The sequence below is a fragment of the Osmerus mordax genome, chromosome 11, assembly GCF_038355195.1.
Source record: "Osmerus mordax isolate fOsmMor3 chromosome 11, fOsmMor3.pri, whole genome shotgun sequence".
Taxonomy (NCBI): domain Eukaryota; kingdom Metazoa; phylum Chordata; class Actinopteri; order Osmeriformes; family Osmeridae; genus Osmerus; species Osmerus mordax.
In genome coordinates, this window is record NC_090060.1 from 9516378 (window position 1) to 9624944 (window position 108567).

General features: G+C 44.5%; 6 protein-coding genes across 12 annotated transcripts; 2 read left to right on the forward strand and 4 right to left on the reverse strand.

The window, feature by feature from the left end:
* The first annotated feature begins 3667 nt into the window (after positions 1-3667).
* Positions 3668-12871, forward strand: septin4b (septin 4b). 2 transcript variants are annotated; one of them, XM_067245821.1, is made up of 12 exons: positions 3668-3790; positions 5087-5395; positions 6024-6120; positions 6212-6298; positions 6391-6514; positions 6785-6919; positions 7686-7803; positions 8035-8136; positions 8756-8852; positions 9047-9209; positions 9368-9467; positions 10921-12871. In XM_067245821.1, the coding sequence occupies exons 1-12, from the start codon at positions 3695-3697 to the stop codon at positions 10987-10989; spliced, it is 1497 nt and encodes a 498-aa protein (XP_067101922.1). In that variant the 5' UTR covers positions 3668-3694; the 3' UTR covers positions 10990-12871. The 2 variants fall into 2 exon arrangements, with proteins under 2 accessions (XP_067101922.1, XP_067101920.1); XM_067245819.1 differs by lacking the exons at positions 3668-3790; positions 5087-5395 and having other exon boundaries at positions 6105-6120; positions 6215-6298.
* A 183-nt stretch (positions 12872-13054) lies between these two features.
* LOC136951501 (solute carrier family 13 member 2-like) lies at positions 13055-20375 on the forward strand. Of its 2 annotated transcripts, none has more exons than XM_067245935.1 (12): positions 13055-13156; positions 16029-16157; positions 16408-16544; positions 16750-17049; positions 17606-17761; positions 17984-18106; positions 18200-18406; positions 18773-18867; positions 19118-19233; positions 19452-19613; positions 19747-19884; positions 20164-20375. In XM_067245935.1, the coding sequence occupies exons 1-12, from the start codon at positions 13055-13057 to the stop codon at positions 20290-20292; spliced, it is 1794 nt and encodes a 597-aa protein (XP_067102036.1). In that variant the 3' UTR covers positions 20293-20375. The 2 variants fall into 2 exon arrangements, with proteins under 2 accessions (XP_067102036.1, XP_067102035.1); XM_067245934.1 differs by having other exon boundaries at positions 16750-17015; positions 17590-17761.
* Positions 20376-20419: 44 nt separating this feature from the next.
* mnta (MAX network transcriptional repressor a) lies at positions 20420-34075 on the reverse strand. 2 transcript variants are annotated; one of them, XM_067246969.1, is made up of 6 exons: positions 33898-34075; positions 30262-30856; positions 29870-29911; positions 29351-29462; positions 23319-23511; positions 20420-23204 (listed from the first exon to the last, which is right to left on the reverse strand). In XM_067246969.1, exons 1-6 carry the CDS (start codon positions 33968-33970, stop codon positions 22456-22458), a joined length of 1764 nt encoding a protein of 587 aa, XP_067103070.1. In that variant the 5' UTR covers positions 33971-34075; the 3' UTR covers positions 20420-22455. The 2 variants fall into 2 exon arrangements, with proteins under 2 accessions (XP_067103070.1, XP_067103071.1); XM_067246970.1 differs by lacking the exon at positions 29870-29911.
* Positions 34076-36455: 2380 nt separating this feature from the next.
* On the reverse strand, positions 36456-55123 carry mettl16 (methyltransferase 16, N6-methyladenosine). Of its 3 annotated transcripts, none has more exons than XM_067246319.1 (10): positions 55006-55123; positions 54396-54525; positions 47057-47244; positions 45994-46134; positions 45752-45867; positions 45375-45517; positions 43053-43122; positions 41684-41773; positions 37516-37689; positions 36456-37328 (listed from the first exon to the last, which is right to left on the reverse strand). In XM_067246319.1, the coding sequence occupies exons 2-10, from the start codon at positions 54521-54523 to the stop codon at positions 36630-36632; spliced, it is 1749 nt and encodes a 582-aa protein (XP_067102420.1). In that variant the 5' UTR covers positions 54524-54525; positions 55006-55123; the 3' UTR covers positions 36456-36629. The 3 variants fall into 3 exon arrangements, with proteins under 3 accessions (XP_067102420.1, XP_067102421.1, XP_067102418.1); XM_067246320.1 differs by having other exon boundaries at positions 54396-54528; positions 55006-55112; XM_067246317.1 differs by having other exon boundaries at positions 54396-54551; positions 55006-55094.
* A 445-nt stretch (positions 55124-55568) lies between these two features.
* Positions 55569-87504, reverse strand: pafah1b1a (platelet-activating factor acetylhydrolase 1b, regulatory subunit 1a). The gene is made up of 11 exons (XM_067246230.1): positions 87367-87504; positions 80821-81173; positions 71745-71829; positions 69276-69350; positions 68776-68982; positions 65484-65652; positions 63485-63587; positions 63069-63297; positions 61359-61460; positions 61086-61242; positions 55569-59261 (listed from the first exon to the last, which is right to left on the reverse strand). Exons 2-11 carry the CDS (start codon positions 80850-80852, stop codon positions 59188-59190), a joined length of 1233 nt encoding a protein of 410 aa, XP_067102331.1. The 5' UTR covers positions 80853-81173; positions 87367-87504; the 3' UTR covers positions 55569-59187.
* A 508-nt stretch (positions 87505-88012) lies between these two features.
* cluha (clustered mitochondria (cluA/CLU1) homolog a) lies at positions 88013-107817 on the reverse strand. 2 transcript variants are annotated; one of them, XM_067246098.1, is made up of 27 exons: positions 107591-107817; positions 100754-100941; positions 100489-100660; positions 99845-99988; positions 99487-99614; positions 98916-99070; positions 98473-98598; positions 98178-98325; positions 97969-98061; positions 97350-97784; positions 96922-97181; positions 96436-96797; positions 95116-95217; positions 94862-94962; positions 94602-94754; positions 94414-94476; positions 94045-94289; positions 93686-93770; positions 93424-93577; positions 93201-93340; positions 92900-92980; positions 92675-92800; positions 92352-92473; positions 92150-92243; positions 91906-92040; positions 91653-91726; positions 88013-91413 (listed from the first exon to the last, which is right to left on the reverse strand). In XM_067246098.1, exons 1-27 carry the CDS (start codon positions 107718-107720, stop codon positions 91284-91286), a joined length of 4146 nt encoding a protein of 1381 aa, XP_067102199.1. In that variant the 5' UTR covers positions 107721-107817; the 3' UTR covers positions 88013-91283. The 2 variants fall into 2 exon arrangements, with proteins under 2 accessions (XP_067102199.1, XP_067102198.1); XM_067246097.1 differs by having other exon boundaries at positions 96349-96797.
* Between the last annotated feature and the right edge of the window lie 750 nt (positions 107818-108567).

Sequence of the window (108567 nt, forward strand, 5' to 3'; positions counted from 1 at the left end):
TTCCTGCCGAGTTGATGCTAAGTCTACAATGGGCTCTTTGAGATGATTGAAGCTACCCTAGAGGTAAACACTCTTCAATAAGCATGTGAAATGGCCCACAACATGCCCTTCAAAGAGGTTATTAGAATTAATTAAAGATGATTTGATTCCTCCAAACTTTTTGTAGTGTGTAATATGCAAGTTGTTGCTTTTACCTTGCCAGCTACTTACACATGAAAAACAGGGCATTCCATGTCCACTACTCCTGTAGTTATGAGATAATGTCTTAGATGGTCAGGTTTTGAATGAAATGGCTATTGCTGGCTTTTCATTTGAAAAATGCAGTGTTCTGCATTGTGCAGTGCTTTTTTCTACACCAAGATGCAGTTCCAGTTAAGTGCTCTGCTCAAGGGCTTTGACAGCAGTCTGCCACCTTGGACTTGAACCAGTAGGTTTATATAGTCTGAACACCACTACATTTCAACTGTTTTATCTCTGTGTGCTTGTTTCAGTTGAAAGCATGAATACCATGATCTGTTCATCTTTAGTTGAATAGAGGCGATACCCTATTAATGTTAGAAATGGTAGTCTATTCATCTCTGGTAATCACAGGCGTTTACCAAAGTTTAATTTGTTTTTCCCTGAATAAATGGCAGTGAAAGAAGCAGCAATTAGTCCTACCTAATGAACTGGTTCAGGCCCCTGAAGGCCCTCTACTGTGCACTCTAGAGAAAGTCATTTAGCCTACTTAACTCCTGTGTTTTAGCTGCACAAATCAATGTGTGAGATTAAGAAGCAACTACATTGATATTTCAGAGGTAGGTCATCCATGTTATGTCATTGTCTAGAGGAGGATTGTCCGAGGCAGAGGGTGGATGGGGGCTCTGCACTGCTCTCTCAAGTTTCTAAAGCAGTTAATAATCTGAGTGTTCTGATCCAAGTGTCTTTCCTCTCTGGTGTTGACCTCCAGTCTAAATGGGATTGTAGTGTGTATTCTCCAAGCAGCAAACGTAGTTACCTCCAATGGTTAGCTTGAGCTAGTCACTGTAAGCTTATTGACAAATGGATAGTGTTGTTGGGTGGCTTATGACAGTGTATTTTAGATTTATAAATTGACCAATTCTCACTTACAAAATGTAGTTTGAGGTTACTACCTCTGAAAGTTTGTAAAAGTAGTGATGTGTTTCATGTGACTATCAAATTATATTTTAGTCATAGTAAACACATCAAAGCCCAACAGTGTGTTTTAACAAAATGTCATATGAGAATTTCCCACTTATTTTCTCCAATAATAGGTGCCTAAAAGATTAATATCTGAGTTTATTCTTAGTAGCCTATATAATTACGTTTTCTTTGGATGTTGCCATGGTTCACATTTAGAACATAATTCTTGTAGGCAGACCTTGGTGGTGCAAGACAGAGTGATTGAGCCTTAATAAACCAACATATTCAAGGATCTGGTGCCTGTTTTGGTCTGGATGGTGAGCTGGAGGATTCTATGAGATATAGTGCTGGGATGGGTTGCATTCTGTGAGAATCACTCATTTCTGTAGACATACAAGTGGTTTAATGCTGTCTCAAATGTTCCCCTTTGACTGTGTCATAGTGTCAGATGAAGAACTCGAGAGGCTATGTTTTGTATTTGGCAACCAGCACAGGCGAGGGAAGGGGGAGATCTGTCTGCAGTGAAATCCCTTAAACTCATATTAAATCCCTCTCAGTTGTGGCTCGAATGCTCCTTAGACTTTTATACCACAGATAATCACACACTCCAGCAACCTGACAGCTGAAATAGTGCTATGCGTGAAGGGAAATGGCTCTATTGTTGCTTAGTCGACAAACTTGGGTTTACTAAGTGTAAAATGAGAATCCTACCTGACCACAGTCATGCATAATATTGCCGGGGCTTTGAGGTGATCGTCACTATGGTTTTGTTGAGTTAGGCCTCATTTATTTATTTTTGCTGTGTAACGTTAGGGAGATGGTCAGTTGAGTCCACTCCATCATAGTGTAATACATAATGACATGACCCAGTTAGTCCTTTTGGCTTACTCATGGAGAACTTAAAACTCAGTGGTAATGTACTATTATACGCACCACTCCCCATGATGTGTAGGTGCTACTGCCACAGCATTGGTTTAGTAACAAAGGATGGTGTGATACCGTATTGGTGTGTCAATGCTCATGATGATTTTCCCCGGGGCAGTGGGAGAGCTCGATGGGGCTGAAGGACGTTGTGTCCTGTTGTTGGGGGGGGGGGGGTGTCGGTGGCCATATAAAAGCACAAGGTTCTGGCCATCTCCTGCATCGGCTCGTGGGGAGGGCTTGAAACATTGGTTCCACAGAGGTAGAATTCCAGGCTGTCTGTAAAGGTTACCACAGGCAAGGTACTACAAGAAGGCAGGTGAGGTTATCTTTTGGTGGAGGTATAGTTTATTCCTGTGGAAAATGTATTCAGGGACCATGTGGAAAATGTGTTTTTCCATTGCCATTTAGGCAATCATAAAATTTATAGTTGATATATTCAATTAGAGTTAGGCCTAATGTGTTGTAAATACAGGACCAGTTTGTTAAAAATATTTTATAATATTGTTGTTTTAAGTGAAGTTGATTTATAATTTGTATTCATTTGATCCTGTAGCTATTCTCTCTTTACTGATAAGATGGATTCTACCTAGTGGGACAGTATTTATTGGGACCAAGTTTTCCCTCAAGCTTGAAAATAATACACGATTGGTCAAAACAGTGTATTATTGGCTATATAACCGTTTTTAAGTACAGGATTATGTGTAAATGTCTGTTCTGGATGACAAACACTCCATATTTGGACCAGCGTAGGCAAAGGCTTCTATTGACTACCTCCGGAAGTGGGACACATGGCTGTCCAGCACTACAGAATAGATTGAACATTGATCACGTAGTTTGGTCATGAGAAAAACAGGTCATTGGCCCGCTAATCTTTCAACCTATTAATTTCCTCCAGCCCCTAAGCACAAAATCCTTTTGCAATTAAAGCTGTGAGGATGACTCTGAAAACCTTGTTGGGATAACATGAAAAGCTTTGTTCGGATTACATGGGAAACCTTGCATAATACATTTAAGGAAGAATAGTGCATCAAATGAATAGAGAAGGTTGAAAGTAAACTGAATTTTGTTCCCTTGAATGACGACAAACGACTAAATATTCTGTGTGTTACACACCTGCAGCTGAATCCATATGTCTCTTTAAATTGTATACAACGTTGTGTTTCAAGCATCCAAAAGGAAGAATTAAATCATTTAACCTACACTGTGACGGCACAAATGCAAAACACTATGCTTGGCTGGAATGGCAGATGGCCGGTCCCCACAATTCTTTCAGCACTTTCCACTATGAAGCGCTCAGTCACTGTGTGTTATTCAAGTGAACAGCCCTTTTCCTTATCCTGGCTTCCAAAACCAAAACATTTTCTATGGCAGAATCCAGGGATCCAGATGTCTGTGTCATTCATTGTTTCAGGTTTATTTATTCGTTTTTCTTTTGGTTTTCTGTCCCACCCCCCTCCACTTGTTCTACCATTTCCACTCACACTTTTGCCACTTCTTGAATTGGTCTTTGCCCCCTCCCCTCACCTGACCGCCCCCATCACCCTGTCCTTGCCCACCTCCATCTCCACTCCAAATGCATGTTCCGTTCTGGATGGAGATTGCAGAGTGCACTGTAGCACCAGTGGCAATGGAGGACAGTGACCATGAGGTTAACTCATCTTCAGACGAGCAGGACTACGCCCCACCGTCCCCTGACCACACCAGGGATCATGAAGCCGAGCAGGTACCCAGAAGATGCCCCAGAACCCCCCTCCCCAAAACCTCTTACAGCTCACTATCAGCTCACTGAAGAAAAGACAAGTGGGTTTGTCTGGTAAAATTGGGTTTGGAAGGCAGTAAAGAAAGGTATCTGTGCATTTGTAGCCTCACTTTAATTCCACAACAAAGCGTAATGTAATTATTGAACAGAGATATGAGCCCTATATACTTTGATGTCCTGAATGACTAATTGTTTTAGTCCTCTGGAGTCAGAATCGCATTCTAGCCCTCTCAATGCCACTGCATTATTTAGTATGAAGCAAGCTGGGAAACCTGTAGGCATTTTGGAACCAGTATACCTTTGGTAACTTGAGCCTCCACCTAGAACATGCACACGCAAGTACGTTCACATGTACCGACGCTGTTAAACACATGAATAGTGTGTATTGTCTTTTGTTATTCAGTTGGTTTCCTCTTGTGGCTTGGGAAGAGGAAGAGAAAAGCGGTAATGTTCATGGTACAATTCTGCAAAATTCAGAAGAAAAAAAATCTATATTTTGTTCAGTGTTCAAACGTTACATTAATAATGTGAATATCCTGGCAATGCCTCTTGACCTTATGGTGCAGCCCATTAAATACCTTATCTGTGACTTGGCTACTTTCTAATTGAATTGCACCTCTCCAGCATCTGCCATGGCTCAAACTGCTTAGCAGAGAGAATCCTTTATCCAGCCATACACTTTCAACCAGATATATCCTTCTTTTGCCAACAAAGTCAGAAAGGTCATTTAAATTACGAGAATGCAGTTGAAGCGTCCGGGTTCGTTTAGCTTAATCTGCGTTGGTCAGGGTGTGTATCTCAGCTGGAAGTGGAGCTTTGGCTTGATGCACGGCGCCAGTCGTGGATCTACTTCCTGCTGCATTTGAACCTCGTAAATCAACCCATCAGAAAAGATTTTCAGTTTCTGTGGGTTATGTTAAAGTTGAGTCAATCGGTATCTTCTTTCCTTTCTGTTTCTTTGGATCTCTTCCGCCCCCTTGATACTGTACCTAGGCCCACCTATTAATGTACTCATACTACTAATGATTTCTCTTACTTGTATAACCTCAAAGCTTACCTTTACAACGTTAATAGTGTCTCTAACCACTCAAAACAATCTATATATCCTTCTCTCTTTCCATCCTTGTACTCCCCTGTTACCGTTTCTCCTGTTCCATCTTCTCCTGTCCTCCATCCATCTCAATATCCCTTCCTGCCTGACCACCATCTCTCTATACTGCCTTCCCAATCCCTGTGCACCGTCACTTGGTCCACCCCCAGCACTCAAGCCACTCGGAAGACTCAGAGCTGGAGAACATCCTCCAAGACCCCCACCAGAACGGGGGCCATGGCCACCCCCATCCCGGCCACGAGCACCAAGTGGACCGGGAGGCGGAAGGGGAAGACCACCCCCATACGCCGGGGACGCCCACCTTCTTGCGGCCACCCACGGCTGGCAGGGCACAGCCAGAACCAGGTGTAGAGTCCAGACTGCAGCTGGGTGATCTGGACTATGACCTGTCTTCCCCTATCAGCCCTACAAGGCCTAAGAGCCCCTGGGGCCGCTTTGACCCGTACGACACGTCCGAGGTAACTGCAGGGACATTTTGAGGAGACAAGGAGAGGGAAAACCCTCCAATAAGTTGGCAGCTCCCCCGCCCCAAGTAATCTCAGGCCCCGGCATTTATTTCATAAATGACCCACTGAGTGTCAATTTGAAGGCAGTATAAACTCAGTATAAACTGAATTGTTTTTCTTGTTCTTTGGCATTTTTTCTTTGAAATGATGAAAACGACTTTTAGTATGGCTGCTGTTGCTGTATGACCTTCATTAGCGTAATATCATGATATAAGGAGAGACTATATTGGTTTGGCATGACTGCATACATCTGACCATGGAGGTTGAAAGGCTATGGGTTCATGAAATGAGTTTTCCAATTTTTTCTTTGTTTACACAAAATGTTGTTGGTTTGCTAAATAGTTTCATTCAAGCAAGACTGTTTGCTTGCTTTTCTTTTGACTTGGATTTGGCTTTAACAATTTAATTGGTTTGGGTTTGTGAATATGTTGAAGGAACATTGCATTGTTCGAACTCTGTAAAATTTATATAATTGCATATGGTTTTGTGCAAGTTTCTACTCACTTGTGACTTAACTTCAGTGTACAGTCTCCCTTCAGAAATCACTGAGATATCAATATGGTATGTCTTTGTTTTTCAGGACCAAGACAAGGAGTATGTAGGATTTGCCACACTTCCAAATCAGGTGCACCGCAAATCTGTCAAAAAGGGCTTTGACTTCACCCTCATGGTTGCAGGTGAGTAGGAGGGAAAGGAGGGGAAACAAGTTAGATATTCTGCAAATTCCCACATTGATTCATTTTCTCCCTTTCCATACTCTGGTATAAGGAGAGTCTGGTCTGGGAAAGTCCACCCTTGTCAATAGCCTCTTCCTCACAGACCTCTACAAGGACAGGAAGCTTCTCAATGCTGAAGGTGAGGCAATCTTTGGGACGTTTGTCCAAACTTGGCTACCAAGATGCTCTAGTATTTCGGTAGCCATCACGCTGTGTGTGTGTTTTGACCAGAACGGATCACTCAGACTGTTGAGATCACCAAGCACACAGTGGACATTGAGGAGAAAGGTGTCAAGCTCAAGCTTACGATTGTGGACACCCCAGGTTTTGGAGATGCTGTCAACAACACTGAATGGTACATGTCAAAAATCCTTACTCATTCATTGCACTTTACATAATTCCCGATACTGACTCATCATGGTGAAATGATTGGTTTTCATTCACAGTCCTCGAGGGAAAATGCCTATACACATGGACTACACAATTTCTGCAGTCACATCACTTGTGTCATTTCTACAGTGTTTCAGCCAGAGCTCTGTGATTTTACTATAACAACAACTAGCAGGGTGCCTGTCTGCCTGCATTGCCTCAGTGCTGGTGTGTCTCTGTGTATCCCCCGCCCTAGCTGGAAGTCGGTGGCGGACTACATCGACCAGCAGTTTGAGCAGTACTTCAGGGACGAAAGCGGCCTCAACCGCAAGAACATCCAAGACAACCGTGTGCACTGCTGCCTCTACTTTATCTCCCCGTTCGGCCATGGGTACAGCATTGATTGAGAGGCTAATTCTGTGATGCTAACCCCTTTGTAGTCTCTGTTAAACTATTCACTGGCAGGTGAATAGACTGATCAGTTGTCAGTCGTTCTCCTCTCACGGTATTGCCTCTAATGGTGGTCTGATTAAGGCAATGCAACATATTAGTCAGGATAACTAGTCAGTCTATCTGAACTAGAAGGATATAATAGGATAAATAGACCACTTGCTTCCTAACCGTTCCCATATTCACATACAAACTGACCCATAATAATTGTGTCCTTCTTGCACATTTTAACTTGAATAGGAATGTGCAAAAAAGTACAGGAATACAAGTACGTACTATAAAGGTTGCATGAGGCCCTATATGTTCCTAATATACCAGGCATTGCATGACACCACCCTCACTTACCAATAGATAGATTTATATCTGGTGCAATGCAAACCTTTCCCTCCAATCACCATGGTGATTGCTAATGCAGTACTTTTGTCTATGTTAATGCTCCGTTTCACACCACTGTTTATTGAGGGAGGAAGTCTTTAGGACAGTTATGATGCTGCAAAGCCAGATAGACATGGACAGAGCTCCCTCTGTTGGCCACTGTGAGGCTAACCACGGATGGACAAATTATAAATGCATTTCGTTATGTCATCATTAAATTGTGTGGACTATCACAATGTTTCTATAGCTGTTTCGGTCTTGGCATTTTCCAATTTGATTTGACCCCTGTAACCCCTGCGACTGTTTTAATGGTTTTTGTTCATCTCTTCCAGTCTCAGACCTCTGGATGTGGAGTTCATGAAAGCCCTGCATGAGAAAGTCAACATTGTGCCTATACTGGCAAAGGCAGACACACTCACCCCTACTGAGGTCAAGAAAAAGAAAATGAAGGTATGATGTAACCACTCTACAAGTAATCCAGTTTATGGGAAAACTTGATTCCCTCCGTGACACCTTGGACTCCATGACTACTTCTGTATGGGTTCATAATCCTCAATTCAAGTTTGTCAGTGTTTTATTGAAATAACACACCTGAAGAAAATCACACTTCATTGCATTATATTGCAACCTTGCTCCCTTTTCCTCTCTCTTTTCTACACCTCCGTTGATCCGGACTTGTAGATCCGAGAAGAGATAGAGCAGTATGGGATCAAGATCTACCAGTTCCCCGACTGTGACTCGGATGAGGATGAGGACTTCAAGCAGCAGGATCAGGAACTGAAGGTAAACCAGATTCACCCCGACCGGAATCATCCAGGGCCATTTCCTTCAATCTAGATTCTAAGAGCAGTACGAGGTTCCATGTATGATCAGACTTAGCTAAATCAGCACATAATGCCACATTCATTCAAACCCGTTGGTCGCTCATAGAAAAGCTCAATGACCTGTGAAAACAAAATAAGTTACGTTCACGGAAAAGACAATCAAAACGTAATCCTTTCTCTCGATGCTACCTCACGCTATCCACTCACTAACCTACTCATAAACCTTCTTGACAACCCTTTTAAGATGGAGGTATAACTCCTTAGTTAAGAGATTTGTTTGTCAGGGGGCAATATAACATGTCCACTGCATCAATGTTAACGATTACGTAGCCTTGAAGAGTCAGCTACTTCCTACGTCTATCAATCTCACGTTTTAAAATGGTGGTACATTAGGGGTGCTGTCTGGGGTGGATGGATGGAGAGTGTACAGGATGTCAGAGAAGGAAGCAAAGAGACCAAGGGGAAGGAGGGCATTGGGTCATGAGAAATGGTAACAGACATGCTCTTCATCACTGCATCACACATCTTTTTCCCTAAATCCACTTACGTCCATCTCTGCGGATCCTTCTCTCCTCCAGGACAGCATCCCATTTGCTGTGATTGGCAGCAACACCGTGGTGGAGGCCAAGGGAAAGAGAGTGAGGGGGCGTCTATACCCATGGGGCATAGTGGAAGGTAATCCACTGTCTGGACATTCATTTGAAGAATAATATGAAGTGATAATATACCATTGGAATTATGTGAGCAATCGAGTGTAGTGTATGGTTTGGCTTTAATGAAAGCCAACATGTCCGTTATATTTTCATATCAGGGGTATTTTTCAATGAGACCCACCTACCTCCTAACAAATCCCTTCTCCCATTCAACAGTGGAAAACTCTGGACACTGTGACTTTGTCAAGCTGAGGAATATGCTGGTGAGGACACACATGCAGGACCTGAAGGATGTGACACGGGAGACCCACTATGAGAACTACAGAGCCCAGTGTATCCAGAGCATGACCCGGATGGTGGTGAAGGAGCGCAACCGCAAGTACGCCCCTCATCCACCCCCAACACACACACGCTCACCCACACACTCCTAGAATTCCGACTAACGCTTACAGTAATGCAAGCATGCACCACAGCGACTCTCTATCACACATGTTAAACTACTTGAATGTCCTGTACACAATGTGTCTGCCTCTGCAGTAAGCTAACCAGGGAGAGTGGAACAGACTTCCCTATCCCTGTGGTACCCGGTGTGGCGGACACAGACACAGAGAAGCTGATCCGAGAGAAAGACGAAGAGGTACAACACCTGGACCACAGTCACTCGGACCACAACCACAAAAACACTCACAAGCAAGAGCATCTCGACTCACATGAGCACTCAGACACCCACTCTGACCCTGGCTTAGACACAGGACTCTGACCCTGGCTTAGACACAGGACTGTAGCCTCCTGAGTCTTTCTAGGCTGTCAATCACTCACTCTTGGGCTTTCTGTGTTCATTATAATGGTTGGTTGTCATGTCCAAAAATGTGGCTGAAGTGCTTGTCCGAACACTTCCCTCCTAGCTCCCACTCCCCAGACGTTTAGTTAGATCTGAAAGGTTTGGATAGGCAATGCTACAACCAGCTTCCAGCACAATCTTACAGGTCAAATGTTTTCAGATCGGGACCAGTGTCAAGGTACAGCCCTGTAAGCCTCAAACCCTTGTAGGAGTGGACCAGAATATACAAGGTCACATTAGGTAGAATAGTCTTTCTTGATGGAATCATCCGTGGCATTATTTATTTATTTATTTGAACTGTCTGCAAATTGTAAACAGTTCCGCTAGTTTACTGATTTTACAAGCCCCCAAAAATGCCCTGTCCCAGTCATACGAAAGTCATGCAGTAGTGCTGTGGGTCACGCATGATGGATACAATCTCTTGAAAGACAAACACTTATTTGGAGTAAGGATATCCAGCTCTCATGTCAGTTGCAGGAGAAAAAAAAATATTAACATGTGTTTCATCAATGGATTATATGCACACAATGACCCACAGTGTACAAGCACAATCCAACAGATTTTCCCCTTCCTCCCCCACAAGCATTTTTTCTAAATAACAGAAAGTGTTGCTTTCTTATTTTCTGTATTTAACCATCATTAAAACTTTGCAAACACAAGTTTGTCACAAATGTTATTTTGGATTTTGAAGGTGTGGTAGGTAAGTCAGTTTGACATAAACAGCACTGTACATGTCTATTTATATGCACACAAACAGTAGCCTACTGTACATGGCAATTCTCAATGCATTTTATTAAATATTTTGGGTTAAATTAATATCTATGGCCGATTTATTATCCCCTCACTGACAGTTACTGTACATATATTATAATAATATCCAGTCGTAGCTAAATAACTGGAGAACTTTAAGGTCAGTAGTAACACGATAAGACAGAAAATTGCATGAAACAGACACAAAACATCTGTGTCATGACACGTGTTTCAGACAAAACTAGCATTGATCCGAGCTGTCACATTTGGTGTGATTGGATACGGTTGAGTTGCAGGTGTGGTCATGCAACAGTAATTAGTTTACATGTATATATTGATTGGACCGCCCCATTGCACTGTTGACATACTCCACCAGGCAGATTCCGTTTTTTTATTTCATTTTTAAACGATAATTATTTTCCTTAGACTATGTAAATACTGTATTGTTATATTTAACAGGAGTTTGTTTTACTAATCCCATATTTTATTCCCTTCACAGTTACGGCGAATGCAAGAGATGCTTCAGAAGATCCAGGAACAGATGCACACTCAGAAAGAGGCCTATTAACCCAGGTCACTATAACCCCCATCCCTATGTAAATGCCTCCTTTTTCCAATAACTGGGAAAGCAATCCCATAGTCCCCCTCAATTCCAATTCAGAAACATTGTATTCCCTGCCTGACATAGACCTCCACTTCACAGTTGTCATTAATCTTTACTATTAGATGTTAGAGGCACAAACTATCACAAGAGGCTAGTATAAAATGAAAGTGTGCTGCTTCCAAAACATGGTTATTCTACTGTCTCTTCACTTGTTCAAGAAAACTACTGCCAAGGCAGGAGAGCACAACACCATTAGCTAACCTGTTCCTGAAGCTACAAAAGAAGACATTTTTGCAATTTATGTAATTTTGTGTTTTGAACCTTTTGATAACACTACGTTGACACTTGCCTCCATGTCATCGTGTTTCAGAATGGACAATTCTATCTGTGTGTCAGATACGTTTTGACTTCATATTTCTTTTACAGTATCATGTGGGGTACACTTTAGGCAAGAAATGACGTGTTGTTGATTGACAGTAGACACATATTTTCAGTTTAGTGTCTGAAGCACAGTTTCCCCTTTCGAGTGTTTTATTTTTGAAGGTTGATATTATTGATGAATTTACAGATAAAATGTAATTATTTTTTTCTCTTTACTATTATGTTAGGTTTTTAAACATTTTTGTTACAGGATCACATAATTGCTCTTATTTGTATTATCGCACAGAAAACTGAAAAATTCCTTGTCTTAGTTAGTTGAACGTATGCAAGGTTTTATTCTCTCAAGAATCGTTTCTTAAGTATGATGGTATCTTTTTTTGTTGTTGTTTAAAAGGTTAAAAAAAAAGAATAAGATACCAAATTAACATTTCAGTATGCTCTTTGATTATACCATCATAAACTGCTTGATAGGAGAGTTGTGAAAAAGGACCCAGTTCTGTTCAAGAATTTTCTCTACAGGGTATTCATGTATTTACCTGAAGCTACGTACTCTTCTGAGAAAAATCTCAAAAGGAAGAGGTAAACAGTCTTATTTGTATATATGTATCAGTATACATATAAAAATATAACAGAAGTTATTTATCCCGATGGTAGACTGCGACTATGATGAGACCCTAATTCTGCCTGTGGCCAGTTGGTATATGAGAACCGGGCAGTTTTAATAAGCTTGCCTATTGTTTTGAAAGTAAGTTCTTGAATACCTTCTTGCTTCTTGATGGTGGTGATGACATTAGTGGACACAAAGATTTACCCTAATAAACATGAACCTGTGAGAAGCTTATATCCTCATATTTTTCATAATATGCATTCATCTAAGGGAAGAAAAGAGGCTGGTGTGCTGAAAGCAAACATGTAATTTTCATTTTCCCTCAATTTTAAGTTAAAGTTCACCCTTTAACTTAGGCTTGTTGTATCAGTTTTTGGTGGTGTGGAGTTTCCTATTAATACAAACTATTTTGAAGTAAAAGGGTATATTGATGTCAAGGTAATAATTTAAAAGGTTGAGCTACAAGTACAATTTTTCAATATCACTTAAAACCACTACAAAAAGTTTACATTTCTTGAAAGGATATTTGAAATATTGTTTCCCCATTTTGAATGCATAAATGTTCTCTCCACAGAGCACTGTCTTCTGTTTCTTATTTGCATGCTTGATGTTTCCCTCAAAGCGTTTGCCAAATTCTCAGCCTGCTTTGAGCACTCATTTGATCTTTGAGTCTCAAAGGGACTGTCCTATTCTGAATGAAAGGGGGTGTTTTTGTGTTTTATTTTATAAAAAAGACTTCTTTTTGTTGACAAACTACTTTTGAATATATTTATGTAATAAATAACTTTATAAATTCATAGGAGATCGATTGAGTTGGATGAGTTGTGATACAATAATAAAAATTGAATATGTATAGAATCTTTGTCTCAATCAATATATATTGTGTTATCTAATGGTAATACACGTTATGTTGCCAGCTAAAAAGTTAATGTTTAATTCAGTCTCTTTATCTATTGGTCTCTCACTCGAACAATGTGATAGTGTGGCCATTTATCTTGTAAAACAATTAAAGTGCAGGAGTATCAGTAGAAGACTGGGATCATGGCTGGCTTCCTCAGATGGCTCTGGAGGTATCGGAATTATTTGATAATATTATTGTCACCCTTGGTTATTCTACCTTTACCACTGGTCAATCCTGGAATGGTAAGAATCTACGTGTGTGGGTTTGTGTGTGGGTGTGGGAGTCAGGTGGCTGAGCGGTTAGGGAAGGTTGCCAGTTCGATTCCCGGCCGTGCAAAATGACCTTGTGTCCTTGGGCAAGGCACTTCACCCTACTTGCCTCGGGGAGAATGTCCCTGTACTTACTGTAAGTCGCTCTGGATAAGAGCGTCTGCTAAATGACTAAATGTAAATGTGTGTGTGTGTGGATGACGAGTCTGCTCCTTGGCTGTATAGAGGTTTGCCTGATTTCACATCTTAGAAGAAAACACTTATATTAATACATAATATAAACAATTATATATATTTGACAATTACAACCTACCCCGCAATTTGTTAAATCATGTAATTCTTGTAGTCATGGACAACTTCACATGGATTCCGTGAAGTCCATGAATTGTTACATTTAGCAGTTGACTGCTACATTTGAAAAATGTTCATAGAATGTTGATACTCAGTAAAAGGAACACTGCATCAAGACAAGAATTTTGGGAGATACTTTGCCCTCCATTGCAATAAAACTGCACATCCATGCTCTAAGATACTACATACAAGTAAGTTATTTGGTTTTATGGCTCGGAAGTGATATGATTTAATGCGAAACATATTTTATCACTCCCATAAAATAACAAGGACATTTTGCTGATTGGGTTACAAGTTGGCACTCGACTATATTTGATCATTTACATTTAGTCATTTAGCAGACGCTCTTATCCAGAGCGACTTACAGTAAGTACAGGGACATTCCCCCTGAGGCAAGTAGGGTGAAGTGCCTTGCCCAAGGACACAACGTCATTTGACATGGCCGGGAATCGAACTGGCAACCTTCAGATTACTAGCCTGATTCCCTAACTGCTCAGCCACCTGAGTCAGGTGGCTGTTAAACTGTTAGACTGTTAAATTAATCAGAGACAAGTGACAGATCAGCAGAGAGTATTAAGACCAGGGCCAGCTATATTCACAAATATTGTCAATTAACAGACAGCAATTGTAAAAAGAACTAGAGAGGGTACAATTTCTGGGGAAATTGTAGGGTGTGCTTGCTTGCGTCGGTTGCACAGGGGTCCGTTTTTGAATGACACTTTTAAAACTGATATTTCTGTATATTTTATATAAAAATGCATACTTATTATTTATAAAGATTACATAGATTTAAAAGCTCTTTTTTTTTGCTGCTCATTTACAACTGAAAATACGAGTGAAGTGTAGAATGAAACAGATCTTCTAATTTCCCCTGCAAAAGGCATCCTCATCGTTGAATCAAAACGAATACATTTGGCAGACTGGTGTAAAAATTGACCTAATCTCTATGACGTAAACGTCCTTTTAAGTTTTTCCCTTCTCGTGATATTTTAAGGCATTTAGCCTACTCATATTGCATTCATTCATGAATAAAGAACCCCCTTTGAAGATTATTCTACGACGTTACAGTACCGGCAGTAGAAGATTGAATCGCGATTCAAACAGTACCATCTTCTAACTGAAAATATGCCCCCAAAAACGTAAATAAGCTTGACATTTATTTAGTGGAAAATCGCTTTCATAAAAAGCTCACTGGTAGCGATCATTGTCAGTAACAACGCAAAATGCAATATAGCCCTGTGTGGAGAAGCTGCCCCGGTAAATTGTACTACTACAGTACAGTAGACTACTGCTGTGTTTGTCTTGGTACAGTAGCGATTGCGTTGGTTGAATTGGATTTAACGTTCCGTTGTACGGTTTAGGCTGAAATTAATTATTTTCATGAACAGATTGACAAAGTTTAGGCTGTGGCAATGAAGTTAAGGTTAGCAGTTAGATAGACTTTTGACTTAAGTAAGGGGAGTGCCGAACATGTTCTGTCGCCGTTTGACTTCCTAAACAGCTGTGTAGATGTTTTTGTCGTGTGTCTCGTGTAGGCTACAGTGTTGCAATGAGCAACACTGGTTTGAAAACACAGGTAATGATAATTTCACCAACAAATCGTTTACTTGTAATGTAATGTCATAGTAAATCCTACAAAGAAAATGTATTTGTGAGGAATGTTTATTTTAACGATTGAAAACAGATGCATCATAGACCACTGTGGTATGTGTTGCCCGGGCAACAGAGGCTAATGTCATGCTAATGCTTCAGTGAAATAGTAGACTACTGTTTCCGAAAGTAGATGTGGGCCTACTTCCTTAATAATATCAGCTAATATTGTACATTACATTTCATAATTGTGTTTCACATCACAAAGTAAAATGAGTAAATAGTTATCACCCTGGCCTCTTTGCTTGTGGCATTTCTGCAGCTGCCTTGCAGTAAAGCTATAGTTAGCCTAGCTATCCCCCAAGTTAACAGATGCGAAACGAATGTTCTGCCAAAGGTAGTCACGCGTGTTTTCGTGACGTTAGTGACGTAGTAACGTTAGTAACGTCAGTGACTGTGGCTAGCAAATTAGCCACCGTTAGCTTCACTTTTCACCACAAAAACGCAATTTCTACTTAAACCATGCAACAGAACGTAAATAAAAATACAACCAACGCAATCGCTAACAAGACGAACCTTTTGACACCGCCGTTGTGTATGTAGTCCAAATATTGACTGATCCTTAGGGGGGCGAAAATAAATAATAAAAATAAATAAATATATATGTGAGAGAACAAAGGTTGTGCCCTTGCCGAAGGCAAAGCACACCCAATGAGGAGATTATTTCCCAGGAAGTGTCAGCATAGAAGCTTGTGTGAGACTCAGACAGAAAACAAGAATATTTTGAATTCCTTCTAATATCTAAATCTAGATACGATGTGAAACAAACATGTAACCACCCTTCGGAGGGATATAGAAAGAACAAATACTGCAGTCCAATATTAGCCATTTCCTTTCATTCCAGGAATCTCGCTGTGGCTATGTGATCATCCTGATGGCTCTGTTCTGGTGCACAGAGTGCATCCCCCTGGCAATCACCGCCCTGCTGCCTGTCATCCTCTTCCCCATGATGGGCATCATGGAGTCAAGTGAGGTGTGCCTCATCTAAGCAAATCTTATTATTTCTGATCCTCTTCTTGAGACACACTCAAATCATTAATATTTTAAGTTTTATGGTTTATCCTTGTGATAATATTGTGCCTATATTTGGGAATAGAGTCAGATTCACGTCAGAGTAAATTCAGGAAGTCTAATTAAAGTTAGAGCTTTTGATCAATTTATATTGATTTTGAATTAAATAGAAAAATGTATTCACACCACCCATACTCTATCCTGCTGGGTAGGTGTGTAACCAGTACATGAAGGACTCCATTGTACTGGGCATCGGTGGGTTGGTGGTGGCTATGGCTGTGGAGCACACAAATCTACACAAAAGGATTGCTTTCCGGGTGCTGTTGGGGATGGGGGTGAAACCAGCTCTGTGAGACCCTCTCTTGATCTGATACTCCTTTTGCATGTTGAACTGCAACATATTAATTAATACTCTTGTTGTTGTACCAAACTGATTTGTACTGAACATGTAAAATATTTTTGACTTTTGTCCTCTCCAATCTCTTTGTGTCCTACTTTGCTCTCCATCTTTCCACCTTTTATCTTACCTTCCCCCTCTACTGTCCATTCCCCAGTCTGATGATGGGCTTCATGGTTACCACCGCCTTCCTCTCCATGTGGATTAGTAACATAGCCTCCACGGCCATGATGCTGCCCATTACCAGCGCTGTGCTGCAGCAGCTATCTGACACAGAGGCCCAGGCGGAGGAGAGGGAGATGGACCTGGTGACTTCCAAAGCTGGGCCTGAAGGCCTTGAGAACCAGGCCTTTGAGATGGACGACACCACGGAAGACCGGGCCAGCAAGGAGTTCCAGCCTAAAGACAGCAGCATCAATATGGGTAGGAATAACTTCACTACAATCTACATCATACAGTCACTGGGCCATCGCTCACATTCCTACATCCAGGCCTTTGCCAGTGAAATACAGATCTATACAGCAACCATGGGGTTAGTCTTGATCTCTTGCGGATTGGCCAAGCTTCAAGAACCTCAGGGGAGACCTTAGGACTCATAGTAACCAGAGACTTCTGCCTGAATCACACTTACTTAATTCATGACTTCAGTCATAAATTCATCTGTGTTCTTTCTTTAAATAAAACCAAAGAAAATATCCAATCATAAATTGTAATTCATCCTAACAGGTAGCGTTTCCATCATTTTCTCTCTGCTGTAAATTAAAACAAGTTCATAGTTCGAAACATTTAAGAGATGTTGATGTGTCAGAGTTGGAGGAGTACTTAGGACCTCTGCTTTGCACATCATTACTTGTTATACTTTTTGTGTTGCTACGCATGCTCATGAAACTTTGTCATGTTTAAAACGTGAAGTTGTCAGAAACACGGTTATGTTAAAAGATATCCATTGCTCTAGTCCTCACAAATGACTCCTAAACTACTGGTTCTCTCTCCACAGTGAGCACTAAGGAGAGCCCAGAAGCAGAGCAGAGAAGGCTGAAGAGAGAGCAAAAGTATCTGAATTTGTCCAAAGGCCTGAGTCTGAGTGTGTGTTATGCTTCCAGTATTGGAGGTACCGCCACCCTCACTGGAGCTCCCACCAACATCATCCTCAAGGGCCAGTTTGATGAGTAAGTAACTTCTAACCATTCACGAGATTTCATCTTAACCATCCGACTACAAACAAATTCTGCTTCTCCTTCTCCATATTTATTAAAACAAGAATAGCATATAAGTTTATCAGATATTTATTTCTGGTAGGATTCCAACATTTTGTAGTTTAACCATGTTGGATACAACTATAGTATAATGTGATGTTCAGTTCACTGAAGATAATGCTCCTTCACCTACAGACTCTTCCCAGATAATGGAGACATAATCAACTTTACTAGCTGGTTTGGATTTGCCTTCCCTAACATGGTACTGATGCTAGTGATGTCATGGTTGTGGCTGAAATCCATATACCTGGGTATAAAGTAAGTCAAAGCCTACCAAACTTGATCACATAATATCAACCATAATTTTACTGTTGCGGTCAAAACAACAAAGTTTGTTTTGTTATATGGCAGCATGAAGTCTTTTGGCTGTGGCACAAACAAAGATTGTGACAAAGTGGCAATGAAGCTGGTGAAGAAGGAGTACAAGAAGCTGGGCAGCATGAGCTTCGCTGAGGTCTCTGTGCTGGTGCTGTTTGTGCTGTTGGTTCTCCTCTGGCTCACCAGGGAACCTGGTTTCATGCCTGGCTGGGGTTCTGCCCTCTTCAACAAAGACAGAACGTGAGGGATCAATCCTTTTTATCCATAATAATTTCTGATTGTCTAATGACTAGTCAAGCTATGAAATCTTTGTTTTATTTTTTATTATTTTTGTACATTATCTGTCTATTTTTGACTCTTTGATACTTTCATTCTCAAGGCTACACCTATTAAAAGAATTGTTGAGTGAACAACATGAAAATGCTGCAAAGGCTACTTAAGTTACAAACACAATTGAAGCCTTTTAATGGACATTTCAATCTTTTAAAAAAGTACTCATTTTGGAATACATTACTGGAGTGTTACATTACTGAAGAAAGAGCTTGATCAGTGTTCCAAAATGATAATTTTTTTTCAGAACAACACTGTCTTTTGATCCATCTCCAGGTTTGTCACTGATGCGACAGTGTCCGTATTCATAACTGTGCTGTTCTTCATCATCCCCTCTCAGATGCCTAGATGTGGGGATGTCTTTGTTGATGGTGTGTACTGTGTGGGGGGGGAGGGGTTACTATCTAAATATTTCCATGCCTTTGCCATGTCATGAATCTATTTTGTGTTTCAGCCCCAGTGTTTTTAATGGCCGTATGTGTCAAAAGAACATATATAACCCTGACCGTGTAAAAAGATTGAACTTTACTTCATTACCTCATTTTCCTTTGATCAAAAACATCAAGCGCTATAATAAAACATCAGTGCCTCCCATCACTTTCATTTCATTGATTCCCATAGGCATATCCCTCAAAGCCCCATCTACCCTGATTACCTGGGACATAGTCCAAAAGAAGATGCCATGGAACCTTATCTTGCTATTGGGAGGAGGATTTGCACTGGCTAAGGGCAGTGAGGTACATCCACCTGTACCTAACCTGCTGCCATATCAATAACCATTCAAGACCATTTCTGAACTACTGTCTCTTTACCTTGTTTTAGTCTGACTAACATATGCAATGATAACCATATTTTGCCTTGCTGTTATGTAGCTATATAGCTGTTATGCCTGCTATTATGCTGAGGTCTGCGTAAACCTTTGATTCTAACTTTGTTGGATATTTTGTGTGTATAGACATCTGGCTTGTCTAGGTTGCTTGGGCAGAGTCTGATGCCGTTGCAGGCCCTCCCTCCCTTTGCCATTGCCCTTGTTGTAAGCCTGTTCATGGCCATCTTCACTGAATGCTCCAGTAACGTTGCTGCGACATCCCTCATCCTCCCTGTACTTGCCTCCATGGTGAGACGGCACACCTGTACACACACATACTTACAAAATGAGCCCACGGAAACAACACGCATGTTTAAGATGGCATGTCATCAATACATATTTCAATATTTAGGACCCTTGTGTGACCTTGTTCATTCCACAGGCCACTGCAATGAAGTTGCACCCTCTGTACATCATGCTGCCTTGCACCATCTGTGCCTCTCTGGCCTTCATGCTGCCCGTGGCCACACCTCCTAATGCCATCGCCTTCTCCTACAGTAACCTCAAAATCAAAGACATGGTAGGACCAATTTGCGCATTGGCAATGTACATTTGCTTCCGCGAAGGTTTATCCTTAAACTTAAAGCATCACATATTCTTCTTAGTCATATTTTCATTCGTTTTTTTCTTCTTGACTATCTCTAAAAACAAGGTTCTGACCTTCTACCCTTTTTAAACAAATCATTTTACTAGATATTTTCTAACGTTTATGCAAAAAGTTTACGATTGTGAGATACTCACACTCCCAGTTAACATGTAGTGCTATTGCAGTTACAAGTGTTCTTCTCACTAAAAACAGGCCAAGGCTGGGTTTGTTCTGAACATAGTCGGGGTACTGACCGCCAACATTGCCCTCAACACTTGGGGTACGGCGATGTTTGACCTGAACAAGTTTCCTGATTGGGCCAACGTCACAACCACCACTTGAACAGGAGTCAAGAGGCTGTAGAGAAGAGGAAGGAGAGAGCGACGATATGCACACATTAACCTGGATTGGCTGTAAGAAAATGACATGGCTTTGTAAATGTAATAAGATTTATTAAGTATCTTAAGCATGTATTCAATGTTTTTTCCTCTTTGTTTATACATAATTGACATATTTAAATGCTGCCCAAAATATACAGGCAATATACAAATTCAACTTTCTCCATAGGGAAAACAACTTTATATATAAATATATATTTATATATATAATAATCGATATGAATAGAGGTCTGTGAAGTGGCCCCCAGTATGCAGTACTGTACATGGTCTCCCCCCCTCCCAAAAAAAAGAAAAAGGTAATGGTATAGAAATTACCAAGCTACATGCAAAAACCGTAAACATTCAAATCTTAAAATACAAACATCTGTACATACACATCAAATTGATCAGACAAAATAACCTAAATCAAATACTTAAAACCAGAGACATGAGAATGACATCTCCATTGTGTCCTCCCCTGTGATGCACACTTCTGCTTAAATTACATATATTCTGAGCAAGTACGAGGTCATATTCTTGCTTGTTTTACTGTTGAGTTGTAAACTAGCTATGCTTTTAATAGGGGCCATTGTGTTGCAGATCACAGTGCTTAAAAAGCTACAAGTCGGATCTAACACAGAGGTTGTGTCCTGCTTGTAGGATGAGTATTACAACCTGTAGTACTGGACGACTCTATTCAAGGGAATGAGACAAAAGAGCGTGTTAGGCCCTACCACAGGGCACCCACGTGTTAGGCCCTATTTAGGACCAATTTAATGCACCGTATTTGAAACATTAGCAGGTTAAGCTGAATCAAGTTAGAACAAAACCTCTGGGTAGATGATTTCAGGTAACAGAAAGGTACATCCCTGCATTTGGTTGTCTGACCCTAGACAGTCATCTGCCACACACCAACGTGTAGTATACAAAGCATACCATAGTAAACCAAGATTAGTTGTTCTCTATATATCCCAATTATTAGCCATAACATTCATTACATCTCTACACAATCAACTCCTAACTGGGACATCTTTCAACAAGACAACCAATAAACCAACTCAATAATTAAACATGCAGAAAAACATCTACTTTTAGATGTTAACACACACACAAAATATAATTTTCTGTGACTATCTGGCCAAATTATTCCTGGTTTTGAGTCACATTTTTGCTCACGTATCTTAAATATCAGAAATCTGTGGTTGAAAGAATGCTTTGGCTCCTACATTTCATTTAGACTTAAACACAGCCTCAAGCCAACTGTTCAGATTGCTCATTAAGCTCAAGCAAGACCATCACGGCAGCTCTGATCCCTGCTGGGTGAACATACGCTATTCTATCAGCAGAGGGCATCTGTGTGGTACGCCGCAATGGCACATGGCACTGCAGGGCCATAAAAGAGGAGTTCAGGTCATGTTTTACCTTCCACTCTACAGCCATGTGCCTTTCTGGAAAAGGGGAGGTCACTGTAAATCACATTCACAACGTGCTCCTTCATGGCAGTGTGAGCGCCGACTGATCCTGACACACGTCTCTCCTTCTGCCCCCTCCCTTGAGTCCATCACTGTAACGCGGCAAAAGGTGCCAATAGTGGTATGCCCAACGTCACTGTCCTTATTGAATAGATATGCACGGTCTACATGTTAGACTTAATGACCGTAGTGAGTGAATGTATTCAGTTTTTTTTTATTAAAAAAGTTATTTAATCTTGCTTCTGTATATCTTTTTATAGATATGGGTTGAGGCCAATAAGTGGACCTCAATTAAATTCCCCCCACTGCCCTGTATTCAAATTGGCATGAACATGATGGCCCTGGACATCAAAGTTCAACACATCCTGACACCTGAACAAAGACTTTCTTTAAACTCCTCACATGATTAAAAAATATAGACCAAATACAATTTCCGATAAGTATCTTTTTGGAATGTTCCGAGTCACATGATGTAATGCCACTAGGTTATGATGTAGAACAAGTACGAAGACTTGTTTTTGTCTGCCTGCCTGTCCACCTGCCAGCCCGCCCCAGTTCTTAGCTCAAAGCTCATTTCCATCAGTGTGGTCTGGTGTCTGTCTCCACTGTACATGACTGGAGGTCTGTCTCCATTTCTGGACCATTTCTCCACCAGCTCACGCTAGCTTAAGGGTGCTGACTGGGAACGAGGGCATAGTCACCATAGTCACAGGGTTTAGAACAGTCTGGCTAACCAGCTGTTGGTGGTGGGTCACAACCTGTGTGCCAACTGTTGTCTGCTTGCCCAAGATGGCTGCAGTAGGCTGGCTGGGTGCTGTGCCGTTGACCTGGGCATGGGTAAGGGTGTGGGCAATGTGGCTCACCATGGCAGGCTGCGTGACAGCCACAGGTTGGGGGTAGATGGTGGGCATGTGCTGGCCAAGGTGGGTCACCGGGTGTACTGTGATGTGACTAATCGGCATGGAGTTTGACGAAGGGGCAAGGTGTGCAAAGTGCTTGTGACCGCTTGCCTGGATGACGTGACTGACTGCCTGGATGACAGAAGCGTGGGAGGCCGCGGCGTGGGCTATGACGGTGGGCTGGAGGCTGGGTGTGGTGACCATGTGTGTTTGAGCAGGCAGAAGGGCCTGGATAGGGGTGGTAGGGACACCTGAAGTTGTGACAGACAGCGTAGCGTGGGCTGAGAGTGACTGGGGAAGGGTCAGAGGCTGAAGTTGAGGCTGGGGTATGGTCGCCTTGTGCTGGATGGAAATGTGTGTGTTGATGATGGAGGAGGTAGTGGGGTTTGGGGTGACAGTCTTGCACAACTCTGAATGCATGGCTTGAGGCACTGTGGATAAGGCAGTGGGAGCTTCTGTCATAAGCTCATCTTCCATGTCGTCCTCCATGATTTCTTCTTCACCCTCTGCCATGTAAAGAACAGTGATGTTAGTTACCTTCAGGAATACGTTTGCCATGAATTGTCATGGAGTGAATTTCACTGGTCGGCCATGAACTCATGTAGGGCCATGCTATGTACCTGAGGCAGTCGAGGTTGAAGCCTGGTCGTCCTCTGGTTGTACGGTCTGTCTGAGAACGCGGTCGATCTCCATCACGTCCATCCATTGGCTCAGCTCGTTCTTCAGCTCAGCGAGCCGCTGTTGGGTGGCGATCTTCTCCCGTGCCAGCCTTTCCATTTCGTGCTCGTACTCCTTCTCTTTCCGCTTCAAAGTCTGTTTATGGAGGAAAGAAGTGGGGTCAGTAACCTGCCAAACAGACATGGTAAATCTCAGACTGTTTCATCTTAATCCTCTTTGGAGTTTGGTGCAAAAACAAAAGCTGGTTCTGTTTCCAGAAACAGAAACAACTCAAGGAAAGAAAAAAAAACTCACACCTAACATCAAACATTTTAACCAATTACGGCATTAGGCATTTTAAGACTTATTGGGTCATGAGAGAAAAATAAAAAATCTGTCCGATAACACAAAAGAAGCTCATCTACCCATTTACATGACGGAGGAGCCACACCTCCTACATGGCCTTGGATAACAACCAAGACGTTCCAAAGAACTGGAGAGAAAATGCCCTCATAACATCCGTAATCTGAGGAGGTGGATGTCCCACTGTAGAATGCCACACTGGTGCGTTTTATTTCAAAATTATCAAGCCTACACACAGCCCATGTCTCAACATTAAATAACCCCATCTGTACAGTCCTCAAACAAGGACAAACATATTCAACACTAAAACACAGGGCTGCTTCTGTCACTGCTTGAGAAGTTATTTCTAAAACAGCAAGATACAATTAATTCCATATTTTTATACACTTTTACGAATTAAGTATTAATGTTTTGCTAATCATGTTTTAAAGTTGAATTAAGATCAGAGAGATTGCGCAACCCAAGGCCATGGTCGGAGCAGGAAGGAGTAAAGCAGGGGAAGAGGGAGGTGCTGCCAGGCAGGAGCTGTGACCCAGTTTCCCCTCACTAGTCAGCTGACCCAGGAGCACCAAACAGGCAGGTGTGGGCAGGCCAGCAGTAACACAATTAAAGAATAGGGTTCAAACATGCCGTTGTGGAGATTCATATACATCTTGCACAGTCACCAATGCCAGCAAAATGATAGTCTATAAAACGGACTATATAAGGGACTAAATCAGCTTGGTAAATTCAAGCACTACTTAGCATGTCAACCAATAGGATGCAAAAGCCTAACCTTTTTTCTTTTCTTTTTACTGTGTAGAGAGATCATTGCCCAATCCAACACAGTATCTAGACACAGAGTAACACAATGAGCAATAAAGCTGCATGCTCAAAGGCTGGACTTCCTGTTTTTGTTTATGCAGCCATGTCTAATGTAGCACTTTATACAAGTACCAGTCTGCATACCGTATGCTTGAATTTGCTACATTGTGTAGAAGTATAAATAGGTGATAAAAAGCAGCCTGTTTAATTCTGCGCCTGCCTCCAACCTTCATCCGGGATTACGACCTGTTCTGCAATTCCGTCAATCACGCAAACCCTACGCTAAACGGTCCCTGGTGTGATTCCAGTCACACAAACACAGCCGTCTTCCCTGCATCAGATGGCTGGGCTAACCATGGCTAATCTGCATGCCTGATCTCCTCAACCAGTTATCTTGAATGAAAAGAAACAACTTCCAACAGGCTACGATACATTCACTATGTAGGTTGTACTATATAGGTTGGATTAGCTGATGAAACCGTAGGTGATTACACAATCCTCATTCACCAAACAACAACAGTGCGCAATAACGTCTGTAAGAAATACAACCACGATGGTGGTGTGACAGGTTTAGCCCTTCGTGCGTGAAGTTAAACTACATAAACCTCTAAAGATTGCCTGTAAAGCTGTGCTCCAATCAGATCCACTTGAGGCACACCACTTTACTTTCAGGTTTGTCACAGCAGCATCTTTGTCTAATCAAATGAAATATCGGAGTCCCCCTTTTGTTGTCAAGGCAACAGCTGAAAAACACCATTGTTTCCTTGGCAACCTTATATGGTGACGCGCATGTTGTCCCAACGCACCAGCTGTAATGGTGGTAGAACAGACACGTTTGACAGGAGCCGGTTTGGATTCTTTCTCAATTATCTGGTGCAACAGAACACAAGGAACGCAAGTCCTCTCTGTGTTCCACACGTTGCTGACTGCTCTGTCCTTGCCCACATGCTGCAGCATCCGGCGCTCCTGCCACAGCTGTGCATGCCTGGGACTATGAGTCATAGTCTGAGGGAGGGAGCCATGCTCCACAAACACTGAGACCCACTGAACTCTTTTACAACGAACACGCTACAACGGCTGGCAAATGCTCTTTTAAGGAAGCAGTGTAAATGTATATATACACACGCATGCACACACACACACACACACCCAGGCTACTTCGATACCGAGCAAGTAGTTACACCTGAAACTAGTCAAAGGCAGAAGTCAACCATGAACATTTCATTAGAGGACCGATATTGAGATAAACCAGAAACACGTCAACTACACTATACCCGCCTGGGCTCTGTTCTGTGTAAGAAAGTAGAGCATGGCAACGTGTGAGGTAGGTAAACAAGACGCAGGCATGTCACACGCAATGCGAGTGCTGAGCACATGGCCCTGCAGAGCGAGGAAACCAAGCAGGGGAGGGAAGGAAAGCAGGCTGCACTCACCCACTGACTCACTTGTGCAGCACAGAGCAGACTGCGCTAGGCTAATGTTAAGAAGTGGCCACGTTGCAGACATGCTACTCTGCGGAGCCAATTGGCCTAAAGGACAGAGATCTTATGAATGCCATTTGTGCTGCTTTGTAACCGTAAACCCTTGTCTCCTCGCTGTGCCGGTGGCTGTAATAGGAACTTCATATTATTCTGCCATGGCAATAATAGGCAGACTTTAGAAGAATCAGACTGAGAGCCATTTTCTATGAGATGTATTTGTTAGCTTCCACTAGATGAAGGCTAACTGTCCTATAATATATTATTTCTGTAATTTATCCTACATGGTTATCCTGACCCAGACTTTAGCCAAAAGGAGTGTGCTGACAACAACTCTGTCAAGTAGCTAAACTCTGTCAAGTAGCTAAAGTGCTTTGAACAGTTAAAAGTATCTGAGACCTAAGTGGTCACCGTGCTCACTGTCTGGGTACAGTGAAAGCCCCTCACATTAAATTAAACCTTAATATGCCTGCTGCGACAGATCTCTTCAAGGAACTGAAGAGTGGTTGGACAATGGTAGATGCAAAAGCTCTCATTTGATGTATAATCCATATGTTTGGGTTTTGGAAAAAGTGGTACTTGCGACCCGTGTCTCGTGACTGACTTTGATAAGGCAACCTTTGTGGGAAAACGACTAGTAGTTGCACTGTAGGCTGAACTACTAGCCATGGAGATTCAATAAAATGGTATTATGTTACTGAAGCTCTGTGGGGTCTTGGCACAAATCAAAACCTGTCCCAAATGAGGCTGTATATTGTTGAAGCCCACTCCTTGCTGGGGTAAATCAGTAACCTACTTCACAGCAACCACTTATGAAAATGTAAAACCTTTTGAAAAGTCCAGACTGAGGACTTCGGCTTGAAGAAGAGAAAGGAAAGCCTCCAAATCCTATGATTTCTGTACACAATGGAGGACAATGAGCAGAGATGTTGTCCCTTGGCCAAGTGAATTCAAAGCAATCTGCAAAATGAATCTTTTCAAACAGGTTGACAGGGGCACGAACATATTAATGTATTTGGTCATTTATTACGAAACCCAAATTTTATGTGACAGGAGGGAGCTGTCCAGACCGCCATTATGCTCAAAATGCTGTGGAATGAGCGCCCTGTAGCACCCTATTAAGAGCATGATTAGCCAACACTACCACATTACAACACACTTTATTTATAACCGCCCAGAGCAAACTGGTTCTGTCAGATTTGTTAGGCTTAAACTCGAAAGGAGTTGAGTAAACCAAGCTTTGTGTTCATGGCTGTGTTCTCTTCCCTTCAGTTGGTGCTCTGAGAGCTGTGGCTTAGCCAGGGTTCTTCCAGGGCTGGGCGGGGGAGAGGGGGGGTGACGTCACGAGGCTCAGGCTAGCCATGTGCTCAGTGCTCATGTGGCTCTGGAGTTCAAAGTGAGACAGGCTGGAGGGAGGGAGACAAGGAGAACTTGGAGAGAGACAGAGTAGGAGGGAGGAGCCTAGATCTCTACGGTTTCCCAAGCTTGAGCCAAAGAGTCAGTAGCACTAACACAATGTGTACTCGGGCTCACAAACACCGCCATTTTAACGGTCCTTAAGATGACAGTAACTAGGTCAGCCAATGTTCAATAATTTCCAAGGGAAAATTAGAAAGCTTCTTTGGTTTGAGAGAGAATGTATTTTTTCAAGAAAGGACTAGTCAAAGTAAGCATAACTATATGCAGGCACAATCAAGTCTTTACAGCCCTCCTGAAAATCTCCTTGCCTAAAACACTCGAGTTCCTTGTTTCATTAAATCTCTGACCATTTTAAAGCAATTTGTAAGAAAGGAAACGAGGAAGTGTAACTTCTTGAAGAGCTGGTTGGCTAACCCAGGCAAGAAAGAAAGAAAAAAACACGACAATAAGTGCTGGCTCGGCAGTCTAGTCTGAAAGTCTGTTTCGGTGCTAGGACTACAGGTTTGACTCATTCGCTGAGGGATATCTGAAGTCAGGAAAAATGAATCAAATAAGTAATCATCTCTCTTAATCCCTTTATTCAATCCTCTCCTAAACCGTTGGTCATATCTGCAGACTGTCCCCTCCCACCCAAACTGAGAGGAGGGTAACAGGAAGAGCCATACAGGGAGAGGCGCGTGCAGCCAAGACACGCGTCCCTACACCACCCATGTCGGGACGACAGAGCACACGTTGTGCTTTTCTACCCCCACCACCACCACCACCTTCTCTCCAATCCTTCTGTCTCCCGCCTCCAATGTGCCAGAACTTGAGAACCAATAACAAATCAGCTAGGATACCACATGACACATCAGGACATAGTACTAAACTGTTACTAAGGAAACGGGAGCACTATGATCTGTACTTGACTTTAACAGGGAATGTGTATATCCTGATTCATCAGTAAATACTAATTTCACACAATTATACTGCATTTCTCGGTTTACCGGTTATATTGCATTTACTGGAATAGTAAAAAATATGTTTGTTTACGTGTCCAGACGTAGCCCAATTCAAAACTGACTTTATATTGATTATACAAAATAGAAATGTTTGTATCACAGTTCCATGTTTCCATAAGGGACATGTCCGATTCCCAAATGTTGACATCCCATTTGATTAAATCAGTCTACATTAGTGGAAAATGCTGCAGGAGGCCGTTTGTTTGTTTCCTTGTACATGTGCTTTAAATACACCCTGCCCAAGCCCTGCTCAGCTGTTTGGGGAGGGAGGGGGGATCAACGTTGAGTTGGGCAAGTCTTCAAGTAGTCTGCGATACTTTACAGTACCAACTGTTTACATTTGCATTTTTCACCGTACTTCTAACTGTAATATGCAATCACTTTCCACTGCACTTTTACACTTTTTTAGGATAGCTTCTGTCCATACTTTATTGCACTACACTGTATATCCTGCACCTACTGCTATTGCACTTCTGGTTAGACCTAAACTACATTTTGTTGCCTTGTACCTGTACTTGTGTAATGACAATAAAGTTGAATCATCATCAATCATCATACTAACTCCATGTTGTTTTATCACGCAGAGGGGAGGGATTGGGTAACATGGGTTATGCGCCCATACTGCCCTAGTTTCCTCAGCTTCCATGCTGATAGCAGTGTAACTACATCTCTACCACCAACAAAATATAAATCCTCAGCAAGACAGAACAATGTGTTTGAATGTAAATATTAAAATACATTAGGCGTGGCAACAAGACCTCCATTACTACGCAGTGGAGTTAGATGAACCCACCTTTGCCCGGCTGACTGCCTGCCCTCTCTGCTCATCATACAGTGCCTATCCATGTCAGAACCACAAGTCATATATATAACGATAATGAACAGCTGGGCTTTTTGTTGGTGCGGGTAAGTGGATCTGCGGTAGCTTACCTGGATATATCTCAGAGCACTCCTCAGGACACTCAGGTTGGAGGTCTTCTTCTCGTCAACATTGGGGATGTTCTTCTTCAGTGTCTCAAAGCACTCCTTCAAGTGAGCCCGTCTGAGGAGGAGCGAGGGGGAAAAGAGAAGCCACACTAGTGAGAGGAAGTTCCAAGTACCAGACAGCAGCTGGATTCCTTTTGTGATTGTGATATTTATTATTGGATACTTGGTGTTGTGACTAAATGTTTTTTTTTTACAAAGCTGGTAGAGGTAAGGCACTACTGATTTGTCATCTGTTGAGTAGAACCCGACCATGCGGAGGCACAAACTATTGAGGACATCTAAAGCTACGTCATCGATAAAGCAAGATTTGAGGTCAAGCTAAATTTGTAAGAGTGATTTCAAATACGGACAAAGCAAGCAACCCGTTTGTACACCTAATCTCACCATAACCTTAACTGACCTGTACATATAGCTCAAATATCTTCCATCTAAAAGGCAACCATGGGAGAGAGATGCACCCACCTGTTTTTCTCAAGCTTGTTATGTACTTCTCTTGTACCTGCCCTGTGAAAGCACAGATCGGAGCACATTAAAGATTTGGTGTCCTGAGCTGCAAAAGGACTAGGCTCATTGTACAAGAATCAAATCAACCGACAAAAAAGTACTCCATCATCTCTGTTACTTTGTTACTCAAGACAACACGGGCTGCTAAATAGCCTAGCCATTAATAAGCGACTCAATCATAGTCCTTAAATTTTTCATATGACTTCAGTTTACCTGTGGTGCCTTACCACCCAACATACGTTCACAGTCAGTGCTATTTACAAAGTGTGAAGGCCATCTGAATGCAAATAGCACCAGTGAAAGGGTCTACCAACCCATCTCTTTCCACCGCTGATGCAGATGAGACTTACCCTCCAGGCCGTTTCTTTTCCAGGAGGCGTCCATCGTCTGGAGGGCTGCCCCGACTGATTGGGCTGGTTTGCATCGAAGCCTGTGGAGCTGGAGGCCCAGGCTGGGGAAGTAAGGCATGCTGTGGGGCTGCAACAATGGAGCCCGGGTACGCCACTAGATGGGGTGACTGCTGTAGTTTTGGGTTGCCCGATGGAGAGACCAGTTGTGGGTGAAGATGCTGCTTGTGGTTGACAGACTGAAGTGCTGACGGCGAAAAGTCGGTTTTCAACTGAGGAGAGAGGGGCAGGGGGGCACATTGGCCCTGTGGGGAATTAGGGTCCCTCCTGGGGGAGGCAAGGTGGTGGCCGGCTGGGGGAGATAATGTTTTAACAGGAGGAGTGGGCAGGCCTGTGTGGTTGGAGTTCACCGCAGGGATGATGGTTCTGGGCATCAAGGGTGGAGGCAGAGGGGGAACCGGGACAGGATGATGCTCCTTGTGTGGCTCTTCCACTCTGGTCACATGGTTCATCCGAATAGGCGACGTATAGGTGACATCAGCACGCCTGTGATTGGCCAGCTGTTCGAGGCGCAGTTTCTCCCTCAACTCATTCTCCTCTGTGGGGCAAACCAATATACAATACAGAGCAATTGAACTACAAGGGCACACTTGAACTTTAATGTTTACAAAAAAATTAAGTTGACTTGTACAAATAAATGTTTTACTGCAACTGTGTATGAAAAGAAACATGATAGTGACTACATGACTTTGGCAGCAGAACTGGGTCCCAACTAGAGGGCTGAAGAATGATCTCTGCATGACCCATGATCTCTGCATGACCCTTTGGAATCAATATGAAAGCATGGATACCTGACATGTATAAGAAGATTTTTTAGGACACATCCACAGATGGTACATAATGTACTTGTAGTCAACTACATCAAGATCAGCTTGGAGCTCTCAACAAGCACATGTTCAGGGGTCAAGTTACTGTTGTAAATGTCTGAATGGAAATTTGATGCCAGTCAGTCCCACTTCTCTGTTCTCTCTCTATAGGGCTTTTCCAGCTCTGACGTAAAGAAGTCAGGCCTGTGGTCAGAGACCTTATTCTGTCTTTGGATGCAAGCCAGGTATAGGAGCCCATAAATAATGTAGCTCCCAGCCACTCAACATGGACAATTTATCCTTCAATAGAGCTCACCTAAAAATATAAATGTCCATACCAACAAGTACCTACATTTCTACTAATAATCTCAAATTTGGAGGAACTAGAAAAAAAATCACAAATTTCAATAGTCAAATAAATAGTCACAACAACCTATGGACGTCAGAACACATGGGGTACGACCTTCACAGTCGTCAATGAAAAATCAACTAGTCGTGGAGAGGTAAGTAAACAAGGTCTGAGCGTGCTCAGCAAAAGCAGGTCATCGGGTGCTCGTACACCTAGTCACAGTTCACAGTGAGAATTCATTTGTAGAAAGGTACTTGGTGTTGCAAGTTTTTCTCTGTAATTCCACACCCTAAGCACCTTATGTGGGTTCTCATTAATCTTTAAAAAAAACAACACTTAATTGGCTTTGGTCTCTTGACTACATGACACAGTCCACTGGGGTCTTGCTCGTTATCAAAAACAACCCATCAAATAATATGCTTGTGGATTAAAGAACATGGAGAAAACTACCTGTCCATATCACAGACCTTTGACATTAAGAACCTGGCTTCAGGATCATTTGAAAATAAATGAAGTGAAAAAGATGACAGCCTGGACAAGTCATAGACAAAGGGGTTCAATAATGTGCCTTTATTTGCAGTAAAAAGAGGGGGTTGAAATCCCAGCAATCCAGCATCGTCTTGTTAACCAATCACATTTGAGCCCCCCCCCCCCCCCCCCCCAGACAAGTCGCTTCCTGCTCAATGTGTAGATGCTGGGGGAAAGGGGTGACCAGTTGCTATGGCAGCAGTGATGTTAGAACGATCAGACACAAGGTGTAGTCTTCTACATTCATAAGGGGGGGAGCAGAGAGATTTCAGCATGCTACACAGTGTTCCTTCCCTGTCATGGCCTGATTCATTAGGGTTCTTGCCAGACGGGTGCATAGCATTATGCCCATGGCAATGTTTATCACACACGAATCACAATGCAGGATCTATGCATCTGTGCAAGTCTCAAACAGTTGAGCCACAAAAACCACAGATATCCAAGAGAGACCAGTGTTAATTAACAAATCATCTGAAAGTAACAAAATCATACAGGCCGTAATCCTCCCATTCATATGAAAACAAATGTCCAAAGGTGAAGCTAACTGACTAACTTGAGGTAGTATTGTTCGTAGCTCAGTTTCGTTCACTCAAGAAAAGTGAGAGTACTACTACCAGACTTCTAAATGTGTAGCCTACTTGCCTCCTTATATTACTTTTCATTCATTTTTGAGTCATATGGAATGCCCTGTGTTTTGATGCACTTTTCATTCATTAGTTTAAGTTTCACATGGGATCCCAAAACATGAGAAGTTTGAGGAAAAAAACAAAAACGAAAAAAAACAGTTGGTAATAGATTTGAATTGACAATTATGCACTGGTTAGTTGTCAAATGTTCTTATAAAAAATAAGCGTAGTCATACATTATATAACTGAAGTCCATAACAGAGGAGTAGGGGAGAGACACTGCCCTACTTTCCTCCACACATGACCTGTACTAGAGAACAGGGAGGGGAGGCGGGGGAACTCTACGAGAAGCAGGAGTGTCTAGCATACACGTGGTGACATGGGCGGTCCCTTTCCAGTCTGTTGCAGACATGGGGCGTGGCTGGCTTTAACGTCACGAGCACGAACAAATTAAGACCAATGTGTACCCATCCCACAAATACATTTATACAAAATATGCGAGCAAGATATGTTTAATCTTAGTACGAATTTATGAAGTTATAGAAGGAATTGGGAATTCAGTTCGACAACCAAGCGCTCATAGGGAAACCTGAAATCCAGCGTCATATGATACCCCGGCTATGTCAGGTCATTTTGTAAAATGGTTTAGGCACTCCCGTCGCCACCGCCCTTTACAACACATTTATGTTATTTTGATACACACTAAAAGACTTTGGAAGACACATATTACTTTTATGTTGATAATGAAATCTCCTTCTTAGCCAGGATATCAAGGTTGAGTCAATGTTGCTAATAAACATGGTTCGGCGAGACGATTGCAGGATTCACAGGCTTGGTAATGTCGTGTCAAGCCAATAATCTACTTTCTGGAAACGAGAAACTATCGGCAAACAATTTGCACAGCATTGTCAACAATGTGAACAAAGTGATAATAAAATATTCCCATTCAGTTCATGAAAAAAGGGTGAAGCAAAGACAAATAGTAAGCTTATAGTATAGTATCTGAGTGACGACTTCCAACGCAAACAATGGCAATAAAAGGTGCGTGTACCATCTGAATGTGCATATAAAATGTTGTCTAATAATAGTATCCATATAAAAAAATGACAGTAGATCTAGCCTACATAGAGCAAAGGAGCATCCCATAGAGTCAAGCACCTACTATTTTACCCAGACATCTGATACGTTACGTTGCATGTAGTGCTTCAGTTCCCATCATACAAAAATTATACTTATGATAACCACGCATTTTCAAACAAACCTTACTTACCACGTGCTTTCTGTTGTTGCTGGGCTTGCAATTCCAAAAACTTGGCTGCTTCTAAAAGCGTTTCGATGCTCATTTCTATCCAGTTGTAAATCTTTTTTTTCTACAGAAACTTGAGTATTTGAATGTATGTACTTTCTGTTTAAGCGTGATTATATCCCAGTCTGGTAAACTGAAGAAAAGGGTAATAGGATACCCCCTCGTAGAAACTCTTCAACATACGTAGAGGAGTTGCAACAAGATGGCGCTGAGAGTACTAGGAAACAAATCAGGGCCAAAACCACTCCATTGGTGGCCGCCCACAATTTATATTCCCTCCCTATACGCTAGAGAAAAATAGAAAACAGAGAGGGGATATGGAACGAACTGTCAAATGCCAGGCCATATTAAGCCTGCATTTGCCTTATATTTGAGCTTATTGGTAAACAAATATAGTTTTATATTTACTCCCCACCCATGTTTTTTTTTAATGATTGTACTTTTTTGAACACATTGTCTTAATATGCTGTCATGGACTTTTAAACCACAATTTGCTTGTCACCACTCACTGCAGTAAATTTACATTTCATTAACATATAGAGAATTCACAACCAATCGCCACGGAGACAACAAGGTAGGCGCTTGCACACATGGGCAAAGGCCTGTTCCGACATTTGCATAAAAATGACAGACTCCCGCCTTAACATTTACATCCTTTATGGTACCTTGTGGGCTATAACATTATGTAGCCTACAATGAAATTCACTCAGTTGCACAATTACATGCATATAAGACCAATATCTGGGTTGCATGAAGTAGCCTAACGTGCACCTGTAATTAAATATATAAAAACTATTAGCAGGTCAATCAATTATAAGAAATTATGCTTTTCACAGAGGACCGCCAGTTACAAACAGAAAATGTGTCCCGTTTCTCAAATGTACATTCCACTGTGTAACACATTGATTCTGCCAGTGTCACAAAGTAAACTCTTCTTGATCTTATTTTCGTCTGAGACCACGAAAATTACAAAACCCCGATGAAACGTTGGGAAAACCCCCAATTCTCTCTCACCAAACGAGTAAAAAATAAACAGCTGTCAGCAAATATTGTGCAATACAGAGAAGTTAAGAAAATATTAGGACAAAGCATTGCATGAAAGCCTTTACAGTTCATCTGTTTGAGTTGTGAGATATGCACTTCCCTAGCCTACCATCTTATGGTACTAAGCTATTTACAAAGCACATACATCACAGTCTAAGCTCTTGAACTATTTGTGTAACATTTAGGCCACATACTATTCTACATGTGTTCACTACACACAGCATATGACATACTATGTCAATAATTGCACATAAAGTATACTCCAGTAGTGCAACAGACACCCTCTGATGTTTATATAATAATGTATGCATGTGTGTGTTTCTCATACAGTAAGGTACTTCACTGGAAAAAGATCACTCTGAGCAGGGTCTGCAGCTTGTAAGACACACAAAGTTGCTGCTGAGCTCAAAGAGAGAATATGGGGGCAAGTGTGGGATCCTGGTGAGCTGGCAGTAGCCAGGTTTAAATATCCATAATGTGCTTGCTGCAACAACAAAAAAACTTGAGATTTAACTTTGGTTTGACATTGCACCAACATTGATGTGATAGAGGCTGGGGCTGTAATTCATGAATACATGTGTGAAACAAATACCAAAGAGCATTTCATATTCAGATAGAGATAGAAAGACAAAGAGTCAGGGGGAGTGGTGGACAGGGATGTAGTGAAAGAGCATCAGATACTGACTTGATGTGTAAACATTTCCTACTCGTGGCCGTTCTGCAAGCTGTTTTTTCTGACACTAACTTCTGCTGTACAGCATCCTGTGGATACTGGCTAGAAAGGTCAGACACATTAAAAGGCACAGATCCCACTATGATTATGACTGTGATTAAAACTTCCTTCAGTGGTGGGATCATTTAAGGATTCTTAAACCCCATGGGACATGTTTGTCACCAGTTCCCTTGAGACAGATCTATGATGTGGCCGACTGCCAGAGACAGTATCATTGCTGAAACCTCGCATACTGTAATAGTTCACTTGTCACATGACCCTAGCACACAAGTCAAAGTCCTGGTGAGACCCAGGGAAAGCACATTAGACATCCGTTTTGTGTAATACGAGCATGTGCGCTGACTCACCACAAGCAAAAGCTCAACAAATAGTTGGTGCCCTGGGTTCACTTTTCCTGTTTTTCACTCCTCTGTGCAGGAAGTGTCGGCTGCAACCCCATAATGGGGCACAACTAAATTGACACGAGGAAATTGTGGGGCATCCTGCATATATTTAGTATTATTTGACAAGGAAAAAGCTAATTACTCATTAACCAGCACCAATCATGGAATATTTCAGTTAATTTGCATTGCTTTCTAATTGTAGCACTACAAGAGGCCATTCACAAATGGGAGGCTCACTTCCATGAAATGAGGTGGTGCAATTCTACAAGTTCTGAAAGCGTGTGACGCCCTCCTGTGGCTGAGTGTAAAAACTGCCTTTTGGAAAACTCAATAAAGTGTACAGACCAATGTATGTACTAAAATACATTTATTACAAATAACTGATCAAAACAGTTAACTTTTATGCCTCATAACATAATGTGTTGCGTAGGCAAAGTTTCTGTAAAATTACAATGACTTGATATGCAAAAATGGCCCAGGAACAGAACTTAAATTTGGTTCAGAAATTGTCCACTCTCTTCTACCAAAAAGGTCCACTAGGGCTTGGCCACAATTCTATAGAGAGTGTTCTTCATGTAAGTACATAGTTGGTTCATCAGATCCTTAGTTTGCCCCTCCATCCAGTGCATCTCTACAGCAACATCATTTTCCTCTGTCTTAATATTTACCAGGCTCTTGAATAGAAAGTGTTGTACTGCGGGGCTTATGGGCCGCCCTGAGGGCACTACATCTTGCATGGCAGCTTCCCCTTCCGGTGCACTGGTAAGCTCTTCTAGTGGTGGGGTAAAGTGTACTTCCTTTTCTGGGAGCAGTGCTGACACTGTGTGTTTTGGTGGTGATGTTGTTATAGGGGACTTCATGTTGACATCCTGGCAATTTTCATCTTTAGGGACACTACTGGCTTCCTTTATCTGAGGTTTCTTTTCACGTTTCCCCTTCGAGTCACACCCATTCGCCCCCAGATTTACAGACTGCGGTTTGTCGGTTGGAGCACCTGCAGGTTTGTCTGGATCTTCCTGGATGTCCCTGCTGTGTGTGGAGGGCTGCTGGGTTTGTGGGTTCTGAGGTGTAGTGGGTGCAGGGCTCGCTGAGGCTCCAGGGAGCGCTCGGGGGATTTCTCGGAGTTGGCGGTTCTGGTCACGACGTTTCTGGCGCCCGTGGATCCAGGTGTTCTCCACAGCAATCAGAACCAGGCTCTGTTCATTCTTCGCACATGGGACCCTCTTGTGTTGGATCTGAAGGGACGCATGAGACAAAACATGTAGTGTTATTGTAGTGTGTATTTGTGCATCCAGCAGGTCACTTTTTGGGGCAAATATTACATTTGACTGACTTCGATCTTTCAGCAGTTCAAAATCACTTAATCATCTGTGCTTGTCCCGGTTTGTACGTTTCTTAGAGCGTACATGCATATGCACTTACCCGTAGGTCAGTAAGGATCTTCTCCACCCAGGCAGTGATGGTCTCTACTGTGCTGCTGGAGGTGCAGCCTATGGAGGATGCCTGAGCCTGGAACTCCTTGAGTGTGGGATGGAGCACCAAGAAGGACAGGGGCTTACGAGCTTTCTCCAACCTACGCTTCTTACTCGGGGGAGACTGACCAGGAGAGGAAAGACAGGAGGACATCTTCAGACTACTGTAACCGATGTGCTAGTCTTTAATCAGTGTCTATATGTTTAGCTCAATCATACTGTCAAATAATAAATCTTGCCACAAATAATGTACTTGTATATGACCTAATCAGCAAAATTTGAGGCTACTACTGTTGATGTTGACATTAATACTGAGGAAGGTATGGTGACCCCACCCATGACTCACTAGCCCACATTCTTAGGACTGCTGGATCAGTCAAAAGTACACTACTTCTTTGACTACCTCAGGTACAGTTTTGTACATGTACTACACATTCAGTCATAGGTACTAACAGACTCTTGATTCTGACTAACTAAGATTATTGTCTTGACACACACTAACACAATTCCAACAACATACTTCACATATCAAAAATAACTTAGACAGTTTCAGCCTCTTGGTGACACACATGTAAGGTCACATGCACACCGGTACACACCCCCACCGGCACATAAGTACACAACAAAGGGACTACAGCACAGGCATGTCAAGAGTCAAAAAAAAAAAAAAAAAAAAAAAAAAACATTTATGCACAAAAACTTGATACATTTTAAGACGAAACGGTACGGGAGTCAGGTGGCTGAGCGGTTAGGGAATAGGGCTATTAATCAGAAGGTTGCCGGTTCGATTCCCGTCCGTGCAAAATTACGTTGTGTCCTTGTGCAAGGCACCTCACCCTACTTGCCTTGGGGGAATGTCCCTGTACTTACTGTAAGTCACTCTGGATAAGAGCGTCTGCTAAATGTAAATGCAAAAGTAACACAGCCATGCTAACTCAATGCTTGACTGAGTAGACACTTAGCTGGGATGTCTCACCCCGAGACTCCATGGAAAGCCCTTTGGGTGGCCATGGTTTCAAGGTGATGGAGTGAGCAAGAGAGAGGGCATGAACAACAGACGGATGAGAGCGAGTCATCCAGAGAGAAAATGATATATGGAGTTAAAGGATTCCTGATGATGAATCTGTCCCCTTTAGGCCTCTTACCTCCTTTTCTCCTGTTATGGCTTCTATCCCTCCATATTTCTCTCTCCTCTCCCTCCATCCACAGCCCTTCTCCAGACATGTTCAGATGAATAATTGTGAGGATATCATTATGTTTATTATCAGAAATTAAAGGGAATAAAACACAGCAAAGACATAAGAAAATGTCTATTGCAGTACTGAAACACACCACAAGAGGGAACCCCATCCAAATCTTTTAACCTCCCCTGCTAGGACATTGAGGCTAGCTGCCTCAATGCTGACACTGGTGTCATGCTGCTATGGCGGAGGTATTCTTCATCTAAGCATGTCCCCATACAATAACCCCTCCTGAATCCTCTTCCCAAAAGACACAGGGCAGCGACAGGCCAGCCTGCTTTCCTTGCTCCAGGAGTCAGTTGAAGAATACTTGGATCGTGCTGGGGACTGGTAGTCAAACACAGCAGACAATATGGCTAACTGACCAACAAATTAAACAATGAAGGACTCTAGTCTGTGACCTTCAGACAGACCTATGATCAGCTCTGGCTTTTCCGTTTTTCCACTGTGACAATGTCATTAGATGGTGGATGTAAACCATTAATGAAGCCTGTCATGTTTAATTCATGGCCTCTTCCCACAGTGAGAGGGTGTTTATTAGAGTAGTGAATGAGAGTGTAGACAGAATCTAGTCTGGGAGGCCTTGTTAGAGCTGCTTCACATATTTCTTATTGTTTCCAAATGCTTCTCTCTCTGCTCTGTAAGCCCCCCAGCTCAAAGGAGATGGAGGGAAATCAATAAAATCCATCAAGGCAAGCCTGTCTTTGTGTGCAAGCACACCCTTACATGGATACACACAGTTACAATAGCAGTGAAGGAGACAAATTCACAGACAAAGAGAACCTTATCCTGAACTCTCACAAATAAATAAAAACATACACAAATATGTTACTCTTCTACACTTGCGAAGGCGCACACACACGTCTACCGCTTTAAGTCCACTCCTCCCCCGAGAATCATCTCTACTCCTCTTTCCCTCTCTTTCCATTATTTATCTGACACACACACACACACACACACACACACACACACACACACACACACACACACACACACACACACACACACACACACACACACACACACACACACACACACACACACACACACACACACACACACACACACACACACACACACACACACACACACACGGCAGGCTTTGGTGAAAGCCTTTCATGACCACACCTCACTTCTGGTCTGTCTGTTATGAGTAACCCTCTCCAGAAGCCTGCCCTAATTTTTGAAAACCAGGAGTCTGTGCTTAACCATCAGATAGACTGGCTCTCCAGGTAAAGTACCATTATTCAATTACCCATCTCTCTGTTTCTCTCTGACAAGCACATGCGTTCATGAGTGCACACACACAGAGACACACGCTCACAGACACACACGTGATGGCAATTTAACGAGGCTGTCGTCTGGACCTCTCCTGACCATCCACTCCACCCCAGTCCTTCCGTTCCCCACCCTCTGGGCCCCCAAGCCTCAGACACTGGAGGTTGACCCCTCACCGCTCACTGTTAATCCACCCTGGCAAGCTGGGTGCCTGACACACCTTCTGCCATGGGCCTTCCTGAGTCACACAACGTCCACAGAGTCCAACCACAACAAGTCCAAGGGCCCAGTTGCTCCGCCCCCTCATACGTGCTAATATCTTTCTGGTTTTCCCATTCTCTGTTGTCTTGCTCTCCGTGTTTCTCATTCTGTCTCTCTCCTCCATTCTACTCTTGTTCTCTGTAGTGAGGGAATGTGACTCGGACCTGGTCTCTGGTCAAATCCTACATTGAGTCTCACTTCATGTAGAAGACATCAGTCAGCAGCAATGTGATGTCATTGGTATTGATCAGGTCATCTTGGTGCAGTGTACTGCTGATGAAGGGGAGGGTCAAAGGAAATGTCAAAAAGCTACTGTATGTAGTGTCACATAGATGTCTGCTCAAGCAATCCTACAAGGGGTTAGGTCAAGTAAACCCATGTGTGGACCGCCAGCCATTCATGCATGCACCCACGACAGTACATGTCCATATGGACACAAACGCATACTGTCGTGCAAGCACAAATGTGCAGTCAGTCATGCGTACAAACACATGCATGCAGACTTAAGCGTGGGAGGTCGCTCGCTCGCACGCACGCACGCACGCACACACACACACACACAGGTAAACGAATCACTCAGCACTCCTCCTTCCTCCTCTGCCTTGCAATGATGTAGAGCCAGGCTATGGGAAGGGGGAAGAAAAGAAGGTGGAGGAGGGTGGGGAGGGGGGCGCTGCAGAAATGTAGGCCGATCTTTCTGCTCAGCTGGCTTTATGTTGAAAGGGCAAGAGAGAGTCTACAGGAACTCTGTAGAGACCAGGAACATCAAGTACCCCTCCCTGTTCAAGAGAGCGGTACTCACTCCATCCTTTTATTCTTGTTTTTCAGTTTAACTGATATAATTTCAAGCTTTATTGTCCCCTCTGCCACCTCTTCCTCACTCTGCCTGTTTTTGTCTTCCCTCTTTCTGTCCCAGGACTCCTGACGACATGGCTTGAGCGCACCCTCCTGCCACGGCAACTGTTGCCTGGATACAGCGAATTAAAGGGACGCAAACATCTCCCCAGAGGGCGTGTTAAGTGTGTCTAATGGAATGGGCTGGAAAATAGGAGAAGGGGGTGGACCTTCACATGCATTATTGAGGAAGTGTCAGAGTTTAGGAACAGTATGCAGCAGGTGGATCTAGTACCACAGCCCTGGTAGACTCAGGGTGGGGGTGTTAGAAAAGTGGAAAGGAGAGAAAAGGGAGAAGAGTAAGGGAGGACCGTCAGCTGAGGAGACCAAAGGCGGGGGATACGCAATTCTTTTCTTGTACTCTACTCCTCACTTTTTAAAATGCCAAGTGGCACTTTGGTCATATTTCTGTCTATTCCACCCAGCCAGTGTGTGCCACCTTACCGGAACAGTTACGTCGTCATAGAAACTCCAGGCCAGTGCCCAGCGCATGGTTCTCCCCTGGCAGAACTCGGTCTGGGTCACCTTGGGCACCTGGGAATATGACAACAGACACAACAAAGACAGTCAGACAAAACACACAAACATAAAGACAAAAGAGTCAAAAGAATGTTTACACTGCAGTGACTGGACTGCTGAAAGGGATTCTGCAAGCCTTGCTGCATTTCCCATTTGCAGGTGACAAGATGCAGTGTCCCACAGGGGAGGAACACCACACTCACACACGTGGTGCTGGTGCTCCAGAGAGAACAGTCGTTAACAGACATGAAGAGCTGGTCAAGAAGATCAGTCTATGAGAGGATCCACTCCACTTCTCCTGTCACTCACACAGTCAAACCTTTTATTCTTTTTACAGAATCGTCGCGAGGAGGATTTACACCAATGACAGAAAGATCAGAGGTTAGGGTCACTGGATCAGAGTCAATGAGATATGGCCTTTTACAGACAGCTGACCTTGGCCCCTAAAAACACTCACCAAATGAAACAAGCAATGAGAGAGACTGGGGAAAACAGAGGGATGGTGTGTGTGAGCTGAATTTGCATGTTAATTAGGGTCTCTTATTACACACACACACACACACACACACACACACACACACACACACACACACACACACACACACACACACACACACAAAAGGTAACACCCCCTCTCCTGGATGTTTGCCATGGCTGCACTAACCCTGATGAGCAGAGACAGGCTTGTGACACCTCTGGAGGAGTGAGGCCTAGTCGGGTGGCAGGCAGGGGACTCGGGGTGATTGACAGGGATGAGCCCCCTGGGAACTGCTCAAACGAAAGTCTGCTGACATTCAAGCCCATTGAGTCACTTGTCTACTGAGAAAAGTGACTGGCATAGGGCTGGAGGCCTGTAACAGTCAGTTAGCACTCATGTGCTAGGCTAATGCTAGACTAATAAGAGTTGATGAACATTAGTGACACACCACCGTGCGTTTGTCATGCTCCACTAATGGAAATCAGCTCAATCAAGGGCAGCCTGTGACATTGCTTAGCCAACGTATTAGAACAAGAGGATTGATCTGTTATGGTTCATGGGATTTCCAGTCCCCCCCCCCACCCCTCATGATGTAAAAGGGGTCTCTGGAGGGGCGGAAAAGAGATGGGGGGAGGTGCTGGGTTTCGGAAACTCCATTATCTTTCCTTGCCCACAGGGCATGGGGCATGCAGACATGTCTGAGCTTGGATCTCTACATTTGTACGTATTGTACAGTATATTGATTTAAGGCGTTATCATATATTATACAAGTGTGTGTGTGTGTGTGTTTTGTTGAAGGCTTCAGTGTGCACTCACTCCATGTTTTCTCAGCTCCTCCTTCAAAGGTGTCAAGCTGCACTTTTTCCCCAGCATGCAGCTGTACCACCTGCAACAGAAATCATCTATTAGACAAGGAGAGAGAGGCCAGAGGCCTGGGTGTGGACCTCCTAGCAGAGATCAAACAAACAGTGGAAGGGTACAGAGTCCCAAAACAAGGGGTCTTCGTCTAGCATGATCCATTACTGTAGGAAAAGGGGGCTGATTTTGTAGTTCTGAAGGAGGCTGTGAACAGTTTGAGATTTTAATTAGAACATGAGAGGAAAAGAATAACTGTGCGTGTATGGGTCTCTGTGGTGAAGGAGATTCTTTGAAGTTGCCCAGTGCAGACCAGATCAATATCTCTCCTCTGCAATGAAGAGGCAATCCTTCCTTAATCAATAAATAGCCTATAGAGTCTCAGACAGGGAAGTCTGAGACAAACACAGCAGAGAGACCATTTGGGAGTAAAATTGAGCAATTTAGTTTAATCTTTGTCTGGCTGTGTTGCCTTCTTGTCAAGTACTGCACTGTCAGTTCAGTCGTAAAATATCTATTTATTTTATAATATACTTTTGCAATGAGGATGCATGCAGGAGACAATCCCAGTGATGTAAATCCCAAATTTAGATAAAAATAATGTCTTGATATGTTTTCCTGGCATCAACAACCTACAATGCAAATTAAAATAATTTGCTGGGTAAGAACCTGACAAATCTAGCAGTTTCTGCAACCTAAGCAACAAAATTTGATTTTATGCAAATTGGCTTCTATTTCACTGTCAGAAAATGTGCTTGAGTCCTTAAATGCAGGAGGCACTGAGAGACAAAGGCAGAAGGGGTTGAGTGGGTGTGCAGGAGAGCAAAAGAGAAGCACACCTGGAGAAACGCCTCCAAGGTTAGGGGTGGGAGAGTGGAGGGCTTGCCTCTAGTGGGGCCATGAAATATTAAACAGCTCTAATATCCACAGATGTTCCCCACTTTGTCAAGCATAGAGGGAAGGGGGCTGAAAACACCACGTTAACACACACGGCAGATTCACATCTTTCTTCTTAAAAAGGTATTTCTCAAATGTCCCCCAAGGTCAGATGCACCGCCAGCTCCTGCTAAATCTCATGCATTTCTTTTCAATAAAATCTAAATACCCCCCAAAAGCACAAAAAACGATAATTACAAACTTATTCCTAGAGATAAGAATTATCATATCAATGATGGGGGAATTCTTAACAATGTATGCTGAATAGGGGGAATCATATCCTTTTCCTGGCTGCAATTTTGTGTGTGTGTGTATTGATCAGTAACAAGGCAGCCCGCCCCAGTCTGGCAGTTAATTACAGCTCAGTGTTGTTGGAGAGGATGAGAGTGTGCGAGGGGGTGGGGGTCTCTGAGGGCCAATCAGATGTGCTGGCTGTGTTTCCACGGACACCTGGCGGCCTGGTCTCCCAGCATGCAGTGGAGTGGATACAGCCTGCTGCTGCTTCCTTGGCCCAAACACCACAAAAGAAAAATGAGAGTAGAGGAAGACCCAAGCATGGCTTCCCCAGGGGCAGCCGCTCATCATCCACACAGGTACAACATCCACTCAACACAAGAGCACTAAGGTGTGAACACACAGACGAAAGTAGATCCCTCAGAGGGATGTGTTTGTCTTTCCACAGAAGCATGCACACACCAGCGCACACACACACTCTCCTGTGTATCATTGCTTCATGTATAAAAAGCAAATGCAGAGACAGAGACATGCTTTCAAGTACAGCACTTTGTCTCTGCAGCTACATGACATTCAAACAGACACACACACAGTCCCAGTGGTGGGGCCCAGGTGTGAAGTGTGTAATTAGCTCTAATAGTGCCTCTCTCTCCTTCCCCATATCTGATTCCTACTCCGTTGCACCAGTGACAGGATTTGTGGTGGGGGTGTGGTGGAGAGATCTGTGCCCCCCCGACCACACAGCTGCTCCCTGCAGGCGTCCAGATAATGCCTGGGGTGCCTGTTTACTCCCTATGCCAATTCATTAAACAAACTCTAGGCAACAGCTCCATCCTTGAACCTCCATCTGCCCTTGTGTCGCCCCTTCTCCTGCTCCCCTAACTGGTTCTCTCATCCCCTCGTTAATGCACACTCCCAGCATTTGACATTTGCTCCTTACACATGCCAACATTTTAAACACTATTTTCAACAAGATATATCCAACCGTCAGTCTGATAATATCCGTTTGACTGATGGGGTAGTCGGTGAGAGAGGGGGTGAGAGAGAGAGAGAAAGAGAGATAAGGGGGGTGAGAGAGAGAGAGAGAGGGAGATACCATTTTGGGCCTCTCACCGCAGGCGCGTCTTGAGCTGCAGACTGTCATGGATGATCCTCTTCACAAACTCCAGCTCCCCGCCCTCTGCCATGATCTCTGTCACCCCGCCAGTGTTTATGGAGCTGGGGGGAGGCCGCCGGGAGTTCCTCGAGTTCTCCCCCTGGAGAGCGGGGGAGGGAGGAGGAGGTGGTGGGCGGGAAAATAAGCAGACAGATTACTTATTACCATTCCTAAAACATCCATCTGATTTTGTTGTGTCTGGCTTGCTCTCGTTTAACATAAAATATATGAAAATAAGAGCATTGTAGACTTTCGATTCTAAAAATGTTCAGGTGTAAATGTGTGCCAGGAAGTACCAACCAGTCAGTTTATAATGAGCTGGAGGGAGCTTTACCTTGGCTTCTAGCTGGTTGGCGAAGAAGGGAGGGTTGCACATACAGAAGTCGTACACAATGGCGGTTTCTTCCTTCAGGGCATCCATTAGCAAAGTCTTCTGGGGAACCTTGACAACTGGCACAGCAGACAGGAGACAGGTCAGTGTCTGACAAGACTGAGTAGAAGTACATCAGGTAAGAAGTTGTAAGAAGCGGACGCTTCAGGGAACCCATCTGGGTTAGGGTCGCTGAGGGGCCACACCTTTGATGAGGTCAGACAGGTTGTTCTGTTCTACGTTCTTGGTGGCAAAGTCAAAGCAGATGTCATCCACCTCTGTAGCCAGGAAGTACCAGCCATTCATAGAGGCTCCCAGTAGGGGGTAGATACAGGAAGCACCAGTGCCTGGGGAAATAAGAAAGCAAGACATTTCCTTTATAGAATCTGAACGAGAGAGACAGGGAAACACGAGGAAGTTTGATAGTGAGACATGGGCATTTTTCTGGAACAATATTGAAGGGTGACTAAAGTATATGGGTCTGTGTGTGTGTGTGTGTGTGCGTAAGCGAATATTTAATGCACTCTGACTTCTCTCTTATTACCAATGATGGATTAATAAGAAACAAGTCCAGCTGCCATTATCAAATTATCCAACCCTCACAGAGACCAGGAATCCCAGTAGACAGCCTCTGTGTGTCCCTTGGGGGGTGGGATGGCATCCGTCAGGTCAAGAATACCCCCAAATGACATCCATCAGTTAAGTGACAGCTCCAATATGCTTACATAATGGCCCAGGGTCACCAATAAGTGACCTGTGCCTCTGAGGAAATGCACCAAAGAGACACAAAGGCATGCAAAAAAGTAGTGCTCTCCTCTGATGGATAGGCCAGAAAACCAGTTGTGGCATGTAGATGGGGATTTAGTGAGCTCGAGGTCCTGAGGAAATGGGTGAGCACACGTTTGGGGACCTGGAGGTGCCAAAAGCAAGCCACTCGGAGCCAGTGTAGGCTCACTGGCAGCCAGCTACTCTGGGGCTGCATGCTAAACCTCCGTGGCAGGCAATCGGGGGGGAAAAAAAGATTAACTCAGGATTACGTTGGGAGGAATCCCCTTTGAGCAAACAAACATGATCAGGCATTAGTTGCCTCTTACACTCATCATTGACGTTTGAACTTGTGTTTTTTTTGGGTGGTACATTGATCAAAAAGGATGGTTGTAATTAAAGCGCTACAGATGCTCCATCTATAATGTAGATGAGAAATCACAAGGTCTGTGAACGGTCTGAGTCCCTAACGAGGACAGGGAAGGAGACAGCTTCATAGTTGACCTATGTCGATGCCCTTGCGGGGTTCGCCCTGGCCCCCGATCAGGTCCTCCACCCAGTGGATGTAGTTGAGGCGCAGGGGCACAGTGGGAATGAGGCGCTCTAAGGGGATCTCAATGGTCAGACCAAAGTCCTCTTTCAGCAGGGTACAGGTCAGCGCCCGCACTGCTTCTGGCTCCTTGAAGTTCAGCCTGCAGACAAGGAACAGCAGACAAGGTTGAAGGCGACTTTCATCTTATCCAACAAAATATATTTTTTCAAATACAGTACAATGCCACATATTGACGAACTGTAGTATGGCCCTTCAGACAAGTACAACCATACACATGGAACCCAAATAATTGTCTACCAGAAAAAGAGGACTCCAACAGCATCGTCCTGTTTGTCTTCCACAAATGCAGTAGTTATTCTCGGAATCAAAATAAGCAGGCCATCGTTTTACACTTTCATGCTAATGACACAGAAGTCCACATATCCTTTATAACAAAAGCCCCGCCCCCTCATTCCTGGTAAAAGCCCCATATCCCCATCCCCACCACCTACCCATTTTTTCTTGCATCATTTAAACTGTCTGGAACATACGTTTGGGTTGGAGAAACAAAGAGTGTAGGCAAGATAGGTATAATTAAACCGTCTCCACACACATTCACACCTCCCCAGATGTAATTAGACACTTCCTGGTGATGGTGAGCGTCTGGCACCTCCAATGCAGGGTGCATGCATGATCTATTATAACAAAGACTTGTAGAGTCAGATGGCTGAGCGGTTAGGGAGTCGGACTATTAATCAGAAGGTTATTGGTTCGATTCCCGGCCTTGCAAAAATGACGTTGTGTCCTTGGGCAAGGCACTTCACCCTACTTGCCTTGGGAAGAATGTCCCTGTACTTACTGTAAGTCGCTCTGGATAAGAGCGTCTGCTAAATGACTAAATGTAAATGTAGATAAAGAGCGTGACTCTGTAAATTTACATTTCCTTTATTAATTTAGCAGTTTTTATCAAAATCGTCAAACAAATAGTGCATTTAGAAAGTACAGCCGAAGATCAATGATCAGAAGTGCATAGTACTGACAGTATTTTGCTGTTGAGAGTTAAGGAACGGTCTGTATACTAACCATGCTGCAAAGCAACCAAATCTCAGCTCCAGTTTTCTTTTGGCAGGTCAGGTTCACTAGGAGAAGATTGCCTTTAGAATGGCTTATTGAGGCAATCACCATGGCTGCCCAAAAGCTCTAGTCCCAAAAGTAACAATTCTACTAAGAATGATGATATTCCTCTGGCCAAGTTTGAATAGATATAAATAAGTGTTTTTACTTGTGCAGCCTATTGCATCAATCTACCAAGGGTATCTACAATGGATGATTAAATCAGGTTCATGTTCCAGCTAAATCTACTACTGAGTCTGACACTGGAGTGTGGCCTTCAGTGTAGCTGCGAAGGGATAGTAGCTGGTTTCAAAGAAAGAGCAAACTAAAGCGTATGTAGCCTGAACTGAAACTGCTTGGTAACAAGCTAACGAGGGGCAAGGAGGCACATGCTGATAAGTGTCAGCATAGGAGGGCTGTGGATGACTTGACATACATGATAGGGTGACTCCTTCATGTTTCTCTCTCTTCGCCCATCTGAAACCTTTTTTGTATTAACTCTCTTCATCTCCAGTAGTCTGATGATCAATATGCAGAGAGTGAGCCCTTTAGCCTGCTAGCCCATGCCTCTATTTTTAGCCTGATGAGTGTGTGTGTGTGTGTCTTTGTGTGCGTAATGCAGAGCGCTTCTTCCCTTCCCATAAGCAGCGCTGCGTCAGGTCTCCATGGCAACTACACCTACTGAACAGACGAGCAGAGCACGCAAATCCAGCCACGCTGGAGCAATGGCCGATTCTGCAGACGCAGAATGCGTGAGCGTGCCCGAAACGGCACGTTGGGTGGCGTGTGTGCGTCGCAGTTAGGCCGTCACACAGCGACCAACAGTGTGGGATTAAACAACAAACCAGTAGTGAGAATCAAGACATAACCAAGACAATTACAGAGGTCTTGATGTCGCTAATGACGTCGGTTAACATCCAGGTCCTCTGTAAAGATAAGAGGAAGGTGATGGTTGGAGGCATGGAGGGAAAGGAAGAGGTACCAGGCAGTGCGATGGTGAAGACATGCTGACAGTTAATCTCCCTACAGCAGAGCCAGGTTGGTAAGAGGAGGTGGGCTGTGAGCAGGACTATCACTTAATACATAGGGAGCCCCATCTCTCTACAGACCCCAAACTAGGCAGAGGGGCACACTCAGCAATTTCTCTATGCTGCAGGAAAGAGAGCGAGCGTAAAAAAATAAATTAAAAAAAATGCAGGGAGGGAGGGAGGGTGCCTATCAGCAAGGGGAAAGAAAGCGCCAGAGGTGGCATGGTTCTGAAGACTCGGTGAGAGATAAAGAAGTGTGGGATTTACTGCAGCGGTCAATCTGCTGAGCACCACTACCAGCTCAGTCAGTTAGACGAACGCCACCGCCCACACACGAGGAGTCTGCAGGCACGAGGGGTCTGCAGAACCGAGGGGTCTGCCTGCTGAAAGAGATGGGAGACGGCAGCTGAATACACATTCTGTTCCCCACTCACACCCACCTTAACACACATTCTGTTCCCCACTCACACCCACCTTAACACACATTCTGTTCCCCACTCACACCCACTTTAACACACATTCTGTTCCCCACTCACACCCACCTTAACACACATTCTGTTCCCCACTCGCACCCACCTTAACACACATTCTGTTCCCCACTCGCACCCACATTCTGTTCCCCACTCCCACCCACATTCTGTTCCCCACTCACACCCACCTTAACACACATTCTGTTCCCCACTCACACCCACCTTAACACACATTCTGTTCCCCACTCACACCCACCTTAGCAAAGTCGTTCATCTGCAGACATGCTACACAGCAGGTCTGGAGAGGTGACCTTCAGGGCAAACTAATTTCATTCTGAATGCGAAGGAATAAAAATTGTGCTGATTGGTGCCAACTCTTCTCCCACGTTGGGTCGTTCCACACACTGAACCAAATAAGTCTTGATTGTTCAGTGTAACCATAAGAGCTCTCCTTTAAACAAAGCAGGTACTTCTACATGGCGAGGAGATTACACAGGCAGTCCTCTAGTTCCACTGCATAGTTCTAGGTTAAATGGCAGGGATAAAAGCTTAGGCAACCGTAAGCTTAGTGTGTGTGTTTACAGAGGTATTAAGACATGTTAATTCTACAAATTGTCTTGGGCCAAATGTAGCCTAATCAGTTGTGTGATTGTACTGAAAACTGGCTTGGTAAGAGACTTCCTCCGTTTTCTAAAAACAGTAGGATGAGAGATCCTGCTTTTGAAAAAAAAGGAGGAAATGTTGGGCAAGTACAAAAACTCCAAGTCGGTAAAGAGATTCACTCTCAATTTGTGTCCACACAAAAATCTCATCAATCTCATCTGTAAATGACGCATGCAATCAGAGAGACTCCAGTAATCAACGGATGGCAAAACAAAATCTAGAGTTCGCTGCTAATCACAAGACCTATCAAATGTTCAAAAACAACCCTTGACTTGACTAACCTATAAAAACAGATGGAAATCCGATGTGCCTGACAGGAAGGAGGCCTGACTGCACGGCCTTGTCTTCCAGTCTGAAGCTTAGAGCTGTTCCACCTGCTATCCACACACTTGACTTGTACCAGGTACAAGTCAATGCTAGAAAATTGTGGACAATAGGGGCCTTCACACCACTCAAGATGTGTCCTCATCTCACACCCTTCATCTAACATATATGTGTTAATAATGCATCACACCGGTAATCCACAGTGGGAAATGAACTATTAATTAAAGGGAGAAACCCTCCCTAGACTGCACCAAAAAATGACTACAAAATGAAATGTCCTCCAGAACATTGAATTGTTAATGCCCCCCACCACTGTGGCACAGATAGCTAGACAGCCATGATGGAACGAAGGAGCCATCCCATCATGCTTCCTAATTCCATCTCTCTCTGTGTGTGACATCTGAGAACCACAAGTATACTTCCTTAAAGTATGATTCCAACTACATTCCTTTTAATAATCCAGTTTATATCTATACTGTCAATTCAAGAATTCCCTCTCCATTAAGTTCTCACTCAGCACCCTCAAAAACTCCATCAGTCTCATCCACAGACAGCAAATGAGTATGATTTATCTCCCGAGGATTGAGTCTCCCCCTAAGATTACTCTGATCCACCAAATGTCTGCTTAAATTCCACATTTGCCAGATTAATTCACCAGAAATATAAAACTATGTTAATCTACAACTGCTTCCCGTAAGGCAAAGAGGTCTGTTTCACTGGGGGGGGGGGGGGGGGGGGGGGAGTGAGCACCAAGTCTTCACAGGCGACAGTAAACCAGAGCTGGTAGACACCGCATTTCTAAGTGGGAGGCTAATCTTGTAGTTCTATTGAAATTTTAAGATGAATACTGTCCACAGTTTGAAAGCTGCAATTTGAGTCTCGTGATTCAAAACGGACTACTGAACTTCAGCCATTAAATATGAATGTCAGGTTGGTTTGTAATCGGAGCATATCATTATTATAAAATGGCGGTGAACAAAAAGTATGTATGCTTTCTTCACATATCCAGATTTACTTGTTACCGTTTCAGATCCAGGTATCAAAGTTTCACCTTGTGACAATTGTCAGACGGAACGTCCGCATTGGTAAACCAGCCTTAGCAGCTCCACAACAGAGGCCTGTTCGTCACTTCCCCGTCTGTTTTGTTCTGTCGTGAGTCTCAGGGCCCTTTTGTAATTGAGGCTCTGTAATGAACACCTGCCACAGATTGACAACAAGCGTTCATGCACCTAGTCCTATCTCATCACTCACGCGTTCGCTAGACACCCAATGCTGATATGAACACATCCACAAGTAGAAAACCAACCATGAGGTGTCAATACAATCTCACTCAGTAGGGGTTCATTACATTTTCACATACACACACCTCAGCTGATGACTAGCATAAATATGCTGAATTCATAGGCCTTGATGTTTGCCAATATTAGTTTCAGACTTACAGGTACACACACAGAAAATAAAGCAGCTATTTTCAATTAGCTTAAGAAAGGCTCATCCAAATAGAGTCCAGCATCCTAATTGGTCAGGAGAGCTGATCTGTACCAGCACTGTCTTGAGCCCATCATTAGCAGGAATCAAAGGGAGAGTCCAGCTACACAGGACACGTTTCATCCTGCACCTTCAAACAGAATCCAAACAGCCAGAAGGACAAAGGAAGAGAGTGAAGAGAAAAAGAGGGAGCGTGCAAGAGAGAGAGAGAAACGAACAACACATTTTAAAAAGGCACAGTAGGAAAAATGATGGGGGTGGGTGAAATATGCAATAAGTGAGAGAGAGCTGCCTCGTCGCATCTTGTCAGCTCTCCTACCTCAGCACCAGGTGTAGTGATGACCGTGCAATCAACTTGATCCTCCCTCCCCCGGCCTCCCTCTCCCTTGTCCTCCTGCCTGGTCTCCCTCATCACTCTACCAGATTATTAAGATATAATGTTTGACTTCAACCAGTAAGACTGAACTATAGTGACTTGAATGGGAAATAAAAGGAAGTCAAATATTAAAGTGTTCCTGAACGTATTATTTAACGTCAAAATCATTCACAAATGCATTAAGTAAAAATGCTCATATTTCATATTGTGTATCGATCAAAGTTTTCACATCTCCAAAACAGCACAAATCATAGCAAAAGCTAATAATGTATATGACTGGAGTTACAATCACATGATCTCGCTTTTCAGTTCACTGTGAAATAAACCGCTTGCAACCCTTTCTTGTGGAGAGATATCTTGACAGCAGAGATGTGATCTAAAAAGACATAGACCTCGGTCTACCCTCCCCTTCCCCCCTACTTCTCACTGCATATTTCATACCTCTGTGTCCCAATTACCGACAGAGCCTGTCCAGTGGTTAAGGGAAAGCCACCCCCACACCCCCCAAGATGCCATTGTGCTGCTCCCTTAGGTTCTCACTCTACCCATCACATACAGGTCGGAGGTGGACATGCCAGAGAGCGACATGTAGAGATAGACAGAGAGAAGGAGGGAACTGAGAGAATATAGAAAGAAGGAGATGAGGGGGAAGGAAGAGAGAGCGTGACAGCATGGACGAGATTCTGTCAGCAGAGCATGGATTAATCATTTAAGCAGATATCTTACCTCTGTCGTTTATTATATGCATAATGAGCAGTCCCCAGACTTACGACAAGATACTAGAGTAAGATGTTTTATAGGAGTGTATTTTTGCCTGAGAGGGTTTGTTTGTTTTGGATTGACGTGCATGCTTGCGGGTATTAGTATGTGATGTGCACCCAGTCTACATTCTATTGTTGAGATTTTGAAAAAGGGTTTCTTTGATATAGGTTATACAATAAAGCCATTGTGTCTTGTTGACGTATACACACGCTCACAAGGAAGAAAACAACAACACAATGTGATGGAGAGAAACACCCTCTGACAGAATGTTAATCACGCTGCATGGAAAACACACTCCTCATGGCTCATCTCAAATGAATTGCTAGCTCCATTCCAAGTCATATGTCATGGTATAGTTCAGCATGTGGCTTCTCAAAGAACACTTTGAAGACGTATGGAAAGAACTCATTTAACCTTGATGACAAATGGCACATAAAAGACAGGGTAAAGCCTGAAGTTATAGGCTTGAAGACCATCACCAAAGGGTTCTCAGCATCAAAGTATAGAGGACGACAGGAAACAAATGCATTACAATTGTGGGACGAGATGTACTGACAGATTTATCACTCCCACCACATGCACCACAGTATATGAGCTTAAATGTCCAACTGTAGCTATGTGGAGCTTAACTTAAGAAACGTTAATAAATTGGGCAAGTCCAAAGATTTACTAGACAAAGTGAACTATTCACAAGCATACTGAATTACACAACTCTACTATCAGCCATTAATTCATACTGGTAGAGGGGTTGAGGCATAGATCCCCACTAAATTGATCGCTCTCTTCCCAGACAGAAAGTGAGACAGACCACACAGGCTCAAAGAAGGTAATCAAACAGAATATTTGATGCCTCTTGGAGACCCTCCTGCTGTGTGCTCAGATGACAAGTGACAAAGTAAAACAGTGTGCACAACAAAGTGACACCCAACTACATAAAAAGGAAAACTAATAATGTAAGTAATATGATAAATACATCTGGACAGTAATGCCTATAGGCTGAAAATTTTGTGGCTAGGCAGCTATATGACAAAACATTATGCCTAAATTATATTGTTCATTTACAAAACACAAATATGTCTGTACTCACATAGCTCGGCCAGCGAGACTGGTGTGCACATATTTCTGAAAGTCTGGATACTTGGAGGCCAGGTATGCAAAATCCGGAGGTTTATCTTTGTAGCGGTTTCGTGGGTGCATGGACTTATTTAGTGCCATCTCTGCTGCACAGTTAGGAAACAGGTCACTGGATAAGAATCAGAAACAGGTTTATTGCCAAGTACGTTTTTACATGCAAGTTTTGGTCTGATGGTGCATAACAATAAACATATACTGACAAACAGGATGTGAGTAGTAGTTGTGTTAGATGTCCAGCTGCACATTATTCACAATTTAAATTGTATGACTATACCCTAATTATAAAAATAATAACTTTCAGGGTTGTAACTCGTGTCCTTCGAGCATGTGTGTGCACTTTGCATGTGTCTAGCAAGCTACTTAGCTGGCAAGCTAACGCTGTGCAATTAGAAATGCCCGGACAGAGGTAGAATGGTGCGATTAAAGAAACACCTTATAGATGACAGGTAACATTTATCTAGACATGAATACAAGCGTAACTAAACAGTTCAGCATAGCTAACTGTACATGCTGCTACGAATGTTTAATATCTGAGGTACGGTTGGATAATCATGTTTGCATACCTTTATGGCAGTTGTAAGAGTTGTAGTCACACTAAGTCTAGTAATACTTGCGAGATATTACACTTTAATGACCACAATCTAGTTACTCTTCTGTTCAACGCACGTTGTTTCGACGTTGTAAAAGCTTCCGGGTTGATCACTACCCTGCGCCAAACTAGTGACGTCAACATTAAGCGCAGTGTCCTGTAACCTTTTTAAAACAAATACATCGTAGAAATTCTGCAACTTTCTTAAAAAATAAGTAGGCTACACAGTAATGGGCAATTTTTTTATGCTTTGGAATTGTCCGTTTGTGTCGAATAATCTGAAATTGCATTACATGCTGTCCAAATTACATTTCCACTATCTCAAATCCTAACTCAAGGGTGTGATTATTTATTTATAACTAGGCCTATTACATTAATAGTTCACACATCTTTGGGGCTAAATATAATTATGAACATTTAAATGAGTAATGTAAATTGCCAAAGGCCTTTATCATATCTGTACAGATATAATACATAATTTATCCACAAAAACAGGCAAATTCCTTAACCCCAACCCAATGAAGACATTCAACATCGTTACAGATTTTTTTTCTTTTATTATGTTGCAAACAATAATGACATCCAGTATATTGTTAACAATTTGCAGTGTGTGAAGTGAGACCATAAAAGCGAAAAACAAAAAATCCCGTTCAAGCCGTTTAGTCTGAAGCCCTCAATCTATTAACAATGTTATAGCAGACAGATGGGTTTGAGGCTGGCAGGAAAGACTTACAGACAGTGCAGCACTTGTCTGTCAGTCCGCTCAACCACCAAGCCAATGCAGCATAGGGATTGCTTGGGACCTGCGAATGGCAAAAGTGATTTCTTTCACAGGGCACAACACTAAGGGTTGTTTTGTGAGCATTCATTCAATGATAACTATTTAAAAGGAGAGATGCACACAACTTTTACCTCCTTCCTTGTCTAATCAACAAAGGGAAAGCCGAGTTTATTCAAAAAGTCAGGACTAATCTCCATTTCAGGCTCAAAATTTGAACAGGACTTCGAAACCAATCTAAATTCAGCAAATCGCAAGGAATGAGCGGCTTTGTAAATGACGGCTGGCTTAGTCCAGAAAAAAATACCTGGACACCAAAGAGCGAACACAGACCAGGAAGTCTGACATCATATGCTAAACCAGATTGTACTAAGACCACTCCATTTTATTTGGCTTTAGCTAAAACATGTTTAACAGCATGGAACCTTTCCATGACCATGTCCAGTTGTACTATAGAAGGCCAGAGTATGTATCAACTGAATGAAGGCCAACTCTCTACCCAATGTCTCTCTGAGACAAAGTGAAAGCAGCTTGTAGTAATAAACATGTATGTCTGACTAAAGCATGGGGCACTAGAGGAGGCATACGTGGTTCTCTAAAGGGGGGGGGGGGGGTTCTCCTTTGGAAAAGATCTAGTCTGCCGCAATCCCTTCGCACATAGTGTGGTAGGAAGGTCAGATAGATCTGTCCTCCATCATACAGCAACAGACACAAACAATCTTTCTACAACCACATATAGAGCTGTCTGCAGTCATCATGCCAGCCGACCTGTCTGGTAAGGAGTCCATCTGGTGTCTTTGATACGTCAATACGCAAAATACACAGTACACATACACAGGGACACCGACTTACTGCTAGGAGATAGGAGTTTCTCTCCAACAGTACAATTTGTGACATTGGATTGATTAGCAATTCTCCTCTGACACCCCACTGTGGTGTCCTGCAGTTGAGCTCAGTCTCACATTATGCAATGCTAAGACACTAGCCTCCACCAGCAAGCCCCACCAGACAGTTCAGCCTCTGGTACAGGTTTACATGCAGCAGTGCTATTGTAGACAGGTCACAGGGCTCACACAAGCCACTATCAGAGGTTCAGCAGCAGGTAGCTACATCCAAAACACACAGGAACAAGAAAACTCTGCAAAGAAGCTAGATAAGATCGGTTAAGCTGTGGATTCTTTTTATTATCATAGAATTGCATCGTAATGAAAAGGCTAATTAAAAATGATATCCATTTATGCATTTATTAATATGTTTAAATTTTTCGTACATCTTTGATCTTTGGACAAGACCAAAGATCAAATTAAAGCAGGGATGTGCAAGTTACAAGTTACTTACATTTTTTTCACCTGCTGCAGTTAGAATATGAAGCAAGATTTTTTTTTTTTTTTCTTTTTCTTTTCTTTTTTAAAGGGGAATGGAATGGTTGGTCTCCATTGTTGATAGGAATTGGAATCGTCTCTGGTTTCCTCTTTTGTACATGTAGCATCCAATATCAGAATATGAACAGAATAGGAGAACGAGGTGCCACTCAGGAGAAATTCTGTAAATGTTTCAGTCGGTCAGCATACTTTGCCCAGAGATCCATTCTGCTAAAGCGTTGAACATTCTCCTGTGCTCAGCCTAGTCTAGCCCTAGACTAAGAACAAGGCTGTGATGAGGGAACTGCACAGCACCTTAGGGATAAAGATTTCTTAATCACCAAAACCAGACCGCCTCCAAAAAATGCACAAACATGCTAGCATGTCAGCTGATGGCATTTCTTCACTTTTGATTCATCTCCCTACAGTTCACCAGTTTGGTCAAAACACAGATTTGGCGCTTCCCTCAGTAACATGCTTGGTTAACATTTCATCTTTTTCCCCGCCACAAAATAAGAAAAAGCAAAAACCATATGTCTTAATTTCATGTTTGTCCTCCCTAAGAATGCAAAACTCTTTCCCCCCCCTCCCCAGGAGACAGCTTTGCACATCCCCAAATAAACCAACAGGGCAACTTTGAGTCCTTGTCAGGCTTTGACATCTGAGACAGTCACTCAGAATTAACCTAACTTATCAAAGGCTAAAGCTCAACCTCTCTAACATACAACCTAGAGACTCAGCATTCTAAACAACTGAGCGTCAAATTGCTTGCATGATTTAATAGAGACTGTAAAACCCTGTCGAGAACTGATCCATAAAAAGGACAGAGAGAGACAGGGTTAAGTCAAATATAAATCAGTAAGACTTGAGACGTCACAGCTAGACATCTTACAGTGGGAGACACCGTAGGTCCTTATGGAGAGCTAAAGATGAATCCCTGATGTCTGTACAGGACCAGTTGCTAGTGAAAGGCTGATTGCTCACCAGCGGCTGCAGTAACGCTCAAAACCAGGTAAAACATACCGTTTCAGGTTGCATAACCTCACTTTACGCCGACCGTTAACCTGAATCGTTAACGGTGGGTCCCAACTGCACATTAGCCAGGCTATTCAGAAAGCCAGAGAAGGAATATCATAAATTTATTCTTGAACCCGAAGCATAATTAATTTAGGAGGATATTCCATTTTAAGTCTATCAGAGTGGTTAGCTTCTCAGTTAGGACGCATCGCCATGACAAGAGTACAAAGCTTTTTCACCCCAGAGGTCCAAAGACAACAGTTTGAAACATTCGTATATGCAGCCATTAATATATTATCTAGTTCCACATGAAGAGAAATGGTAATTACACTTCAGAAGTGATGTTACAAAGCTACAGATTATTCCAATAACAAAGCCCCACAGACAATAATATCTCCATTAAGGGATTACACTTTTCCTTTTGTCGTCATTTCCCCTCAAAAGGTTACCAAGCTAGGCACCGACAGACTACGACAGTGAAAGGAGAGAAATAAGAGAAAAACAAACAAAATCCTAAATAAAAAAAAATTGACAAAAATAAATCTGACACAAAGAACGACACTGTCATTTTTAAATTACCAGTTTTTAGTGCCCTACAATTTTTCTTTTTTTTCCTCTTTTTTTTTTTTTAAACACCCAGTCAAAAAACATCTGCCTTCAATAGGTAAGGCTGCGTTGACAGACGGCCAGCCTCATGTTAAACCTATGGTACTTCTAGACAACGTTATGTAAATTTACAGTATACAATTTTGGATTCACCATGCAAGAATACTTTTTTTGTGTAACATTTAATAGCTCAATCTACATCCAGAATAATTTACATAAAAGGACAATAGTTATTGGACCAGAGGGCGATGGGTAATAACCATGGTTTGAGTGCAGTCAAAGGAGACGGAAATGGTTGATGGGATGTGGTTGGGGTGGAATGAGGAGAGGGCTGGGTGGTGTCGGCTAGAGGGACAGGGGGGTTGGGATGGTGTTCCAATCTTCTAGGGTCCAATCAGCGGCACTCCCAAACTTTTACTGTTTGATCTACACTTCCGGTTACAACATACGGAGCAGCCTTGTGGAAATCTGTGGAACAGAGAAAGGGTGTCAGGCTGACAGCAAGAGGAAGCCAGGAGAGAGGTAGTCATTTCATATGTACTGGTAATCAACATTTCATTTTGAGGTTCGAATATCTTGACAGTCTAATCAACAGTTTGGTACGAGGAGTAAAAAAAAAACTAACAAACACAATAAACAGTTTGGTACATGCACAACTTCAGACAAACAACAAAAAGGTGTTTTGTATTCACACACACACAAAAAAATCTAGCATGTGTGTGTCAATCACTGGCTTACAGCAATGTTTTCTGTGTGTGCAAGAGGCAGCGATTCAGAAGCTGGGCTTCAAACGCCCTGCCAGAGAACGCAGGCTGGAGTGCCAGAAAGCCATCTCCGGAGAGTTCCCCAGCCTTGATCTATTCAAAACCCTTAGATTTGGGAAAAGGAGGAAAATCCTGGAGCGTTTGCTTACCTCTTAAGACCCCAGCTGTCAGGTGCCCTCAGGAAGATGAACTCAACACCTTCCTTTTCAAAAAACCCTGCCTGCACTACCTCCAACCAAAACAGCTTTGTGTAAACCTCTGCTCCACCATAGGAACCTCTAGCATTACACACCTAAAGGACAGAATAATGCGCTTTCTGACTTACCCAAGTTCAATCCCTACAAATACATTTTTACAGCTCCAGCTATAACCGGTGGCAGAGACTGTGCGGGTGGGGGGAGACTGCACTCACCCAGAGAAGTAACACAGTGGGGGAGACTGCACTCACCCAGAGAGGTAACACAGTGGGGGAGACTAGACTCACCCAGAGAGGTAACACAGTGGGGGAGACTAGACTCACCCAGAGAGGTAACACAGTGGGGGAGACTGCACTCACCCAGAGAGGTAACACAGTGGGGGAGACTAGACTCACCCAGAGAGGTAACACAGTGGGGGAGACTAGACTCACCCAGAGAGGTAACACAGTGGGGGAGACTAGACTCACCCAGAGAGGTAACACAGTGGGGGAGACTGCACTCACCCAGAGAGGTAACACAGTGGGGGAGACTGCACTCACCCAGAGAGGTAACACAGTGGGGGAGACTGCACTCACCCAGAGAGGTAACACAGTGGGGGAGACTGCACTCACCCAGAGAGGTAACACAGTGGGGGAGACTGCACTCACCCAGAGAGGTAACACAGTGGGGGAGACTGCACTCACCCAGAGAGGTAACACAGTGGGGGAGACTAGACTCACCCAGAGAGGTAACACAGTGGGGGAGACTAGACTCACCCAGAGAGGTAACACAGTGGGGGAGACTGCACTCACCCAGAGAGGTAACACAGTGGGGGAGACTGCACTCACCCAGAGAGGTAACACAGTGGGGGAGACTAGACTCACCCAGAGAGGTAACACAGTGGGGGAGACTGCACTCACCCAGAGAGGTAACACAGTGGGGGAGACTAGACTCACCCAGAGAGGTAACACAGTGGGGGAGACTAGACTCACCCAGAGAGGTAACACAGTGGGGGAGACTGCACTCACCCAGAGAGGTAACACAGTGGGGGAGACTGCACTCACCCAGAGAGGTAACACAGTGGGGGAGACTGCACTCACCCAGAGAGGTAACACAGTGGGGGAGACTAGACTCACCCAGAGAGGTAACACAGTGGGGGAGACTAGACTCACCCAGAGAGGTAACACAGTGGGGGAGACTGCACTCACCCAGAGAGGTAACACAGTGGGGGAGACTGCACTCACCCAGAGAGGTAACACAGTGGGGGAGACTAGACTCACCCAGAGAGGTAACAACGTGGGGGAGACTAGACTCACCCAGAGAGGTAACACAGTGGGGGAGACTAGACTCACCCAGAGAGGTAACAAAGTGTTCGTGGGCACTCAGAGTCTTCATGCAGCGCTTGTTCTTGTAGTCCCAGATCCTTAAGGTTTTGTCGTCAGCACAGCTCACGATGAACTTGCCTCCGGGGTGGACCAGCATCCCACGCACCCAGTTGTCATGACCAACCTGAAGACAGAGGACCTGGTGTTAAGCGTTGTGTGAAATGCACAGAGTTGGTGTGAACTGGAATGGATTTTCAACACCACTATGCATGTTGACAAGTGATTTCTGGGCGTGCTCACCAGTGTCATAAGGCACATGCCGATGCTGACGTCCCACATCTTGATGGTCTTGTCTCTAGAGCCAGATAGCAGGAAGGGGCCAGGCTTGCCACTCTTCTTAGTCTGGCAGAACAAAGAAACAAATACCATATTAATGACCTCCAATCAACACAAGGACATGCAACGACAGGACTACAGGAGTCTTTACCACTGGGACAATCTGCCCATTATTGATTCTCAAAGCATGAATAAGTAGATTAGAAACATTAATTGAATAGATTGTCAGGTCAACGTAGGGATGCAATCCACATTATTGCATATCACAAAAGCTACGTAAACCCCATCCACTGAATTCAGTCTGTTCTGACACTCACCCAGCCTTTGATACATTCAACATTAGCATAGGAGAATTAGAGTACAAAAAGGATGCTTAGAAGAGACATCTCCATGGCAGAGCACACACTTCAGACATTCAATTACACCGGCAGCTTTGAAGCGGGAGCTATTCTGCTCAGGTTCAGGGCCATTCAACAGGCTTTCCAAGTCACGTGTGTCATACCCGCCCGAGCGGGACATCCATGGACGTCTAAGAGGGAATTCACCGAGATCAATATTTGACTGGATACTTTCTGCTGTTTACACTTTGCATAAATGTAACTGAATGTAATCTCTCCTTTGCCAGGGGATGATAGAGACACGTGTGCATGCGTTTGTCTTTCAGCACTTGCTCACAATTTGTCTGTAGCAAAAGACAAACACAGCGTCCTACTGTGCCTACAGTGTGACTGTGTTTCAGGCACACTGAGGCGAAGCCATTACATGCTTAATAATTCTGACAGCAACCGTGGAGCGCATGTTCAAATGGTACTTGTTCCCTTGGGCTGTCCCATCCAAAGCATTGAGAACAGAACAGTCCTAAATGTCAGTTACATGTGGCTGCTTTAGTTCAATAAACTGTGACGGTATAATTGATGTCAGGAGAACCCGTAATCATTCTTCCTGAACAGGCATGGCTAGATAAACAGCAAGTTATCGTCTTCAAAGTCGCCCAAAACTTGCTTGGAAACGTTTAATGGAAACGTTCATGTCCACTTTTCAGTTTGTACATTGAGTTAGCCACTGTCTGTCTTTAGTTCTGTCTTGAGACAGAGTCCAAGTTCAACACTTCAATCGCAGCATTGATTTGGCATTCCTTACTGTTTTAATATGTGCATGTTTGAACGGAGAATTCAACCGAAGAATGAACAGAACCACTCCAAACCTCTTCCGTGAGGGGAACAGTGCACTTCATTGTGTTCGGGGTGAAGGGCTCTGACAGGGCTCATGCTGTGAGGGCAAATGTTGTTTTAATCAGATGAGTCTGAAATTGGACATGCTTGATCACAAGACTGCTGGTGTGTGTGTGTGTGTTAGTAACAGACATACTCCCATCCACTCATAAGGGCTCGGAGTTGACCCTGGGCCATGACATGGCTTCTCGCTGCGTACACATTATTTCATGGTTGGATTCAAATACAATCCGTTTGGCCCAGGCACTTCCCAAGTACCCCGTCTAAGAGAGGTGGGTAATGCAGCCAAGCATCACAGCCCATCATCGCCTACATCAAATCCCCTGGTAGTGTATACAGAGGCCCCGATTTCTCTCCCACTCACAAATACGCTTTGAATGGAAGATGCGATCTTTGGGGGTCCAAACGAATGTGTGTGTGTGTGTTGCGAGCGGGCGCTCACCTCTGACCCTGTGGCCTCCAGGATGGTGGGGTGGGCACTCTCCGGGGCCCAGGAGATGCACTCCACCACATGCTCGTGCTCCCGCAGCTCCGCCTTGCACTCCTTGGAGGCCACCACCCACACGCGCACCGTCTGGTCGTTGGAGCAGCTGGCGATCAGGGTGCCGTCCTGGTTGGGCCGCACCATGCGCACCCACTCCCTGTGGCCCGTGAAGGTCTTCACACAGTAGCTGGTGGAGAGAGGGAGGTAGAGGACAGGGTCGGGGGAGGTTAAACATGCAGTCTGGGTAACAGCTGAACCGAATACCTTTGAATCGGAACAAGTATGATAGAAAATTACATTTTCTATGATCACAAAGTTGGCTATTGACAACCTCTAGAAATTGATACCAAAACCGTCAAGATCAGAGTACTTACCCAGTGGCCACCTCCCACATTTTGATGGTTTTGTCCCTCGATGCTGACACTATGTGATCTCCGTTGGGCATGATGGCTACAGATGAAACATTATGGTCATGTCCTGGGGGGGGGGGGGAAAGGAATAATCATGAGAATGTCTTCTTTCGGGGTAGGATGACTGATGATCCCAAAAATGGTACAATGCTATTTGAAGCATAGCTATTAGACTCCAGTCTAGACTCCCTCAACCCTCACCTAACATTTGTGACTCCAATTCAGATTGACTTGACAGCCTATAGTTAACTAGTCATCAGAACCAAACATGTCGTTAAAGAGGGGTTTGGGCCAAATTAGTCAATTAGGTGATGGGCGAGACGGCCAATTTGCCAAGTGATGCTTTGTTCTGGGGAAGTAAGAGCTAGCTAATTACCTACATGCCCAGCCATATTGAAGCTGCCAAGCAGATGAGGAAATGGTAAGTAGGCCGTGGGTTCTAAAAGGCCAGCTTAAATATGGGGGCATGCCTGCCCCTCCACACACACACACACACAGAACACTACTGGCAGTAATAATGGGTGGCAGCTTCACAGAAACATTATCTGGTGTTGAAGAGGATAATTAAACTGCTGTCCAAATCTGCACTAATCTCCACTGCCAAACCAGCCAGCATGGTGAAAAAGGGAGGGGAATATTGAGGGGGGGGGGAAGGATGGAAAGGAGAGAGTAGGTTGGAGGGGTGAGGGAAAAAGGAAAGAGGGGGATGAGAGGAGAAACTGCGAGAGAGACCAAGAGTACTTTAAAAAGGGAGAGGTAGAGGCAGGAAAGAGGACTGCAAGAGATAAGAGAAAGAGTAAAAGATAAACGTAAATGTGTCGGAGAGAAGCTGGCAGCCTGAGAGAAGGGAGGGCTCGCGGGGCTTCTTCACAGTGAGAACACAGCCTGTCTCTCTGAGGGCAACACGCCAGCTCCTACTGACACGGTAGAAATTACACCCAAAAAAGGGATTTGAAACGACTGAAAACATTAGTTTTAGTTACACTAACGTCTGGGTTAACAACTTCAACAGGGATTAAAAATGATTGAGTGGCAGCCATACAGGGAGTGGATTATATTATTCTTTCAAATTCATTAATGTACAGGCTTCTTGTGAGGCAATTTAGGGAGACATTTGGGGGGATTTTAAGGAAGGGTGGAAACATAGCCTTGATATGTTTTGGGATTCCAAACAGTTCCAGCAAGACTGGAAATCCACTCTGACGGTGGTCCCTGTATCAGTTCAAGCCTGCAGGCACAAGGAGAGATACGCCTTTGCAATTTACTGAGCAATTAGGATTTTAAAAGGAGGGGGGCTGCCTAAGGACTGGTCCATTTAGGTTGGGGGGGGGCAGGCTTCTGAGAATATGCCATTAAACTCTTAATATCAGATGCTGAAAATGAATGAATTCCAGAGAGATTTGGACCCATGTGCCTGTCGGTGGGTAGATTGAGAAGATCAGAGTGGCAACCATTAGAGACGAGTGGCGGGCAGGATGAGTATGTTCTGTTATTGGTTCCTATGAATTCGAAGCAAAAGAGTCGCAGGGTCTGTGATGCATCCAACTTGATAATGAATGGCAGCTATGGCACCTGCGTCCGCAAACAAGGGCTCTTCTCCCTCACTGCAGCCTCTACCCAAGCATGCCTAAAGCTAGTTTCAAATGTGACGTCACATGAAGGTTGTGTTTACCGTTTTTCTTTGTGTGCATCATGCTCCATGTATGCTCTCTGTATTTATTCTTCATTTCGATGCAAAGCACATTGATAAACACCAGTTGTTTAAAATGTGCTCTATAAAACATTGAATAATTAAAACAGCTCTCTCACTGAACAATCGTTATTCCATAACGGTTTGGGACATGTTCTCAAACGCGTGCCCTAACCTGTACGGCGACCCTATTCCCACACCCACACTCCCTCCCTGTATGACATCATGGTAATCAGTGCAGTGGACAGAGCCCAGCCTCTCCCGCCTCCTTACCATGCATGGTTCTGATGCACTCAAAGCCTTGGAAGTCCCACAGCTTGATGGTCATGTCTGCGGAGCAGGAGGCCAGCAGCTTGCCAGTCTGGTCAAAGGAGATGTCCTGCACCGAGTCTGTGTGGCCCTTCAGCGTGCGCTCAAAGTCTCCCGTCTCGTAGTCCCAGACCTGGGGGTGGAACGACAGGAATGAACACGGGCGCACATCGAGAAATAAACCACAGCAACACAGGAAAGAAATGAACAAACACACACAAAAAAAAAAAAAGGCCACAGCTGCTCCCTCAAATATCCCCCCCTCCCCATGCCATCACCAGGAGAGACGGCACATGCCACATCATCCACACTCCATGTCATTCTGTCGCCTGCCTGGGTATCAACACAGCCAAAACAAGCTTAGACAGAAGCAGGTTGAGACTGGCAGAGACAGAGAGAGTAAATAATGTAATCTGCTGTTGCAAATCATGATAATGGAGCATGGGGGGAGGGGGATGTATGGTGGAAGAAGCTCAGGGTGTCGCGTCTTTGGTGAAGGTGCAACATTGACAGTGGAGTCTGTACTGGAAGTGGAAACAGTGCGGTTGCTTCTCAGTCAGACTGTTATCCAGAGCTTCCTGCTTCCAGGCAGCCAGACGGACGAGGAGGGATAAGCTCTCCTCCGTTGCTTGTGGGGGAGGGGGGGGGGGTAGCTGGCTGACATCCCCTCCTTCTGCCTCATATGGGCTTCCCCTACTGCCAAGGTAGCCCCCCCCAGCTCCCGTCTTCACAGATTGGTTAAGTCTACCACAAAATCAACCTCCCCAGACTGGCACCATATTTGCTTCAACAGTTAGGCCAGCGGCCTGATGAGACGAAGTCTCTTCACAGGAGCTCCAGGTGAGCTCAGTAAGATGATGAGATGGTCTCTTCACAGGAGCTCCAGGTGAGCTCAGTAAGATGATGAGATGGTCTCTTCACAGGAGCTCCAGGTGAGCTCAGTAAGATGATGAGATGGTCTCTTCACAGGAGCTCCAGGTGAGCTCAGTAAGATGATGAGATGGTCTCTTCACAGGAGCTCCAGGTGAGCTCAGTAAGATGATGAGATGGTCTCTTCACAGGAGCTCCAGGTGATGGCTCAGTAAGATGACAAGGCAGCGCAGACGATCAACAGGGGGTGGTGAACCTGAAAGTGACCTTTGCGTCTGTGCTTGCAACCTAATGAGTCTATGAATACCATGGTCAACAAAACCATAAAGAAGCAATACCAACCATTAATAACACTGCTCAAAGAAAAATCATGGACTTCATTGCCAATTTCCAGGGTGAGCAATGATCGTAGGCCATAATGAATTTGAAGATCAGGTGAATAATCAACTATTCTATTTGACATGTTAGGTCACGGCAGAAATAATAAAGCAACTAAGTTGTTTTGCATAGGGAGGCATCAAAAGTCCCAGAGTGAGAGCATGTAATGCTGGGCTGTGGCTGTCTGGCCTGATTACAGTGACCTGCCTTTAGGAAGGCTGTCATAACACCCTGCAGATAGAGGGGGACAGCTTGCACTTGTCAAACCTGCTCATTTGCATACTACCATGGTGAAGGGCCTTGACTCAGGGTAGCGTACAGAGCTGTTGTGCGCCAATCTGCCACGTTTGAAGAGGGTAGTGGACGGAGGGAAGGAGAGAGAGAAAGATATACAGAGTGAGGAGAACAAAGAACTAAGGTGAGAACCAAGCACGAGGAGGAGCAGGAGGGAGAATGAGAGCTACCGTGGTTTGGCTGCGGAGCACCAAGGCCCCATGACGATTACCACCCTAGCATACTAATGAGACATGGAGGGAGGAGAAGAAGAAAAAAACAGAGGAGAGAATAGTTTGTGACTGCAGGCGAATGTAGACGTCCTCACTGGAATATCAGAGAGAGAGGGAGACAGAGAGAGAGGGGGGGAGAGAGGGAGAGAGAGAGGGGGGGAGAGAGAGAGGGGGAGAGAGAGAGAGGGGGAGAGAGAGAGGGGGGGAGAGAAAGAGAGAGAGGGGGGGGGGGAGAGAGAGAGGGGGAGAGAGAGGGAGAGAGAGGGGGGAGAGGACAAGAGAAACGAGACAGGGAGAGAGTGAAAAGCGGGAGGCAGGGTGTTTAGGTTCAGCTCCCCTGGTTAAAGATTTAACTGCAAGGTTTCGGAAGAGAAGTAGGGCATAGGGGGGAGACCGGGCCAGGAACAACGGCAAGGCAAGGGAGAAGATGAGGGAGGGAGGGGAGGGAGGGGGAAATGTGGAGATTCAGGCATGCTGGGCCTGTTTCCTGGGGATGGTCGGCTGGTGGGCAGCACTCAAGCAGAGGATGAATTTGTGTGGCGGTGGGAGCAGAACAGGGAACGGGGTGTCTAGCTGGGAGGAAGGAGGGTTTGGGAAGAGAAGAGCCCAATGTGGGAGTGGAGCCAAATGGAGGAGTTACATGCATCTCTGATTCCTTATGAATAAATCATATAACACAAATATTTATACTGAAAGCGTGGGGAGTGGGTGGTGGTGGTGGTGGTGGTGGGGGGGGGGGGGGGGTAGCAGTAGCACTGGGCCAAGCAGACCAGACCAGGCTAGGCTGTAAATATAGCAAAATGATCGTAGACTTCCCATTTGGGGTTTATATATAGAAATGACAGTATGGATGGCGGATGGCAGAGGAGGTGGCTGTAGGACAGGGCGTGTCCTGAAAAGGCAGAGCATGCTGAACAGAGAGCTTCAGACGGTGGAGCATCAGACAGGAGGGAGAGAGAGAGGGAGGGAGGGACAGACATGGGCAGGAAGAGGCTGGAGGGAGAGCAGTGTGTGGTGGTGCTGATGCCAGGCTGGTACACAGGCTGAATGGAGAACAAGGCTAGGAAGCTCATCGCCTTGGGAACGCAGGAAGCTCAAAAACACCGTCTTTTAACAGAGCATTCCCCTCCTCTTTCAGCCCCCGCCGCTCCCCCCCTCTCTCGTGGACAGCGCTGACGACTGTCACAGGATAAAAGGGAAGGGGGGGGGGGGTGCTATTAGAAGTTCAAAGTCACCCAAACACACTAGCGGGGAACAAAGCTCAGTGGTAGAACAGTACGATTCAATAGGCCAGACGGTTAACCTTAAAAAAGAAAATCAAAACACGGCTTGTGATACAACATGGAATGTGGCATTCCAGTCCCAACAAAGTGCTATTATGCAACATCTGTGGGTGACATTTCCAGTCTGGGTTGCTTAGAGCGTACTTTATCCACTGTCACTTCCAACCTCCCCTACGTAGACCCTCAGGCAGGGTGGTGCTCCCCTCCCTGTAGGCTGACCTTGATGGTGGCGTCCTCGGAGGCCGAGACCATGACGCTGAACACGGGGTGGAAGATGACACGGGTGACCGGGCTGCGGTGGCCGCTCAGCGCGTACTTCTCGGGCGGGCGTGGGATCCACTCTTTGGGGTCCCGCTTCTGAGTGACGGGCCCACCCAGGGTGATCTCCTCCTTCGCCTCGTTCAGCTTCGACTCCAGCTCCATGACCTGTCAACATCAGGAGGGAATGACTCTAACCGCCAATGCAGACTTCAGAATGACATTACTGATCTGAGAGGTGCAATATGTTGATAACAAATGTGTTGAGTTGCTGGTTAAAATTGTTAAGTTGTTTACATGCAATACAAATCTTGAGGACAACACATCTCAAGTTTGAAGGTCAAAAAGTAAAGCCAGCACATGATTGGTGGAGGCCTGATGACGCGTCCACGTAGTCACGGGCCAATCACAAGATCCGCAGAAAAACAGTCCTCGTAAAAACAAAAAATAAAATGACAAACCTTCTTTTGTAATCTGATGACTGAGGTCCATTTCTTTTCCAAAAGGCCGGCATACTTCTTATCCAATTCTTCATTCTGGAGGGCAAAACAACACGTAAACGGGCAGATGAAAAGAAAGAAAGACGGGCAAAACAATATCCCAGCTTAGTTTAATCAGCGTGGCTAGGAGTCGCCCTGAGGGCCAGATGGGCCTGCCTGCAGAGTCTTGAGGCCCTGTAATTTACGCCTCTCGACGACCAATGGCGGTCACCACAGAGAGCGGGCTGGTCATCCCGGAGTCCCTACAGTCATAATCCCTCCCTCACATAGGCTAATCTCCTGCAGACAAGGAAGGCTTACGCAGCTTACAGGCACACAAACAGTCCACCGGAGTCAGTGCAGGGAAGTTAACTTGAGGCCAGCCTTGCGGTGACGGCCGTCTGAGCTACAGCACAGGGCAGAGGCTGCTGCGCTCCACTGGGCTGGGCCCATGACAGACACTAAGTGTTGAGCGCCTCATGCTAATCTGAACCTACACGGGGTAGGTGCAACATTGTGTGATGAAGGACAAACAACTAAACTCCATTTTACAAACAAGGTGTGTGTGAGCCTGCCTGCCTGCATGTGTGTCATGGAGACAGGAGGCATATGGTGCCCACCCCCACGAGGCAGTGAGGCAGAGCGGCAGTGGTCCTGCAGCTGAGCCCCACACCTGCCCGGGGAGTCTCTACTACGCTCATCAAAGGCTTCATCACAATGCTGCCCTCCTCCCACACAGAACAACAGACAGAGAAGAGCGGGGTGGGAGGGGGGGGGGGGGGGGGGGGGGACACTCATCAAGATCCACCACAATCAGAATGTGAAGGCGCGCACACACACACACATTGAATATTACGACAGACAAACATAAGTAGATGAACATGAATTTTTGGAAGAATATGTAAATCTCTTTAAACCCAGTTTGAGGGCGAAAACCTCCATTAGAGCATAACAAATCCAGACAGACAACCAGGTCTCTATTTCAGTGGGGGGAGGGCTCACACTATTATCTTAGTTTTCTGATTTCACACCCATTTCGTTCATCCTCTCAATGGAAACAAAAGGGACCATCATGGAGGTGTGAAGTGTTGCAAGCATCGCGGTGTTAGAGTGTGTGGATGCATTGCTGCTTCCCCTTGACAGGGAGCGCTCTGACGGAAAATCAGAGGTGTCTGAGATAACAGTCTCCGCCACTCCCTGGCGCTGAGGGCGCTAAGACGAGGGGGCGGGTTGAGAGGGGTCGTGGCACTGTGTCCGAGAGGAGAGATAAAGGGGGGTGGTCTGATCTGCCATCTGCCTGGACCCTCTGCCAATGGCTTAGCTAAACACACCCAGCTGGTTAGGCAGTGCACACACACACACACACACACACACGAACACAAGCATGCGCCAGTCTTTAATCGCTGCTGTCTGACAGTCAGTCATCAGGGTGCATGTGTGTGTGCCCATGCCAGGCTACAGCTATGGTAGAGGTGCCCTCTGCCCACACTCCTAAAGCAACACCCCCCCCACACACAAACAACATCCCTACCACCTACAACATTCAAAAATGTACCCATTCTAGGCTACCTATTCATAATAATGGCATGGGGAACCACTTCAGTGAGTAAAGAGCCTACAAGGCTGAATGGAGGTGTGATTAAACGGGGAGCATCGTTAAAGCCGCGTTTCTGCACGGACTCGCCAAGGTGCGCCTGCTTAGCGACCGACACCGTCAGGAGACATCTAGCTCTGTAGGACTGATCTTTTATTCATGCTGTTTCCACTGGGCTGTGATGGAGGGAGGGAGAGAGGGATGGAGACACGAGGGAGGGAGGGAGAGAGCGAGCATCAGAGATATAGCGAGAGAGAGAGATATAGCGAGAGAGAGAGATATAGCGAGAGAGAGAGAGAGAGAGAGAGAGAGAGAGATGCCTCTTAAACGCTGTCCCCCTGGGTCCCCCAGGGTTGGAATACAGAGAAAAGACAGGGAGAGATGGGCAGAGGAAAGGGATGGAATGAAGGGAAAAAAGGAAGGGGGGGGGGGGAGGAACAGGTGACATATGAAAACAAAGTCCAGAGTGTGAGAAGGGGGGGGGGTAACATTTACATGAAGTGCTGCCCGCCTCCCTGTGTGAAGCATGTTTGAATATGTTTCACCCACTCTGCTCCTATCAACTGGCTCTTCTGTTCCAGGCTGTCCCTCTACCTGCTCTTGGTACTGCTAACCAGGCTAAGGACATCTGCAATTTCAGCTCCCCTCTATCCTCCTGTATGTGTGTGTGTGTGTGTGTGTATATGAATGTTGTGTGTCCAGTGTGAGTGTGCATGCCTGTGTGTCGGACAGCCTAATAAAGGCTCTGGATCAGCTTAATTGGCCACATAAGTTTTAAGTCACACAAGCGTGCACTCAATTGGGAATTAAGGCATACTGTTTGGGTAAATTGACCTGATTGATTGTGTGTGTCTTACCATGTCTATTTCCGCCTCCTTCTTGAAAACTGAATAGGCCTCTTCATATCCGTTGGAACGCAGGTAATCAGCTATCGCTCGATTTCTGAAATGGACAAAAGAAACGCCCATCAGCTCTCTTGAGGTGACCACAGGCTAGTTTTAAACTGAGGATAAAAGGCTTGAGTCAGGGATTCTGCTTGATAAAAACCAAACAAAAGACATGGAATGTCAAACAAAAGACTTAAAATTACATGCCCCTTTGTAAGTTAAGAGAGAAAATCACACACACAACAGATAGATAACACATCTGTCTTTTCTTTATAATGAGCTCTTGTTGCTGTGGGCAAATAATATGAGGACTGACCCCCACTGTGTGGATGGAGAAATGAGAAATACTGTACAGCAGAGAAAACGCATGCGTGCAGCCGTGCACACACACACACACACTCACACAAAGAGAGAGTACACAAAGACATTTCTGTGGGCTGAATCAGCTGCTGGGCAAGACACACACTACAGACACGCGCACACACACTGCATAAACCCAGACCAGAAAATGCAGACAGCATCCAGAGGCTATTCAAAGCAGCAGACTTTCCATGTGGAGGTGATCCAGTGATAAGGAGGGAGTAACGGCAGCAGGCGGGTTGAGATGCGGTGAGATGCTGAGATAAGGAGCACAAAGGACCAGACAGACAGACCAGACACCCATTCTGACACCCGTCCTCATGCACACCACAATAGTGTGTGTGTGTGTGTGTGTGGTGTTACCTATTACATGCCAGCATCACTCACACAAACACAAAACCTTAATACGTGCTTATTCTACCGCTGCAGCCTTAAAGGCGAGCTAAATTTTCCCGGAGCGGTTTATTTCCGTGTTCAATACCCATTCCGTCAAAAAAACTGTATTAAGGCGAATGGATTTCCAGTGGGAGCTGTAATGTGAGTTGGAGCTCACTGGTGGTTCAAAGCGGCCTGAGGGGACGGTCTCAGGAGGAGACGCCTACAGCCCTGCAGTGTCACCATGAATGTGCTGGTCTGCACTTGAAACCAGTAGTCAACACAGGGCCCGTATTGTCCCGTTAACGCATTGGGAGTGCCTCGTTAAGCTCTGCAAGTGACACCGTAAACAGAAACCAACAACAGCTTGTCAGGTAAGCTCTGAGATTTGACCAGCCAGGGTGAGTGCGTGAGACCGAGTCTGTCAGGAGATCGCAGAGGACAGCCTTGTCCGTTTCCCCCTCCTCTGGGTGTTACAGCACCCCCTGTACCCCCTCCTCTGGGTGTTACAGCACCCCCTGTACCCCCTCCTCTGGGTGTTACAGCACCCCCTGTACCCCCTCCTCTGGGTGTTACAGCACCCCCTGTACCCCCTCCTCTGGGTGCTACAGCACCCCCTGTACCCCCTCCTCTGGGTGTTACAGCACCCCCTGTACCCCCTCCTCTGGGTGTTACAGCACCCCCTGTACCCCCTCCTCTGGGTGTTACAGCACCCCCTGTACCCCCTCCTCTGGGTGTTACAGCACCCCCTGTACCCCCTCCTCTGGGTGTTACAGCACCCCCTGTACCCCCTCCTCTGGGTGCTACAGCACCCCCTGTACCCCCTCCTCTGGGTGTTACAGCACCCCCTGTACCCCCTCCTCTGGGTGTAGCACCCCGTTGCTAAGCTGAAGGTTAGCAGGAAGTTATCGCTCAATGAACAGGCTTCTGCACGACGACTGAAGGACTGGGGAGTGTGTGTGTGTGTTGTGGGGACAGAGGGTGCATGGGAGTGCATGTCTGTGTGCATGTTGGTCTGAGCCTGTGTAGACGCAGGTGAGCAGTGTCTGTATGCATCATAACTCCACCCCAGCTAGTGCCTGTCCCCTCCTCCATACTCGTCAGTGTGATGGCTTGATGCTGCAGCCGCTCCATACACAATGTCTCTTTGTGGACCTCTCGGCTAAGTGGCCAAACAAAAGCTGCCCAGTGTCCTACACACAGCCACACCAAATCCTGTTCTCAGTCTCCCTAAGCATACATCTGGGAGAAATGGAAGGATTGAGCATTTTCACTCAACAAATGAGCTGTTTGACTTTCATGCCTTAGAGAAACCTAGAAGACAATATCTCATATCTGGTCTGGTGTTTTTCTCTCTCCACTCAGCTGACTTATAAATATGTATAAACTCCAGAACCAAGTCAAACTGATGGAGGACACAGACCTTGTTTCTTCTACACAAGCCCCTGCATGAGGGGATGCTATTAGAGCCCAAAAGAGATATTACCCATCTTCCCATCACTATCCATTGTCACACAGGTCACTATGCAATTACTGGGGTTGTGCCGACTATTCAGATTCCAGTTCCCAATTGAGCTATACAGTGTTTGTTCCAACTCAGTTCCTTGGGTGAATATCATATCAGTGGTAATAGCCAGAGAGCCGCCGTGATTTCTGCAATTCTTGCTTCACGTGAAGTTGGAATGTGTGGTGACTGACAGCCAATGACATAGAGGGACAATAGTATCAGTGTACTGGTGCGTTGACAGCCGTCAAGATGCTGCAGCACTGCAGTGAAGATACAGCTCTCCCACCTCACCCTGCCTCGACCTCTGGGGCCGCTGGAAATATATATATATACATACACATTCCACACTCTCACTATGCGGCAGGCGCTGAGGTGAAAACAGGAGACAGGGAGGGAAAAGAAGGGCAGAGCAGGGGGGGGGGGGGGAAGAGTATAGATAGGAAGAGAAAAGAGGAGGGAGAGAAAGAGTGAGGGAGGTAGGGAGGGAGAGATGGACCAACACTAGATGGCTGGAGAATACAGGCTGGTTTCCATGACGACTAGCAGCCCACAGCGTGTGTGAGAGAAGGGGGAGAGAGAGAGAGAGAGAGAGAGAGAGAGAGAGAGAGAGAGAGAGAGAGCAGTGAGTGGTGTCATCATGAGTGGGCAGAGACAGTCAGCTCAGAAGTAACAAAAGATGTCCTCGCTCACAAAGTACAGTGGGGTGCTTTTTGTTTACTAGTTTGATTCTGGCATGTAGAGGTCTGGATCCCCACCTGGTTATGCAGCTAATGAGAGCGCCACTAGAACAGACTGTCAACATGTCATACATCACTCTGTTCACACAATAATTGTGTACTGAGAAGTATGACTATACCATAATAAAACATGATAACATTATTGATCTGAATGCATCCAATCAAAAACTGAAACAAGGTACTGCACAACTTAAAGAAACCTTAAGCCACAATTGTGTCACGGCAACCTATCCTACTATCCTATAATAGTCTGTAGAGACGGCATTCAAGGCATGGCTGGCATCCGAGCGTCACAGAGACTGTTTCACGGGCGATAAACTACAGAGGCGTTTCTTTCTGTGTGACGGTAGAGGCAGCATTACCTCATCCCTTAGAGAGAAGCGAGGGAGCGCTCGCCCGCTCGCCTGGAACTGACATCACTTCCTCCCGAGAGTTTGCAGCTCGCACATCCGCTTCCACATCACCACATTGCAGCGGTGACTGCTCAGCTACCACACCCCACCCCCGGCCGCACCCCTCAATATTCACAATCATATCACTGAAATGCCTTAAGAGACACTATACAGATACTTCTGTCAAGCCAAGCTGATTCCCAACTCACAACACACATTTGGCCTGAAAGTTGGCTACTTATCTCTTCATTGACTTCCCAATAAGTAACCCTTGCTTTTCCTGCTGGGCTAATGCATTCAGCAATGCAACCCGTCTAAAGCCACATTGTATATCACACAAGAGCAGCCCGTGGATCAACGGACCTTTCAGCACTCCCGTTAAATGTTTTATGGGGGAAGCTTTGGAAGACGTCCCTCGTCACATATAAAATTCGCTCCATCTATAGGATTTAGCTCGCTGTACTTTGTGGTACTTATCTGTTGTCTCACTCCTATAGATATCGAAGTCTGGCCATTAAGTGTGTGCACACTCTCAAACTCTTTCACAAGAATATCAATAACAGGTGTCAGAGAGAAAATATACAAACAGTATATATAGAAAATGAGGGGGAACTGGTTTAGCATGGAGCCTATGTATGTACTCCCACTCATTCTCAATGGGCTGCATGTTTTTCTGCTTGACTGTTTTATTTTAGAGCATGACATCACTGACACTGTCACTGTTATGAGTTTTTCTCGCTAGCCTGTGAAGTGATAACCTTTGCGTCAACAGCAGTGGGGGGTGACGTAAACCCTCTGCATACCTCTTAGCACACACAAGAGGGATGAGCCAAGGCCACTGGCAAAGCCATTCATTAGTGGCAGGAATGCTGTCTAATATAGATTTTCTAGGTAGACGGTAATACTAGGCAGAGGACAGTAAAGGTCTGCTTCATTAAAGTTAACTTCCTGTGTGCTCAGCCATAGAATCATACTGGGCTTCTAACCCAGGCAAGGGACTTTGCTTCTCGCTCTGCTGCTGGGATTCAAGTTGGTAAGATGGCTGTCTCTGGTTGTGGGGGGGTGGGGGGCATGAAGGCATGATCACTGGAGTGGAAGGTAGCTGTGGATAAGATGTATGCCCACTAACAGATGGGGGAGGGGAGAGAAACGAGAGCAGGGGACATTTTTAAAGATATATCAGATATTTGGGACTTATCTGGTTGGTGGAAAACTCCAGGTCCAGGTCATTACACTTGGACAATTTAGAGTCGCACCTGCAGCTATTCATCAGTTAACCAACCCGTTCCAAATGAATAAAAAGACGAACAAAATGGAGGGTGAATTGATCTGTATCGTGAGTTTATAGCCTTCTCTGATCCCCTTCACTTTAATTCCTTGCCATAGAGTAGTTAACTTACCTCTAAGATAGACCCACCTATCTTAAGCCAGCCAGCTAATGCCCCCCCCCCACCCCCAGCCCCCACCCAGACAGCACAGGCGCCAGTTTAAATGACACTGACTGGTTAGAGATCAGCTTAGAGGATCTCAGTATGCTGGATCCCTCAGGGTAGCAGAGAGCACTCGGGACTGGAATCTGTACTGCTGTGTGGAACTCACAGGAACATGATGGTTTTCCCTCTCCCATGCAGGCAGGCATGATGACATGGTGGCTGAGGCCATGAAGGGGAGATGAGGATGAAGGTTAGGGCCAGGCCAGTCCAGCCCTCGGCCACACATAGGTGTGTATTGACAGCTCAATAGTTATAGTCATGCCTGTCTGCTGCATTTCAGGACTCATCATTTGAAAACCAATCGACCTCAAATGACTTGCCCAGCCTCCTCCTTCCTCCACTGCAGCCCTAAAGGGATTTGGTGGGCTCTTCAGACACCACACCTCTGAGGAGTGGCGGGCGTCAACTTCAATCTGTTATATTATTCTGGCTGGTTAAGGCCTCTACCAAAGACACTGGGGAGCGTGTGCACACACAGATTGAGCGGGGTTAGGAGTAGCAGTCAGATATAGGTAGCTGTGAGCATGAAGGGGGTGGGGAAAATGGTGCGATTATAGAAAATCTGCTTGCTGAAATGCAAGCTTATGTACTGCATAAAATACTATTTGCTCTGCATTCAGACCCTGAATGGTGATCTCTCTTTGTTTGGTTGGGTCTATGCATGGCAGCCCAAGAACAACAGGTTACCGTTAAGATTACCGTGTGATGAAAAAATACGTCCTTTTATGTTACCATAGCAGTTTGAGATGCCATGCCAGCAAGCCGTTATTCAACTGACCACCAAAAGAGCTTATTTTTTTACAGAATTAAACTAGACACAAACGGGTTTGGTCTACATGTGCCATCATAAAGCAGTAATATCCAGTTTCCTTATTCTACCTACAACCGACACCTTTAGTTGTTGCAGGTTGGTTTTTGTTTGTTTTCTTCTGTGCAGGGACTGTGAATGACTAAGCTCCATCAGAGACGATTGGGAACATCAGAGGGGTTGTAATGAAATACATCCATCAGTTTTTCTGTCTGTGTCTGAGGGCCAGGGGATGGATCCATATAGCTGGTGGACCCCCTGCAGCCACACCCAGATGAGCTCAATATCCCAGCACACCAGGAGCCAGGCCTAGGAACAACATGTGGGCATTTCTCTTAGAAGCCAAATCCACTAACCAGTAACCGCAAACACAGCAGCAGCCACAAGTGGTCTACAACGACACTGCCATCAACTTAAACTGTCATAACATGACACTGTGTTTCATGTCAAGTCTCCGTATCAGCAGAGTGAAGGTTAGACCTAAACGCCAACCAAACAACAACGTCACCCCAACCAATACAGCGACGTTACCCAAAGACTACAGAAACCGACATGGCCAAGAATTAATAGCCTACCAATCAAATGATTACATAACGATCAACAGTGAAAAGAACATTGGGGTAATTAAGTAGGTTGTAAATCCGTCTGCCACATGCACAGGGATCAAAGGGCTGTATGTGCCGGTCTGGTGCTTCAGTGCTACCCTGTACCACAAGCAGTCACTCCCATGTACTTTCTTACCGTAATCTTGAACGTTCACCGTGTTACATCACAACATGTACAAACAGGAGCCTATGGACAGAGGGGCTGGGTCACATGAAACATCTTACACTAAGGGCTTGGAAAACACTGAATGGAATTTCTTTGTGGAGCAGGAGGAAAAAAGAGGCTATTAACATGGCCCATCTGCAGAAAGCAGCCTGCAGGTCTTTAGTGGAGTGGGTAGGTGGGTAGGCTGTGTTCTGCATCTATTTTTACTGAAGGCCTCCAGGTATGAATCCTCTGACCCAGGAACAAAAACAACACAATTGTGCTTTTCATCGTCTATGCAAATAAGAACAATCTGGCTGCAAAGATACGTTGCCGTCATAACATCTGACACTTGCACCTGGTCTCAGAATATAAACTCGCCCTACTTTGCTGTGAATCAGTAAAAAACTATAGTTACTCAAGGAGCCCGCAGTAACAGCATCTGTAGGCTTTGCTCGTCACATTAACCTATCTAAGGAACGTGTTACATCACAAGCCAACCAACGTTGTCTTACTGTGGACATTCTCTCTAAAGAGAAGGCAATTTATAGAAGCTATCACATGGTCTGAAAAGGCCCTTTGCCAGTATCCAAGTAGTTGGGGCACAAAAACACTGGAGGCCTTAAAAGAAGCATGAATAGAATGGGAACAAGTTCCATTTGTGTGAGGCTTGACAGAAAAAAACACAAAACAAACCATGTCAAAAGAGAGCAGGGGCCCCAAGACTGACTACACAGGGAAGGGTCAGCTGATCACTGTCACCATCCCACCCCACCACCTTCCTCTTCAACCCATTGTTTTTGAAGTAATTAATCAAAATGGCCACCAGGTTTCCCGCTCGCAGGGCCGAGGCGAGCGGTTGGTAAATGAGATGTGTGGGGTGGTGGTTTACTGTCAACAGGCTCTCAGTGAGCTGGCTATCGCGGCCAACGGACGCTTCAGTTGGATGGAATGCCACTGAAGCGATAGCACAGCTCTAAGGGTGCAACAGGCCCAATTTGGTTTCCTGTCAGCGACGGGCTGGCCTAGCTCTTATATAACGGAGAGGACAAAAAGTGTGAGGAGTCCAGTCTCCTCAATAGGGAACGCATGGAGGATTAGCATTCCAATAGCACACTTGATCCCAACAGGCCAGTGTCTGTGAGGCAAGCCTACAGAAACAGAGCAACACATTGTTGGTGTCATGTGAAGACCGCTGTGTTGCTCGATAACTGATGTAATGAGCAAAACATTGAATAAAAAGATTTTCAACTTAATGGAAAAACGAATATAGCTTGATCAATATGCAAAAAATTATGACTTTACTGATGCACAAAAATCAACAAGATTTGATTAAACATCCATAATGTCTTTCGACAGGTTAATAAAAAAAAACACCACCTTTGACGCCGTCTCGCCCTCAGCTTGGGGTAGTGGGGGATTAAGGATTTATAGGACTGGTAGTCAGATATATCTACACAGACACCTCCCCTCATGTCTCCAACATTGGGTTAACCCTCTTATCCCCTACCTCAGGGGTTAATTACCAAGGTCACAGAGACTACGGGGCTAAGTTACAGCTAGCTGCACTGTTATCTTCTCCCTGGCCTCCAACATCTTCCCCTTCACTTAATGGTCCACTGCACAGCACACACACCGTGTCTATATATTCCACACATACCAATCCCTCTGGGTGAGGATTTGTAGATATCGCACCGATTGAGACGGCAATCGGCTTCCCACAAAGTATATTATTGGAGCTGAGGGTAGGGGTTAGGGTCTCCATGTATCCTTGTAGTACAAAAGATGTTTAAAGACCACAAACATTAGGTCATTCATCATGTCCTCTTAACTTTCATAACATGTTGCCATAAAAACAAGTTGTAGGGCCTTGATGAAGACACTGACTTGCCTCCGGACTTTAGGTCACAGTTAAAGGACAAACCTTGAATTGATGTCTGCAGTCAAGGTAAATTAACAATCGATTCTTTAAGCTGGGCCTCGAGGTAAAAAAACCCCAACATAAAATACATCTTCTTCTGCGAGGGAGTGTCTTTGTTCACTACACCTCTAACTGAACAGAACAACGGTACGAGTAGCGAGTGGTGTTTGTGTGTCTGGATCCAAATGGGTGACAGAGCATGGAGGTTTGCCAGAGGACCCCAGCTTCTTCCATTAACTTACTGGTAACCATACAGGTGCATGAATACTCTAGAACGTAAGGGTTTGCTGGCAAGATGAAGACTTGCCAGCATTACTGGTCAAAGTCAAGTATCAATATCACTAGGCCTGGCAGGGCCTCAATTATGAGCGAGTTGGTTCATATCACAAGAACCGCAGCTCTGCTTATCAGCGCTCATTTTGGATTAGAGGTTTGAGTGAGGGCAACATTATGGGGCTGACGTGGCCGAGGTTGCAGCAATCGTGAGATGAAAAATGCAACAAAAGAAAAACGACAAAGCATTTTATGCTAAGAGTACAGTACACACAGCAGCTGATACTGTACATGGACTGCCATTTAAGAATCTGCATGATGGTTGAGAGGAAGGATGGAGGCAGCAGTAGAGGAAGGTGCCGTGTCAGCGCTCTACTATGTTGTGTGGTGTGTGTCCTGATGCACATGATGAAAGGAAAGGGTCACTTACAGTTCGTCTCGTTGCCGTTGTGACAGCACCATGGTGACAGGGCGGTACGGGCAGAGCCGGGGATGGGGGGGGGGGGGGGGGGGGTCAGGGGGTCAGGCAGAGAGGGCGGTGGCCTGCAGTGGCAGCGGTCTCCTTGGGTAGTAGGTGAGCGGTGCCAATCCGAGGTGGACGAGCGCTGACCGACACGTGTGACGACGGACGCGGTCAGGTCACCTGGTTCAGGTACGCGCAGGGTCAAAACACTCTGGCTCGCTGGGGCAGGCTCTGCCGCTTACGCAGGTGCCCCCGAACACGCAGACTCCAGGAAGAAGATGAGAGCCTGCAGTCAGTCACCAGCCAAGACTACACTGCATCTGTATGGAGAGAGAGCGAGAGAGAGAGCGAGAGAGAGCGAGAGAGAGAGAGAGGGGGGGGGGGGAGGAGGAAGAAGGTCAGTATTAGGTATGCATGACAAGAACCTCTACGACTTACATGAAGGGAGGGGGAAGGGATGATGAAGGGATACAAGAAGGCATGGAGTCTCAGCCAGAGATAACAGTTGAAGCAGAGAGATCGGGACCCATCTTCCTTTCGGTGTAATGGTAAAGAGACAACCATTGATGGCAAAATATATAAGCCAATCAGCCACTCAAGACGAGGTTGTCTAGACCCAGTCAACAACTTTCATGAGAATTTGATATGAGATGGGTAACAGCACTGAAACAAACATCCTTAAGGTGAGGTACTTCAGCATCAATCAATCTATACCATCCCCCCCTAACCCAGCCATCTCCTTTGTCCAACACCACCGATGTGGACTGGCATGTTGCTAGTTTTGTCTGAGGACATCGCCTGCCCCTGTGGGGAGTTCCTGACATGAAGAGGAGGAACAGATGACCTAGATTCCAGAAGCAGCCTACTTCATTTCCCCCTTCAACCAAACTAAAAGGCAGAAATCAAGACACAGTGGCATAGTGTAACGGCCAACCTACTCAAGACAAACCCCACAACTTTCACTACTGGCTGGTTTTCTTAACTATTTACTTACTCGCAGTTGAGGTTGTTCACCTGATAATATTGTAAATGCTATACACCAGCAGGTGTGGTAAGACAAACAACACAGGCAGAATGCATTGAGATGAACAAACCATATAATACAGTAGTAAGTACCTGTTAGAAAACACCAATGTTCTGTTCTATGCAACCAAACCAGTTGAATAGCCTAGGCTACAATCATAACGCAGTCCTGTGGACTGCACTCCTGGTGAGCAACCAAGCCTTTTATGTCTACTGGGACCCAAAGAGCTAAATCTCAGACACACCAGTAAATAAAGCTGCAGCGCGCCAAGTCACTTGAGCTTACCGCCAACAAACAGGACTGCTTCTTAAAAAGCTAGCTGGCTAAGAATAGGCAGAGAGATCCCCAAATGAACCAGGAGAAGAGCGGCCATCCGGCCATTAGTCCACTACAGTAACGCTAAATGGTCCAGATAGGAGCAGCCTGATCTGAAGCCCCTGCTCTAGGTACAGGAAACACCTCAGATGATGAAACTATGGATAGGAGAATTTAAACTATCCTCGTTTGTCAACATGCATGTGCAACACGGCTGATCGATCTCAGTGCCTGAGACTCTATGACTAAAACAAACACCCGTCCTGACATTCTTATCAGCGATGGACTTTCATGCAGCAGAACTTATCAGCAGCCGATAAAGAGAGTGCAGTGAGTCTCCCTGTGAACATCATTGACCAATGGGGCGCTCATGACATCATCATGCTAGCTTTACCACAGCTGGGGCATAGGAAGCCGTTTATGGAACCCTGTGGAGAAAAGGGAAACCATCTGTAGGCTACCCGTTTCAGAACATTGGTCAAGGTCAATGTCAACTGTCCCGTCCATATCCAACCAATATTTGGCAGTTATAAACCACTAACTTAACATGAAAGTGAAAAAGTAAAATATGTCTGATTCTGGACAAGTAGTTTGTTTCCTTTGAAATATGTCAATGAACCATGTGCTACATTCCCACTAGGAACAGTGCTGGTACCATCAAGGCAGAGGTGCTGCTCTGTACACTATAGTGTGTAGACCAGTAATGAGCCTAGGCTATATTTGCCAGGCTAGCACTTCCTTCGTTGTTAGCAGCTGGCCTCTCAGTGTGCAGCCACTCATGTGTTAGACATGACATTAAGCAAAACATATTTGTGTTTCATCAGGGCGGGCACTATGTTTCTACAATGCCACAATCAAGGTAATTGGCTCGGCAGAAAATGTGGCTCCGCCCCCCCTGGGAGGAAGTGATTGTGCTGCAGAAGCTTTGCCAGTGCATGAAGCATCCATAAATCTGATGTGTGACATCCTTCATCGATTGTCCTGTCTTTGTGAACCAGCGGGCTCTGCAGACTGAGGATCTAGAGGACTAGAGAATCATGAGGGTTGGCATGGTCTCCTGAGGCTGGCAGCCTGGCTCCCTTCAAGTGAAGCATCAGTAGTTATGAAAACACCTTTTTTCCACAAGAGATGAATTCATACTTGCTGTCTCTTTTTATGAGATGGTTAAACTGGCAGCAGACAGCCATGCCAACAAGCCTCATAAGAGAAGCCCAAGGAGAGGAGATGTAAGGTGCATATGCATGCTTTTCTTTCTGTCGTTTATTCATGAACGAGAAAGGAAACAATCTAGAATTAACTAGATCTTTATGGCTAAATGAATATGGTATTTAGGTACTAATGAAACAATGTAACCAGAAAACCAGGTAGAATGAAGTAAAACAGCAAGTTGTCTTGGACTACAGTATACTAGTACCAAATGAGTAAAAAAAACAAACAAGAAAAGGTAATCAACTAATGAAGGCTACTCCATTGTCGTCTCATTATTAGCAGATAAGAACATGCTCATCTTAACATCTATCAACGTCTGGAAGATGGCATATGTTCGATGCTTCTGATACCACAAACAAAGAAGTGGCAAAACTCTAATCGGGTGCTATGAAAACAATGGAATTGAACAAACCATACTGACAGCAGTTAGCACAAGCAATAATTTAATGGGATAAAACAGCCCTGGGCTACTCGACATGACTGAATTCTCACCCACATTCTACAACAGCCTTGGGTTTGCTGCTGGCTACTACAAGTCATCGACCCCTGCTGTATTGAGTGAAAGAGCTTTGAATATAGAGTGCATTCATTTTCTCAGCATTGACTGTACCTCTTGTCACCTGACTGCAAGGAAAATTTGATTGATAATTCTTACCCGCTACAGATGGACAACATGAAACATGAGCCCGACAAGTAACACGACCTTAGGGAATGGCATAAAGTATGCATATCAACGTCAAAACAAGTTGAAGTGTGGTATTCTATACAAATACAGCTTAGGAATTAAAGGTTTAAATTGAAAGGGGTTGAATTGTGAACATTTCAGGACTGTGGTCGTCAGTGCCTACAGTTACCGTGGTTATGACTTGTGCCTGTTGAACTTCTATTGTGCATTTAATCATAGTAGCTTCTCACACAAAAGCTGCAACGGTACAATCGATGCACACCAAACCGAGCCAATTCTGAACATACAAGCCCCCCATCTTCTGAGGCAAGGTTAAAGACTGATGAGTCTCATCTCTTCATCCATGCATATTCTAGCAGCGCGGTGAAGACAGATGGCAGCAAGACATATTCCACCTCTCCGTGGTGCGTGCAGTGTGTGTGTAAGATCACCGCCACTGCCGAAAAGCAAGGCCAATAACAGCGCAGGGCCCGTCATCGTGGCCCCTGCCAGTCCTTCCCTGGATAGGATTGCCGTGATTATCAGATCAGAGTGCACATCCGCCGAGGGAGTGCTGACTGAGTGGCAGAGCGACAGAGATGAGGGAGTCAACAGAGGAGGAACAGGGTAACATTTTCATTGACCTGCCAAATCACTAACAGAAGCCAATCAAATTATTAACTGTGTTCATTTTAAGCCTCTTCATACACCATAAAAATAGGAATAATCACTAGATGTCTTTTACAATTTGTTCCCCCCCCACCTGCCAGAAGCTATGTAAATTACAAAACACGTCAGTTCCCCAATTCTTGACGTTCACTTATATAAAAAAAATTGTAAAACCTACGTTGGCATGAAAAGAGGAAGTTGACTACTGTGTCACATTAATGAGCAATGGAACTAAGCTGTTAACTGAACGTGACCCAGACACAAGTCATATGCCAAATTAGCTGCTGGCAGGTCATTGTTACCATGGCATAGCCAGCTACTGTCATCCTGAAGGTCAGGCATCGTCCTACTGTAACCTTGAGGCTGGGGTTGGGCATGGGGCATCTGCTGCCTGTGTGGCTGGCACTAACGATAAGATGAGGACCTCAAAACAGAGAGGAAGAAATAAAAGGCTAAAACCAGAAATCCTTTTAGGATTTCTTTATAAGCTGATAATAATATATGGATCTTATATTTGATACTGAATATAATGCTTAAAGTTATAGAACTAAATATGTATAAATATGTCAAGTGAAAATCACAATACCCAGCAAAAGAGTACATAGTCACTCATGGTTACATTCATATTATTGTAATTCACACAGCAGCCGGTGAAGAGTTTGGTGACAAGACTGCTAGCAACGTAGCAGAAAAAATAAATAAAAACATGGCTAGAAATAAACCTTTGCATCACTAAAGGGCTTTGGTACAAGACTGCACTCAGATGACCAGTCAGTTTAGACAAAGTTGAACAACAACAGTCCCAGAATTGTTGCCACGCTCACCAAACAGACAAAAACAAAGTTGGGTTACAGACTTTGGGTACACATCGAGTCTCCACTCATAGACACCGTCCCAATATATCCGGAGTTACACATGTAGGAACCAGGCTCTTTCCTCCATTTCAAGCTCACTGAACATCAACTGGCAAGATAGTTACAAACAAGAAGCAGAACCCGTCAACAAGGCGGTCAAGGGAGAAAGTGACTTGTCAGTTTCAGCGGAAAGCATTTCAGGGCACATAGAGTATTAGAGCTAGCATAACCATCTTGCATTAGGGGATGGACTGGCAAACTTTTATATAATTTGTGCCATCTACCAGTCGCCCACCCATGGCAATATGTTCATTAAACAATATCGAATAAATATCGGTTCGAGGCTGGTAGATACAGTAGAGAAATGTTAATGCCTCAACCCGGCACCGTCATCGTTAGCCGATTAGCTAGACCTAGGCTACCTATATTTTCTCTGGTGTGCTCCACCCTTGTCTGTTGCCGTCACGACTTAACGACACACGCTGGCCATTTATAACACTTAAGTGATGTTATCCAAGTAAACATAAAGCAAACCAAACCAACTCCATGTCAAGATATCAATGTTGATTCTGACTAAAGTCAAAACAACCCAGCTAGCTACAGTAGCTTATGACACAAACGTTAAGATACAAAATAAAAATAAAAAAATTCTAGTGCCATGTTCAGAAAGAGATGTTTCTTTCAGATTTGATCATGACTATGTCCAATTAATAGGGACAACCAAATAATATAAATCTGGTAATGTTAACTGTCTGATTAGCTGGCAGTGGTAGGCTAGCTCTAGCTACGCCCTTTTCCAAAATAGGACTTGCTTCAGTACTATACTGTAGAGACGTACTGTAGCTGGTCGCGTTAGCGCAGAACTTCTTTTCTGACTGACACTGCGTACAGAGCTGATCAACTATGTTATATATATATATATATATATATATATATATATATATATATATATATATATATATATATATATATATATTAACCTCTTATATAACACCATGGTAACTGCAAGTTGTTTTAAAACGAAAACGGCCAATTTTACTGAGCATGACCTACATTGCATTGGATCGTCAGACATGCAGTTGTCTAGTAAGGGCGACACGGGCTTGCTAACAGTTTAGCTAGCAAGCGTCACGATTCGAAGGATTTTTTTAACGCATGAGATCGAGTCGAGCATAGGAAATATCAAATTCAACATGGATTGTCTAGTTGAAATTATTGTAGTGGCGTTAGCTGGCTCTTTGATCTGCAATAACTTGCCAGATCATGCAGCAGTGTAATTAGATAGCTACTGTGATACTTTGTTTTCGGGCTGTGCTTGGTGTAACCCGACTGCAAAATTCTGTAAATTGTTATTTGTCGGCTCGTTGTTGAAATATTACCACCCAGTGCTAGTGTCAATCCGATGGCTAGGATGCTTACCGGCGGTAGCCATCTGGCAGCTGCCAGGGCAAGTTTTGCATTCAGAAAGTTGACATTGGAATCAAATCGGCAACCACATACATTTGTCAAAACAACCCTGTAGAGAACCAAATAATGTTAATTAACTTACAACAATTGCCTAAATCTATTGTCGATTATGAGCAATCTGTAAAGTCAGACAGTTTACATCTTAACATTCAACTCTCTTGACCAGCTACCTGCTGCTCCAAGCGGCCTATCCGCCATTTTGAGACATCGAAAGGAGGCGCAAAAATTACAGCCACATCGTCATTTTCCCTACCTAGCTAGATTTCTTCGATACTGACTGCCTTTAGGATGCGAAAACTACTTTAACTTACCCTATTGTTTATACTGGAGATCTTTAGCCAGTTGGAGCAATCATGCAACCCAAGAGGGTTTCGTAATGATGTTCCAAAATAAAGGACTAATGTTCTCGAGGTGAAGTGTAACGTCTTGTCTCTCTAGCAATCCTTGTTTTTTTCCGTACCGCATTCGCCTTCGGAGTCCGGACTCTGAAACCGGGCATGCGCACGAGCCTGCGTTAGCCAACTGACAGCGGCGCGCACGCCCTTGAGCACAGCCATATTTTTTTGTGGAATATATATTTTTTTAAATACATTTTTATGAACTTACAATTCAACCTGTGTCTTTCTGGAGGTATTCAATTCTTCTTCATTCGATACGAAAAACTGTCCAACAATCCATCAAATAATTGCATTTTGACGGCATTTAAATTCCATGAAAATATTTTAATTATCTCTGCACTAGGCTACTATTAGTATGTTTGCTAGCTATTTAAATGTCCAGAATTGAGAGCAAAACCCTTGTCGCATATGTAGGTTATTTAAAACTGGAACTCATGTGCTTGTGCATTGCCAAAAATAGGAAATTAATATAAAACTATTTCATGCTTTTCAACAAAGCTTGCAATATGCAGATTGGCAAAGAGAGTAGTTAGCTAGACATACAATTTTCAACCAAATGTTATTTACTAGTTCTTTATTCATTTTAATACAAAAGCATACTCAGACCAAAAATAATTAGATTGTTATTTTGTAAAGAGCAACAGACAGGTACCACACAGCAAGGAAAGCAGACTTGAACACTATGTGCAGGAGGAATACAAAAAAAAAGGAACCGTGTTGGTTCAAGAACGTAGCAGAACTAAACCCTCAGACAACCCTCAGTTGAGTTTCACAGACAATGCTAGCTGAACAGTGTGGGTTAGACAAAACCCTTGATGTGAACAGATCCTGGGGGGAATTTGCCCGAAAATGTTTTCCTCCAAGAGCCGTAAGGAAGGAAAGACATTCCTGCTTGCTCAACCTCAGTAAAACTTTGAAAGGCTGCTGATGGTTTCTTGTGGCTACTGAAGGACTGAAATGCAATGGTAAATAAAGTAGTAACAATTCTAAAGAACACAGAATATGGGGACAAACTGGCTAATCTCACATATGCTACAGGATAATTGTCTGAAAACTATTTTTTATGTTAGTATTCAACAGTTCTCAAGATCAACACCTAATAATTTGTTTAATTAGAAATCTAAAAGGTCCAATGCATTAGTTTCCATTTGCTAACATTTCCATCAATGGCATTCACAATTTGTTTTGCTTCTGTGGACATTCATGATAAAACGGGTTTTAATACCAGAGGCAAAACCAAGTAACACAATTACTGAAACGTTATTGCTTCCACACTATCGAAACTGAACCAGTCTACAAAAATTCAAATCAGTTTATCATGCATTTACATGAAGATATACGGAAGTATATTGCTAAAGAATAAAACCAACAATGGAATTTCACCAAATAAGAATTTGTGCCTTTGTTATTGAATAAAAGCACCATAATTCTTTGATTCATTAAAAAAAAAAAAAGTATTTATATGCAGACAAAGGTGTACTGATCTCTCTAAAAGAGTTTATTCTATCAGAAACTGTCAAAGCCACCAACGAGACTCAAGGGATTTGAACAGCATTTGCAATGTAGTGTTTTATAGGTTCAATTGACCAAAAACTGTTTACATTTTCATTCATTGTAGTCATGAACAAAAGCATATTGAACAGTTAACACCAACACTGTGATATGCTCACATTGTTTCACATTACAAAAGCATTTTTCCTTGCTTTCGAGGAAGTACAATCTCTTGTGTACCACCCCATGGCCACTAGTGGTACTGAGACAAACATTCATGGAGAAGGTGGTCAAATTAGAGGGGAGGAAATGCAGATACACAACTCCTGTGTAACCCTATGACAAGAAAAACAAGGATCCATGGAAAGACCACCCCCATCCCCATTTAACCTTTAACAGGGCAACACAGAGTTGCAAAGGAATACTACCCATTTTATGAATAAATAGGCACAAATCACACACCAAGTTCCATTATTGTCTCAATCTGTTTTTTCCCCCCACAGTATAACATAATAATTGGGGGGGGGGGGGGGGGGGGGGGGGAACGATTTTAGCTACAGTTTGTTTCTTATGCTTGGTAGTAGGCTTTATGTTTACAAAGCTTGCAATGTAAGTACAATGCAAACAGAATAGCAACAGTTCTTACATAAAGTGCAGGAAAAAGCTGCACTTTCAAAAACAAATCAGTTTCAGCATTATCTCTATTGCCTTAATCACATACATTTAGCCACAGCAACAATTTAGAAAGATATTCGCAAGGAAGGGACACATCGCATGTATACAAGCACACACAAACACACCAGTCTCTTTTTTGGTTTAATTACAATGAAGCAGCCCTTCTCAAACCACATTAGGTGGTGCAGTGTGTATTTATCCAGACAGCACTCAAAAGTGCACTCAATACAGCTGACGGCATCTGGTGGTAGGTGGTACACCAAAACATAATTTGGCCAAGTTGTGTCATTCTCTGACCAGTCTAATGGTGGGGAGAAGTTCATAGTATAAATCCCTCAGCAAATTTACAACACAGGTGACCAAGAATGTAACAAGAGAATACAAGTTGCATTAGTTGTCCCATGGTTTCTCTATGTGTATAAAAAAATAAAGCAGTTGGAAAATCCTGCTTAATAACCCAGTCATTATAACAACACAGCAGCATCATCGTACCAAATTCCTGGCTGTCTGGTTCCCTCGGACTACATAAAACACACACACAAACAAACAAACATGCACATATTGGAAAAATAGAAGATTGAACACAGCTAATATAGATTATTTACTGTTCAAACCTATTCTGGACGTTTTCAAATCTGCCAAGTTCCATCAACATTGATCCAGTACATGTCTAAACCCCAGAGACAGATTTATACATCTTTTCCTCATATATTTTCTATAAAAAGGACATGGCTTAAATTAATGGATAAATCAAGACCTAAATGGCTTCTTCTTCCCCTTCCATTTACAAAAAGATTTTCCTTATTTATATTTTTACTGAAAAACACAACAATCCATCTGAAAGATTGGTTGAGACCTAATGAAGGTGACATTTTAACCCATAGACAAAGCAGCCAACCACATGGGATAAAACCACGAAGTTGTCATGAACCATAGGGCAGTCAAGTTGATAGGTGATTGGTGGAAGGAGAATAACTGAAGAAATAATATAAACGGTAGTCAATACATTCTCCAGCCCAACATTAGAATCTCTTATTTCAGTTTTTTTCTTTTTTCTAGCTTCTCCCTAGTGCACAGTAAAAAGTCCCCTGAGTTTCAGGACAGGGTGCGTGTTGTCATTTGAGGTACCTTATCAGTGCCTACTCTTATGGGATGCCCTGATGTTTCAGTGGCTTTACTGGGGGAAGTAGAGGGATCCTGTGCTCTGAGTGGAGGGGCGGCTGGGATGGGGGAGTGAATAGTGGATAAGGCTCTGGTATACAATGTCATGGTCATCCTTGATCTCCTTCCCTAGAACCATTCACACACTGAACATGCACGCACACACACCTTCAATTTCAGGAGTGCTATCCGGCAATGCACCTTTCTGCCAAGAACTAGGACCAAGTGACTTTCAGATTGCACATGATTTCTTTGATTTTATACATTTTTTTCTTTTTTTAAAATACTCTCCCGCCCCATATGAAACTTTTCCACTTTGCACCTTGTATAATCTACCGCCTGTATTCATGTTTTCTGGTCTGCAGTGACCCATTCCCTCCCCCTTTTCTTTCATTTGTTGATTTTAGACAGCTCAGTTCTCAGGTCCGCGGGCTCAAAACAGATGGCTGTTGCATCACAGCCACCCCCTTGCAGAGTAGTAAGTGTTGGGAGGGTGGCTAGCATTAATCATCAATGGGAATTTTGTCCTCCAGCTCCAGTGGACTGTGCTCGGCGAGCTCGTCACTCCTTCCTGCTTCCTGGAGCTGCTGTCGCCTCTGCACCTCTGCCTTCAGGTTCTCCAAGTCCTTTTGGCTGCAGAAGGGTATATAACAACATGGATCACCATTCTGTCTAGTCGACAGTTAATGTTTAACTTACCAGACGGCTAATGACTGCAAATGGCAAGAGCCACAGCTTGGTTTACGACTGCTTTGACAATGAACATTGAGAAATCAGCAATTCACACATTCTGTGGCTGATGTGCAAATATGTCAATGTATGGTCATGGGGTATTTTTTCTTTGATTTATTAAGTCATTTTTTTCCCTTCACCTGAGAGGTATGAAAATGATGCCGTTTATGATGTTGAGCTGCTCCAGCACACTGGCCATACTGGGAGCTGTGAACTGGGAAACAACAATGTAAGACACAACCACACTGTCACCTCACGTATCCTTCTTTAAGCAAATAGACTGATCAGTAACACAAATAAGCAATTAGGAAAAATAAGTATTAGGAAATCCAAATGATTTCACTTAATTGCATTTCCAAGTGGCTCTTTAAAGACATGCTGAAAGACACTTACCTTGAGGGGCATGATGCTGGCATTTGAGCCATTTTTGTAAATCTCATTCATTGTTCTCTGCAGAGCCACAGCCTGCTGTGTGAGGTACTTCAGGTACTCAGAGCTCTCCTTCGTCTTCTCATGGGCCTCACCCACCTTCATGGGGAAACAGAGGGAAAGAAAAAATGTAAGAAATGCAAGAGAATATATACATTATAGTCTTTACCACAAGATGGTTTCAGAATGATCCGAATCAGTTTTATACCTGGTTTTTGTAGATGGTGTAGCCCTCCTTTTCATGCTGTAGTGCAGAGCGGAACTCCGCCTTGCTTTCATAGACCCTTGCAACCAGATGGTGACTGCAAGACAAAACATGTTGGCTCAAACATTAAACAAAAGTAAGATGATTGCCTTTTTAATTTGTCTCCCTCAGCAAATAATGCTGTAGTCTCTCTCCCTTACAATACCTGAGGGCCACTTTAAGGGACCGGGGCCCATGGTATTTGGAGTTGATGGCCAAGGCATTCTCCAGGAACCTCAGAGACAGATCGTACTCCATCACTCCATGCAGCACCAGGCCAATGTTACTCTACAGAAGATGACCAGGGACAAGATGGAGAAGAGGTACCAATTAAAATAATATCAAATAAACTCTAGAAGGGTAAGAACACATCCCATAACAACCTGAGTGAGCAGGTACATGACAAGCAAGGTTGAAAGAAGGTGGCAGCAATATACACAACACTCGGGTTTGAATGCGACATTGGACAAAGACCAGTTTCAAACTCACGTCTAGCAGCGCCATCTCAGGGTGGTCCTCCCCGCTGACCATTAGCATGAGGTAGCGGGCGCGGTACAGCAGCTTCAGTGCAGTGGACAGTTGGCCGTTGGCGAAACAGTACAGTGCCAAGTGCATCTGCAGAGAGAGAGTGAGGGCAATTTAGAGATGCCTAGTTAGAAGTCAAAAACATACTCAGCCAATTCACTCTTTCTTGCGGTAATGATGCAAACTTACATATTCTTGGATGGTGTTAGGGTGCTCAATACCAAGCACTCGTTCACTCATCAATACAGCCTTCTGCTGGTTACTGAGAGCCTAAGTGCAAAAAGATTAATACGTCATTACCATAATATAACACAACCTTCTGCAATTGTCAGGCAGCATGTTCTAAGTGTGAGTAGGTGTCTTTTTCTACCATTTACATTGAACTGGAACTGCTATATCCGTTTGTACTTATGGACTACAGAAATAGTGACATGGGTACTTAAAGATCAGTGTATGTGTGATGCTGATGTCGATCAGATCAGAATCTTACCTCAGCGTGGTCTCCCATGATGTAGTTGAGGCGTGCCAACAGGCGCAAGCAGGCACAGATCTCCACATGCATGGCCCCGTAGACGTTGTTGAAGAGGTTCAGGGCCTCATTGATCAGCTCACAACCCTCTTTCAGGAAACCTACAGACAAATCCGTAAAATCATACCCTGAGACTGTGTGTGTGTGTGTGAGAGATCCCACTCAGCATAACTAGTATTCTGACCTTGCTGCACTTTGGCCTGGCCGCTCTGGAAGAAGTGGAAGGCGTCAGAGGCTTTGGGGTTCACGTGCTTCACCACAGGGAAGATGTTCAAGATGTCCTCCTCGGTGAAGGCAGGCTTGTGGCGGCTGTCGAAGTTGTACTCCTTTATTAAGATCTAAGAGGGGGGGGGGGGGGGGGGAGACGGCAGGCAGGCTTGTCAATAAAAGACATGACAGCATCTAGACATCCTCAGTGTGTGGCATATAGGATGAAGGCATGTTACCTGGATGCCGGCTTTAATGGAGATTTCTCTGAGGAGGGTGATCTTCTGAAGGCCGTATTTCTCCACTGCCAGGTCCACACTCTCGCTGCATTACCACATAAACCGTGCCATGAACAGCATTGTTTTAGATAAATTTGGTTGGCATGGTAATGTTCAAAGATTTTGTTAACAATACCTATATTCTCATGACATGCTACACTCTTCCAAAGCATTGTCAAATGCCACAAAACACTAATGTTAAAATATGGCATTCTGAAAACAAGACTGGAAGCGATGATCGCTTTTTTTGCTTTATCTTTACACAGTGGGCATCGAGCTTTTAGCTTATCGTGCTTGCATTCTGGCCAGAGCCAACTCACCAGTACAAGGTGAAGTGGTAGTAGCTCTGAGCCTCGGAGACTATGCTCTTCCACAGTTCGCTGGGCGTCAGGCTGGCCCATGCAGTGTTGTCCCCGCCTCCAGGGACCCTGTTTTTGCGTTTGCGGTTCTTGCGGCGTGAGACCAGCTCGTCAGTGGGCAGGTGTGCTACTGCATCGGCGAAGGAGCTCAGGAAGCAGTTGAGGAAGTGGCTAACTGCAGCAGAGAGTGCGGACAACTCCACACCCTGGGAGAGGAGGAGGAAGGAGTCAGAAACGGATCTGGCTGTTGTAAGGCTGTGGTGTTTTATGAGAACAGTACTTGGTCCTTACTGAAACTGAGTGGTACCTGCAAACTACTGGGAAACTCACCTGGAGGTACGTCTTGAAGAAATGTTTTGCACATCTGGTGATCAACTCACTGATTCCTATTCTCTACAATAGAACAAAAAAATACCAGGGTTTAGTCAAATGTATGTACGTGTATGCCAACACATAGCTTTTCATTCTAATTCTCCTCTGCTGTCAAGGTGTCACACAGAAGTCAGGTTCAGGCTTACATAGAAATGCTCCAGCTGTGCCTTGGCAGGGGTCTTGTCAACAAACTCCAGCACATTGCCTAGGTAACGGATGTTGATGCCTCTCTGGTGCAGAGCCTCCGTCAGTGTGGCTCCATCCATGGGCAGAGCGCTGTGGTCCAGGCAGTCCTTCACCTGAACATGATAACACGCAATTCATCCACAGCCACACCAACACTCTGAAGCATATTCCAGTTAAGCTGGTATAAGTTATATCTCTGATGTTGTCCTGTGTTGCTGACCAGTGAAGGGATCTGACAGGACACCAGGAAGGCAGCAGCATCCTTCAGTAGCTGCTTCTGTTTCTGAATGTCCTCCACGCTGTCGTCAGGGAAACGCACGCCTAGAAGACAAACGGGTACCACCTTCATTATCACATGCCATTTTTCGAAGTCTCCCATCACACTGATATTTCATATACAGATGTATCGTTAAAGCATTGCAGTAATGACAAATAACTAAAATTGTGCAGACGGAAGAACCATTGCAGCCTTACCTGGCGAGAAGATATCTGGGTTAAAGCGGATGTCGAAGGAGGTGTTACTGATGGAGCCAACAGCTTTGCAGGCATTGAGGACTACTTCTCTGCTTTTAGGGTCTGGAGGGATGATGTGATTGGAAGAAAGACCATAAAGGTAGGAGCAAATCATATTGAATGATTATACACACATCAAAAAAATAAATAGACAAAATGTATTATGCTGTATAATGAAGAGAAGACTGCTCTCACTTCAAATTCACAAGAAACTACTAACCACATTCCCATTCTGATGCAGAAGAAGTTTAGAAAAAGCTATGTGGTCAGGCATGCAAATCATCTTCTTTCTCCTTATTAGGTATTACTCACACCCACCAATGGGAAACAGTCAAAAGATCAGGGGTCAAGGGAGGGTTAATAGTTTTTCCACACCATAAGTGATTTAGTTTGATATGGGATAACTGGAGGCGGAGGGGTCCATGCTTTCCCCATACGAGGCAAGGACTGGACAGGGATACCCTGCCCGGTGGAGAGACACAGCTAAGGTAATAGCATTGCAGTGTCTTAACAAACTAAGGCCGTGTTCACACTTGACTTCTAATTTCAACTGCCAGCGCATTTTTTACATGCAACCCTATGGGAAAAGAAAAAAGGCGGACGCCTTTTTAAAAAACAGCCGCCTTTTAAAAACTTCTAAAATACCGCAGCGCCCGACGCCTTTGAGTTCAATTTTCTCAACTTTTCAGAAAAGCACTGGGTGATGTCCAGCCCCTATGTGACAGCTGACCAATCAGGACGAGGAGAGTAGGTACGCGTGTACCTTCCCTAGTAACCTTCTACCTTAGTTACCAGGTTATGGCTCCTCAAACGCCAAAGCTAAAGCAAGAAATTGCATTTTATTCGCCATAGTAGCTAGCTATCAATAAGTAACCAACAGAAAATAACGGATAATAATGTATCGCTAGAATGTATGATTCCCATTCAAGTTACAGAATTCTTGCGCTGAAAGCGTTTAAAAGGCGCAGAAGGCAGCGCTTTTTTCAAAAAAATGAAGTCAAGTGTGAACACGGCCTAACTTGAGAATACTCTTACTGAGTAGAACTCCCAAGCACATTTATACTACACGCTCTCCCAAGTACCCACGCAAACACACTAAGGTTACTGTTGCATTTCTCCACCAGGTTCACCAGGCTCTCCCAGGCTCTTCCTTGCCTTCTCTATTTTTGCTCCCTAACGTGTTTGGTAACGTACCAATACCGGATCCATCTTCCGCCACTAAGGACTCAGCCAGCTCTTTAGCCTGGGCTAACCCTGGAATACTGTCCTCTGGCTCCTTACCCTCCAAGGGGCTCTCACACTCTCCGTTCTGGGTGGCGGTGGCAACAGGTTCCGAAGGCCCGTTGGTGGTGGTCGTGGGTGTAGCGGCCTCCTTTGTGTGTGTGGTTTGGGTGCTGTCGAGCTGAGCCGTTTTAGGGGCAGCTTCTGTAGGGGCGGCGGTGGCATCAGCGTTGCTCTCTGTGAGGGTTTCCGTGGAGGTCTCAGAGGAGTCCGTGGAGGATTCGGGGGTGTCCGTCAGGAGCGGGGCCGGCGGTGCCTCGAGGGCAGGGCTGCTGGTCTCTGTAAGGGCCGCTACCTTGTTTTCTTTGTTGGCTTTCTGCTGCATTAGCTGAAGTGCTGCCATCTTCATAAAAAGGAGGTATCTGGAAAAAGAACAACATGTGGTGTCAAGTATACCGAGGAACACTGAACAGTCTTGTATTATTGACATGTCTACTTTTAGGTTTCCCAGCCCCAACCGACACGCATTCTGCCTCGCTCCTTTACCTGTGCTCCACAAAGGCCTCGATGAGGTCCTGTCGCAGGCAGGCCAGGCGGTGGCGGTGCTGACGTGGGAAGCCTTGTCTGACGCACTCCGGGGCTACGTCCTCACCCTCCACAGGGAGGAAGTTCAGGTCAGGGGGGAAGGTGCGCAGCAGGTCCAGAATGTAGTGGCGCCCGTCGTTGCCGATGATCCCCTTACACTCGACAGAGGAGCACAGCTCCACAGACTCGTCCTTCTCGTTGAGGACACTGTGTTTCTGGACCTGGATGGAAAAACACGTTTGGTTGCGGAGACCATGTGAGACAATCCCCAAAGCAAGCCTCTGTATTTCCACTCTTGTTAAAGGAAGTAAAAAGGAGTCATCAAGACCCCCGTCGTTGTCAAGAGGAAGTCAATTCCTTGAGACAAAGAATGTGTGAGTCTCCCTCACCTTGAGTGGCCGGCTCGTCTTCTCCAGCAGCTCCAGGTACTTGGTGTGTGACACTACAGTCTTTCCAAAGTCGATGGAACCATAGATGACGCTCTGTTCCTGCTCCCGTTCCAGGATACCAGGAATGATGGACTGGGCCGTCACACGGTAACCGCGGTAGTCGACGACGACGGTCCCTAGGGTGTACAAGCCTTCGACGTCCACCGCCCCATACGCTCGGACGCCGTTGAGGTCGTTGGTGGGGGCGGCGTGCGCGGCGGCGTCCCCGCCCAGCTCCCGGTAATGATCGCGCACGTCAAAGCCCAGGCTGAAGAAGATGTTGTTCCAGATGAACATCTGCATGCGGGTCTCCTCTCCGGGGTTGATGGCCATGACGTTGCCATCAATCACCGCCATGGCGCCACGCGTGGCAGCCGCGGCAAAGTCACTGTGTACCTGAGAGGAGACGGAAGAGGACATGGGGAGCTTACAAAATCTGGAGAAAAATAACTGAATAGAACATCTATAAGAGGGAAGAACAATGGTTTAGATTATAAATAGTACAGCAAAGAGCAAGATTAGCAGGAGGCCGAGTCATGGTACCGGGTACCTAAAACCAGAGAGCAGCTGAGGAACGTACCTTGAAGATGGCCCTCTCTCTCAGTAGGCGTTCTGGAAGGTTCTTACGGGCCAGTTCTCTAGTGGTCTGGAGCTCCTCGTTCCAATCTCTTGTCTGCAAACAAACAGACCCAGACCCAGTTAAATAACTTTGACTTCCATTGCTCCAACACTTCAAAAGTGTCATGATTACCACTGTTCAGCCACCATTGGCATTTAAACCCTCCTCACCTGTCCAGGTATGTGTTCCTCATAGCCCAGACGGGAGGTGTAGGCGTCCTCTGCCCTCACACAGTCCATGGCGTGGTCCATCTGTGGCGCTGTCCAGCTATACACCTGGAAAGGTGTGGCTATCCTCTCAAAGGGATGTCTCTGTACCCTGCAGCCAACGACATGAATATAAGCAGATGGCGACTGGGAAAACTTGTGACTCAAGCTCCTTCATCAGACACATTGCTGACATGGACAAGGCTTCCAGGAAGCAGCGTTGTCACATGACAGGAAGAGGAGCAGGTGGAGGAGTTACCTTTTCTTCTGTAGGGCGGTGAAGTTCTTCTTGAAGGCTGGGCTGACCTGGCTCAACAGCTCCACCAGGGAGTGGCTCAGGAAGCTGGGGTTTGCTGGCTTGGGGTTGAAGGTGTAAGTGGTGGACCTAGGAAACGCACGTCCAAACACATTTGGTCAAAACCAGTGCAGTCCCAAAACAAGTACAGTAAAAAACATAATAACACGTGCTTACAAAAACCTTTCAAACAAACCCATTGAGCTTGCGCCTAACATTTAGGACTGAAGGCCATATCTTCAGACCTTAAATGCTATTTCAGATCAACAATGTGACAACAGGTAACCTCATTCAAATGGAATCACACACACTCCAGGCGTCAATGCACACACATTTAACCATGTACGTTGGTGGTGTGTCTAACCCTAGCTTCCCCTACAAGGCGTGGCTGAGGTGGCCAGTCTTACTGGTTGAGGTAGAATCCCCGGGTGGAGGCGGTGATGCTGATATGCCGCTCCTCCACCGTCACCATGTACAGGTACATGAGGTCACCGTGCATCTTCCTGTTCCCCGGAGGGGGGTTCCAGCCACTCATGGTCAGGACTTTCAGGCACAGCGTGGGCTGGGAGGGACGACAATACAAATAACAATCATCACCGTCATCATATGTGAGTGGAAAAGGGAGAAATGATATGTTATAATTAACATCTATGGCTGGTTATAGCTGATTTAACTTCTTGTACTCGCTTTGAATTATATTATTGTTGCTTGCTTTCCTACAGGTACACTCTTGCACTTGGAGGTTCATGTTGTTTAATTGTAACTTGTTTAACTACATGCTCTTATGTTTCTTCCCATTGGCACTTATTTGATTTTCACAATGTATTCTTCATGTTTTGGCTACCCACAATGTTTTTGGGGCGTTGTTTATGATCATTAACCTATACACTTTTGTAAAGCTTTCTCTTGGAAGTCGCTTTGGATAAAAGCGTCTGCTAAATGAATAAATGTAAATGGTTAACATCTTTCACTACATACCTTCCAGTCCTTGTTCTGTGGCTGGAGGGGCACCAGGGGGCGATCTTTGCTGCCGGGCAGGATGTGTTCAGGGGGGGTACAATCAATCTGCTCGAGCTCACTACCTTTCTTCTTCCGCTTTCCGCTATCTGCAGCAAAGGCACCAAGAAGGTCAAGCTTTCCTGCTACAAAGGCTAGGTTACACACAGACATGAATATGCATGCACCAGATGGAGGACTGTCCTGCACGGAATACTAACCATCTCTTTCCAGTCAACTCTTTTTGGCCATTACGCAAACTCACGCACACAGAGACACACGGATGATTCGCCCACAACAACACACGCACCACCTCACATTCAGACAGACACAGACGCACCTCCCAGGTCCCCGTCGGTGAACAGGCTGAGGAAGGAGAGAGAGTTGCAGTCCACTCCGTTGTAAGAGTCTGACGGGTCGAGGCTCTTCAGCAGGTCTCTGATGTGGCGCACGTGGATCCGAGCCTCGCGCACAGTGTACGGCTCTGAGGAGCAGGTGATGGATAGAGGAACATAGCATTGGTCTTTTGTCTCTGGAGCTTGTGTTTTGTTGTGACTTTTTATGAGCAATGAGGGTGGAGAAACAGACAGGGGGAGGTCACCGTGAGGTTGCATGTATGCTCCCTGTCGTCCTTTAGTTTGAATGTATTTACAAGAAAGGAGGCTTGGACAACAGGAAAGTATCTATGGTACCAAAACAAAACTATCCAATTGCTGATATAGAAAGATGTGATGAGTTTGAGACCCCCATCCTGTACTTCATAGATCTCAACAACCTGAGAGAATTGTATGGGTGCAAGCAACATAGCATTAGCTCCACCTTGACCTTTGTTGAACTCAGGGTAGGTTTTACAGTCACACTAATTATAAATTGTTAAATATCTTCAGACCTACGACATCCTGATGTCTTTGGGTTAGAATCTAGACCTTATCTGTGAAGGGGGAGGGGGTCAGAACGCCTGGCTACGTCTCGATTCCGTCGTACCTTCCACAACTTTGAGCAGGGAACCCTCCTGCAGGCCCTCAATGGACTTTAACTCTGCAAAGTTGTCCAGCACATTGCCATCCAGCTGCAGGGAGAAACAGGTGCGGTGGCAGGTGTCCTCCCGGTCCATCAGCACCTGGTGAATCTCCTGCACCATCTCCTGAGGAGAAACCTGGTGGTTGGGGAGAAAAGACTTGTTGACTGCTCACCTAATTCATCTCCTGGCAATCACTTTAGCATTAATCTGATTGGATAACACATGTACCTGGAGGTCAAAGGGTTCTGTCCCAGGTGCTTGGATCTTCACAGTGAACCCTGTATCCTGTATCACAATAACTTCTTGTTCATTAGACTCATCCCCGCCATCTGTGTCACCTCCCCCGTCCTGCTTCGACTCTGCCTCGTCCTCTTGTGCCCCGTTGCCATTCATCACCGCGGTGTCCGCACCGTGTCCTGTGATTGGAGAATTGTTGAGAAGTCACATCAGCTTTATTTGGAGGTCATATGTGACCATGACGAGTAGTCCCACTCTCAACTCAACCTTCAGCAGGCAAATAACTCCAATAAGCCCCTCAGATGAAACCATAATCCTATCAGTGAATTAATAGGTCTAATCTCTTGCATCTAATATAACTATAAAGTGTGTGTAATCTGTGTGAACATGTATGTGCCTCGATTATCTCAAGAACCAGGCATTGTCTGAAGTTGAAATGCGACCATCACAAGCTACATAATCATTTGCGAAAATGTACCCGAGCTTTGACAATTTGTTCAAAAGAATGAGAAATTGCTTTTATGATGTGCATAAGTGACTAGATGATGTGAAGGAAGCACTTTTGCGAATTTCAATTGTGATCTGAGAAATGTAGCTACCAACGCCACTGAGAAAAACAACTTGTGTGCTGGTGAGTTGTGTGTCACACCGATATCTTACTCGCCCATTGCATCACATGCACTGTGGCGCACAACACCCAGATCACAATAACACTAGCACAAGACCTAAACACACTCATGAAAGAGGCCTTGACATTAAGCCATAGAAGCTGGCAGCCAAGTAAGGTAGACCATGGCAAGCAGCTAGCTGGGTCACACACATAGATCCTGGATGACCTAACTAGGTACTTCATGAAATATTGATGGATAGCAGCGAACAAACAAAGCACACCTCTGCTGGTGGTGGAGGATGCAATGGTGTGTTCCTCTGAGTCTGAGGCCAGTACTCATGTAGCAGTATGAAATGGAAGGACAGAGGACAAATACTATCATACTCTGACAATAACAATTTGAACTTTTTGAAGAATTCCAGCCATGCCACCAATCATAATTTAGAGTAAACATCGAAAACAACATGGAGAGCAGCCAAACTCAAACTAGGCTGGAAATGTTATCCTTACTTTCCCTCAAATGTATAACGGGACCTGCTAAAGCCAGTGATGGCTTGGGAGGATGTTTGGGGGGGGGATGTTGCAATGCTGAGGGTTTGCGCCATACCAAAGGTATTTAGTCCCACATCACTGGTGGCTTGGCATGAGTGACAAGCACGTTACTGTAGCAGCTTGGCCAAGCAACTGTTCTACCAAACAGATCATTTGACTTCACCACCCTTTGTTGTGTAGCAGCAATATCCTGGAAGTGCTAGTTGGTTAAAGGCTGACTAACAGCTTTATCACTAGGGTTCTAACTAGAGTGAAGGCCACATGGATCAGTCCGAATTTGTTTGAGGTCAACAACCGCATTCTAAAACTGACCATATATCCAAATGTTTACTTGCACTTTTTTGAATTGCAGATACCCTAGAAGTTTCAGCCCTTCATGTGCCTCCATCTAAAACAATTCTCCACCTGCCTTCTGAACTGATATTCAGTCAGGGGAAAAAAACAGAGGTGAAACTAGTTGCACTCCTTCTGGGTTAACAAATATAGCCGAGTAACCCTTTCAGAAGGGACTTCTCACAAGAGCTTTTTACCACTAGCTTTATTTTGTCACTTCAACCTCATTACAACAGTAAGGCCAGGATGCAACAAATGGAACCAGGGTGGTTGCCATGCATGAAGTGAGAGCAGCAGAGTTGGGCCTGTGAGTGGTGTATGATTTGTTTGCTCCCCTAGCCAACAACTGCCGTGCGTCCTTGTTCATAGTCAAGGGTAAAGCTATGTCAGGGTTACCACGACGAAGGAGGAGGAGGGGGGTCCAACAGCTGGCCCTCCCCTAATTCCACTAAGGGGAAATCCACCAAGAAAAAGTGTGAGAAAGATAGACGACTAGAGAGTGGAGAGAGAAAGAGTGCACGCTCTGAATGCCAAACACAAGGCCAAGGCTCGACAATGCTAAAATGACTAGTACAGGATAGACACCTGCGCTTCTGATCGGGCTGCAGTGTCCCTGTGTGGAGGTAGGATGTGAGTCTCAAAAGGAGGGTAAGCAACTGTGTTTCAGAAACTGGTGAGGTGACCTCATGATGCTTGTCTCCATGAGCTGAAAACATCCTTTAAAATGTGAGGAAGAAGACTGATGGCTGGCTACTTTAAATGCCACCCCATTCTGTTACATCTTTCATCCCTCCATCCATGCATGGATTAAATTGGGGAGGGAGGGTTTTGTTTGGGGTAATCCAGCAACGTAATTATTGCTAAACCACCACAATTGGCCACTCAGCAAATGGAACCAAGGAGGAGGGGTGTGAGAAGAGGATTGGGGGACGAGTCAGAAAGGCCAATATTAAACAAACTACTACACAATTAGCCGATCACTAGGGATGGGGATCGATACCCGGTTCTGTAAGGACCCGGTTCCAAATTTCTCAAAACCCGAAGATCAATAAGGTCCGATCTTATCAATACCACTATCGAGACTAGGTAGGCTAATATAATGTAACTTGTGTCTCGAGAGAGAAGTTATGTCATTTAAATCAAATCACTGGTGCACAAACATACATCGATTGTCTAATAAAATTACTAAATTCAATTGAATGGCCTGCCAACCGCCTTTAAACTAAAAGAAGACTAATTTAATTGGCTCACGCCCTACCTTTAGCTGATGCACAATGTGCATCAGCTAAAGGTAGGGCAGTAGACTGTCTTCGAGAATCAGTAGACTGTCTTCGAGAATCAACGGTGCCAACTCCAGCTGCCTGACAATCCTCCTCCTCAACCCAAGTTTGCATGGTGCATTGGGTTGCGAAGTCAGCGCAACCCAACTTCGTAGCAAGTATCCATCGTTGACAATAAGAAGCCTCAATAATAAAAGCCAGGGCTCTACAGTGCAACTATTTCACTCGCCTATGCCCCTAAAATTTGATGTGGGCGTGAGTTTACAAGCACAGTCAGTGTGTGAGTAAAGACCAGCCTCCCCCGCCCCGCTGCTGATCATTCAAAACAGTCACTGGGAGCATGGCTCTATGGGCTGCTTAAGCATCTTGTTAAACAATAACAGAGACAGAACAAAATAGGGATGAGATAAGGAAAGTTTGGTTAGCTGGTCATTTAGCTAGATCAGGTGCCTTTTGTTGAAACGTGTTAAAGTTTTCATAAAGTCTTGAACAATGATGGCTTGTCAATGTCACTTTTCACTTCACACTTTTCAACCAACCAATCATCAGTCATTTATACTATTTACTCATCCAGGTTGTGGATAGTACATCTGTAGTGGACAATTGTAGATTTAGCCAGAGCCAGGATCCATTGTGCAAATATGTGCTCCTTTTATCCAGCTTCCACCTGAGAGCAACACATTACCCTTGTTCTATGTTCTGTTTTACTTAAGTTATTGTTATAAATGTTGTTCAGTAATCTTGTTTACATAAAGTGTGGCGTGGGTTGTGTGGGTGCTGCTATATGTTTAACATTTGCCAAATTCATTCATTTAGATGATGGTTAGCTCAAACTCACCCCAGAAAAGTATCACTAGTGGTATCGATAAAGACTTGCATCGTTAAGCAGTCTCGAAAATTGTATCAATATCGATACAAATTAACGATCCCCATCCCTACCGATCACACACACACACAACAGGCTAGTATGTGGAGCCAGACTAACCCTTTTTAGTGCTAATTAAATTGTATTCAGTATAATACTGTGCAAGGCATTAGACTTTGGGCCCCTGGTAACTCAGCAAATTAAGAATGACAAGAGCCGAGCACAAACATTTCATCACAAGCGAGCATACTCCACTGTGCGAGTAACCTCTTCCTTTCATTTGGTTTGTTACTTTTCCTTGAAGTTACAGTTATACAAAACTCTGACAGTGCAGAATCAAATCAGAAAATCTAATGTTATGGCCACTTCCTCTCTCCCTTGAAGAAAATCAAGTTTATGAGTGGCTAGGCTAATCCAACAGGCTAGCCATGTCTTTCCTGTTACTTTGTGCTAAGCCGTTTTATCTCTCAAGGTTTGGCACAGTTTGAGCACACGTCTTGCTTTGACTACAGATTAATTAATTCACCCGTCCACTTTACGGACCTTGACATGGGTCTACCGACCACGGTTGCTGGCATGGCAACAGGACACAGACAAGCATGTCAAAGGAAAAGAACAGAGTGAGGATTTATTTTGCTTGATTCATTATACCACAAGATGGCAACCTGGCAAGGGAAAAGCTGTCTGCAGAGTCATTCTGCATTCAAGTTTCAGAATCCAATGAAAATGACAGTATGAAATAAGCTTGTTGACGTGACTCGACCTCAGATTGTGCTCCAAGGTAGTGGAATGACCCAGGGTGAATGAGAAATAGTAGATAGGTCTCAAAATTGTCTTAACCACAACTACTGATCAGACAACACAGCCTAACCTGGGCTTAACTAAAAGTGTTATTTTTCTGTTCAGGAAAACATTCCTAAACTCCATAAAAGACCCAGGCATGCTATGGAGGACAAATGGCAGTTGGTCATTGACCCTAAGGATTAAACAGGTTGTCTCTTTGCCCAACAGGAGCCTTAAGCCTCATAAAACCACTAATGGACCCCCTTACCCCAATCTGTCAAACCAACTTGCGCTGCCTGGAAAAACAAATGCTGGCAGGCCTCAATGCTAGCATTGTTTTGGTGTTGGTCCAGCAGTCCTATAGTTGTTCGTTCAACAGGCTCTGATGAGTTCATTACATGAACTTTGAGAAAAGTAATTAAGCAGAAAAGGATCTTCCTTTTAGATTCACTGGTCAAAATACTTGAACGTATTGGTAAACGTTAACATAATGACCATCTGAAATATATTGATTTTAGTAACCATTCCAAGAAGTCAAGTTCTAACAACAGAAATTATTAATGGTTTTGTATACATTTTAACATGAGATGATAAGGTTAGAAAAACATGTGCACAACCCTGTATTTAACAGACACAAAGGTATTCATAGATAACTGGAATTGATGCTGCACTGTAACAGTTTAAAGAGGATCTGTAATTAACTTCAGACACAAATCAGGCATGTACACCAATAGTGACTGATTCAAAAAAGCATCTGTTCTACACATGGAAAACAAAGCAATTCCAAAGTAGACCAACTCAATAAATTATAATCTATTTCTAGTGCATGACAGTATGTCATGTAAAAAATGTAATCTTGAAAGAGATTAGCACAAAGAAGTGCACAACAGCCATCAGATTATGACTATGACAATTTGTTGTAATGAATTATAACATGAATATTTATGTTAAACTTAAACTGATAGCAGTTTAAGGTACGCTATATCTTGGCTATAGTTAGGTTATATCTTGTACAAGCAAAGTCATTCAAATGACAGTCCATCCACATATTAAATCTGATCGTGTTGAATAATTTTCCATGTAGAAAAACAGAGGGCATAATGGCAATACCCAACTCAAGGTCCCATCAAATGTGACATAGAAGAACGCAGGTTTTTAGAGAGGGCTTGCAAGCTAAAGTTGTGTAACTAAAATGGCCTAACAATCAGGAACCCGAATCTACCTGGCTGCAATAATCCACGATCCTTCAATCGATTGATTGTGTGACATGAAACAACTTTGCTATAACGTCACTTACCAGCTATATGACTGTCTTTATGTGTAAAGTATAACCTTCTCTTCCCGTGCATGCACGATGACTTTTTCTCAAAAGCGACCGCTTCCGCTTCCCGGTCGAGGAACAGCCAACCTCTACAGTTCTGCGAGGGGGGGGGGGGTTCCCCCCCGAGGTAATTTACAAACTGACAAGGGAATTTAGTGCGCTAGATAGTTACATCCACATCACATTATCATGACACCAACTCATAAGCCACATTTCTTAAAACGCAGTTTATCTGATAAGAAAACACTAAGGAGCCGCCCGCATGACAACCAAACCCCCTCCGTTCTTACTTGATGTGTAGATCCACTGAAGGTGACCTTCAGTTCATTCGTTGGTGTCTGCTCTTACAGAACATGTGCGTAAGGACTCAGTTAATAACTGTCTTCTATTTGTCAGTCATTTTTGTTAACTTCCACCTTCGTTGTGATTTCCATTTATTTTAGCACTGCGCCACCAGCAAGTCGCTGAAATGTCAAACTAGCCAACATCCTCATTGTGAGGCCAGCAGATATGTAGCTTGCTATAAGCTACATAGCTTGCTATACGAAAACACATTCATTCATTGAAATACTAGCTTGGTAAAGGTTCAGCTTTGTAGCGTCGCTTGATTGGGCGGTCGGTTAAACATCACGTTACCTCTTCCATGTGGCTTAGCTAATGTAAATCATCGACCTCTTAATGCTCCTTGGTTGGCTAGCTAAAATTTAGCTAACAACTAACTCGAGTATTACATTGCAAGCTCATTAGCTAGCTGCTTCCCATCAACCGCCTCGAAGACAGCTCCTAACTCAGTTCACCGCTAGATAGTTGGGACTATGGCCCATTGTATGGGTAAATGTTCTCATTAGTTTAGACAAGGAAAGTAACTCAGATCATCATATTGTTTGCAGTGCTAATGGTCTTGTCTGCAGCTATGACTTGTAACTGGTTGTGATATTAGAAGTCATTTAAGACCAATCATACATGCTATCACACAATGACTTTTTAGCAAGATAGCTAACTGAAATGCAATGTGCCGACCCATGCATGTAGACAGATTGAACTACAGTTGCTAGCAATCACATTGTCTAGCTTTGACATTTACCGCAAGCACAGGGGTCCTTCACTGATGTGGTGGTCTCTTTGCTGTCCGGCGTCTCCCCACCTTCTTCTGCAAGATCAACCGCGTTACAGTTGGGTACTGACGCCGGGATTTCATCCGTTTTGCTCACCATTATGTGACAATGAGAGAGTGACAGCTATCTATCAAAGGTGGCAACAGAATTCCGTTGCTCAAACGTGTGATGTAAACCCAAAAATGTGCTTCCTACAGCTATTAGGCTAGGTAGCTACATGCAAAGGGTACGATCTTACAAAAACAAGTCTGCCAAGGAAGGACAGTGCTTGACATAGCAATCACACGTGGTTTTCCTCCTCCCCTTGACCCCTTTGCCTTTGCGTCTCGTCCCACCTCCAAAACGTCTGTCTACGGAAAGCGTACTATGACATTTGGGCAAAAATCTTTTTATCAGGTTCTGGAATCAGTACTTTTGCTCATGTGATAACAATACATTTCTATAGAATATTCAATAAACGTAGAAACCGTAGACGAACCATTTCATAGATATGGCACACCACCAAATAGCATTGCTTTTGAGAGATTATGTTTATAAATATGACATTAACCCATATCAAACATTATCATGTGTTATAACAGCCGTTAACTAGTATTAAGAAAGAAAAGATAAGATCCCGATTTGTGCCAAAGCAATATTCCCATTCTACTGGGTAATAGTTTTTTAACAACAGGTATAAACCATTTAGCATTTCCCAGGTGGCCATGTGCATCCTGCCCAGATAAGGTTTTATATATAGGGGAGTCAGGTGGCTGAGCGGTGAGGGAATCGGGCTAGTAATCCGAAGGTTGCCAGTTCGATTCCCGGTCATGCCAACTGACTTTGTGTCCTTGGGCAAGGCACTTCACCCTACTTGCCTCGGGGGAATGTCCCTGTACTTACTGTAAGTCGCTCTGGATAAGAGCGTCTGCTAAATGTAAATATATATATTAACATTGTATTATAT

Bases quoted from the DNA above. Each gene is read 5' to 3' on its own strand.
- LOC136951501 (XM_067245935.1), top strand. From the start codon at position 13,055: ATGGCTGGCTTCCTCAGATGGCTCTGGAGGTATCGGAATTATTTGATA. The intron at 16,158-16,407 runs GTGTGCCTCATC...CCTGCTGGGTAG, and splicing joins GCATCATGGAGTCAAGTGAG to GTGTGTAACCAGTACATGAA. The intron at 18,107-18,199 runs GTAAGTCAAAGC...GTTATATGGCAG, and splicing joins TCCATATACCTGGGTATAAA to CATGAAGTCTTTTGGCTGTG.
- septin4b (XM_067245821.1), top strand. From the start codon at position 3,695: ATGGAGGACAGTGACCATGAGGTTAACTCATCTTCAGACGAGCAGGAC. The intron at 5,396-6,023 runs GTAACTGCAGGG...TTTGTTTTTCAG, and splicing joins ACCCGTACGACACGTCCGAG to GACCAAGACAAGGAGTATGT. The intron at 6,299-6,390 runs GTGAGGCAATCT...TGTTTTGACCAG, and splicing joins GAAGCTTCTCAATGCTGAAG to AACGGATCACTCAGACTGTT.
- cluha (XM_067246097.1), bottom strand. From the start codon at position 107,720: ATGGTGAGCAAAACGGATGAAATCCCGGCGTCAGTACCCAACTGTAAC. The intron at 98,326-98,472 runs GTAACTCCTCCA...CGTTGGCTGCAG, and splicing joins ACCGCCCTACAGAAGAAAAG to GGTACAGAGACATCCCTTTG. The intron at 91,414-91,652 runs GTGAAGGGAAAA...ACCCTTCTGCAG, and splicing joins ATCATTTTCATACCTCTCAG to CCAAAAGGACTTGGAGAACC.
- mnta (XM_067246969.1), bottom strand. From the start codon at position 33,970: ATGAGCATCGAAACGCTTTTAGAAGCAGCCAAGTTTTTGGAATTGCAA. The intron at 29,912-30,261 runs GTAAGTCTCATC...GTGCTTTCACAG, and splicing joins GAAAAGAAACGGCCTGGAGG to GGCAGGTACAAGAGAAGTAC. The intron at 23,205-23,318 runs GTACATAGCATG...TTTACATGGCAG, and splicing joins TTCAACCTCGACTGCCTCAG to AGGGTGAAGAAGAAATCATG.
- pafah1b1a (XM_067246230.1), bottom strand. From the start codon at position 80,852: ATGGTGCTGTCACAACGGCAACGAGACGAACT. The intron at 65,653-68,775 runs GTCAGCCTACAG...TTCCACCCCCAG, and splicing joins CCGAGGACGCCACCATCAAG to GTCTGGGACTACGAGACGGG. The intron at 61,461-63,068 runs GTGAGCGCCCGC...TTGTTCTGCCAG, and splicing joins TGGAGGCCACAGGGTCAGAG to ACTAAGAAGAGTGGCAAGCC.
- mettl16 (XM_067246319.1), bottom strand. From the start codon at position 54,523: ATGGCACTAAATAAGTCCATGCACCCACGAAACCGCTACAAAGATAAA. The intron at 45,518-45,751 runs GTAAAGCTCCCT...CCCGCTCTCCAG, and splicing joins CCAACCAGCTAGAAGCCAAG to GGGGAGAACTCGAGGAACTC. The intron at 37,690-41,683 runs GTAAGGTGGCAC...TCTCCTGGTCAG, and splicing joins ATGACGACGTAACTGTTCCG to TCTCCCCCGAGTAAGAAGCG.